Source organism: Cervus canadensis, chromosome 1 (assembly GCF_019320065.1).
Source record: "Cervus canadensis isolate Bull #8, Minnesota chromosome 1, ASM1932006v1, whole genome shotgun sequence".
Lineage (NCBI taxonomy): Eukaryota > Metazoa > Chordata > Mammalia > Artiodactyla > Cervidae > Cervus > Cervus canadensis.
In genome coordinates, this window is record NC_057386.1 from 120,207,681 (window position 1) to 120,337,616 (window position 129,936).

General features: G+C 43.7%; 1 protein-coding gene and 1 long non-coding RNA gene across 7 annotated transcripts; both read right to left on the reverse strand.

The window, feature by feature from the left end:
* Positions 1-42,583: 42,583 nt before the first annotated feature.
* On the reverse strand, positions 42,584-101,383 carry LOC122423145. 6 transcript variants are annotated; one of them, XR_006264100.1, is made up of 7 exons: positions 101,344-101,383; positions 81,307-81,414; positions 74,423-74,489; positions 70,281-70,323; positions 52,449-52,626; positions 51,983-52,110; positions 42,584-43,046 (listed from the first exon to the last, which is right to left on the reverse strand). It is a non-coding gene; the product is annotated as an uncharacterized LOC122423145 (long non-coding RNA). The 6 variants fall into 6 exon arrangements; XR_006264099.1 differs by having other exon boundaries at positions 42,584-43,271; XR_006264096.1 differs by lacking the exon at positions 42,584-43,046 and adding an exon at positions 90,883-90,939 and having other exon boundaries at positions 45,829-52,110; positions 101,344-101,376.
* A 21,412-nt stretch (positions 101,384-122,795) lies between these two features.
* Positions 122,796-124,379, reverse strand: LOC122423180 (plasminogen activator inhibitor 1 RNA-binding protein-like). Its single transcript, XM_043439926.1, has one exon. The coding sequence runs from the start codon at positions 124,296-124,298 to the stop codon at positions 123,138-123,140; it is 1,161 nt and encodes a 386-aa protein (XP_043295861.1). The 5' UTR covers positions 124,299-124,379; the 3' UTR covers positions 122,796-123,137.
* Between the last annotated feature and the right edge of the window lie 5,557 nt (positions 124,380-129,936).

Sequence of the window (129,936 nt, forward strand, 5' to 3'; positions counted from 1 at the left end):
TACCACGTGACCCCAGGCCCCAGCACTTTGCTCATACCCTTCTTTCTTCTTTGGTTGCTCTTCCCTCCCTGAGTTCACTCTTCTACCTCTTTGGGATCTCAGTGCAAGTATCATTCCTGTTGGGAGGGCCCCAGGCCCGCCCCCCCCACCTCTGTCCTTGCACGTGCTCAGAGCGCTGCAGCCCTCCCGTCTTGTCAAGTTCACAGTCACACACTGAGCGTTGCACTGATGTCTGTTTGCAGCGTTAGGTTTTCAGCCCTTTGGGAGCAGGACACTTACTCAGGCTTCCCCTCATCTCCCCAGTAAGAACAGCAGAGTGCGGGTGAATCAGAAGTACTCACTCCATATCTGTGGATAAATGAATGCACAAGCAGCCATAACCCTTTCTGGTGCATGATCTTCCTTTCAGATTTTTGTTGTCATAAAAACCCTTCCAGAAAAGACAGAACAAAACGCAGTTGTAAAGAAGGCATGTGGCTTTTTACCTGCTGTCCTTTGCTCACTTTCATCCCAATAGGAACCTGCAGCCCTCAGGAGAAGTTCAGGGCAACACGTCCCAGGCTTGCGTTTTGACTTTTCTCCTTATTATCTGTGTGACCTTGGACAAAGTACTTACCTCTTATTTCTCATCTATAAAATGGACTGATAACATGGTCATGTTTCTTTTTTTTAATTTTTAAAAAATTTGTTTATCTTTGGCTGCACTGGGTCTTTGTCGCTGCACACAGGCTTTCTCTGGTTGCAGTGAGCAGGGGCCACTGTCTAGCTGTGGCACATGGGCTTAGTTGCTCTGTGGCATGCGGAATCTTCCCGGACCAGGAAACCCACATTGCCTGCATTGGCAGGTGGAGTCTTAACCACTGGACCACCAGGAAAGTCCAACGTAAGCGTTAATAAATGCACAACACTGAGAACTAAGTTGAGCCCAGAGTAAGGACCCTGAGCTTGATATTATATTATTACTATTTATTATTAGGAAAGACTGCCCTCTGCTAGCCTGTGCTACCTCCATCTTCCTGCCCTGTCCACAAGCCATCACTGGCCCCCGTCCTGGTGTTCCCTCGTCCCGGTTCCTCTGGATTTCAGAACTCCCTACACAGGAGCCTGGCCCTGGAGCGTGACGGTGACCCGTGGACAATGCATCATGCCTGTCAGGGTCCTATTGCTTCAGCGGCTGGGGAGGCAGTGTCCTGCTGGGAGAGATAACTTCCCATAAAGATGGATGGTCTTCCACTCCTTGACAGCACTCCAACTGAGAGAGATCAGGGACCCTGCTGTGGGAGGGGAGGGGGATTATGTATTAAGTGGTCACTGGACCCAGTGTGGGGGGACGAGGAGGGGCATAGAAGCTTGGTTCATTTTTGAATTAATAACACCCAGTCTTGCAGACTGACAGGCCCTCTCTCATTGTAGAGGTAATTGCGCACTTGTGCAAGGATTTCTTTGCACACCGATGAACCCCAGGGTTTACACGCATGTGTTCTGGGGTCAATTGCTTTAAGAATGAGTCTATGCTTTGCCATTGTGTTGATCACTAAACTTGGACCCACTGAATCAGAAAGCAGCCGCAGACCGTAAGTAAAAGAATGAGTGTGCTCCAACTGAGCGCCAATAAAACTACTCACAAAAGCATCACTGGGGTTTGGCCAGTAGGCCATAGTATTAACGGTGCCACAGATTGCTGGGAGGGTTATATCAGATAATGTCTTAAAGTGTTTAAATGGTAGAGATGATAACGGTGACCTTAGTGATAATTATGTTTATGGTGATGATGATGATGCTAATAATGTGTCCTGGTGATGATGATGATGGTGAGAGTGATGGTGGTGGTGAAGATGGTGGTAGGGATGGTGATGTTGATGATGATGGTAGTGATGGTGATGGTGATGATGGTGGTGGTGATGGTGATGATGGTGGCAGTGATGATGGTAGTGATGGTGATGATGGTAGTGATGGTGGTGATGGTAGTGATGGTGGTGGTGGTGGTGATGGTGATGATGGTGATGATGGTGGTGGTGGTGATGGTGATGATGGTAGTGATGGTGATGGTGGTGGTGGTGATGATAGTGATGGTGATGGTGGTGGCAATGGTGGTGGTGACGATGGTGGTAGTGATGGTGGCAATGATGATGGTGATGGTGGCAGTGGTGATGGTGGTGGTGATGGTAATGATGGTAGTGATGGTGGTGATGGTGGTGGTAGTGATGGTGGTGATGGTAGTGATGGTGGTGATGGTAGTGATGGTAGTGATGGTGGTGGTGGTGGTGATGGTGGTGGTGGTGGTAATGATGATGGTGATGATGGTGGTGATGATGGTGATGGTGGTAGTGATGGTGGTGGTGGTGGTGGTGATGGTGGTGATGCTAGTGATGGTGATGGTGGTGGTAGTGATGGTGATGATGGTGGCAGTGATGATGGTAGTGATGGTGGTGATGGTAGTGATGGTGGTGATGGTGGTGGTGGTGGTGATGGTGGTGGTGGTGGTGGTAGTGATGGTGGTAATGATGATGGTGATGGTGGTGGTGATGGTGATGATGGTAGTGATGGTGGTGGTGATGATGATGATGGTGGTGGTGATGGTGGTAGTGATGGTGATGGTGGTGGTGATGATGGTGGTGATGATGGTGGTGGTGATGGTGGTATTGATGGTGATGATGGTGGTGATGGTGGTGGTGGTGATGGTAGTGATGGTGGTAATGATGATGGTGATGATGGTGGTGATGATGGTGGTGGTGATGGTGGTGGTGATGGTGGTAGTGATGGTGGTGGTGGTGGTGATGATGGTGGTGGTGATGGTGGTAGTGATGGTGATGATGGTGGTGATGATGGTGGTGATGATGGTGGTGGTGATGGTGGTATTGATGGTGATGATGGTGGTGATGGTGGTGGTGGTGATGGTAGTGATGGTGGTAATGATGATGGTGATGATGGTGGTGATGATGGTGGTGGTGATGGTGGTAGTGATGGTGGTAATGATGATGGTGATGATGGTGGTGATGATGGTGGTGGTGATGGTGGTAGTGATGGTGGTAATGATGATGGTGATGATGGTGGTAGTGATGGTGGTAGTGATGGTGGCAATGATGATGGTGATGATGGTGGTGGTGATGGTGGTAGTGATGGTGGCAATGATGATGGTGGTGATGGTGGTGGTGATGGTGGTGGTGATGGTGATGATGGTGGTGATGATGGTGGTGGTGATGGTGGTAGTGATGGTGGTAATGATGATGGTGATGATGGTGGTGATGGTGGTGGTGGTGGTGGTGAAGGTGATGATGGTGGTGATGATGGTGGTGGTGATGGTGGTAGTGATGGTGATGATGGTGGTAGTGATGGTGGCAATGATGATGGTGATGATGGTGGTGGTGATGGTGGTAGTGATGGTGGTAATGATGATGGTGATGATGGTGGTGATGATGGTGGTGGTGATGGTGGTAGTGATGGTGATGATGGTGGTAGTGATGGTGGCAATGATGATGGTGATGGTGGTGGTGGTGATGGTGGTGGTGGTGGTGGTGATGGTGTAGTGATGGTAGTGATGGTGGTGGCAATGATGGTGGTGATGATGGTAGTGATGGTGGTGATGGTGGTGGCAATGGTGGTGGTGATGATGGTGGTAGTGATGGTGGCAATGGTGATGGTGATGGTGGTGATGTTGATGATGATGGTGATGTGATACCTTGGCAAAATTCATCCTCAGTCACTGTCATTGACTGCCAGAATACCAAGACCTATGTTGAAACATCATTTTCATCACAGCCATCCCTGGTAGGACATGGAAAGAAGTTGATTGGTTGTCTCAACCTAGAAAGGGCTTGGGGACCACATACTAGAACAGGCCTGGAAATGAGAGGACCTGGTTCTCCTTTTTGCACAACCAGCACTGATTCTTGTGTGTCCCTGGACAAATTAACCTCTGCCCCCTCGTCTGGCTCTGAACTGTGTTCTTCCTAAGCTGAACAGTGTAGACAAGGTGGAAGGGAACTCAGATTCAGTGAACTTGTGTATAATGTCTGTGAGCACAGGTTTCCCTGAAGAGACCATGACTACATTCTTGCTTCTTCAAGACACCTGTTCAAGGACTTCCACACATTTGCCTTTTACACGTTTGTGCATAGTGTGGTACCCAGTACATGGAAGGATGCTAATGACTGTGTATTTTCCAAAATAACTAATAATAGGAGCTGACAAGGCATTAGGACTTACTCTAAAGGGGCTTCCATCACAGCTCAGATTCCCCAGGAAACAGACTCTGAGATGCAGATCAGCAAACAAGAAACTTAAGAAGAGGCTTTTGAGGTGGCACAGTGGTAAAGAATCCATCTGCCTATGCAGGAGATGCAGAAGACGTAGGTTCAAACCCTGGGTCAGAAAGATCCCCTGGAGTAGGAAAAGGCAACCTACTCCACTGTTCTTGCCTGGAAAATTCCATGGACAGAGGATCCTGGTGGGCTATAGTCCATGGGGTTGCAAAGAGTAGGACACGACTGAGCAACTGAGCGCACAGACTAAGAATCAACACCTGGGGAGGTGACAGGAAGGATGCAGGAGTCGGCAGAGGGAGAAGTTGGGCTGACAGTCTGAACGAAGTTCTCAGTCAGCCTCACAGGGAGCCTAAAGCCAGGATAACCCTCCAGAGCTTCTCCCATTGGGGAGAAGGACACACCTGCCCTGGGAAGATGGGACATCCTTGGGTGAGGTAGCTCTTCTCCGAGCTGAGGCAGCTGCCAGAGAGATTGACAGCTGAGGTTTAGCCGATGACAGCGCTTCTAACAGCGAGGGAGCAGGTCCCGAAGTGAGACCTGGGACAGCACATATAGGCATCCAGCACAGATATCGCTATTGTTACTAAAAGTGAGGAAATCAACACTCAGAGCGGCATCAGAAACTGTTCAAGATCTCATAATTTGTAAGGGGAAGCACTAGGATTCAACTCTAAACCTGTTGGACATCCAATCAGTTTTGTTCTTATTATGCTCAGAACTCACCAGAAGACAAACTTCGGGGAGGCATACTTGCCCACTTTATTGAGTAAATGAGGCAGCAGGGGAGGTTGCCCAGAGAGTCATGGAAGGGAGAGGAAACAGATAAAGAATACATCAACCAGAGGAGACATTCTGTTGAACAGCGGTTGTTTCTGCCATTAAAATAATTAGCTGGTTAGGAAGGGTTATTCCCCAGAGGAATGGTAATGCCATCACCTACTTCTTCCTCAAGAACAGCTATTCTTTGTTTCCTTCAGAGAGGAAATTCAGAGTGAGTTGCGGTTAAGAACACTGACTCTGGACTATCAAAGATGTGGCTAGGAAGTGCCATGTCTCCCCTTTCTAGCTGTGTGACAAAAGACAGATAACTATCCTCTCTGAGCTTTCCACAATATTTACAGAGAGAGGTGGCATTGTTGTAGTGATCAAAAAGATCGAACAACAGACCTGTTTAAATTCCATGTACATTTTCAAGGAAATTGTTTCAGTTTCTGTATTTAAAAAGGTACTCAGTGAAAGCAATGCCTCAACTTGAAATCATGAGGACAAAAAATTTTGTTTAATGCAATCCTCTACCCTTGTTTATGGCTTGAAGAGTTAGGGAATCTCTTGGCATTAACCCCATCAGTTTCCTGCTCATCCACCAACCTGGTTCTTTCATAATTCTTGGCTAATGCATGGTACCCGACACTTAGCTCAGATCTCAACGCCCCCACATGTAGATGTCTGCCAAAAAGGAGTTTCAAGTGTTAACTGACTCATCGTTATACCTATGGTCACTTCATTCTATTTCCCTTGAGATCTACCAAGGGAAATCTTCGAAGACTTCCTGTGTGAGGAAGGAAGAGAGAGAAAGAGAAGGAGGGAAGTAGGGAGTAGGGATGAAGGAAGAAAGGAGAAGAGATAGGACCAGAGAAGAGTGGGCACATGTTTTCTGCATGGACAAGGGGCTTCATCTGGAGTCATCGTTTCCTGGCTATGTGACCCTAAGCACATGACTGAATTCTTCCAAACCTCCATTTCCTTATGTATAAAATGAGAAGAAAATATCTACTTGAGAAAACTTCCAACAGAGGTTGACTGAGATGCTACATGTCCTACGAAGTATGAGGGTCAACAAATAGCAGGCACTCAGCAGTGATCCCATCTTCTTTATAATCAAGTTTTAAATATTAGCACAGCTCCTTTAAATAGAATAGCACCCAAGAGCGGTTTCTCGGTACAGCAGTGGCTGCAGAATTTGCAGTGCCTAGTGCAAAATGAAAATGGGAGGGGGGGGGGGTCCCTTATTCAAAAAATAACCCAGCCCAATTATGCTAAGTGAAGTAAGTCAGAGAAAGACAAATACTGTATGACATCACTCATATGCGGAATCTAAAAAAATATAACAAACCAGTGGATATAAAGAAAAAAAGGAAGCAGACTCACAAACATAGAGAAAAAACTAGTGGTTACCAGGTGGGAGAGGGGAAGGGGAGGGGCAAGATAGGCATAAGAGATTTAGAGGTACTAACTATTAGGCCTAGATAGCATATTAAAAAGCAGAGACATTACTTTGCCAACAAAGGTCCATCTAGCCAAGGCTATGGTTTTTCCAGTGGTCATGTATGGATGGAAGAGTTGGGCTGTGAAGAAAGCTGAGTGCCGAAGAATTGATGCTTTTGAACTGTGGTGTTGGAGAAGACTCTTAAGAGTCCCTTGGACTGCAAGGAGATCCAACCAGTCCATCCTAAAGGAGATCAGTCCTGGGTGTTCATTGGAAAGACTGATGCTGAAGCTGAAACTCCAATATTTTGGCCACCTGATGCTAAGAGTTGACTCATTGGAAAAGACCCTGCTGCTGGGAGGGTTTGGGGGCAGGAGGAGAAGAGGACGACAGAGGATGAGATGGCTGGATGGCATCACCGACTCGATGGACATGGGTTTGAGTAAACTCCAGGAGTTGGTGATGGACAAGGAGGCCTGGCGTGCTGCGATTCATGGGGTCGCAAAGAGTCGAACACGACTGAGTGACTGAACTGAGCTATTAGGCATAAAATAAACTACAAGGACATATTGTACAACATAAGAAATGTAGCAAATATTTTATCATAACTATAAATGGAGTATAACCTTTAAAGATTATTAATTACCATATTATATATTTGTAACCCATAATATTATGTATCAAATATACTTCAGTAAAAAACCCGGCCCAGGTATTGCAAATGCTACAAATGTAGAAGGAGAAATGATGGGAATATCATCCCTGTTTCTTCTGCTCATTGTCACATAAGACTTCGCTTAATGAAACACACCAAATTATTCAAATTTTAAAGTGACAGTAGCATGTGAAGCCAGCCCTGACTCTGTAACACAACTGAGGTACAAACCTCTGGAACAGTCTGGCAGGGGAAGCCTTTTCCTACTCTATTCCTTCCCTGGAAACCAACCTCTGACTTCTGAGACGCAGGAGCTGACACCATCTTTATTCCCAGTCCCTGGCAAAACTTTGCACCTAGCACCTACAGTCATTTTAACTCTCACAAGCTCCTCGTGAGTTACAATTACTATCTCCAATTCACAGAGCGGGGACAGTGAGGCAGAAAGAGGTGACAGGACTTAGCCCCCAAACAAGCCGTTACTGAGGGTTCAAACTAGAACTCGCACCCTTGTCTCTTCAGCTCTGACCTCTGGGCAACTCCCTTGCTCACTTGAGCACAGACCTGCACACACGTGTAACATGTCCAGACCCCACGTCGCCACCAGCCCCCTCTCTAACCCCACTCTGAACTTTTCAAAGACAATAAGCTCGAACAGCAATACATTCAGTCGGTTCCCAAAATAACAAAGGATGCCCGTGGATACATCTGTGACTGACACAACATATTGGCTGGTTTCACTGTTAATTAATGCACAGAGGAATCATTAAATCAGATCAAATTCATTTTAAAAAGCTTCAGCTCTGCTCTCCTCGCCTTCCCATCATGAGAGCTGTGTGGATGTTTGGGGGGAGGGGAAAGGGAACAGACACCGCGATTTAATTTTTCAAGTAACACTGTTCAAATAAAAATACATTTGTTCGAATGAGATTGCCCCGAAACAGCGTTTGCATTGATGGCTCTGGGAGTAATTCTATTAAGTCTGAGCAGATTTTTCATCGAGAGGCAGGAAAAGAGGGTGAGAGAGTGAGGGAGGGAAAGGACCGAAAGCTGAGTGTAACCTTATGGAATTGCAAAAATCAAATATTTTAACCCATTTTTATCTCAGGCTTCTCCACAAAAGTTGTTCACTGTTCTGTTGCCTCATGTGGGAGTCAGACATGCCTAAGTCAGCCTTCCCTTTGGTGAGGCTGGGCTCTGGGGTTCAGCTGGGTGGGAGGCCACAGCTGGGCCGACATACCAAGGGCTGTCTGCCGTGCCCGGTAAGCTGGAAATCAGAGTGGCCCCGGGAAGTTTTCTCTTCACTGCTCCTGGACAGAAAGGCAGCTTGAGAAACACTTGTGTGTGTGTGTGTGCACACATATATGGGTACACGTATATACGCATGCATACCCACATGCACATGGTCAGTATGGGTACATGTATATGTACATACATGCTTGCATGTGTACAGTATACAGGCACATAAACACATGGATACACACACATGAACATACCTATATATATATATATATATATCACCTTTGGATGAGACTGTGTATATAAACATACATATACAACATGTATACACATTTACATGTGCATGTAATTTGTGCTCAGTCGTGTCTGACTCTGCGACCCCATGGACTGCAGAGGCTGCTAGGTTCCTCTGTCCATTCTAGGCTCCTCTGTCCATGGGACAGAGTCCCCTGTCCTGGTAGGCTCCTCTGTCCATGGGATTTCCCAGGCAAGAACACTGGACTGGGTTGCCATCATGCATAAAACATACACACAGACATAGATATACACACATGAATATACACATATGTATGTACATGCTTCTGTACACATGTATACAATCATCTTTGGAGGAGACTATGTACATGCTTACACATACATGCAATATGTATACACATCTATATGTGTATATATAACATAAGCAACATTAGGTAAGACTATACACATACACACATCTTCATGTATACATTGTCAGAGTCTGAAAAGGCAAAGAGTCTGAAAAATAAATTCAAGTGTCATGTGTGGAGTGTTTGTCACATACTGGATACCATGTCAGGTGCTACACAAACCTTAGCTCAGTAGATCCTCACACTGACTTGTCAGGAATGCTACACATAAGGCGTTACGGGCTCCATTTTACAGATGAGCCAACTGAGACTCACACAGGGAACTGATTTTCCCCAAAGCTACCACTGAGTGACCTAACTCTGGTTCTTAATCTATCTTATATTTCTGAATCCGTTTACAAATTCCCAGGAGGTCTTCGAGGAAATCATGAAGTGCCCGTTTTCTCAGCTTTCCCATCTGTTCGATGGGAGGAAGGATTCCTGCTTGTCTCTCAATCAGGAAGCTGAGGGGGAAGCAGGTGGGACTCAGGAGCGATCTCCTGACTTGTTCCCCAGTGAAGAGCTGTGCCCTTTTACTTTGCTAAATATTAATTTCCTAGGGCACCTATAACAAATGGCCACCAACTACATGGCTTAAAACAACAACAACAACAACAAAAACTGGACTTCCCTGGTGGTCCAGTGATTAAGAATCTTCCTGACAATGCACTGGACATGAGTTTGATCTCTGGTCTGGGATGATTTCACGTGTCTCAGGGCAACTAAGCCCGTGTGCTACAAATGCTGAGCCCTTGCTGGAGACCCCAGGAGCCACAACTACTGATGCCTGGGCCCTGGAGCCCGTGCTGTGCAGCCAGAGAATCCATCACAATGAAAAGCCTGTGCACCTCAGCTGGAGAGTAGCCCCTGCCTGCCACAACTAGAGAAAGCCCGCACACAGCAATGGCCAAAAATAAAGGAAAAAAGAGACAAAATTTTAAAAATATATAGTTAAAAGAACCCAAAATTTATTCTTCCACATTTGTACAGGGCAGAAGTCTGAAATTAAGGCATCTGCAGGGTCGCACTCCCTCCAAAGACTCCGGGAGAGAATTCTTCCTCTTCTCTTCCAGTCTCTGGTGGCCCCAGGTGACTCTTGACTTGTGGCTGCATCATTCAACCCTGTGCTCCCCTCTTCACATGAACATCTTCCCTCTGCATCCTCCCGCCTCCCCTTCCTAGGATACTTGCTATTGGATTTAGGGTCCAACTGACTGACGCAGGATGATCTCATCTCAAGACCCTTAACTTAATTCCATCTGCAGAGACCTCTGTTTCTAAATAGGGTCGCATTCACAGGTGGGTAGACACGTCGTTGGAGAGCCTGCCATCCAACCCACTGGACTCTCAGAGAATTCTCTTTCCTTTTTGAATCTTCCTTTCCCCATTGCCCATATTATCTTTCAACATACTGTATATATTTTATCTCTTTATTTTTCTTATTGAATGTCTATCACTCCCTACTAAAATATAAGCTCCTGGAAGACAAAGAAGGGGATCTGTTGTGCTCACTGGTGCATCTCAAGAGCTTATAATGGTGCTGGCACTCAGAAGACTCTTAAAATGTATCAGCTGCCTTTTATTATTATTAGCTCTTTATGCGTCTGTCTCCTTGACTCTAACACAAGGAAAACAAAGCCAGGGCCCTCCATCTTCTTTCTCATCGTACGTGCTGTTTGACATGCAGGAGGCATCCAATTAACCATGTGAAATAGTTGCTATCTTTGTGGAGCTCTAAGTATCAGACCTTATTGTAAGGACCTTATGTGTGGTGCATAATTTAATCTTCACAACAATTCTTTGTGATGAGTATCATCAGTGTGTCCATTTTACAGAAGAACAAACTGAGGCCCAGAGAGGTAAAGTCACCTGCCCAAGTCTATTACTGTTATTTAGTCACTAAGTCACGTCTGACTCTTTTTCAATCCCTTGGACTGTAGCCCACCAGCTCCTCTGTCCATGGGATTTCCCAGGCAAGAATACTAGAATGGGTTTCTATTTCCTTCTCCAGGGGAGTCTTTCCAACCCAGGGATCAAACCCACATCTCCTGCACTGGCAGGTAGATTCTTTACCACTGAACCACCAGGGAAGCCCGCCCAAGTCCACAGACAAGGCCATAAATGTACATCTTGGGTGAATCACTATAATACCACTGTTTCAGCACTTCCATAAGTTCTAATATCCATTCTTTAAAAAACAACATGCATGCACCTACATATGTGCATGCGATGTGAATATATACCCATGCAGTCCCTTTGGAGGAGATTATATACAGATACAAACACACATATACATACACAATGTATGTGGACAAAAAAATATGTACCCAATATTTGGCCAGTGGGAGGGACAGATGGCTCAGTCATTTCATGGCAGGTTGATACCCAGGCTGGACCAGCTGATGGGAATCTCCAAGATGAGATAAATAAACTAGGAAGCCAAGCCCTCACTTTACTGGGCTGTCTGGAGCAAATGTACACTTATTTGCTATATGTCACTACTGTTTTTCCCAGTCTGGTCCACTAAGGACATTTTTCCAGGTGCCCACCTAGTAGGTGGAATGTACTTTTCTATGGCAGGGCTGCAGTGGCATGTGGCATCCAGAGTAAGTAGAAATTGGAGACCCCTGATGTCACAAGTGATGTTTGAAGTCAGCCACTTCTTTGGACTATGTCAAAAAATGATGCTGAAAAGGGACCCCAAAGAACTATGGAAAGGACTGGGGAGCAAGGGTCTTTGTGGAGGAAAGAGAAACTGGATCCCATGCAAAATTCACCAACAGCAGTCCTCAAGATGAAGACTATTGGGAACTCTCTTTATTGGATGGTTTGGAGACAGCTGCTCAATGTCACATCTCAGGGACTTCCCTTAAGGCATGTACAAGAGAGGTTTAGAAATAACAGATGCCAGGGAGATGAAGGGAAGATGATCAGCCTTCATGAAGCCCCCACTGTGTGCCAGTCCTGTGGAGAGCTTAGCAGCCATTTAACATCATTCACTCTGGTGAATTTTTTTTAGTAGCTCTGCCTGCACATGAGAACGGCCTTCCCAGGTGCCTCAGTGATAAAGAATCCATCTACCAATGCAGGAGACACAAGAGACATGGGTTTGATCCCTGGGTCAGGAAGATCCCCTGGAGAAGGAAATGGCAACTCACTCCAGTATTCTTGCCTGGAGAGTCCCATGGACAGAGGAGCCTGGCAGGCTACGATCCACGGGGCTGCAAAGAGTTGGACACGACTGAGAGCTCACGCACACACATAAGAACCATCCAAGGAAGTTTTAAAAAGACACAGGACATCACAGAGCACTGAGCTGAGTCCTGTGATGACCTAGATGGATGGGATGGGGGTGGGGTGTGAGGGAGGCTCATGAGGAACGGGGTATATGTAAACTTATAGCTGACTCACAATGTCCAGTAGAAACTAACACAGAACTGTAAAGCAACTATATTCCAAGGGGGAAAAAAAAAGATTCAGGATGCCCAAGACCCAACGGCAGAAATGCTGGATCCTCTGGCCTTGACCATGTCTTGACAAAGGTCTATTTCAGAAGCACCTCAAATGATTAATATGAGACTGGAGTTAAGAATCAACTGGTTGATTCTTCGCAACAACCCTCCAAGGATGACACTACTTGGACCTGCATTTTAGAGATGATGAAACCGAGGTTCTGAACGGCTAAGAATCCAAGCCAAGGCCGCAGAGCTAGCATGTGACAGAGCTGGGATCCGTGCCTGCCTGGGGGTGTCCGACTCCAAATCCGGTGCTCTTTCTACTGCCAAGGTAGCAGGGCGAGCTGGCCCTCTAGACACCATCTATATCACCCCCAGTGGCCATCAGTCACGTAGCCCTGGAAGGATCAATGCCATCAGGGTCCAGGTGGCCTCTATCCAAACACTCCTTCCCAGAGCTTCAGGGACTCTACGTTGCACAACTCAGGCTGGACTCCTAAACCCTGAAGTAATGATGGAGGTGGGCTAGATCAAGAGCAGAAGATGAACTCAGGGTCTGCAGTTTATCCTTGTCTCTTTTCTGATCCCAATAATACTCTTTTCTAAGATCTTCAACTGTTGTTGCTGTGGTTTAGTCACAAAGTTGCGTCCGACTATTCTGCAACCCCCATGGACTGCCACCAGGCCCCTCTGTCCGTGGGATTTCCCAGGCAAGAATGCTGGAGTGACCTGTCATTTCCTCCTCCAGAGGATCTTCCCAACCCAGGGGCAGAAGCTGTGTCTCCTGCACCAGCAGGTGTATTCTTTACCGCGGAGCCACCAGGGAAGCCTTCTTCAACTTACTTCTAACGAAAAAGGAAGCATGCAGGTTCCCGCAAGGAGTCTCAGGCTCCTGACGGGGAAAGAGGCCACTTCATTTTCCTGTCTCTTTACTGCCTTAATTAGCCATTTGGTGACCTGACGGTCTCTTTGATACGCATCCAGCATTGGTCCTGAAACATGGGGGATGTCCACTGAACAAGAGGCAGTCAGACTGTCACTACTGCTGTCCAGCAGGCTGATCCAGGCTGGGTGCTGACCTGCAATGAGATCATTGAGTCATCTGTCCTCTTCCCCCAGCCAAAGTGTTGGTGGCGTGTGGAACACAGCTGAGGTGACGGTGTCGAGGCCATTGGGCGGCTGACTTCAAACCAGAGGCCCAGCACAGCAAACAACAGACAGAAAACAGAGAAGGCCTCGTCCAAGTCAAACTGCAGCAAAGCCAGAGGAAGGCTGAAAGTCAACAAGCAGGACAGGAGGAGGATCTCTGGGACGCTCAGTGGGTGACAGGACCTGGGCTTAACCCTGTCTGCATAGCTGGCCTGTGGGAGCACAGAAATTTCCCCTGTTTACCAAATTATTAGGGTGTGCAATACACCCAGAGAAACAACTACCGTAAGGTTTGAGACAACTGAAAAATCACTGTAGTCTAAAGAGGTGACATGGCTAAAAAGGCATCAAAATGATCTGGTGGATGCTTTAATAAAGGTATACTGACTGCAGTAAAGGAGGTGATTCATTCATTTCCCAAGTATTAATTGAGCATCTATTATGTACCATGGGTTATTCAAGTTGCTGGAGATAGTATAGGAAGCAAACAAACAAAAAATCCCTCCCACAAATCCTTGCTCTTGTGGAGCTTTCAAAGCACGGGAAACAGATATTGAAAGAATAATGACTTAAACTGTATTGTATTTTAGAATGTGCAATAAAGAAATATAAACGAAAGGAAGGTATTATGGAGTTGGGAAGTGGTATGCGGTTTTAAATGGGGTTATAAGAAAAGATGTCTATGAGAAGGTGATAGTTGAGTAAAAGTCCTGAAAGAGTTGAAAGAGCAAGAGAGAGAGTACACAGATATCAGTGGGAAGAGCCTTCCAGGCAGAGGGAACAGCCAGTGCAAAGGGCCTGAGGTGGGAGTGCATGTGGACTATTTGATGAATTGCAAAGAGGCTATTGAAAGAGTTGAGTGAAGTGAGGGAGGGGCCAGTGGGAGAAGAGGTTGGAGAAATAATGCAGGCCAGGGTCTGCAGGGCCTTGTGGACCAGGGAGCTGACTTTACCTTCCATTCTGAGGGATGCAGAGAGTTATGGGAGGGTTCTGGCCAGAGGAGTGACATGATCTGATATAGGTTTCAACAGAATCCCTCTGGCCGCTTATTGGAGAACAGAATGTAGGAGGCAGAGGCAGAAGTTGGGAGACCAGTTAGGAGATTTCTAGATGGACTTCCCTAAAGTGAGATGGCTTGAAGGATAGTAGTAGTGTCAGGCGCTCAGTTGTGTCTGACTCTTTGCAACCCCATGGACTGTAACCTGCCAGGCTCCTCTGTCTATGGGATTCTCCAGGCAAGAATACTGGAATGGGTTGCCATGCCCTTCTCCAGGGGATCTTCCCAACCCAGGGATTGAACCTGGGTCTCTCACATGGCAGGACGATTCTTTACCATCTGAGCCACAAGGATATCTGTGTCTATATCTGTACATCATCTATGTTTCTCTTTATATGCTCTCTCTATGTATAATTGTATATGAAAATCCAGTGGATAGATGAGATAGATGGATAGACTTCACAAATATAGAGAAGTATTTAGATAGTATTTACTTGGAGGTTCATCTGTCAATCTATTGTTAGGCCAATATATTGATAGATGGATAGGCTGATGGATCAAGAGTTCAATAGATTGATAAGACTTGTGCTGGTGCTCACGCTCAGTTGCTATTTTGTGTCCGACTCTTGTGACCCCGGGGACCGTAGCCCGCCGGGCTTCTCTGTCCATGGGATTCTCCAGGCAAGAATACTGGTGTGGGTTGCCGTTTCTTTCTCCAGGGGATCTCCCGATCCAGGGCTCTAACCTGCATCTCCTGCACTGGCAGGCGTATTCTTTACCATGGAGCCCCCTGGGAAGCCCCACTAGGCGCCCTGTATCCGTATAATGATGTTTGTAGGAAGAGTAGTGATAGACACATTTGCAGAAGGCCTACTCTGTTCCAAGTATCTGTTAAGTGCTAATTTCTCTGAACTTTCTTAGCCACGTGATAACGTTAACATCTTGCTGTCATAGCTACTCAGGGCCACCCAACAACAAGGCTGGATTTCTACATACTGTCTGCATCATGTCCCATGCAGATGCTCAGAACTTTCTAGAAAATGGACCGTTTGACTCAATGGCCTTACTTCCCTGAGGCCCCTCTTGGTCCCAAATTTCATCCTCCCAGAACAGGCTGTGCCTTTGGATTCCGTGGGTGCCTTTTATCTTATCGAGCCCTTTCCCCTCACTTTGCTAGCTGTCACGTTTGTTATGCTAGGATAAACTTTTGGCCGATGTAGCACATACTCTGGGGTCAATGCCCTGTGTTATCCCAGGGATAGTTCAAATATTTGTGGCCTTGTCAACCTCCATCTCACTGGACGTGTGTCGTGGTGGAGCGGGAGGGGCGTTTTACTCCTGGAGACCAGCGTGAGCCAGTACCTGGTGGGCAAGAGGCCCTTCCTGGGAGACTGTGGAAGGCATGTGATAAATAGACCAGTTCCTGGCTCCAGGTTGAAAGAAGCTGGCTGTCGAGAAGAAAGAGGGATGCTAGTGACTCCTTCGTGCTCACTTCTTTCACACACATTGCAAAATGTGATCTTCGCAAAGGCACTAAAACAAAGGGATTTTAATGACCATTTCGCTGACTGGAAAACTGAGCCTGAGAGAGTTGAACGGCTATGACAAAGGTTCTTAAAATGACTTGTGTACATGACTCTTCAGCGGTATGGTGAACTCTAGGAATGCCTTCTCAGAACCGTGCTTTAAAATCCCTGAAATAAAATACATAGGGGTCTTCCCCGGTGGTCCAGTGATTAGGACGCTGTGCTTCTACTGCACGGGGCATGGGCTTGATCCCTGGTTGAGGAACTAAGATCTCTCATGTCATAGCTTGGCCAAAAAATAAAAATCTAAAAATAAAAGAAATTAAAAAAGAAAAACAAGGTTACAAAGGAAACCCACTGCAAACAGAAAAAGGCATACAGTCATACTTGTATTTCTTTATCAATTCTTGAAATAAATCATAGCAGCAGTTCTAATAACAACCCCGGTGGCAGAGGTGTCATGACACTAAGGAATGCTAAATTCACTGAGACTCCTTAAGCTGACAAGCCAATATGGGTGATAGCTACTGGGGAGCACGTGGTAGGGGCTGCTGATCCTGCCACGTGTCTGTTACCCACAATCAGAATGGAAAGGGATGCTCAACTGCAGTTCAAGGTCAGGGACAACAACAAAGACGTGATATACTTTCCTGCTGACCCAGTTGAGAGAAGCTCTGAATTCCAGCATGGGGCCCTTGGGGATCTGGGGCCCCAGAGTGAGGACCCCCGAGCTGGTGAGGGGAGGTTTGGGGAAAGGGCAGCTAGTTATGCCAGGCTCCTGAGACACACTCAACCACGGCAAGGTTCTTGTCCCGAAACCCCCGTCTCCCCATATTGCATCCTCTAGCTTTGTCCCCATGTGAGCCAGTTAGCCATGACCGGTGGCTGGGAGGGCAGAAAGAGCGCCTGCCTTTGAAGCGCTGGGCTCCCTTTGATGTGCAGATTCCACCAAGGTCCTTCCCGGAGTTGGGCAAATCTCAGCTGCCTACTCTTATCCCTCCCTTTGTGAACATTCCCCGGAACAGTTCAAAGACCTCTCTCGCACTGTTTCTGTAGGTTTTCTTGTTTTGGCTTCTTGGGCTGGCTAAAGTGGTGGTCCAGTGGGCTGGACACGGACTCTCTCTCTCTCTCTTTTTTTTTTTTTTGGCTGCACTGAGTCTCTGTTGTGGCAAGGAGGCTCCTCATTGCAGTGCGCTGGGCTCCTCTAACTGTGGCGGGCAGGTTTAATTGCCCCTTGAGAGGTGGGATCTTAGTTCCCCAACCAGGGATTGAACTCATGTGTACCCTGCATTGGAAGATGGATTCTTAACCACCGGACCTCCAGGGAAGCCCCGGACATGGACACAGACTTCTGGAGAGAACTTTAGAGTTTGAAGAAGGTATCGTTGTCAGGTAGTTCTTATTGCAGGCCAGGTTGAAGAAACTAAGGGGCCTTGTTCCAGGAAAATCAAAATATGATAAAAATGTAGCTGCCTACTGGTTAAGCCATCAGGGCTGCTGGACATACACAGGGTTGAGCTGAAATTCCTTACTGGGTAGGTATAACTTTGGTGAAGTCACTTAAGCTTTCCAAACCTCTCTTTATTGATGGGGAAACTGAGGCAGGCTCAGAGAAGCTAAGTAACTTGATCAAGGCCACACAGCTGTAAGATGATGCTGGGACTAGAATACAGGTTTATCGGACTATGGAGACAATCAGTGACTTAGGAAAGAAGGGAGGCAGCCCCTTAGCCCCAGCAACAACAAGAATCATAACAATAACCAGAACAAAAGCAGAAGTTCATTAAGAAGCATGGACTCCATGCTGGGTACAACACTGGGGATTTGGACTTGTTTTCTTGAATCTTCCTAAGGATACTGAAAGGTAGGGATGATCCCTCACTTTCTACAAATGAGAAGCCTAGATCAGAGAGGTGATGTGACTTTTCCAAAGTCACACAGCTGCAGATGGCAGAACTCAGGTGTGGCTGAACCAGAGCCCTTTCTTCAACCAGTCTCCAGAAGCCAGGTCCCCAGGGTCCCTCTTGGAGTCAGGAAACTATTATTTCCACGACAGAACTCTATAAACCGTTCCACTCTGAATGGACTGACAGTGGCAACTGGTCCCCTGGGATCAGAGTCAACACTGGCCATCCGGAGGGTATGGCATGAGGGAAGGGAGTCTGAATTTTGGAACAGGCTGAAGGAAGAGGAAGCCACGAAGGGCCAGCAGTTCTTTTGGAAGAGGAAGCCATTCGTTCAGCAACCTAGCAGGCTTTCCAGGGCTGGCTGGGGCTGTAGGAATGACATGAGACTGTGACTTGTATCCAACCTGACTTAAAGGCTGCAAGATGGGATAGTTGCTGCCTGAAATATTCTCCGACTGAGAACCATGAGCATCGCAGAAGCACGGCAGCATCTTCGCCACCCCCTTCCTATATCCAAAATGCCACAACCTTGAGCTCAGGACGACTCCAGCGTCATGCTCCAGGGGCATCATGGGACCCGGGTGTAGGGGCTGACATTCCAGGCAAGGGGCCGAGTCCTGTCTATTTCCCTGGCCTTCCTTGCAACCAAAAGCTCACATCTGCAGCCCATCTGGCTGGGTTAAGAAGCCCAGTCCACCGTCAGGGGAAAGGAAGTCTCTCTGTGGGTATTTCAGGCCTGACCTGGACAGCCTCACCCCCTCCTCCTCGGCCAAGATCAGGGGAGAAATTCAGCCCAGTGGGCTGCTTGTCAGGGAGGCTGCTGGCCTCGACTTTCAGACTCCTGAGTCATCTCTCCTTGGGCCCATCCTCTGCCTGACTTCCTTGCAGGGGCCTTTGATGAACAGATGAGATAATGGACATGCTTTGAAAAAGATGAAACACCAAACGAAAGGGTGTGCTGGCCCCGGGAGTGAGTGCAACAGACTGGTTAAACCTTGGACTTCCTTCCTGTCTGGGGCAAAGACTGCTCCCAATTTCTGCATCTCTAGGACAGCCGGCTTGCACAGTGAGCCCTCCTCCCCCCACCCCACCCCCCACCCTTAGAGAGAGATGCAACTCAATAGTCTTTAGAGCACATTACATCTACCAACTGGGAGAATCATCACCACAGTCGTGAGCAAGGGGGTATCAATTTACCCACTTTACAGACGAGGCGACTGAGGCATAGAGAATTCAAACATGCCCAAGATCATATGGCTACTTGGGACTGACCCAGGATTTCAACCTAGACCTATTCATTCCAATGAAGACATAAACATAAGGGGTTTATGTGCGAAGTCTTCAGTTAGAATGAAATATAACTCATCAATAGGAGCAAGAAATATGGGGTTTTGCAAAAAGATGTCCCTCCCAGCTCCTCCAAATCTGCAGAAAAGATGACTTTTTCCCCTCACTGCAGCTGGGGCTCTTGGCATCAGATGTATTGGGCGGTGGTCCCTCTGTAGAGAGATGAGAGATTATAGGATCGTGCAGTTGGAAGGGAACTTGATGGTCATTTCATTTATGGACAGTATCCCCTCCACTAGAGCAGTGCCAAGAGGCTATCCAGCCAATACTCAGAGACTTGCAGAGATAGGGAACTTCTTCCTGAAAAGTGGCCTATTTCTGTTCTCACGCAGCTCACAGTCACCTAGGCAAATTAACAGACTCTGTTGAAATACACAATGTGTTCTTTCTATTACCCAGAGATGAAGGAGGAAGTAGGTACACATGTATCCACAGTTACATTGTGATAGCAAAATATTTGAACCAACCTGTAAGGCCCCCAATAGGCGAGCGAATGCATAAAATGGGCTTCCCTGGTGGCTCAGAGGATAAAGCGTCTGCCTGCAATGCAGGAGATCCAGGTTCGACCCCTGGGTTGGGAAGATCCCCTGGAGAAGGAAATGGCAACCCACTCCAGTATTCTTGCCTGGAGAATCCCATGGACAGAGGAGCCTGGTGGGCTACAGTCCACGGGGTCGCAAAGAGTTGGACACGACTGAGCAACTTCACACACATATAGTCCTTTGATGGAACATTATAGAGTCATGAAAAAGAGTACACTCAGGCTAAACAAATCTCTATGGATAAATCTCAGAAACACAGCTGTGAATGAACAGACTGGCTGCTGAGTGTTTCATACAGTTTGCAGAGTACTATGGATGTTTAAAAAAAGCAAACACAAATAAGCTATACAATTTCTATGTGAATATATGGATGCAAAGGCATTTGCAAGGGCTATGGAAGTAATTAACAAACTGACGAGAGTGGTTCTCTCTGGTTGGGAGGGGAGAGAAAAAGGCTCTAAATTAATTTGCAGAGTTAAATGATGTTCTTAAGGACAGTATATTACTGTAGAGTTTAGGTAATTAACATTTACTTGAAAGTCTTTAATGAGAAGTTCTTCTCATTATTATATTATACTGCCCTATCTCAAGCCTCTTCAGTTTGACCTATCTCCTCGCACACAACCCCAAACATATGTGACGGTAGGGTTTGCATTTTTCCTCGATCAAAAACTACCATTCCTACAACCCTTGACTCGTTGCCTATTTCCAAGCTCCTTATTTCACCATGTTTTCTTTCCCCTGAACATGTTTCGATTTCTCTTTCTCTCCTCCTTCCATCCTTCGTGACTCCTCTCCCTCCCTCCTCTGCTAGTTTTTTTATAAGATTTTTTGGATGTGGACCATTTTTATAATCTTTACTGAATTTGTTATACTATTGCTTCTGTTTTATGTTTTTGGTTTTTTGGCCCTGAACCATGTGGGATCTTAGATCCCTGACCAGAGATCGAACTCACACTCCCTGAATTGGAAGGTGAAGTCTTAACCACTGAACCTCCAGGGAAGTCCCCCTCCTATGGTCTCTGAAATTAAAGAATTTAAAACAGAAAGAAGGAAATAAGATCCAGCCATATTCCTACCATCCACAATGAACTGTTATGAATCTGTCGGTATCTTTTCTAAATATTCTTTTTTTTAATATTTACAGTTTAAAATTACTCGATAGCGCACCCTGCAATAGCTCAGCTGGTAGAGCAGAGGACAGTAAAATTACTCAATAATACATGAATTGATAGTTCTTAAATACAATTGGAGCATCTCAGTACAGCTAAGTCCCCCTTATGTTCCCAGCCCTACCTACACACACATACTATCATGAACTTAGAATATATACTCCCATCTAAATTTAACTTTTACATACTTATATATGAATGTTTGAAAATATAGAGGGCTTCTTGGGCATGTAATTTCTTAAATGGAATATGAATCATTTCATGGCCAGAATTCTTTCTCCAAATCACTTGACTTTGAGAAAGCTCTCTGTAGATACTTATAGCTCAGGTTCATCTGCTTTGATTTCAGTCTTAAAACACGTGCAAGTGTGTTATCTGTATCCAGTCCCTAGTCAGTGGGCATCTAAACTGACTCCAGTGTCTTCTACCACAAACAATTCCATAATGGACATGCCTGTATATGTCTCTTCGTGCACAAGTGTAAGAGTTTCTCTGAGGGTGATACCACTCCTTCCTTGAGAAGCGACATGCGCTCTTTCCCCTAATAAACAAGAGTGTTCAGCATTGAATCCAGTCTGCTAAATGTGGTCCCATCAGAGCAGTCAGTCAATGAAGATTTATTGGAGAGCTTATTAGGTGCCACAGTTCTAGGCATAGAGAGAGAATACAAAACAAACATTACCCCCTACCTACTTAAGAGTTTATCATCTCACCTCAGAGACCAACAGTAAGCAAATATTCCAGGCTGTTAAGTAAACATAAATGTGCAATATTCTGCGAAGAAGAATGAGGCAACAGGAGCAATGACAGGGGGCCCAGCCCTAGACCAAGATCAGGGAAGGCTTCCTGGAGGAGGTGACACTTAATTGTGTTCCAAAGGGTGGATGAGTGGAGAACAGGATGGTAGACAAACATTTCAGCAAAGGAGCTTGTATGCATGCTAAGTTGCTTCAGTTATGTCTAACTCTTTTCAATCCCATGGACTGGAGCCCACCAGGCTCCTCTGTCCATGGGATTTCCCAGGCAAGAATACTGGAGTGGGTTGACATCCATTTTCCAGGGGATCTTCCCGACCCAGGAATTGAACCTGTGTCTCTTATGTATCCTGCATTGACAGACAGCTTCTTTACTACTAGTGCCACCTGGGAAGCCTCAGCAGAGGAGAACTAGAAGTAAATGTGAACAAGATGAGTCTGTTCCTACCTCAGGACCTTTGCACTGACTATGTTCTCTGGTTGACATACTTTTCAGCCAGTTCCTTTATGAGATCCTGGAAGCTTTGTGACTCCCCCACATTTGTGGTTTGTGTGACCCTGGCTGTCTGCTTGCACTGATTCTTCCTGTAAGCCAACCACCCAATTGCCCCTTCTTGGTTCCTTTGAGGAAGAGAAAGGTGAGGAACTGCTCTGTCTTTGTTGGTAGGCCTGGTCAAGAGAATCCCTATTAAAGCACATGAGGCTCACAGCTTCAAGCATGGACTCTGGAGCCAGACTACTTGGATGCAAAGCCCAGGTTTTTTCACTTTCCAGCTGTGTGACCTCTGGCAAGCAAACTTCCATTTCGAGCAGGCTGTAAAAATAGGGATTTAAAAATGAACCTATCTATGAAACAGAAACAACACTGGGGACATAAGAGAAGAGACTGGTGGTTGTCAAGGAGAAAGGGGTGGGAGAGGGTCGGAGTGGGAGTTTGGGGTTAGCAGATGCAAACCGTTATTTACAGAATGGGATAAACAGCAAGGTCCTACTGTATAGCACAGGGAACTATATTCGGCATCATGTGATAAACCATAATGGGAAAGAATATAAAAAATAATATGTATGTATGACCGAGTCACTTTGCTATATAGCGGTAATTAACACAGCATTGTAATTCAACTATATTTCAATAAAAAATAAATTAAAAACAATAGGGATGAAGGGACTTCCCTGGTAGTTCAGTGGTTGGGACTCTGTGCTTCCAATGCAGGGGGCTTGGGTTCAATTCCTAGTTGGAGACCTACAATCCTGCAAGCTACGTGGCTGCGGTCAAAAACAAACAAACAAACCAAAAGGATAAAAATACTCTCCACTACTCGGAGTTCTAGTGAGAATTAAATGAGAAAATGCATGTAAAGCACTAGGCATGGAGCCCTGGACCCTCCGTCAATAGTAACAAAGACAATAACGGTAATAGTAACAACTCGCAGCCTGCTTTAGAGGAGAGCGGGCTGAAGTGGAGGCTCCCTGGAAGGAGAAGGGAGAATGTCCCAAGCTGGAGCTCCAGACCGCCCCCAGAGACAAAGGCGGGCAGTTACTGAATGACTGATGGCTTCGAGCCCTGCCGCTTTTCCTGGAAGCCTTTAGCCTTGAACCCGAGGGTGTCTCTCCAGCTGGACCGTGGGCGTGGAGCTGAGCAAATACACCATCATTGATCAGCCCCTGTGGTCCAGAAGCTTCCCCAGAGGCCGGGATGTGAGTGAGTGGGAGGTCCCCTCGGGGTCTGGTCAGCTGTGCCTGCACAAGAGGCCAGCAAAGGAGGACGGGGTTTGGTGGGGGGGGATGCCTCTCAGCCTGGTTCTGTGGGGCCTCTATCTCTGTTGTCAGGAGCGGACCCTTCCTAACTCCTGAGGGGTGCAGGCAGGGAGAGTCAGTGTGGTGGGTCCCTGGGACCTCGAAATCAATAGTAAAAAGTTTACTGTTATTGCACTTTAAATAAACACTAATGCACTGTCCTAATCATGTATTTTCTTGCTAAAAACTTCCTTCGACTCTGTGACATGAGTCCTATTCTATTCCCATTTTCTTTTTTTTTTTTTTTGGCAAGGGATCTTAGTTCCTCCAGCAGCGATTGAACCTGTGCCCCTGCAATAGGAGCATGGAGTCTTACCCACTAGACCACCAGGGAAGTCCCAATCTTCATTTTCTAGAGTAGGGAAACAGGCTCAGAGAGGTGAAATCATTCCTGCAAGGCCAGTTTTGTCAGCTGCAAACTCGGCCTGTTATCCATTCGTCAGTCGGCACCATCCTCTTTCTTCCTCTGTCTGCCACTTAGCAGCAAGGCTCTTGGACCAGGAACTTAACCCCTGTGGGCCTTGGTTTCCTGGACTGTGCTGTGACGTGGAGAAATTGCCTCTGAGAGTTGTCAGAAGGACTGAAACAAGTTGGTGGATGCCCAAGGCTTGTGGCAGTAGCTGGTTTGCCACCACAGTGCAGTTGCAGGTTATTTGAATGATGATGATAATTTTTTCCCTTGGTGTTTATTGCTCACTTGTATTTCTTCATTTTGCCAATGGAAGGGACTTCCTTCCCTTGATTTTCATTTTGATAAAGAGTCTTTTGGAAATGGAAGAAACCATGTGCTTCTCTAGAGGGACAAGGGGCATTCTGGTACTCAGGAGTATGGGATGGGAATTGATCACAGGGGCTCAGTCAGTCTGGACTTTTAACACCCTGCAGCCTTCAAGAGGGTTTCCCTGGTGGCTCAGCAGTTAAGAATCCGTCTGCCAATGCAGGAGATACAGGTTCAATCCTCTGGTCAGGAAGATCCCCTGGAGAAAGAAATGACAACCCACTCCAGTATTCTTGCCTGGAGAATTCCACAGACAGAGGACCCTGGCGGGCTGAAGTCTTTGGGAGTCACGAGTCAGACATGACTTAGCGACTAAACAACAACAAACCTTCAAGAGCGAGATGGAACTGCAGGGTGGCCCTTCAGAGAAGGTCAGCATGGTGGCCTTCAAGCTGGGAGACCAGCAGAAAGACCCTGCAGCAGGGCGAGGTGGGGGTCAGAGAACTGAGAGTTCCCATAAGAAAGTTAAATGAGGTCCTCTTTGGGACCACCCAGAAACACACCAGCCTCATCGCAAAGATGCAGGGCCTTGGAAGAGAAGATCTATCTTCCTCCCGCCACTGAAGAGACCTGAACTCCCCAGGGAACTCTTGCTGGGCTGACTTCCTCCCTGGGACCCTTCCAAACCTTGTCGCCTACGACCCTGGCTGCCCAGCTCCCCCTTTCCAATATCCGTTCCCTCCTTGTCCCCCTGCCCTCAGCCCTGCCCCGGATCCTGGCAACATCCTGTTCTTCCCCTGAACTGAACTCCCCCTCCAGCTTCCCAGTGTGATAGGAATCTTAAATAAATGCTTCCTGTCTCTCGTCCACCTTATCTCCCGTTCCTCCCCAATGGCTGAGGTTCAAGAACCACAGGCAGCCTTGCGCTCCCTTCTAATTTTAAACCTGCCCTCCAAGGCGCTCTCCCCTTCCTCCTTAAGGTTCCGGGAAAGGCCAGGGGGCGTCAGAGGTCCCTGTTGACCCGCTGAGTCAGCAGAGGCTGAAGGCGTCCTTCTGAAGTCCCCAGGGAGGGAGTCTGGAGCTGGGGAGCCTGGGTGAGGCCATTTTGCAGCGCCTGCTCCCACGAGAACTGAGTTCTGCGTGGAGTAGATGTGTGTGTGCTGTGTTCAGTCGTGTCTGACTCTTTGGGACCCCGTGGCATGTAGCCCGCCAGGCTCCTCTGTCTATGGGGCTCTCCAGGCAAGAATACTGGAGAGGGCTGCCATTTCCTCCTCCAGAGGATCTTCTCAACCCAGGGATTTGACCTGCATCTCTTGCGTCTCCTGCCTTGGCAGGCGGGTTCTTGACCACTGAGCCACCCGGGAAGTAGATGCCTAGATTTCAATCCTGAGGTCTGCCTAAGTCCAAATCCTGACTTTTTGCAAAACGTTGAGCTATCTTTGGAAAAAGATCAAAGAAGTCATCTAGCCTAGATTACGGAAGCGACCTTGGCCGCTATAATTAACTACAAGGCTCCTGAAGTCTTCTATGTACCATGCCATTATAGACATTCATTATATTAATAGACACACCATTCTAGACGTCCCCTTCTTCCTCTTCTTAATCATGCCATCCTTCTGTGAAACTGTCATCCCCCATTTTTTCTGCCTTGTCTGACTTTTCACTCCCCTTCCTCAGCTCTCCTCCTCAGCTTGAGGATGTCCCAGGGTTGGCCTCAGTTCATCCATCAACTTTGAATGTGCCTCCTCCCTAGGTCTCAAAGCCATCAACACCCCTATGTGTCCCTTCACCCCAGCACCTCAAGGTGGGGATATTCAAAAGGGAGCTTATCACCTTGCCCCAAACCTGCTCTTACTTCTCAGTTCTCTAGCTCATCCATGGTGTGATCAGCCATGCACTCAATCAAACTAGAAAAATCTTGGGGTCCTGCTCAACTTCATCTCCTTCCACACTCGCCCCACCTAACCAGTCATTCATCTGGTGACTTCTACTTCCCATGGAATCCCCAAGCCCATTGTTGCCCTGCATCCCCGTGAACACAGCACACGCAAGTGAATGAGCAGGAAAATGACTGTGCGCACAGGGCTTTTGGAAAGCAGCCCGGGCGGTACCTTCAGTGTCTGTCTTTGGTCTCTGTGCATGTGGAGACACAATCCACAAAGCCATGTGTTCTAGTTTATATAGCTGTCTTCTGGTGCTAGGGATTATTTTAGAATCAAAATTGTGACAAGCTCATGGATTTTTTCTTGTCATTGTTCAGTCGCTAAGTCGTGTCCAACTCTTTGCAACCCCATGGACTGCACCATAGCAGGCTTCCCTGTCCTTCACTATCTCCCGGAGTTTGCTCAGATTTCATATCCATTCTATCTAATCATCTCATTCTCTGCCAGCCACTTCTCCTTTTGCCTTCAATCTTTCTCAGCATCAGGGCTTTTTCCAATAAGTCGGCTCTTCCCATCAGGTGGCCAGAGTATTGGAGCTTCAGCTTCAGCAATATCCTTCCAATGAATATTCAGGGTTGTTTTCCTTTAGGATGGACTGGTTTGATCTCCTTGCAGTCCAAGGGGGTTTCAAGAGTTTTCTCCAGGAGCACAATTCGAAAGCATCAATCCTTTGGCACTGAGTCTTTCTTAAATTCATACTTTTTTTTTTCCAGCTCTGATTCTCCAGAGGGTATTGGACTATCACATTGTCTGTTTCTTCTTGCACTAATTTTGGCATTCTTTATTTTTCAAGAAATGTTTCTGTCTTACTTGCTGCTGCTACTAAATCACTTCAGTCGTGTCCGACTCTGTGCAACCCCATAGATGTCAGCCCACCAGGCTCCCCCATCCCTGGGATTATCCAGGCAAGAACACTGGAGTGGGTTGCCATTTCCTTCTCTGTCTTACTTAGGTTCTTGAATTTATTGTTTAGTTGATAATACTCCCTTTCTTTGTTTTCTCATCTACACAGTTGGAATAGATTTAGTCTATTATTTATTTAGTTAACAATGCTGAGTGAATACTGTCTCCATATGGTTTAATAAATATAGAGAAAGGCATAGAGTGGAAATTATCCCCCCCTTGCTTATTTTCCCAGTTCCATTCCTTCTAGGGGTGATGAGGTGAGGTACTTTTTTGGTGCATGCTTCTATAGTTTTTTTTTTTTAATAACATTAAAAAAATATCATACAAGAAAACACAAACCTGCAGACCACCCTGAAACAAACTCTTTCCTGACCATACCATTATACACTTGTGCGTGTGCGCACATTTGTAAGTTTCCCTTTCATCTTTATTCATATAACCCCCCTGTATACAGAATCTACAAGATGTGGAGAATTCCACAAGATATTTCTTTCTCCCAAATCCCTAACTTGCTTCCTTAACTAGGTCAGGCTTAGTGTTATTTCCACACCCCATCACTCGTTTGCTGGAAGACTAGTACTTCATCTGAAAGTTGAACAAACACAGCTATTAACAGGAGAGGACCACTGGGAGGATTAAATGAAGATATGTCTGCAAAGCACTTAACCTTTACCTGGCCCTTAGGAGCATCTAGTATATTCCAGTATTATTGTTATCATTATTACTATTATTATAAGGAAAAAGGTTTTTTAAAAAAATTATTATCATGTTCTTTCTGGGTCATGTCCTGAAAATTTCACTTCTTGATAAATTATTACAGACAGCTAAGACAGGGCAGTTCCCTTCTCAGCCTGAGAATGAGCAGCACTGCCTTAATTAGCAGCCACTGGGAACATCAGAGTGTCTGTCCTCTCGCTGTTTATATTAACAGCTTTCATTAATCACACATAAGATAATAGACATCGCCATCCACCACACCATGTGTTAAAAAAAAATACTCAAGTTAATTGTGTCAGAATAGATGTCTGTACCCTCGGAGAAAATGTTCAGAACTGAAAACATATGAGCATTCTTTTCTTTATATTCTCCTTTAGTTGAGTAACTCCTCCTTGAAAAAAGTTTAAGAGTTGGGGGACTGATTTGTGTTTCCATCACATGACAGTGACTTAACTAACATTACTAACATGCTTTATACAAACAGCAACAGTCCTTTATTTATTTATCTTTGCCGTGCCATGCATAATGTGGGGTCTCATTAATAGTCCCCTGACCAGGGACCGACCATGTGTCACCTGCATTGGAAGCATGGAGTCTTAACCACTGGACCACCAGGGAAATACCAACAGTCTGTTTTTGAGTCAGTTTACCAGTTGGGAAATTGAGGCTCAGAGAGACCAAAGCACCTGCCCAAGTTCACAGAGCTGGTCACTCCCAGTACAAAGCAATAGATGCAGTGGTTAAGTGGCGGTACATGGAGATTTTAAAAAAATAACCCAGGTAGGGTGCTTAAAAAAGAACCGATCACATAGGACATGCTGTGTATGTGCTGGTGAGTGATATTGCTCAGCAAATGTTAACAATTTTGGACATTTTCACAAGAAGATATATGTACATATTTTAACAGCCATATATTAATAGTTACTCTAAGGCAGGGTTTGGCCTTACCTGGTGGCTCAGAAGGTAAAGAATCCACCTGCAATGCAGAAGACCCTGGTTCCATCCCTGGGTCAGGAAGAGCCCCTGTAGAAGGGAATGGCTGCCCACTCCAGTATTCTTGCCTGGGAAATCTCATGGACAGTGGAGCCTGGCAGGCTATGGTCCATGGGGTTGCAAAGAGTCAGACAGGACTGAGCAACTAACATTTTTCACTTTTCAAGGCAGGGGTGAGCAAATTATGATTTGCTGGCTAAATCCAGTCCCCTGCCTGTTTTTGTAAATAAAAATTTATTGGCACACAGTCCTGCCCATTCATTTACATATTGCCTCTGACTGTTTTGAGAAAACCATGGCAGAGGTGAGGAGGGACAGTCAGTCACACCAGACAAGCTTTAAGACCCACAAAGCCTAAAATACTTACTACCTAGCTTTTCACAACTATTTGCTGGCCTGTCTTATAAAGGATAACAGTACCTATTGTTATACATCAGATTGAGTCAGTTTGTTCTATTTTTTAAATTGAAGTATACTTGATTTACATTACTATTTAAGCTTTGGGTGTACAAAACTGATTCACAATTTTTAAAGGTGATAGCTTATAGTTATTATAAAATATTGGCTATGTTCCCTGTGCTATACTATATATCCCTAAAGCTTTATTCTCCTTGCTATTGCCTCTGTATCCATGTATTTTTGTACACTGATGCTGATTTATCTGTAGGATACATTGTTAGGTGCTGGATTGCTGAGGCAACTAAAATGTAGGAAGCTTCTGAGAGCAAGGGCTAAGAACAGTGACTTCCATAGAGTAGGCTCCTGACCCCCATTGTTTAGAGAGGGGAGTTAGCTGTGAGTCACATTCAGCACTTTCTAAGTCCTTCACTCAGAGCTGCAGTGATTTCAGCACAAAATCAGAGCAACTCAGAATCCACCTGACGATAATTCCATCAAAGTTGTACGCAGTGATCTGGTAACAGGTATTTTTCACGGGACTGTGTTGGGTCAGGTGCTGTTCCAGGCAACAGGGATAAGACATTCAGAGAATTCAAATTTTTTTTTTTTAATTGGGGTATTTACAATATTGTGCTAGTTTCTGCTGTACAATGAAGTGAATCAGCCATACGAACACAGATAACCCCTCCCTCTTGGACCTCCCCCCATGCCAACCCTCTAGGGCATCACAGAACACTCAGTTGAGCTCCTGGTGCTAGGCAGAAGCTTCCCACTCGCTATCCATTTTACACACAGTAGGGTATGTATGTCAGCCCCAACCTCTCCATTCATCCGATTCCCCTCTTCCTCACTCCTTACCCTGTGTCCACATGTCTGTTCTCTGTGTCTGTATCTGTATGTCTGCTCTGCAAAAAGATTCAACTGTACCATCTTTCTAGTGCAGTGAGTTTTAAAGGTGTTTAAATCTAGAAGTCATTTGAAAACTCACAAAAGCTGTGGTGTCCCTATCCCTTAAGTTGCCCATTCACGTAAAATTTTGCAAAAGGTTTCCAGGGATTGATAACTTCCCCTGAAGCACTTTCATTGACTTTCTTCAGCTCTGGGGTTAAGAGTCCCTCATCTACAAGGACAGACTGACCCATAAAGGATTAGTCTTTGGATCTTATAAAGGATCTTATCTTATAAAGGATCAATCTTATAAAGGATCTTAAATGGTGTCTCTGGAGCACGTACAAACTAGAATGCATGTCCACAGAGTGAGATACTCAGCACTGCTTTGTGACAGAGCATGGAGTAGGGAATATCAGGGAAGGGCTCCCAGAGGAAATGGGGCTCGAAGGGTGTGTAGGAGTTCTCCGAATTGTCTAGAAAGAGGAGAGGCAGTTTCACTGTGGAAAAATCAATTAGGGTGAGAGCAACTCTGAGAAGATCCTAATGTTGATGCTGAGAAGTCTGGACTATTTCTAGTTTGTCAACTGACTCCGGAAAACAAGAGCAAATGTCTTAACCTCAGTGTTCCCTCTTGTCTCCCTAGTACCCACATGACTGCATCAGATGAGGGCCAGCACAGCACTCACTGACTTTTTAAAGTTGTCTGAAATCCACAGATTAAATGTTCCATGTTAATAAAACATCATCATGAATGCCCAAAAGGGCCAGTTCCTTGGTTTCACATTTCACAGCTAAAGTTATTTTATTTTTTCCCCTCCATAGTCTGCTTGATCAGAGTTGCAAGAGCCATTTGGATGTCCTTCTTCTTGTTCTGTCCTTGACAGTTAGTATTTGAGTTAGGAAAATGGTAAGAAGGCTTCTTGGTCATACCATCTCTTTGAAGTGTGTGTGTGTCTACTTGTAGGTATGTGTGTGTGTGTGTACACTTTTTCTGAAAACTCAAGTGCTCTGGATTATGGAATTTGGGAACATGAAGACACAGGTGTTGTTGGGTAGTCACTCAATTGTAACTGACTCTTTGCGACCCCATGTACTGTAGCCCTCCAGGCTCCTTTGTTCATGGGATTTCCCAGGCAAGAATATTGGAATGGGTTGTCATTTCTTTCTCCAGGGGATCATCTCCATCCAGGGATCAAATCCACATCTCCTGCATTGGCAGGTGAGTTCTCTACCACTGAGCCACCAGGGAAGCCCAAAGATGTTGACAGCTGATTCCAAAGGTTTGACTTGTAGGTTACTGGTAAAGAGTTTGGGCTGATGTTCTGGTTCAAATCCTATCTCAACCTATCTCCCAGTGGTTTCCTGGCACTCCTGGAACAAAAGACCACAGGCCGGGTTGCTTCATACAACAAAAAGTCTCTCGAAGCTCTGGAGTGCAGGAGGATGAAACCAGGTGTTGGCGAGCGTTGGTTACTTTCGAAGGCTCTGGGGCGGATCTCTTTCATGCCTCTTTCCTATCTTCTGGTGGTGCCAACAATCCTAGGTGTTCCTTGGCCTACAGACACATCCCTCCATTTTCTGCTTCCATCTGTGTTCCCCTCTGCTTATCTCTTTGAAATGACACTACTCATTGCATTTAGGGCTCCCGTAAATCCAGAGGAATTCCATTCTGGGATTCTTACTTACACTAGAAAAAATCTTATTTCTACATAAAATCTTATTCACAGGTTCTTAATGCACATGTCTTTTGGGAGGCACTATTCACCTCAGCAGAGACATCACTTTGCCAACAAAGATCTGTCTAGTCAAGGCTATGGTTTTTCCATTAGTTCTGTATGGATGTGAGAGTTGGACCATAAAGAAGGCTGAGCACTAAAGAATTGATGCTTTCAAATTGTGGTGCTAGAGAAGGTTCTTGAAAGTCCCTTGGACAGCAAGGAGATAAAACCTGTCAATCATAAAGGGAATCAACCCTGAATATTCACTGGAAGGCCTGATGCTAAAGCTGAAGCTCCAATACTTTGGCCACCTGATGCGAAGAGCTGACTCATTGGAAAAGACCCTGATGCTAGGAAAGATCGAAGGCAAAAGGAGAAGGGGTTGGTAAAAGATAAGATGGTTAGATAGCATCACTGACTCAGTGAACATGAATCTGAGCAAACTCTGGGCCATAGTAAAGAACAGGAAAGCCTGGCCAGCTACACTCCATGACGTTGCAAAGAGTAGTCATGACTTAGTGACTAAACAATAACATTCACCCCCACTACAACCACATCCTCTGCATCCTTGGGTATGTTCCTTACCCAACGCTGAGCCTTAGCAGTGACCTCATTTGGAACTCGTGGTCACTCATAGAAGCTCAATTCAGAAAATAAGATAATGCACATAACACTCTCTGCACCAAGCCTAGCATGCTCAGTGCACACACATGAAAGGGCGGGGCTGTTATCCGCAGTAGCAGGAATGATATCAGTGTCGCTGTCTCTCAGCCAGGAGCTCTGACATACGGAGGGTGGGGCAGTGCAACCTCAAACATCTGGACAACAAGACCATGGTGCTTTCCAGCTCGGGCTGTTTGGCATCCTGTAGACCCCAGAAGCAGATGACAGAATGTCAAGATGATTGACTACCCTCTTCCCTTTCCCCCAGACACTGGCGGGTTGACTGAGCCTAAACGTCATGGATGTTTTCCACTGAAGACACACACGCTTGTTTTCCCGGTCAGATGCCAGTGGTTCCCATGGGCCGTAGGATTCAGCGGCTGTCCCAGAATGGTGTCAGATCATACACAGTCTAGAGGTCCATCAAAGTCTATTACTCAGATGGAATGAGTGAGAAGTGTCACAAACTTCAGAGGTCACACAGTACTGTGGGTTCGAATCTCAGCAGAGCTACCTGGGAGCTGAGTGATATTGAACAAATTATTTTCTGCCTTTGAGCCTCACCTTCCTCACCCTTCAACTGGAATCAGTCCCAAAGTGATTCTGATGATTAACTAAAATCACATGTATAATTTCTATACACTGCAAGAGCCCATTAAAGCTTGCCATTTTTTACTGTTATCATTATTCATAATAAATCATAAAGTGTATTAGTTCAGATGACTCACATGAAAGGATCATTGATTCAGTATCACCCCGACAATGTTTTGCTTGGCAAGTGAATTCGATGATTCCAGATCACTCATTCTTGGAAAATACAGGCTCAGATCCTAATCCCTTCTCTTTCCACTTAAGTGACTTCCTGTCTTTGGAGTCTTGGTTACTGCTTTTACAGAAGGGCAATGTTCTTTATGAATAACAATGTTCTTGTTATGAAACAGGGTTACTCTGGAGGTGCAAACAAAAGCCTAGGTGCTTATTTGTTGAGTCAGAAATTATTTATTGAGTCTTGACAATGTTTCAGGCTATGGAAAGGCACGGGCGATATGATGGTGAACAAGACACAAATTGTTCTTGCTTTCAAGAAGCTTAGTAGAAGAGAGTATGAGTAATCATGAAATGTACAAATGTAACAGCATCTTATTCTCATTGATCATTATTATGCCTTTCCCTCTCACAGTTGATACATGTTGGTGGAATAAATTTAGCAAAGTTTACTCAAATTTGTCAATTTTGGGATGTCAGTCCTTGTGTTCCACAGGATGATGTGGTAGGTTGATACATTCTTCTGCATCCTAGACCTCTTTGCCCACCATCTCTCATCCAATGGCAGTGTTTGTGGGGCATTTTACAGATGCTATAAAATAGTTTTTGAACCCAGAACTTTTGCTTTGTAGGGTTTCTGGCTTTCAAAAATCTAATCCCTCTGAATGGCACACTTAGAAAATGGTTAAAATAGTTAAATGTTGAGGCATGTATCAGAATTTCATTTATTTTTATGGCTGAATAATACTCCATTATGTGTATATACCACATTTTCTTTATCCAATCAACTTTTGATGGACACTTAGGTTATCACCACCTTTTGACTACTTCAAATAATGCCTCAGTGGACATTAGTTCATAAGTATCTGTTGGAGTCTCTATTTTCGGTTCTTCTGGCTGTGGGATGGTGCGGAAGTACCCAGTCATATGCTAATTCTATATTTAGCTTTTTGAGGAACTGGAAAGCTGTTTTCCATAGCACCTGCACTAGTTTGTATTGCCACCAGCAATGTGCAAGGGTTCCAATTTCTCCACATCCTCTCTAACACTTGTTATTCTCCTGGTATTTGTTTTTTTGGCAAGATTATAACCATTCTGGTAGGTGTGAAGTGGTATCTCATTGTGGTTTTGATTTGCTTTCCCCTTGGGCCACAGCTACTGAACCAGCACACTCTACAGCCCACAGGCTGCAACAAGAGCAGCTCAGGCATTGTAACTAGAGAGTAGCCCCTGCTCACCACAACTAGAGAAAGCCTGCATAGTGACAAAACCCAGCACAGCCAAAAACAAACAAATAATAGAAATGCATGAAAACTAAATAAGAATTCTCTCAATCTTGGGGTTGTGCAGACAAGAAGATGAGAATTAGTATCTGAGAGTGAGCTTCTCCTTTAATTTTTCACCCTAGGTGCCTCTTGTCTCTTCCTCAGTGGAGCCCAGGCAGGTGGCAAGTCCCCTGCAGGGACCCGAAGCTGAGAAGTCTAACTGGGCTGCCTTGACTAATGGGCCCAAGATAAGAGTCTGATGAAGCTGAGCCTGGGGAGTGCCAACGCCCTCTCATGGTCTCAGGAGTGGAATGGAAGTAACTAAGGAAGGTGGCAGGGCTCAGGTAAGCCCTGAAAATGGGACTATGCAGAAGTGATTTTTAGGGGCTGGTCCAGAAGACAAGCACCGAGAACACGGGCTAGGGTGGAGAATGGCAATGGGGCTGAGGAGCCAGCGTGGCCCCACAACGAGATCTTGGCCCAAAGAACCTGCAGATCCTAGCCATCATCCAAGAGAACTATAGGGGTGCAGAGGATCCATGTAGCCTAAGAAAACCCTGAATTGACTAAAATTGGCCTCAGCGAACTGACAAAGCTCTTGTGATCCAGTGGGATCTACATTAAGTTCCACTGTAGACAAAGAAAGAACCATTGTGGTGTGAGATTCACACCATTACCAAAGATGATCTCCATATGTGAACAGAACACAGGAAGGTGATATGTTTTACCTCAATTTCATCTCATATTCCATGTCACTCATCTCCCCAGGAAGAGAGAACTGCTTTCCAGCCTATGTTTCCATTTCAGGGCAACCCTAGGCAAGCAAAACAGTGATGAAGAGGCAGAAGTCTCTACAGTGGTGGTTTCTCCCTGGGGATGATTTTTATCAGATTGGGGGGGGACATTTGACAATGTCTGAAGATGGCTTTTGGTTGTCAGAACTGGGGATGGGGCACTTCTGGCATCTAGGGGTAGGGACCAGGGAAGCTGCAAAGCATCCTGTAAGATGCAGGGCAGCCCTCTGTGATGAAATCCATCCCCAATGTCAATAGTGGAGAGGTGGAGCAGCCCTGGTGTACTGTGATGTATGTCACGCTGCCTATGCAGACAGAATGTAACACATCATCACACTTTTCCTGCAGCACATCATCAGCTTGCAGAAAGAGGACCAGGTTGTGAGATGTTAGGCTCAGATGTCTCTGACTAGCTAGAAGCCTTGGGTAGACCCCTCCAACACCAAGAGAGATTCATTTCCACGTTGTAAAATGTGCATTGTGAGTCCTGTCCTGCCTTCCTCTCAGAGGTGGAAATGAAAACTGTAAACTGCAAAATTCCAAAAAGCATCTTTATAATAGATAGCAATGGTGAGAATGAGCTAGCTGTTGAAAAAAACTGGAAAATTCTCCAAATTCTTCCAAACACTCCAGCAGGAGTCTAAATCCCAGCCCAGACTGACTTTCTTCCAGATGTTTATGTACTTCAAGAAGTGTAACACCAGCTGCTATAACAAATAGCACCAAATGTTAGTGACTCAACACCATAGCAGTTTATATCTTGTTGACGCAATAATCCAACTTGATTGGGTAGCTCTCCTAGATGACTTTTCATGAGTAAGAACTCAGAGCCTCAAGAGCCCATTTGCCTTCCTTTTTTCCATTCTTTCTTTACATTTTCCATCTCAAGATTCATGAAGACCTTACTTCTACTTTCACAGATGGTGAGAGAGAGTATGGAGGTTCATCGGGGAAATTTTCTTGGGGGGCAGACCTAGAGGTGGCAGGCATCACTTCCTCCTGTTTTCCACTGGCCAGACCTGAAGTCACATGAACCCAATTGACCAAACAGGAGGCTGGGAAATGTACTCAAACTACATCTCTGCTGAGGACAAAAGGACAATGGATTTGGTGAGCACAGAGTACCTTCTGCCTTAGCATCTTCCTTTTTTCCTCCCCACCAACACAATATATCGAAAGTGAAAGTGAAGTCGCTTAGTCGTGTCTGACTCTTTGTGACCCCATGGACTGTAGCCCACCAGGCTCCTCCATCCATGGGATTCTCCAGGCAAGAATACTGCAGTGGATTGCCATTTCCTTCTCCAGGGGATCTTCCCCACCTAGGGATCGAACCCAGGTCTCCCGCATTGCAGGCAGATGCTTTAACCTCTGAGCCACCAGGGAAGCCCAACAAACATATGCAAATTCAGTCTGGATAGGGTTCTGAATCATGGAGATGTGGGAGTTTATCTTCCATAAGCAACATATACTCCTTTTGAGGATGTTACACCCCCGCCCCCCAAGTCTGAGTATAAAGAGCATCAAGCCTGGATCTTGCTTTGCCTGAGTGCAATCCTCTTCTTTCATTCAGCAAGGGTATGTAGTCCATGCTGTGTGCCAGAACCAATGCTAGATGCTGTGAATACAACGGTGAGCAGGCAAGGGGAAAACAATCCTGTCTTTATGGCACTTGCCACCAAAAAAAAAAAAAAAAAAAATCCTGTCTTTATGGCACTTGCAGTTCCCAGGTGATGCAGTGGTAAAAAATCTATACGCCAATGCAGGAAACGCAGGTTCAGTCCCTGGGTGGGGAAGATCTCCTGGAGAAGGGAATGGCAACCCACTCCAGTATTCTTGTCTGGAAAATCCCATGGACAGAGGAGTCTCGCGGGCCACAGTCCATGGGGTTGCAAAGAGCTGGGCATGACTGAGTGACTGAGCACTCAGGCACGCATGGCGTGGCACCTGCATCCTAATTGGGGGGGACAGTGAACAAGCAATCAGTGGACTGTTCTTAAATGCATTCAGTAGATATCAGCCTGCCTTTGTTTTAAGAGGGTTTGGACCAAGTATCCTTGCCTAAACCAACTGAGCAGGGCCAGTCGGATTTTTCTCTTGGGAATTTGAAGTGGGAATTAAGAAATGCTAAAATGTTGACAGTTCTGGAGGCCAGAAATCCAATGTCAAGGTGTCAATGGGCTCGGTTTCCTCTGAGGACTCTCCATTAGCATGCCCAGCACCATTCTCCTGTTGTGTCTTCAAATGGTCATCTCCTCACACACATGTATCTCTGGGGTCCTTTTCTCTTCTTGGAAGGACACCAGTCAAACTGGACTAGGGCCCTATCTTAACAGTCTTAACTTAATTACTTCTTTCAAGGTCTTATTCCCAAATATTGTGACATTCTGAGGTATTGGGGGCTGGGACTTCGATATCTGATTTTGAGGAGAGGGGACACATTTCAGTCCATAATATCTGGCCAGGGCCAGATTTTTTGTCCTCCCGTTCTGTAAGAACACTTTTTTCATTACACCAAGTCTTTGCTTTTTTTTTAGATTTTTTTTTTTATGGGTACCATTTTTAAAGTCTTTATTGAATTTGTTACAATATTGCTTCTATTTTATGGGTTTTTTTTGTTTGTTTTTTGTTTTTTTTTGCCCTGAGGCATGTGGGACCTTAGCTCTCCAACCAAGGATTGAACTTGTACCCTTGCTTTGGAAGGCGAAGTCCTAACCACTGGGCCACCAGGGAAGTCCCAGGTCTTCGTATTTGGTTCCTCTCTGCTCCTTTCAGTTGCAAAATCCCTGCCTGTTTCTACCTCTGCCTGTCTTGTACTCATCATTCATTTATTCTACCACAAACATGCCTGGTCATATACTTTGGGACACACCCAGGGACACAACAATGAACAGAGAACTTGGTTGATGTTCTCAAAGAGTTGGTGCTGCAAGCTTCTGTCAACTGCAATCTCAGAATTTCCAGTAAGAATTAATTTTGATGGCTTAGGCATATATGGTCTTAGACCATATCATCTGCTAACTTGGTCTCCCCAGAAAGTGTTTCTCTTGACTTAGGAACAGATACCATGGCACTGGGCAAGTCTATGGTTTGTTCACCGAGTAAGAATCACATACACATAGAGTTTGGAAAGGTGCAATTTCACAAAGACAGATTTCAGTTTGCTATGTACAGTCGTGGGGTTGCAAAGAGACAGACACTACTGAATGACTGAGCATGCACACTATGCTCATATTAAATTAATGAGCCTTGTGCTGCCTAACCTTTACCCTAACATGCATTATTACTTCTATATTAGGAGGCCGGTCTAACTATAAAATCACAGATCTCAAACAGACAAATCAGAGGCATGATGAAATAGTCAACTTCCCCAGCAACAAAATGAAAACAAAGCAATGACTTATCATGTTTCACCTAGCAAAGTAGCAATTTTTGTTTCTTTGTTTTTAACGAATTAAAATATCCAGTTTGGGGCCGGAGTTTGGGAAAATGGACCACATGATAAGCTGTGATGGAAGGAGAATATTGCTCAACCTTTAATTTACCCGATGAATCCAGCTTTGCAAGAGCTTCAAAGCGGCAAATTTACTGCAAGGAATTTTCTTAAAGATAGAACACAAAAGTTCAACTATGAAGATGTCTATTGCCTTAACATTTGCCTCTGATTTGTTTGTAAAAATGGGAAAAGCCAAATGTCTAATTCAATCCTAACTACTGAGTACATTTTGGTATCTCCAGAAAGTGGAATGTTCAACCGTCACTGACTGATGCTGTAAAGGGCTCTTTAATGACATGGAATATGTTCAGATGCATATTTGAGTGAGGAAATGAGATCATACTGCATGATAGAGAGTATGATCCCATTCTGGGGGAAAAAAATGAACGCATAGAAAAAACATGCAAAGAATGGACACTAAAATAGAAACAGTGATTATTGTCAGGTGGCAGGCATATAATTGGTTTTCGTTTTATTCTTTTGTACTTCAGTGAGATAATGTATCATGCTTAGCACCGTCTGACATGGAAAAAAATCACTAAATAGATGATTACTTTTGATATTATTATTCATACGATGACTTGAGTAAATATCAACTTCTCAGGTTTGCTGTTAGATGTGAGCAAGATTGGAAAGCACCTGGTACACAGTTGGCCTTCAATAGATTTTTTTTTTTTCTGGGAGAGAGGGTTTTGTACCACAGTTCAGTTCAGTTCAGTCACTCAGTCGTGTCTGACTCTTTGCGACCCCGTGAATCGCAGCACACCAGGCCTCACTGTCCATCACCAACTCCCAGAGTTTACCCAAACTCATGTCCATTGAGTCAGTGATGCCAACCATCTTAGCCTCTGTCATCCCCTTCTCCTCCTGCCCTCAATCTTTCTGAGCATCAAGGTCTTTTCAAATGAGTCAGCTCTTTGCATCAGGTGGCCAAAGTATTGGAGTTTCAGCTTCAACATCAGTCCTTCCAATGAACACCCAGGATTGATCTCCTTTAGGATGGACTGGTTGGATCTCCTTGCAGTCCAAGGGACTCTCAGAGTCTTCTCCAACACCACAGTTCAAAAGCATCAATTCTTTGATGCTCAGCTTTCTTTATAGTCCAACTCTCCCATCCATACATGACCACTGGAAAAACCATAGCCTTAACTAGATGGACCTTGTTTCCCTAATAGCTCAGTTGGTAAAGAATCTGCCTGTAATGCAGGAGACCCCAGTTTGTACCACAGGAGTTGAGAATAAGGATTCTTTAGGCAGGTGGACTTAGATTCAAATCCCCCTCTTTGGCCCTTTTTAAAGCTGATCAAAAATGTAGGTGAATTAATTATGTCTTCTGAGCCTCAGTTTCTCCATTTGAAGACAGACAGTTTCTCCATTTGAAGACAGTTTCTCCATCTATAGCCCAGGGGTCCCCCCAACCTCCGGGATCTAATGCCTGATGATCTGAGGTGCAGCTGATGTAATAATACTAGCAATCAAGTGTACAATAGATGTAATGTGCTTGAACCATCCTGAAACCATCCCTCCACCCCCACATCTATGGAAAAACTGTCTTCCATGAGACTGGTCCCTGGTGCCCAAAACCAGCCCCTGGCCCTGGAGACCACTGCTATAGACTAAGATTATTGTGAGCCTGAAAGATTATGGACAAACATCATGTAGTCCACAGGCAGTTTAGTCTCTGACGTCTACCATATCGTGTGAAATAATAAGCATTCGATCTGTCAAACCAAAAAGTGCAATTTTAAACATAAGAAATACATAGATCTTGAAGTACTAGACCTTTTGCCTACATCTTGTTGGTTTTCAGTACAGTGAAAATGCATTTGGCAAAGAGCTAGGACATCACCAGTTTCAGGAAAGGAAAAGAGTGTCGAAAGAGCTTATGAGAGCCAAGAGGTGATTTCGGGAGAGAGAAAGAAGGGAAGAAACTCTTGTGACCTGAAAGGAGTCTAGCTCGAAGCTTCTCCTCCACCCCGACCCCACAAGGCTTCCTTTAAGGTAGATAGGAAAGGTGTTGGACACACAAGTCTCACCAAGTTTACTAGAATCATCTGCTTTCGATATTGCACAAATTCCCTGTGAGCTCCAAAACAAGGTCAGCTCAATTAGCAAGCTACCTTCATTTGACTTGTAAAGAAGTGATTTGCAAGCAAAATGCACAGATAAAGATATATTGTTAAGATGGGCATCATATATTATGTGTACACATACATGTGTATCTCCAAACTATCATCATTCCTTTTTCCCCTACTTAATTGGTTTATCTTTCAGCTTTATAGGGATATAAATGGCATATAACATTGTGTAAGTTTAAAGTATACAATGTGATGATTTCATAAACATATATATTGCAAAGTGATTACCACAATATTAGTTAACACATCCATTATCTCAAATAGTTAAAATGCTTTTTTAAAATCTTTTTTTAACTTGTTACTTTGTAGAGTATAGCTGATTAACAGTGTTGTGATAGTTTCAGGTGGATAGCAAAGGGACTCAGCTATGCATACACAGGTATCCATTCTCCCCCAAACTCCCCTCGCATCCAGGCTGCCATATAACACTAAGCCAAGTTCCCTGTGCTATACAGTAGGACCTTGTTGGTTAGTCATTTTACTTTTTTAACATAGCAGGGTGTATAAGTCGATCCCAAACTCCCTAACTATCCCTTCCTACCATCCTTCCCCCAGAAACCATAAGTTCATTCTTTAAGTCTGTGAGTCTGTTAAAACGCTTTTTTAAAAAAAAATGAGACCTTTTAAGATCTACTCTCTTGTTGAGTCGCTCAGTTGTGTCCAACATTTTTGCGACCTCATGGGCTGTAGCCTGCAGGCTTCTCTGTCCATGGGATTTCCCAGGCAAGAATACCAGAGTGGGTTGTCATTTCCTTCTCCAGGGGATCTTCGTGACTCGGGGATCAAATCCGAATCTCCTAAAGTAGCAGGCAGATACTTTACCACTGAGCCACCAGGGAAGCCCTTCTGCTCTGCACTGGGAGCACAGTCTTAGCCACTGGACAACCAGGCTAGTCCCTACGACTCCTCTCCTGCCGTGGGGTAAATGTGGGCTGATACCACCAGTGTGCTCCAGAGTAGGCGCACGACCTAGTCCCAGCCAATCAAAGTATTCCCTCCTCCTGGTTAGTGATTGGCTCAGGAATGAGCATGTGACTCTAATTAGACCAATGGGCGTCATTCCTGGGAAGGATTACTCTTGCTCCTCTCCTAGCAACTTTCACAGTTACCAGGTTGTATGTTAGATTCCTCAGAACTTATTCATTTAGTAACTGTAAGTTTTTATCTTTTGACAACCTTTACCCATTCCCTGCCTTATCCCCCTGTCCCTGGCAACCACCAATCTATTCCCTTTTTCTAAGAGTCAGGATTTTTTAAATTCCAGGTATAAATGCCATCTTCAGTATCTGTCTTTCTCTGTCTGATTTATTTCACTTAGCATAATACCCTTAAGTTTCATCCATGTTGTACCAAATGTCCTTCTTTTTATGGCTGAATATTTCATTACACATAATTATATTAATTATATATAATAATATGTTATATATAATAATTAGCAACATGTCACATTCCAGCACATTTATATACATATGTATATAAACAATATACATGTGTATACACTCTGTAATGTAACATAGATACTATATAAAATATTTTTTCTTTTCTTTTCTTTATCCATTTATCTGCTGGCAGACATAGGTTGTTTCTACATCATAGACACTGTGAATAATGCTGTAGCTCCTACACTAACCCTAAAGCTTGGGGAAGTGAAAAGGTAGAGACCCACAGCAGCTGACTTTGACCCAGACGAACCCAGGAGAATGCCAGAGGAGGGCAGACTTCCCAAAATGAGGACATTTATTATTTAAACATTGATTGTTCTGTTTAAGTCGCAGAGATGGAAAAGGCTTTCCATTTGTAAAAGTCATTTTTTAATGGCAGATCAAAGTTGGCCGACATTTTGCTGGACCATGAGTGCTTAGGGATGCCAAAGAGGTGTGTGTCCAGCCTGCCAGAGTAGGATTGCTAAGAACAGCGCTGAACCCCACTTACCCATCTGGCCAGGAGATATAACATGCTTCATCAGCTCCTTGTTTCAGTCAGGGTCCTGCCAGGAAAATAAAAACCGTTCTAGATCTTTAGCATGGAGAGAATTTAATACAGAGAATGAATTACCGAGGTAACAGAAGAGTGCAGAAGCCAAACCGTCCATGGCAAAGCGACCGACCAGCAACAGAATGAGATGCTAGCATCCCGAGGCTGGAGGCACAACTGAAAGAGTCAGTGCTGGCTGGCAGGAACTCAGTACGTGGCAAGGGCTGCTCTGCGAGAACTGGAACCAAGAAGAGACACTTGGTCAAAGTACGTCACAGGGCTCAAACTCAAGGGAAAGAGACACAGACTCCACCTCTTGACTTGTGGAGTGGTATTCACATATAAGGAAAGAAGGAATTGATAGTGTCCATCTTTAGGGACTGTACCACAATAGGCATTTTGGATTTTTATGCTGTCTTGATGAACTGACATTTTTGATTCTTTTATCATCAGCTCCAGGTGGCTCAGATGGTAAAGTATCTGCCTGCAATGCAGGAGACCTGGTTTGCTCCCGGGGTTAGGAAGATCCCCTGGAGAATGGCATGGCAACCCACTCCAGTATTCTTGCCTGGAGAATCCCATGGACAGAGAAGCCTGGTGGGCTATAGGTAATGGGATCACAAAGAGTAGGACATGACTGAGCGACTAACACTTTTCTTTACTAGGTACTCCCCATGTCTTGAATTCTACCTCACCTGATATTAATATAGCCACCCTATCTTTTTTATGGTACATGCATGGTATATCTTTTCCACCTTTTTAATCTATCTGTGACTACATTTATGGTATATCCCTTATAACACAATATAGTTGGTTCTTGATTTTTCAGCCAATCAAATGTTCTCTGTCTTATAATCAGAGCATTTAATTCATTTATCTTCAATACAAATATTCATAGCTGGATTTGTCTACGATCTTGGTTCTTTTTTTTTTTTCTATTTATCCTAGCTCTTTATCCCCTTTTTTCCTATATTCTTTTGTACTAACTGAATATTTTTAGCACAGCATTTTAATTTCTTCTATTGTATTTTTAGCACATGCGTTGAAGATTATAATATGCTTCCCTAACACAGTGTAATCTGAATTAATATTTTACTTATCACCATATAACCTGAATTAATTTTATACCACTCATTTTATACAATACACTTGAATTTATCTCTGCTGTCCTTTACACTATTGGTATTATTTATTTTACTTATATAAAGTTTATAAGCCCCACAACATATTACTTTACAACTTATTAGTATGTTTTGCTGTAATCAATTGTCTCCTAAAGAAATTAAGAAATATATATTTTTAAAGTCGTTTGTATTTACCCATATATTTACCATGTCTGGCATGCTTAATTCTTTTGTGTTGATCTAATTTTCTGTCTAAAGAACTTCCTTTACCATTTCTTGCAGACAGGGTTGCTGGTGATGAATTCTTTCAATTTGTTTATCTTTATCTTTACTTTGAAAAATTCTGTGCAGAAAAGTGATTGACTTTGATCTTCTCATATGTATTTACTTACTTTTACCTGAAGGTACTGCCCAAAAAATATAAAAGGGAGGATGAGAAAGCTGGCAAAATCAAGGAGAGAAGAATTCAGGTGGCATAAATGTCTACTAATGAATCCATTTGTATCTGACACATACAATCAAATCTCTGATTCCCTATTGGGGTAATCCTAGCTTACATTTACCTCTTTGCTGGGTTCCTATCTCAAAACAGGGTTATAAAATTCAATAGGGCAAATTTGATGTTTAGAGTCATCAGAAGCCACCGCCTGCTTTCTCATTGGTCCTGCATAAGCCCTTTTTATGGTCATATTTTTCCTCACAATGTACAAAATCAGGGTGAAGTCCCCACAGTCTTAATCCTGAACAACTTTCCTTGAGTAACAAGCCAGGGTTTGCTGTTAAGCTCTAAGCCTCCTAACCTGTTACTTGTTTTCTTGTCTTGATCCTCCTTGACCTTTTTCTTAGGTTCCCTTCCTTATACCAATTCAGTCTTCCTCTGTCAGTGTCCTGTCAAGAAACTCTATTAATCTCCCAGTGGAACGCTGCCTTTTGGTATAGCGTTAACCAACACATTCTAATCACAGCATAAACTCTCAGACAGTAGGTTTCCATTTCTCTCTACCCCCTTTCCACTTTGTCTCAGATCTATAAGTAAGATACAGCTCATTTCCTTCAGTGAGGCAAGAGAATACTCTGATTAAAACCATGGGTTTCAGAGTTAGAGCTGGATTTAAATCTTGGCTCTGAAATTTTTGTAGATGAGTGATCTTGTCTAATAAACCTCACTTCTCTCAGCCTCAGCTCTGAATCTGAAAGGTGGGGAAATAAACTCTTATGAGGATTAAATGAGATATGAAATATAAAACATCTTAGTCAGGACAAAGTCAATGTTGTCAATCTTTAAAAACTCTTCCTGGGACTTCCCTGGTGATCCAGTGGCTCAGACTCCGTGCTGACAATGCAGGGGGCATAGGTTTGATCTCTGGTCAGGGAAGTAAGATCCCACATGCTGCACTGTGTGGCCTAATGATAATAATAGTAATAAAGTAACTAAAAAACAACCCTTCTCCTTCCTTTTGCATCTTCAGTGTGAGAATAACAATGTTGGGAAGGTCAAGTACACAGTGCCATATTCAAAATGGATAACCAACAAGGACCTGTTGTATAGCACATAGAACTCTACTCAATGTTATGTACCAGCCTGGATGGGAGTGGGGTTTGGGGGGAGAATGGATACATGTATATGTATGGCTGAATCCCTTTGTTGTTGACCTGAAACTACCACAACATTGTTAACTGGCTATACTGCAATATCAAAAAAAAAAAAAGAAAAGTTTAAAGTTTGAAAGAAAATAAAATCCAAAGTCTTAAAATAAAGCAATGTTAGCTGCACCTTTTGCTTAGTTAGATTTTGGGGATTTTTCATCACTATTGAGAAAATCTAGACATGGTATCTCTGTTAGTTCATCCACTGTCCAAACAAATGGCTTATTACTGAATTTCTCTCATTTAAGTTTCTTAAGACCTCACTCCCTCCCCTTAGGTCTCTAATTCCAGTTGGTAGGAGTCAAAATGAACCACAAAAAGAACAGAATCCTTTTCCAGGATTGCTCAATAAAATCCGGTTATACCCAAGGCCCCGGGCAGTGTCACTGATGCAGCAGACATGAAACATATCTTCTTCGAGGGGAGGATGATTTACAGGAATTCTCTGGATCTTTCTGGTTGCTTTCATGAAATGGCTCCCTTAATCCACTATCCTCTAGATGAATTGCCAACATTTCCAAAACCACCTCCCATAAATTATCTATATGGTAGAGAGTTAGCATTCATCAGGGATAAGATTCATGCCAGACATTGGACAAAGTCCCTCAGGTAGATTATCTCTCTTTGACTCTTCAGTCCTATAAGGTTTGTCCTTAGCTTCATTTTACAGATGAGAAAACTGATATTCAGAAAATGTAGATTATTTGCCCAAGGTCAACTGTTAGTAAGTAGGTGGGTCGAACCAGATTCAAACCCAGTTCTGTTTGTTTCAACCCAACTCTGCTGTCTCCTTGCAGAAACCTTCAACTTCCAAATCCTTGTTGCATCAGGAACAAATCCATCATGTTGTAATATTTTTATGTTTTAAGTGTTAGTTTTCCTAGCATCTTCCCCCATCCTACCCACTACATTCATTCTATTATAAAACATTCAATACCTGCAGCCTTTGAAAGGAGAAAAGAACCTGAAAGCTCCAGTGGAATGAAAATGCTAAGGCTTCTTCAAACTTAAGTAGCATTAGAAGCAATTACATTTGTGCAAATGTAGAAAAGCCTGTTGCTATTTCTGATCACCCCACACCCCAAGGCAGTAAACTAGGAGGAAAGCTGTTAACCATTTCAGATCACAGAGTTCTAGCAGCAAAGACCCAGTGCTTTATTTTTCCACCCTCTACTGCCAGTATAATAGGATGGTACCTCCTTTTTTTTTTTTTTTTTGAAGTGAAACCAGTATCTGCTTACTCAAATAAATTAATGTTTTTATTTTTCCTGAGAATAGTTCTACATGGCAATTCTGGTGCACGTCTATATGACTCATCTGTTGGAAACAAGACACACTCATAAAACATAACCTTAAATCTTTGCATTTAGTGATAGTTTTTATACCTTTTCCTTTATTTTTCTTTCATAATGTCATCTATGGACCTAAACACAAACATAGTATTGTTTTTCCAAACACGAGTGTACGTCTAAAAGGAGAATCAAAGAGGATGATGAAAAATGAGGCAAAGCCAAATGTATTTAAAAATGTATGAAGATATAAATAATGTCACTTGAAATGTGCAAAGATGTAAGACTTGCAAAGACATGGACTGTTAAGTCTGAGGGAGAGAGGAAAAAAATTCTGCCCAGTTGAGTTCAGAACAGGAACAGTTGCTCTTAGTTATCTATTGTTGTGTTACAAACCACTCCAAAATGGAGGAGCTTTAAAAGGACAGTTTATTTTTGCTGACAGCTCTGCCATCTGGGCTGGGCTCAGCTGTGCAGTTCTTCTGCTCCATGTCTGCTCCAGTCTGCTGCGGCTGGAATGTCTAAGACAGATGTGAAAACTTGAACAACTGGGGCTTTGGCAGGAATGGGTAGAATAGCTGGGGTCTACGTAGCCATCATGCTCTCTCCCCACATGGCCTTTCTTTTGAGGTCCTCAGGCTTTCTCACAGCGTGGTGAGCTTGAGATCACTGGACTTCAGAAAGGTAGAAGCTGCCTGGACTCAGAAGCCCCAGGACTCCATTTTTTCTGTTCTATCCATCAAGCTAAGTCAAAAAGGCCAATAGAGGTTGAAGGGGAGGAAAAAACACCCCACCTTTGGAGGAGATGACCAACCCATAGAGACAGGGAGGATTCATTCAATAGTGATCATTGTTGGAGACATTCTACCACTTAGGAGCTAGCAGGCTGCTTGATAACAACTCTGTCAAATACAAGTTAAGATTAGTGGAATATGCTATAGCAATGAAAATGAATAAATTGTAGCTACATGCAAATGCACCAGCAAATCTTCCAAACCTCACCACCCTACCAAAAAAAAAAAAAATGCATAACCTATGATTCATTTTATGAATTTTAAAAGCAAGCATAGTAAACTACGTTGTTCAATGATGCATATATAGGTGGCAAAACTGTGAAGAAAAGCAAGAGAAAAATATCATAAAAGATAGATTCATGGTCAATTCTAGATAGACTGTAGGTAGTTATAATCAGGACGTGACATTGGAGGCTTCTGGGTGCTAGCAATAGTTTTTTTCCTTGCCCTGGGTGATGGTCATATGCGTATTTGATTTCATTGTTAAATTGATCATGTATGCATATTTTCTGTGTGTATGTTATACTTCTAAATTTTTTTAAAAAAGCAAAAAGTCAAATTTTGGCTAAAACATAAATTTGTCAGATGTACATTTGCTGTGTGCAGCTCAAAATTCTGACTACCATAGAGTGTGATAAAACAGAGAAATGAGTGTGGACCTGCATCTCTGCCTAAAACCTCAGGTTCACTCATGAGAATGACAGCTGATGATTTTGGAAGTGGTGATATGTCCCAGGTTATCATTAGGTGCTTTTTGTTGCTGTTGTGTTCATTCATTCATCTGTTCTTTATTTTTAAAACTTTTTATTTCGTATTAGGGTATAGCTGGTAAAAAATGTTGTGATAGTTTCAGGAGAACAGTGAAGGGACTCAGCCATTCCTATACAACTATCCATTCTCCCTCAATCCCCTCTCCTGTCCAGGCTGCCTCATAACATTGAGTAGAGTTCCCTGTGCTATACAGTAGGTCCTTGTTGGTTATCCACTTTAAATATAGCAGTGTGTACACGTCCATCCCAAACTCCCTAACTATCCCTTCCCCTTGGACTAGGTGCTTTAATACACTATTGTACATAAGCCAGAGAAAACCCCAAGTGGGTATGATGTCCATTTTCCAGAGAAATACAATGGCTGGTTAAGTGCAGCTCCAAGATCACACAACATCTGAGCCCAGTCTGTTTGACTTTGAACTTCCTCCACAGAAAAGCCCTTGGCACGGGGATCCTGAACATCAACAGGTTTACCCATCTCCTGGGCTCTGGCTGCTCAGATCCAGAATGGGCAGCACCCAGGTCACCACCAGCACAAAAGCGTCATTGTCCAGGCCTCGTTCTCACTGGGGAAGTGCCCATCGCAACCACTGGAGGACTTGGATAGGTGTCAGGCCCTGATGGAAGGCTCTTGGCTTGGCTGCTGGCTGTTGACAGGCTGAGTGGCTGCCTTGGCTGTGCCAGGCTGTAATAAAGCTGCCCGGCACCCCAGATCTGTCGACCATGGGAGTGCAAGGGCAGTGGAGACTGCCTCCAAATCCCAGGAATCCCAGGGTGTTTATTCTGAGGCCAGCCTCCCATCACCCACTGCACTGGACGCCGCTGCTGTCTGGAAGGGCCGAGTCTGGACAGAATCCTGATTAAATAATAGTGTAATAAGGAGCAGGTCTCTGTTTGGAGTTTTGCAGATTAGGCCATTTCAAAGGGACAAGAGGGAAGTTTTAGGACCCTTATTGGGGTCTATTATACCACGACCTACTAAAATGTACTGGAGAAAAACCTCTTGTTGAAAAAGAAAGGGGAGGAGGTTCTGCAATGTTTCTTTTGAGAAATTATTTAGCCTTATAATGGTACTTATTTTTTCTGGGTACTAGAAAAACAGAATACTATGTTGTCATTAGTAACTTTGGGGGGTGGGGAACAAAGGGGGATGTTCTCAGTAATGACAATGCTTACATTGTCAAAACTCTTTCAAATCCATTACTGTCTTCCAACTGCTCTGCAAGGGAAGTGGGTCAGATATCATTATATTAAATTAAAAGATGAAACTAGGCATTAAAGGGGATCTTTTCTAGCATTCATGTTTAGAAAGTAAGTTATTTTTTCCTTGCTTCACATTCAAAATTGAGGAAGAACTTTTTAGGGAATCATGATTATGGTAAAACTAACTTGTATACCACTGATACTAACATTAAGATGATGAAGATAGAGAACGGGAAAGGGACAGGGAGAGAGAGAGAAAGAGGAGAAGGAGGAGGAGGAGGAGAAGGTTGGGGGGAGAGTGAGGATAAATAACTGTGTGTCTTAAGCATCAACTATCCCATGGACAGAGGAGCCTGGCAGCCTACAGTCCATGGGGTTGCAAGAGTTCGACATGACTTATCAACTAAACCACCACCAACAACAACATGCATGATTTATTATTCAAGGCTCTTTCTTACCTACGCTTCCCTTGGAGGAGTTGCCCTCCACAGTTCCAGAAGGGAATGCCATATCATATATTGGCATATGCTGGCAAGGTGATTATATATTGGACACCCAGCCCAGGTTGAGTCAGTCTAACTTCTCTGTCCTAGGAATTTGGAATTGGGGACTCAGAGATAACTGACTTGGCTCTGCTGAAACTTGAAAGCTAAGACTAGGACTGCCACACTGGGGGAGACTGTTAACAGCAAAGAATAGCCCTCTACAAAGAGAGAAAAGAAAGTAAGAGTTGTGATTGGAGATGTCCTGAGTACCCAGAGGAAAGGATAATGGAAATCAGGCCTTTGTGAGTCCCAATTATATTACTATGTGCAATTTGAGGGCTTCCTAGATCCTTCTCTTTTCTCTTCAGTTAATTTCAACGGTTTCTACTTCTTGTAACCAAATGATCATGGTATCACCCCGAGCCTTTCACCACCTTATCCAAGTTTTACTAGTTGATGGAAAAAGGACCTGAAGCACAGACTGGGCAAACTATTTGCTCAGCCACATCATCAGTACTGCAAAACTGAGGCAAGAATCAAGGTCCCCTACAGCCTGAAATCTTTTCCTTACTAAAGGTGTAGCTGAGGAAATCCACAGGCATTTGTGCTCATATCCTTATTATTTGGCCACTCTATTCAGAACTCCTTTGGTTGCCAAAAAAAAAAAAAAATCCTATTCAGGGTCATGTGCAAATTTTTTAAGGAACATTTTCTCATATAAACTAAGAAACCTATTAGTTCCAGCCATGATTGCATCCATAGGAATAAGCCATGTTGGCTGAATCTATTTGTCTCCCTCTCAGCTCTACTTCCTGCTAGCTGGCTTCATTCTGAAATAGACTGTCTTCACTGTGAGACAGATGGCTGCATATAAGCTCCAGGTTTCTATCTTTCCAATTTATCAATTCAGGCTGGACCAAGAAAGAGACTTTGCTCATTCTTCCAGCACTCCTCCCAGGAATGACTCTCACTGGTCTAATTTGAGTCACATGTCCATTCCTGAGCCTATCACTAACCAAGAGGAGGGCATGCTTTGATTGGCTGGGACTAGGTCATGCCCCTTCTGGAGAATACAGTGGTGGTAGTCAGCCCACATTTACCATACAACAGGAGAGGGGTGATAGGGACTACCCTGGTTGTCCAGTGGCTAAGACTCTGCACTCCCACTGCAGGGGACCCAGGTTCAATCCCTAATCAGGGAATTAGATCCCACATGCTGCAACTAAAGATTCTGCATGCCACAAGGAAGGCCGGGAGCAGACAAATAAATAGATATTTAAAAAGAGAGAGAGAGAGATGATAAGAGAAAAAATGCTGGGTCTTGTTATGCAAAGAAAGGAGAATGGATAGTGAGTGGATCAAAATGATAGACATCTAATACCTATGTGTTCAATTAGTCCTGTGGTGGACCTATCATTATACAACATTATCTGAAATTCTCCTTTGGATCAGTTGGGTTTGGAGGGGGATTTTAGGAATTAGGCAATGGTAGATGTTTTGATGTTTTGAAATAGGTTAGCTCATAGTTGTCATTTTACAGCTAAGAAGTGAAGAGACCTGCCCCAGGCACACATCTGTTGGGAAAGAGGCAGGCTTGTCCCTGATACCCAGGCTGGGACACCAACTTGGCCTCATACCCTGGCGTCTTCCTTCCCGGGGCCGCTTTGGCTCACCCAGCAGCGAAGCATCTGGCAGTTTCAAGATTTCTCACCATTTCCCAGCACGACTTCTGGCAGTGCCTTGACCAAAAAGGATATTCCAGACACTATAACGAGATGATATCAGAAATCTAAATGCAAAACAGGCATTCTCATGTTCCCATTAGTCAATGTGACTGCATGTTACAAATCACTGTTTTCACATTTCACTGTTACCAACTAGTTCTCTTTAAAAAAAAAAAAAACGTGCGAAGAAGGGAAGGGACAGATGTAGTATCAATGAAACCGTTCTTTTGGATGTTAGAGGAAGAGAAATCACCTGGATGTGTCATCAAATGAAATCTTGAAATTTTTTCTAAAGACCTTTGGAAAAAATCAACTATTATTTGCTTTTGATGGTTGAATCTTAGATGAGACAAAGATCTAGGGACAGAAAACCACGTACATTTAGTAACATTGGCAGGAACCGGGCAGTGGGTCCACCTTTTCTGACAAGAAATAGTTGGTGTATTTTTCCAGTTTCTACCTCTCCCTTCTTCATCATTACTCAGCTGAGTCTTAGTAGTCACGAATCATTACACATGTACTCTCAAAATCCAGAGACATTCATCATGGTGATATCCCTGTACAAAGAGGTAAAACAAAACATTGTATATGTATGACTGAGCCCCTTTGCTGTCCATCTGAAGCTACCACAACATGGTTAACTGACTATACTTCAATTTGAAATAAAAAGTTTTTTAAAAAAATAAAAGTAAAAAGGTCATATAAAAAAATTAAACATTGTCTCAAATTGTTGCATGTTTTATGAAAAAATGATAGAGCGCATAATTTCACTATGAAATACAGTGAAGAATGTTTTTTCTAAGTTGAATAGGCAGACCTATAGTCTTTTATCACTCACTGTATTTGAGGAAGGTAAGTTCATGATCCAGTGATGACGTTCTCAAGGCTGAGGTGAGAAAACTGAGGCTCAGGGACTTCGCGAGACTTGATCAAGATTGTACAGTAAGCTAGTGTCGGCCACGAATGGGGACCTGGGGTTATCAACCCTGGGTGCCAAGAGCTTCATTATCTGGCAGTATGGGCCCTCATCCGGGAGATTTCCTATCAGATCAAAATTAATGGCACCCTTTGTAATGAACATTCTGTAACCTCCCTTTACTAGGCTGGGATGAAAATGATAGATTATAAAAACTACGTATATAATTTAGAGATAACATAACCTACCTACACACATAATTCATACATGCACAGACATAGCTGCAGTATAAATGAGAAATAGGACACCGAGGATGAATGACAAATAATCCCGGATGTAGAATTGCCGTGAATGCAGCAGCTACTGTTGCTGATTGCTGAGTGTGTGGTGCAGGCAACTCAAATCCTATTAATGGCATTTCCATCTTGTCCTGAACGCAGCCAAGTTCAGATTTTCCTTGGATTACATGGTAGTGGCAAGTTTGGAAAATGCATGATACATCGAAATGGAGGAAAAAAAAGATATGCGATTATATTTATAAAACAGAGTTAGGTTCTGGGCTCAGATAATTATGCACGTGTTTTCACCTATGAAAATGTCTAGTGGTGGATTTGAAAGTTCTGTGAGATACAGGGTAATCTTTTATAGGGTTCTGTTTATTGCAGAACATCTCAAATCCCTGACCCTTGCCCATTAAATGCCAGTAGTGTACCCCACAATCACTGAGACAGTTAAAGAATGCCCCCACAAATTTCCGACACTCTACTTAATTGGTAACATTACTATCATTGGAGACCACTGTTGCAAGCCTTTCTCAGCTTCATTCTGGACCACTTGGTTGGATCTATACAGCTGGAGGGCCTTCCCAGGTGGCACAGCAGTAAAGAGCCCACCTGCCAATGCAGGAGACTCAGGTTCAATCCCTGGGTCAGGAAGATCCCCTGGAGAAGGAAATGGTAACCCCCTCCAGTATTCTTGCCTGGGAAATCCCATAGACAGAGGAGCCTGGCAGGCTACAGTCCATGGGGTCGCAAAAGAATCAGACATGACTTGGTGACTAAACCACCACCACCATACAGCTGGAGAGATGCCCCAAAGGATCATGAGATATTTTGAATCACTGGAAGCTATACCTAATGACCCCAGTTCCTGGGGATTTGCCCAATCTGTTCAAATAAGGAGCATCCTTCAGAGATTACTTGGGAACGGATTCAGAGGAAATTCTGGGACGACCTGAGAATAATATTCCAAATGCCCACATATGTACTCTCAAGCAAAAGGAAACCTCCCAATGGAAACCAGTAAGAATGGGTGGGAATTGGGGGCCAGCCCTCTAAACCTTTAGCATGATAAGAAAGATGATTCTAGAGGAATGCCAGGTCCCCAGAAACAGGTAAAATAGAGCAGAAGTCCTGTGCAACCAGAAGACAGCCAGGAAGCTGGGCCGGAGGCTATTGTTATGCAAATGAATGCACAGAAAAACCCCAAGCTCCAAGTATTCCCTTGAACAGTGGCTTAAGAGAGCCCTCAAAGATGTTTTTACCACATGTGCAAGAAATTAAAATTAGGCTTAAACTCATCTGAAGAGCCACTTTGACATTGCCATATGGTGGGAGCAGAGCTGCGTTTTGGATTTAGCAAACATCTTAAACTATTTTTCAAATGATTTAGGTTCAGCAAGACCCAAAATGTATTTTTTTTCCTTCCAGTACCTTTCCCCCTCATTTTAAACCCTAGGGTATTTTGAAGAAAATTCAAGCCACATGGTTTTGTTTCATTTACACTTAACTCATCAACATATTGTTTTGCAGGAGTCATTTGATGTCCAAAAGGACTTTGTAAAATATATGCTAAATGTATGTGTACACACACACACTTAACAATACTCTCCCGAGGAATAAGGAACTACGTTTTGCCAAGAATTAACTGTCTGTAAACACCAAAGAAACAAAGTCAGATGAATCCCTTCAAGTTCTCAACCTGGCAAGAGAAAGTTCCCCCTTCCAGCTAAAGGCGAACACCAAATGTTTGTGTGGCAAAACAGCCAAGTCCCCGGAAGCCGGGGAGAGTGCATGCTCTGACTCTTTGCGACCCCATGGACTGAAGCCCACCAGGCTCCTCTGTCCATGGGATTCTCCAGGCAAGAATACTGCAGGGTTTGCCATTCCTTCCTCCAGGGGATCTTCCCAACCCAGGGATGGAACCTGTGTCTCCTGCATTGCAGGTGGATTCTTTACCTTCTGAGCCATCAGGAAGTCCATAACTATAGGACCAGAACAAAAAGATGTAGGGAGACTCCTTGAGCATGGGAAGCCAGAGGCCAGCAGAATGTGGATGGTCTCAGCTTTGCAAAGAAGTGTTATGAAGGATTTAGATCTGTGCCTTTATGGAAATCTATCCTGTCCATGCTGGTGGGTTGCTTTGAGATAGATGGACGGATGGATAGATAGACAGGAAGAAAGAAAGAATAGGTAGAGAAAATAGACAGAGAGAGAAATACATATAGGAAAGTGAAAGTCACTCAGTCGTGTCTGACTCTTTGCGACCCCATGGACTGTAGCCCACCAGGCTCTGTCTATGGGATTCTCAAAACAAGAATACTGGATTGGGTTGCCATGCCCTTCTCCAGGGGATCTTCCCAACCTAGGGACTGAACTCAGGTTTCTGGCATTGCAGGCAGATTCTTTACCATTTGAGCTATCTGGGAATGCATATGCATATATATTTATGTGTGATATATATATTTATATATATTCACCATCATCATTACTGTCATTATCTAGGAGGGAAAAAAATCCTTCAAAATATTAACAAACAAATCTTACAAGTTACATCAATATAGAAAGTAGATAAATCAGTATTTTTCTCAGACTAAATTTATAGCATTCAAAGGTTACTATATATCAAACATAAAATGAGACACTGGGAAAACGAGACTGTTGTGATGAGCCTATACAGTGAAATCAGTTATTAGCTCTGACATTCGGAGTCCTGTACAAATTCATTCAACTTCTTACTGTATAGTTCTTAGTTATCACAAAGTTATCAACACATTATGGATTAAGAGATATTGGGCTTCCCAGGTGGTGTTAGTGGTAAAGTGCCAATGCAGGCAACTTAAGAGATGCAGGTTCGACACCCATTCCAGTGTTCTTGCCTGGTGAATCCCATGGACAAAAGAACCTGCTGGGCTACGGTCCATAGGGCTGCAGAGAGGACATGACTAAAGCAACTTAACACTGTGTGTGTACACAGTAACTGCAAATGGTAACATTAAAAAAAAAGAATAGAATCTCAGGATGTCCTTTGGTCAACCTAATCTAGAAGAGTGAAAGGAGAGCCAGAAATTCATGCTTTAGGATTGTATCCCTAAAATGCTTAATAAGTATTTCTTGTATAATACATACAAGTTAGCTAAGAAGTAACTTAATTTACTTCTAGAGCAGTGAGCACCCATAATAAAATGCTGCCCCAATGTAATGTGGTCCACATCCAATTTTTATTGCAACCCAATGTCTTAAGGCAAATCCTAGCCACAAAGATATCTCTACCCTCATGACAAAAACCAAACCAAACCAAACAGAACTCAAATGAATTAATATTACCACTGATTCATAAGGATGTGTTTCATAGAAGTAGCAGAAAAGTGGATCAATGGCAGCATAAGCAATTAAGATATTTGATTATCTCATGTGTTATTAATAAAGGCAAAAACAAGAAAGATCACATGATTGTTGTCTTTAAAAGAAGCACCATATATGCTTTCTACATTGTGAATGAGTTTACGTTTATCTTGCTCACATGAAACCTTCCTCTAAAGTGTGGATGGATTTGATTTGACAAGAAGATGACCAGGTATTATGACAGAGAGACAGAAAGGCAAGAAAACATTATCCTAACTGCCAACATGCCCCATGATCTGGCATTTGCAATTTAAATCTCACTTCCCATGCCACTCCACTCACCTGAATCAGAGGCTTCACTCTCTGGACCACCACCAACAGAGAGGATTCAACTGCACCAACTAGGCTCCAGGTCTTTGCCTGGGCTGTTCTGTGTGTTGACTCTCTTGCAGATCCTGAAATCCAGTCCATCTTTCTGTTTACTAAAAACTGGCTCAAAGGCCTAATTCTCATGAAGCTTTCCCCAATCCTCCACACTAGAATTAATCACTCTTTGAGTCTCTCTTCATAACTCCACCATAATTACTCTTACTCTTATTAATCATTGCCTTGGGTGATTTGATGACTTGTGCCAAAACCTGTGCGGGGAACTTCACAAACATTATGTCATTTAATACCCACAACAACCCACTGAAATCATTTCTTCTTCCTCCTCCCTGTTCTTCTCCTTCTTTCTCCTCCTCTCCCTCCTCTTTCCCTTCTTCTTTCTCTTCTTTTTCCTCTTCTCCTCTTTCTCTTCCTCTCCTTCCCCCTCCCCTTTCTCTTCCTTTTCTCCAACATCATCAGCATCATTTTCTCTCCCATCTCCTCTTTCTTCTCCTTCTCCTTCCCATTCTTGTTTATCATTATTATTCTCATTTTGTAAGCAAGAAAACAGAGGTTCAGAGAAGCTTAGCAACTAATTTAAGCTTGCACATCAAGCTAAGTGAATGAATCAGGCTTTGAATCCTAGTTGGACTTGAACTGCCTCTGTCAACTACTGCTGACCATTCTACTCTATAGCACCTCCACACTTCATGCTTTAGCCATGCTTCACAGCTAACCATACACCTGCCACCTCCCTGCTGGCCTATCAGATATTTATGGGCAGTGATCTTTGTACTCTTCATCTTTAAGTCTTAGTAAATATTAACACTTATTTTAAAAACTAGTTTTAAAGAGGAAAATCATTCCTGTGGCTAAACACACACACACACAGGGTAAAAAGGGAAATAGAGTGAAAAGTCTTTCCTCCCTGACGACCCCCTCCCCCATGCACCTGGTTCCCCTCTGCTCTAACCCAATTAGTTATATTGATTTCTTATTCATCCTTCTAGAAATAGTTCATGCACATACAAGAAAGTATGTAAATACACCTCTTTCCTCCTTTTTATTTTTCAAATTTTATTATTATTATGCCACACCACAAGGCTTGTGGGATTTTAATTCCCTGATAGAACCCAAGCCCTTGGCAGTGGGAGTGCGGAGTCGTAACCACTGGACCACCATGGAATTCCTTCTTTCCTCTTTTTTAAAATGTAAATTGCAGTATGCTGTAAATAGGGCTTCCCAGGTGGCTCAGTGGTAAAGAATTTGCCTGCCAATGCAGGAGACGCAGGTTCAATCCCCTGGAGATCCCCTGGAAGATCCCCTGGAGAAGGAAATGGCAACCCACTCTAGGATTCTCGCTTGGGAAATCCCATGGACAGAGGAACTTGGTGGGCTACAGTCCATGAGGTTGTGAAAGAGCTGGACACGACTTAACAACTGAACATCGACAGTGTAAATATCATCCTGTGCTTTCTTGTTAACTAGTTATTCTTGCTGTTATTATTAGTTATTTTTCATCTTGCTGACTAGGCTATCTAAAAAGAAAAAAAAAACTTGTTAACTGTTCCTTCTATACTGAGCATAAATATTTACTGAGGTCTGATTCAGTTTGGAGGGAAAAGAAGAACCCTTTCTTCTAGTATTTTGGTGTGTTCATTACTGTCCTCCCAGTTAGACAGGAGCCCCTCTGGGCAGCCCTGGGATCTAGTTCACAGTCCTTTCTACCCTCTACCCAATTTGGAAAGCCTCGTGTTTGTTAGTCTGGCCTAAACCCCAGAGGGAGGGACTGAAGGTCCAGGCTCCAACATTCTGAATGTGGCCAGAAGCACTAACTCATGATGTTTATACATTTCAGCAGGTAGGTCCGGGTAGCGTGCAGTGGATTTGGAAATCTGAAACTACACAGAGGCTCTTGGTCAATACACAGTGGCTACCCAGCTTCCATATGGAACTCTAATGTACCCTTTCTTTAATCTTGTAAGTTCTCTCTGGTTTTATCTTTGATTGTCAGTCTCACTTCTACTTTCTGTTCCTGTTGTGAGAAAGCCAGAGGGTCTCTGAGCAAATTGGTAGCTTTCTCTCCCTTCCATCAGATGGTCCCATCAACACCACTTAAGTTGAGGAAAGAGGCAAATGATGTGGCATCATTTTTTGCTTCTGGTAGAATACGCCTTCGTCCTGTTCCCATAGTGGCTTTTCCAAATCCTTAGAATGTAATGAGGTTGATAGCAAGGGAGGGGCAGGGGGCAGCTGAAGTACACAGGTTTCCAGCAACCAGAGAATAGTTTCCTTATACTTCTCTCCTTTCACCAAACTTCTTCTCTGAGTCTCCTCCAATTTTTATACCTTATGCCCCTGTTCTACCACCCAAGATGCCTGGCATGGGACTGGCAGTCTCTGACTCAGAGTTCATTTTTTACACTCTTTCTACCTCCCGAGTCTAGCCTATTGCCCACACTAAAAACTGATTTTACCATCAGCCGCCTACTCGAGGTTACATTTTCCGGTGCAATTTCCTTGAAATAATCCCTCTCTCCCCCAAGCAATCCTCACGACTGGAGTTTACACCTCTTCTTTTCCCACCCCTGCCCCCTGGATCCCTCTCCACATAATTCCCCATTTCCCCTCCCCACGATGACCCTACTTTTCCAATGAAGATTTGCAATCTGTAAGTGTTTGGGAGAGCTGATGTCTAAGCTAACAGCTTCTGTTAAGTAGGTTTTAAGGGCCCAGACATTTTTATATGAATTTAGATGCCTGGAACACCCAGCCACGAAGGGTTTTATGTACTGTTGGCATAGACCTCTTTGCCAACTAAACTTCAAGACGTTTATAGGTTTGGTAGAGTTACGCGGCCAGTCTTGGAAGGCTTTCTTGCAGTTATGTAATCACTGGAAGAAAAAAGAACGGTGTGGGGTGTGTGTGTTTCCTGCCTCCTTGCTTTTCCTCTTTAAGAAAAAAAAAAAAAATCTTAATACAAAGGAATGTGTGAAAGGCCCAAATGTAAAAGCTTCAGGGCCTTTGGATGATGACTGAGGAGTGAAAGGCCAGGATGTGTTCAGCGCAATTGTCTACATTCAAGCTCTGACAAGATGGAACAAGTCTTAAGGCTTCCCGGGGATTCTGGCAGAACAGCCTGCTAGATCATTCTCTCTTCTCGACTGTTTTAGAACATGCATCCCCATGTGTATTAATGAATTAATTCTGTAATGACTTTTTCAAGAGCTGCCTTTCCTGGAAAAACAAAAGCTTCATGAGGCTAAGATGCTTGCTGTTGTTCTTTGTTGCTGTTTAGTTGCTAAGTCATGTCCGACTCTTTTGAGACCCCATGGACTATAGCCTGCCAGGTTACTCTGTCCATGGGATTTCCCAGGCAAGAAAACTGGAGTGGGTTGTCATTTCCTTCTCCAGAGGTTCTTCCCGACCCAGGGATCAAACCCTAGACTCTTGAATTGGCAGGCAGATTCTTTACCGCTGAGCCACCTGGGAACCTTGATCTCATGTTTAATCACTATACAGGCAGACCTCAGAGATACTGTGGGTTTGGTTCCAGAACATCACAATAAAGTGAGTCCCACAAAGTTTTTGGTTTCCTAGTGCACATAAAAATTATGTTTACACTACACTGTAGCCTATTAAGTGTGCGATAGAATTATGTCTGAAGAAAACGTTTCCATACCTTAATTAAAAACCCTTTATGGCTAAAAAATGCTAATCATCACTTGAGCCTTTACCAAGTCATAATCATTTTGCAACAGTAACACCAAAAGTCGCTGATGGCAGATCACCGTGACAAATATAATATGAATGAAAAAGCTTGAATATTGTGAGAATTACCAAAATGTGACATGAAGACAGGAAGTGAGCAAAGGCAGTTGGAAAAATGGTGCCGACAGACTTGCTCAACACAGGTTTGCTACAAACCTTTCATTTACTAAAAAAACACACTCTCTTCAAAACGCTGTAAATCAAGGTGTGCCTGTATAGCAGTCCAGTAGAGTATCTGACATGCAGTAGGAGTCCCCCAAAATATCTGTTTGATGAGTGAACACATTTGCGTCCATAATTACATTCCTGGGATCCAGCATGCTTGGCATATAGGAGAAGCCAATAGATATTGTGAAATAAATGAGTGACTGAAGCCTTTTTTTCAGGTCAAGCTGTTTTGTCTTTTGAAGGATTCTGTACTGTGTCCTGAGCATTGTGATTGCCACATTATGGAATTTCTGAACTCTGTTATTATCCATTGAACTATCCTATTAATTATAAAGCTCACATTTGCACAGTGGTTGATAGCTACAAAGAATTTTCACAATTTAAGAAGTGTATTTTATTTAATTCCCACAGTGACACCATAGAGTAGGTTTTATTGTCATCTCATTTTTATGGGTCAGAAAACAACTGTTCTGAAAGTTAAAGGGAACTATCAAAAACTCAAAAGGGCACATAGAGTGCTAAGCATTAGGCTGGATGTTTGACCTTTGAAGTATGGGATTTTTCATTTATAGCAGTTTGGTTAGCCTGCTGCTATTCCAGGTTAACCAAAAGATCTCTGAGGCTCATCAGAATACAGGCTTATTTCTTGCCCATTTAAGTGACCAACTTCTCCCAGGTTTCCCAAAAGCTATCAGTTTTCAGAAATAAAAATCTTTGCACTCATAACTCCTTGAAGTTCAGGCCAACCAGGATGTTGGCCACCCTGTTCACTCAATAATAATGCAAACTGGGACAGTTTCCCACCATTTTTAGGTATGCCTTCTGGAACATATGGCTTCTGAGATCCTAACAGGAGAAGAAAGGACTATGGAACCACATGGAATATTTTTATGGGCTAGGTGTGCAAATAGCATATATGATTTCTACTCACTTTCCATTGGCTAAAACTCAGTCATGTGACTACAGTCTAGCTGCAAGGGAATCTGGGACATGTAGTTTTCCTGTGTGTATAGGAAGTGTTTCCACTTTACCATATGCTGTTATGTCTCTCATTTGACATTTTCTACAAGGTTCATATGGTCTCTAGCAATCTGGGGAAGGTGGAGAAGGAAATGGCAACCCACTCCAGTTTTCTTGCCTAGAGAATCCCGTGGACAGAGGAGCCTGGTGGGCTGCTGTCCATGGGGTTGCACAGAGTCAGGCATAACTGAAGTGACTTAGCGTGCATGCATGCAGTCTGGGGAAGCACAAACTGTATGTTTTAAAATATAACTTTTTATTGTATTTTGTGCTCTCTAATAATTAAGCAATTCATGTTATTATGTGAAACACAGAAAATACAGCTAAAGAAAGAGAATGAAAACAAAATCACCCCAAATGTCATCATTGCCATAGTATAATATTAACATTTTTGAATATCATTTTTATACTTTTTTCTATGTATGTGACCATACTTTTTCCCCACAAAAGTATCATAACATGTTTACATTTTATATTGTTTCTTCACCATCTATAAGATTTTCTGGATTATCTTTTCATAGCTATATACATAATTTTTAATGGCAGAAAAGTATTTTATTTTATAGATGGACCATAATTTATCAATATAATCTCATTTTTAGGGACACTTTAGTTAAGTGGAAAAGCTCTGGAGCCAGGATCTCTGGATCCAAATGCTGGCTCTAATACCATTGTTACACTTGAGTAAAAGAAACCCATACTCTGACAAATATTATATGACTTACATGTGAAATCTAAAGAATAATACAAATGAATCTATATACAAAACAAAAGCAGACTTGTAGACATAGAAAGCAAATTTGTGATTACCAAAGGGGAGCGGGAGGGAGGGACACTCCTAGGAGTATGGGATTAACAGGTGCAAACTAATACACAAAAATAGACAAGCAACAAAGATTAACTGTACAGCACGGGGAATTAAACTCAATATCTTGTAATAACCTATAATGGAAAATAATCTGAAATATATATATATATATATATACACACACACACATATATATATATAACAATAATTTATAAGTGTATTAGTCACTCAGTCAAGCCTGACTCTTTGTGAGCCCGTGGACTGTAGCCCACCAGGCTCCTCTGTCCATGGAATTCTCCAGGCAAGAAAACTGGAGTGGTAGCCTTTCCCTTTTCCAGGGGATCTTCTCAACCCAGGTAGTGAACTCGGTCTCCTGAATTGCAAGCAGACTCTTTACCATCTGAGCTACCTACCGACTAAACAATAATTCAGTGAGCAGCTTTTTAACTGAATATCTGTTCAAATCCATAATTATTTCTTTAGGGCCAAAAAGAAAAAAACCCCACATTTGCTAGGCAGGAAATTTTAGGGTCAAAGAGGGTGCACATTTGAAAGTCTTTTGATATGTTAATGAGCTGCTTCTAGAATTAAATTGGTTGAACGTATTATTCATTAGTTATAATTCCCTGACCATTGAGGGTTTGGACACTAAATTACCTAGGTTGTTAGTGACATTTCGAACTTAAAACTCTTAGCGGGAGAAAATAAGTCCATGAATGAAAAGCTGGATTAACCTATACAGCAACTAATTAATAGCAGTCTGCTGGCCCGGGAAATCAAAAAGCATATAATGAAGGCAAAGGGAAAGCCCAGAAGTTCTTTAGTTGACTGTGGACTGTGTTCAGTAAAGAGAACATTCTTTAGATCGCTTCCTGTTCTTGGAAAAGGCTTTGGCTGCAAGGTTTTATTCTACTCTCCCCTACCCCCTTCCCAGCTTTCCTCATCTGCCTTCCCACACAGGGGTTTTCATCCTGTGTGTAGAGGAATTCTGCATTCACTTTGCTCATCTTTCCCTTGAGAAATCACTACGCTTCTGTGACTTACCGTCAGCCCCCGGCAGCTGGAGGTTCAGAGAGGTGGCCTTGGCAGGTGGAGCTTTGGGGCAGGTGTTATTTCCTTTTGGAAATGAGCTCTGGGAAGGTGACAGAAGCCCATGGAGTGGCGTTTGGGGTTTAGTTTTACTCCAGAAACCCCAGGAGGACAATATATCTCATGCATTTTCATCTGACTTTTGGAATGGCTCATTTCCACCTGTACCAAGTGTGGGAAATAAGGAACACGTGAATAGAGCTATGCTGTTTGCCCAGGTCTGATCCATTCCTTCTCCAACAAACTAATCTGCATGAGCTGCCTCAATGGGCCCCTTGCCCTCTGGCTTCCATTTGGGTTGAGCCAGTGGGAGGCTCCAGCCGGAGAGGCGGAGGGAGCGGGGGAAGGAGGGTGACGTGTCTAACCCTGTGACTTCCTCCTCCTTTGCAGGGGCAGGTTTGCAGGGTTGCTTTTCTTCTCATAGCTCTCCTGCAGCTTTAGCTCTCACCGAGTTTTGAGAACCTTGCACGTGCAAGTTGAGTAGATAGCATCTTCCTGATTTTCCAGAGGGTTCTGCATCATTGCCAGTTCATTTTTCTGAACATTGTCCACAGGGTTATGAAGAAACACTCCCCTTCAGGGTGTGGTGAGTCCTGCCAAGGCTCTGTTTGAGGCAGAAACTGTGGATTCCAGGAAGGGACCAACCTGGTCCCTTTTTGCAGCACAGTCAAGGGATAAGAGAATTTAATGGTTAAGAGACTGGGCTCTGGAATCCAAGAGGTTAAAGTCCTGCTTCTATTACATTCCAGTTGTGTGGCCTTGTACATGTATCTTCATCTCACTGATCCTCAGTTTCCTCATCACTAAAATAGGCACAATAATAATACATACCTCCTTGGGTTGCTTTCATGAACCAATGAGATGGTGCCTCTTAAGTATCTGGCATTTTATTGCTGTTGCTACTTGTTCCATTGATCTATTACTACATAACTAACCACTTCCCTGGTGGTCCAATGTGGTTAAGACTCTGTGCTTTCAATGCAGGGGGCCAGGGTTTGTTTGATCCATGGTCAGGGAACTAGATCCCATGTCACAACTAAGACCCAGTACCATCAAATAAATAAATAAATATTAAAAGTAAGTCAGATTGTTTCAAAGTTTTATCCTTCTAATTGTCTTTCTGGTCAACCTGTCCCTATTTTGAGTCAATGCTTAGCACAAACTCAGGTGTGATTCAGGGGCCCCATGTATAACAAAGATACCCCTATAATTAAGGAACTTCCAAAGATTTAGAGTCTCCAAACCAGGGACAAAGGTCAATAAAATTATTATACAACACACGCATTATTTCATATAATGTACAAATTTCTATAAGAAATATCATTTTGTGTACTTAAAATGAAGGCATTATGAATATATTAAAATATACAGGATGTGAGCCTGAGCTTTCTTAAGCCCATGTTTTAATTTTTTTCTTACTATCCTCCAATGCCTGCCTTTAATGAGGAAGCTACCTTGCCCAATTAAATGCCTCAACATTCCCCATCTCCAAAGGAGAGTCTTAATTGTTCCATGCTAGGTGAATAGTAAAGTTTATTTTAGAGAGAATTTGATTTAGTCTTTCTCTCTCTTTTTTTTTTTTTGCAAAGGATTCTGGGCATTAACAGATCTGAGTTCTTGTCCCGATTCTGCCCATTAAGTACAGTTTGATGAATGGCTTTATCTCTCCAGGCTCAGTTTCCCCAGAAAAACAGAGACTGGATTCGCTGTCTCAGAGAATCTTATAAGCTCTAAAAGTTTCAGAACTCACTGTTACAAGACTCTCCAAAGTGGAGGTATCATTTACAGTTGGGATGACCTAAGATAATAAATAATACCTTCCAACAGGGGAAGCACACATCTAGACATTCCCTCTTTTCTTCATCTTTGCACAAATGTTTTTGAGTACTTGTATGTGCCAGGGAATCCATTAGATGTTGGGGATATAGCAAAAGAAAGGCAGGTATGGAGCTCACCCTCACGGAATTAAAGAGTGCTGGAGCCAAACATTCAACCAACCATGCAAAATGTGACAGACAAAGTGTGGTGTTTGGGGCACACAACAGGAGACCTAACTTCATCCAGAATTGGGGATGGCTTTCAAGAAGAAGTGGTGTTTAAACTGAGACCTAAAGGATTTGAAAACCTTAGCAGGTTTCTTTTAAAAAGAAGGTCAGTCACTTGTGTTCCAGGATATTTCAGGCATAGAAAGGAATCTCCATGAAGGCCAAAGGTTGGCATATCAAAGTTTTTGCTATAATAGACGGAATAAGTGCCCAGCCTATAGTTGGCCCTTGGATTTTCTGATTGAATGAGTGACTACATGAATATATATTAATTCCTTAATTAAAATGTAACCTTAATTACAGTGCCAGGCCAATGAATGCTTTTAAAATCCTACAACCCAACACTGGGAACACTTCAGTTTTTCAATAAATTTCACTTAACAAATAGATATCGGTATCTATAAAAGCTAGTGGAGGGAGGAGGCACAGCTTGAAACTGATACTCACTGAACACTTCCTATGTTCCTAGCATTGTTCTAATTTCTAATACGATAACTCATTAAGTTCTGATAATCAACATCTATAAAATGCCCAGGCACAGGGAAGCTCAGTAACTTCTCAATGTTCACAAAGTTATGAAATGCTAAAGCTAGGATTTAAATGCTGGCAGTATGCTCTTGGCTATGACATCATGCTGATCATGTTGGAAAAGAAGACAAGTGAGATCTCATTCTTCAGCTCAGAAGAATACCACATCCTCAGATATTCTTACTCTAAAGACCACCTGGACCAGATGCATTGAGCCAGACGGTAAAGAAAAATACCAGCTAACATTTTAAAAATGTGCTTATGTACCGGATATTAAGGAAAGGAAATGATTAGTTTGCATAATTTCACTTCATTCCCAAATTAACCCTAGATATATGGGTTATTATTATAAATCCCACTGAAATTGAGGTTCAGAGAGGGTGAGTAACTTGTCCATGCCCACCCAGCAGAAGGGGCAAGGTCTAACTAGTCCATGTGAGTATAAGATTCTAGTCACTCAACCATTGTTAATGCTAAAGCCACTGTAGACACAACCCTAAAAGGGACACCATTGGAAACACAGCAGTGTGGCTCAGCGTTTCATATATTTTTGAGGACTGATGCTCACAGGAGATCTTTGGCTGGGTCCAGACACAGCCTGGAGCCACAAAGGTGTCTGCCTCCGCCGATAAGTTCCTCCCAGCTCTTGTACAGACAGCCAAATGCCTCACACCCTCCCCTGGCTCCTGGAGGAATCACTTTCACACTCGAGGGAGGTGGAGACGGTTCTTATCTTGACACTTCAAAGAAAACCTTCCCCCTTGACATCTTCCTGCCCTAAACAGCGCTGATGTGGAAGCCGGGTGATGAAGGGTTTGCCTCCTTCCTTTGATCCTAGGGCAAGCTGGGTGACTCCTGCTCTTCCAGGCCTGAGGAATGCTGGGCCCCACTGACTTTGCTTTTTGTTTCCTCTAATATTTACAGCTTCCAGGGGCTCCTTTGCTTATTCAGTTTTGGCTAAAGAAAACAGCCAGGACTTAAGGACCAGATTTCAAAAACGAAGAGAAGTGTGTATCCAGTGGTAGAGTATGGACTGGTTTCACCAGTGGGATAGTTCGCATGTTGCTCAATGCTTCTTAATACCTACGTTTCCATTCTGCTTCTGCTCTAGCCAATGCTTTGTAATGTGGGTATCATGCACCCCCGTGATAATCTATTGACAGCTATGAAGTCTCTTTCAGAAAAACTTGTAGGCAAACAGAGACGTGTGTGAATGTGATTTCAAAGGGCTCCCAAGCTCCCTGACACACTCCATCGCTGGCTACCTTGGTGGGGTGGGGGTGGGGCAGGTCTATGGATTCAAGTTAAGAACTTTTATTATTTATTTATTTATTTTTAAGATTTTTTTTTTGACCTGGACAATTTTCAAAGTCTTTACTCAACTTGTTACAATATTACTTCTTCTTTTTTTTTTTTTTTTAATGTTTTGGTTTTTTGGCCCTCAGGCACATGGGGTGTTAGCTCCCAGACCAGGGATTGAACCTGTACCCACTGCACTGGAAGGCTGAAGTCCCATACTGGATCACCAGGGAAATCCCTAGTTAAGAACTTAAAGAAACAAAATCAAACGCCACTGCCACTGTGAACAGGGCGGTGGCTGAGTAGCCTATCCTGGAGTTAGGCAAATCTGAGTTGAAATCCACGCCGTGACCAGTTCTTCCAACCTCAGTCAAATTATCTAATCACTTTGACCCTCGGTTTCTCTGTCAGTAACTTCTGGCCCACATCTTGAATAGTTGTGAGGATTACAGGAGTATGGTGGAGAAGGGGGCAGCAGAGAATGAGACGGTTAGATGGCATCACCAACTCAATGAACATGAATCTGAGCAAACTCCAGGAGATAGTGAAGGACAAGGGAGCCGGGCATGCTGCAGTCCATGGGGTCACAGAGAATCAGACGTGACTTAGCGACTGAACAACAATAATTAACATTCACAAAATTCATCAAGTGAAACCCATATTCAAGGATTGTTTCCCTTGATTTCTTGGAATGAGATGATAACACAGATATAAAGGAATTCCTTTAAATTTCAAAGGAGAGAGAGAGAGACAAGGACTTGAATATTCATTGAGCCAATATATGTACCTGACCTCAACTCAGCACATCTAAACAGCTCAAAAGAAGGTTACAAAGAGAAGACACTGCTGAAAGAAAAAGTGGTCCATAGAAGGAAGACACTTTGATTCCCAGAATGCCCCTAGCATCCACCCATTCCCCAGTGGATTGATGGTGTTTTGAATGACAAGCCCTATTGCAGACCCTGGAGAAACCAGGATGGTTTCTTTAAGGCCAGGCTTTCCTTAAGGCCAAGACAGAGTCCCAAGACAGAGTCTTGGCCTTAAGGAACTGCCAGGATAAGGAGAAGACCAACAACCATCAAAGTCAACATCGTGCCCCGCTCTTTACGTGCATCCGTTCACTCAACAAATATGTACCGAACACCTCTTACAGGTTGGGTGCTGATGTCAACCCTTCTCTTTCCCTGGCTTCCTTGATGGAGTCCTTTTATCTTTGGCATGAACACATGAGGGACGATAAAGATGAAACCAGACAGAGAGGCATAGAAAAGCCAGCCAGGTGAGGGGGAGAGAGGGAGCTGTCAGCCAACAAAATTTAGAGGACTCTTGTCCAGCCAGTTCCATGAAGACGCAGTTTCACCGTCTGCATCATTAGCAGACAGTTGCATGGGCTTGTGGGCTAATTTATGACCTGGAGATTGCTGCCTATGGCATAATTCACTCAGGGAAGTAAGGCCTAGGTCAATATATGTTTAAGTAAAAAGGTTCTGGAAATCTCCCAGGGTTCAAGCTGGGAAAGAAGCCTCCGATTGCCAAGAAAGAAGCATAGGTGGAAAGGACAGCAGGCAGGCAGGCAGGGAGGGAGGTGAGAAGCACTGAGGCTCAGTAAATACAACCATTTTATGCCCAACTGCTAGTTCTGTAGCCATGTCAAAAACTAGAGAAGCTGAGGAAATGAACTTGGACTTCATCTGCCTCCTTCCTTTTGTTTAATCTATTTAATGCACTAATCTATTCAACATGTTTCAACATAATAGATTTAATATACTTATGACATTGATTGTGTCTCTAAGAGAAGAGACAATGTCACGCGTGCATGCTGCATAGTTGTTTCAGTCGTGTCCGACTCCGTGACCCCGTGGACTGTAGCCCTCCAGGCTCCTCTGTCCATGGGGTTCTCCAGGCAAGAGTACTGGAGTGGACTGCCATGCCCTCCTCCAAGGGATCTTTTCGACTCAGGGACTGAACTCGAGTCTCTTATGTTTTCTGCATTGGCAGGCGGCTTCTTTACCACTAGCGCCACCTGGGACACCCCAAAAATGTCATATATATAGATATATGCAAATATATGTATATACATCCTTATCTATCTATCTACAAACAGATACACAGTACATTGATAGGATAAACAGTATGACAGAGATTTTGTATTTACTATTTTGTTTGACATTCTTTTTATTTTAAATTCATTTTTAATTGTAGTGTAACTGCCTGACAATGTTGTATTAGTCTCTGCGGTACAACAGTGTGAATCAGCCGTATGTACACATCTAGCCCCTCCTTCTCGAGCGCCCCTCCAACCTATTTCTCCACCATGCCACCCCTCTAAGGCATCACACAGTGCCAGGTTGGGCTCCCTGTGGTACACAGCAGCTTCCCACTGGCCATTTATTTCACACATGGTAGTGTATGTATGTCTCTCAATTTGTCTCCCCCTCTCCTTCCCACACTGTGTCCACAAGTCCATTCTCTAATCTGTGTCTATTCCTGCCATGCAAATAGATTCATAAGTACCATTTTTCTAGATTCCATATATATGCATTCATATACGATATTTGTTTTTATCCTTCTGACTTACCTCACTCTTGACAGATACTTTAATGGCTAGTTTTCCATGGGATCTGAAAAAGTTACAATATCTATTTACATGTATACACTACTTATGGCAATTAAAGCAGTTATGCATTGCATGGTGGCTCAGATGGTAAAGAATCTGACTGCAATGCAGGAGACCCAGGTTCGATCCCTGGGTCAGTAAGATCCCCTGGAATAGGAAACAGCAACCCACTCCAGTATTCTTACCTGGAGAATTTCATGGACAGAGGAGTCTGGTGGGCTATAGTCCATGGGGTTGCAAAAAGTCGGACACAACTGAGCAACTAACATTTCTCTTCCCAGGAAAAGACCCTGACGCTGGGAAAGATTGAAGGCAGGAGAAGGGGACGACAGAGGACGAGATGGTTGGATGGCATCACTGACTCAATGGACATCAGTTTGAGTAAGCTCTGGGAGTTGGTGATGGACAGGGAAGCCTGGCGTGCCATAGTCCATGGGGTCACAAAGAGTCAGACACGACTGAACAACTGAACTGAATTGATAGATGAGGAAACTGAGGCTCAGAGAGGGGATTTTTTCACTTACATCCCTTGCCTCTTCATTTTTCCACATGAAATATGGGTTTAACACTGTCTGCCCTCATGTATATTGCAGCTCCTTTCAGATTCATAGTCTCATCTTCTCTAAAATGAGAGTTTGAATGGTGCTAAGAGGTGAGAAAGTACAACCAGGCTCTAGACTTGGTTGAGAAGTAAGTGATTTTTGCAAGGAGCTATACAATGCAAGAAAACATTTGACTCTGGGGCACTGCCAGACAGTCATCTATTGGGGGGGGGGGGGGCGGTGGTTAAGCTGGTATAACGGCAGCAAAAAGTTATCATGTGTCTACTGCTATCCAGAACCAGAAAGCAGTCCTTTTAACTCCCAGCCTGGAGACCTATTTTTCAAAGGTTAAGTGGAGAGGTTGGGGAGATAAGGAGGAAGTGTGCAGGTACTATTACCCCACTTGACAGGACAATATATCGATGTAGAAAAGTTTCAACATTTTGAATTTGCAAGCTGGCACACCCTCCAGACCTGGCTACTTATCTGCATCCCTTGGAATTTAAACACCTACAGATCTTCTTTCCATCTATCTTATCTACATGAATCTTAATGTCCTTATAATTTTGGGTGGTTCTGGTTTCACATTTTTCATGCTCTGTATCTGGGTTCTTTTTCCAGGAGTTTCTGGAATTAGGCTCCAACATAACGCCTATCAACCAAAGTCAATGTTTATGTTATAAATACCCTTCCTCCTTTAATTATAACCTATTGTCCTGGTAAATTTTGGAAAACTGAACTTCAGCATGGCTGAGCTACTGTGAGAGGATGTTGCAGACTTCGTGTTCACGACAAGAAAAAATTCAGAGCCACAAATGAAATCCTAACTGCCTTAGCTCTATAAAGGAAGCCTGGAAGACGGGCCAACATTTATCCAGATCCAAAACTGGAGACACAAATCTGGCACAGTGCTAGGATTGAATGATGTAACACGTAAAAATACAAGATGCTGGGTAAATTTAAATGCAGAGAAATGAGGACAAATATTAGTATATCTCTTGTAATATTGCAGATATACCTGCATTAAATAAATTACTTTTTTATTTATCTAAAATTCAAATTTAGCTGGATATTCTGTAGTTTCTCTGGCATTCCCAGTTGGATCCAAAGCTTGAACATTGGTGTGAATTTAGAAGAAATTATAAAAGAATGGTAAATTATAGAAGATGGGTGGGCCCAGCCCAAATATTTCATGTTGAAATGTCTGTGGCTATCTTGAATATGAAAATAACCAACACTGTTTGAGTAATTCTAGGCATGAGTCTCTAAGATAAGCACATTACATTCAGGCACTCGGCAGCTGACCACAACTCCATGAGATGGGAACTAACAGTGCCCCCATTTTACAGAATGGAAGACTGAGGTCTAGATAGCTTACAACCAATAAGTGGATTTTTACTAAAGCAAGAGCACTTAGGGATCCAGAGGCCCAGACCCCTTGGTATGTCTTATAGATCATAGAGGCACAGAGACTGAAGTTCACTTGCCCCTGGTCCTGCAGCAGTCTTCGACAGAACCAAGGTTCTGATCCTGTCTGTGTGCATTACCAGTTCTCTCTTAATTCCTTCCAAATCCATACCAGCTTTGATCCAACTCAAGTTCCATTCAGCCAGCTTTAGAGAAATTGAATTTTCTTAACAGGTTTTCCTAGACAAATCGCTTGAGAGCCAGGAAAACTCCAGGAGAGAATCAGGGAGATGTTAGGAGTCCTCCATTCTACTTCTGGCTCTGCACAAACAGGTTGTGCAGACTTGGGACAATTGCTTGCTCTCTCAGAGGCTCAGTGTAGGGTCTGGCAAACAAAGGGGGTCCTACCCAGGGACCCACAAAGTCCCTTCTGCAGTGGCAGGCTGCAATTCTAAGATGCCCAATCTCCCACAAGCTTCTGCACTGGAGCCCAGCCCTCTCACGCCCAGCATCTTAGGCTGATACAATAGACAGCAGACAAATCCCATTACAGACCACTCTGCGAGTCTCCACTTTGTCACTGACTGTTATGTGACCTTAAATAGGCATTCTCTCCTAATCTCCCTGGGCCTGGCCTCTCCTATTAGCAGTTGGAGACAAGGATATTTACCTGTAATAAAGCTCTTTGAGCTCCTCAGATAAAGAGCTTTGCATTAACAAAGCTCAAATCGGATTTTTTTTTTTTAAATGGACCAGCACACTGGCTTTGTTTTGTGTTTTTGTGTTTCTTTCCCCCTTATACTCTACAGAAGTGCAAAGTCGTGTTTGTCCTCCAAATTGTCTCCAGTTTAATTCATCTGTTTGCTTCTGAGTTTGAATAGGTCTTTTTTCCTAGACTTCATGTTCCCAAACTTTCTCGGTTCATAGTATCTTGGTAATTTTTTCATTATGCCCTTCACAATTGTGTTTATGAAGTCATTCACTTCAAAAAAAGTTAAGTATTTATGCCCTAACAAGTTAATATCATTTGAAAAAAAATAACACTCATGAATTTAAAGAAAAAAAGTATTATTTCATGCTTAAGTAAACCCAATTACTTACTAATGGGATATGTATGCTTGTTGCACCCTACATGATTTCTCAAACCTTGGAATCAGATTGATTACTGTCAATTTCATCTTCCACATTGATTATTTGTGAGGTACCTGTTTGTTTGGTTTTGTCTTTTAACATGGTCAGTCTCAGAAACCCAGCTTCTCAAAGACATGGAATTGTTGAAATTAATATAGTGAGTGAGACAAGAAGGGGTAAGCTCATCCTCCACTCTATCACCAGGCACACCTACTTTTAAAAAATATTGCCAAAGAAAGTTCTTCACATACAAAAGAAATGACAACAGAAAGAAACTTGGAGAATCAGCAGTAAAGAAACAGCAATAGAAATGGTAAAAATCTGGGCATATGTAATGGATTATTCTCCTCTTGGTTTTCAAAACTGTGTTCAATGATTGAAACATGGTCTACTGTGGTCCTCAACATACATATTGGTAATATTTACAAAAACTATATTATAAAGGGAAAAAGGTAAAGGGACATAACTGGTAAGATTTCCAGGTTGTGTTTACTGGAAGTCATAAACTGTTGATACTAGTATACATATATATACATACATATATATACACATATATTATATAAATGCTGAATACATAATATATAATATAATATATTCACTTAAAATATGAGTATGATATAACATATTAATATATTTCACAAGTATACTATCAATATTATTAATATACAACATATTCAAGATTGTAACATATTCTATGAATATTGAATATTACATATATAAAAATTCATAGAGCAAACACTAAAAATTAACACAAAGAGATACAAACAAATACTATAGATAAAGTAGAATACAAAAACATGTTCAAGTCCTTCAGAGAGATAAGAAAGGAAAAACACAGGAGTCAAAGATGAAACTAAGCACTCAGTGAATATCATTTGAGTGAACGAATAAATGAATGATCCCAGGTTTTGGTTTATCAGGAGATTGTTTGCTCTTAAATAAGGAAGGTGTTTTATATGCTACATTATTAACCACACTCATATAACATCTTCTATCTAACAAGGTGCTTTTACCATCACTTACATTTCTATGTGGATATGACGCCAACTTCGGATGTATTCATCATCAACACATCTTCTGGATAAAAGAACTGAAACAAAAGAAGACATATAAGGACAAGATTTTGAAACATCTAAGTGAGAGATTCTGGAACTTATTCTAGCAAGACACTTCATTTTAACATAAAGTACAGCGTATTTTAAATATTTACATCTAATGCATGAAAATATTTATACAAATAAGCAACATAAAACAATCATGCTATATACAAAATAACCAATCCTTATGTACAGCAAATGTTTAGAAAAGTCATCCTTGTTTTAAGGTTATATGGAATTATATGAGGTGTATCTATGTGAGTCTACTTTGAACCTCATTTGAAGATAATGTCAAAAGCCCCAATTTGAGACCTCTGTTTTTCTAACTGAAGTATAATTACATCCAATAAGATGAACATATTTTAGGTTTATAGCTTGATGAGTTCTGACAAATGTATACATACATGTAACTAACATCCCAATCAAAATGTAGTCATTACCATTACCCTACAAAGTTTCTTCACAAATCTTTTCCGTCTATCCACTCACTCCCTGCTTCCAAAAAGCAACTACTATTCTGGTTTCTATCCCCATAGACCGGTTTGCCTGATCTCGAACTTCATACAAAACTTCAGTACAAAAGTACTCTTTTGTGCTGATTTCTTATATACTGTGCTCAATACATAATATAGTGTAAATAGTACATATATAGAAGGGCTTCCCTGGTGGTTCAGAAGAATCCACCTGCAACCCAGTTTCCATCCTTGGGTCAGGAAGAGCCCCTGGAGAAGGGAATGGCTACCCACTTCAGTATTCTTGCCTGGGAAGTCTTATGGACAGGAGGAGCCTAGTGGGCTATAGTCCATGGGGCCGCAAAGAGTCAAACAGAACTGTGCTACTAAGCACAACTCTTTTGAGTCTTCCCTGGTGGGTCAAATGGTAAAGAATATGCCTGCAATGCAGCAGATCCAGGTTCAGTTCCTGGTTCTAGAATGGTCCTTGGGTTGAGAAGATCTCCTGGAGAAGGGAATGGCAACCCACTCCAGTACTCTTGCCTGGAGAATCCCATAAACAGAGGAGCCTGGTGGGCTACAGTCCATAGGGTCACAAAGAGTTGGACACAACTGAAGTGACAGCACACACTCACTGTTTTCACGTTTATGAATTTCTGGGATATGAGTCAACATGGACTTAATTTAAAATAACGTGAAATAAATTATAGGATAGGTGGTGTACACATGATGGGTTGTTGTTTGGGAAATGTTAAATTCTAGTGTGGTAGTTAAGAGTGCAGAGGACATGGTCACAGTTCCCTGGGTCCCTGAGTCTCGCCCATTCACTGGATGAATGGGTAGTAAACTAAAGCCTCAATTTTCTCATTTGTAAAATGGATATGATTTTACTAATCCTCAATGGGCTGCGGTGTGAATAAAGCAATATTTAAAAAATTTAACTCAATGCTTGGCACAGACCAGTGACTCGATATGTGGCAGATCTTATTAGTTTCATGATGGTTAAGAGGTTAAATTATTAAGATTTTCTTTTTAGCCTTAGGGCTAGAACCATTTGTAGAACAACTACAGACAAATTTCTTGGCTACCTCTTCTTGCTTTCCTTTAGGATGAGCTCCTAGCACCTTCAACTGGAAAATTAGAGCAGCAGTGGTTGCTCCAATACTTCTCAGGGGTATAGAAATTCCCATTTCCTCGATTATAGGCTTTAGGTTTACACTCAAGCTGTGAATTAAGAAGATATTTGGGCATAATGTACTTTTCTAGTGTTTTACTGTGTAGGTCAAACTTCTCACTCTGGCTGGAAGCTGGAAATCCAGTCTCTATTCTCCTTTACATCAGAAGATTCTCTCTCAGCCTTTCTCTTGTGCACATGCTCACCCCTACTGTTTCAAATCTGAGTCTTGCCATTTGGAATAATGTAGAAGCCTGTCTCGATCTTAATTTTGCCCTCTGATCTTCCCCACTACAATGGTATGGACTGGGTCCACATGCAAAGCTCATTGGTTCCTTCCTCTACTGAGCCTCATTTTAGGGTCCCAGAAAGAGTCACACCCTCATGTGGTACCCAGAACCTGTCTGGAGCTGTCTTTCTGGGCTCATCTCCCATCACTCTGCCCTGAGAATTTCAAACTCCATTTCACTCTCCATCAGTACTGAGCTACGTAGAGCTCCTTTTACATTTTACTTCTTTGCTTTGTCTCCTTACATACGCTGCTTCCTCTGCATAGGAGCCTTTCCTCCTTGTCTGCTTGGCAAAGTCCACTTCATCTATCACAACTCTTTTCAGGTGTAACTTCTGCAAAGCTTCCCCCCTACTCTCTCTCTCCTTCATTGCTGACTGCTTCTGTTAATATTTCTATGGGTCCAGCTATTTCAGCATTTGGAGTGTCTGCCTCTCCACTGATATTAATAAAAACTAACATTGAGCAGTTACCAAGGATTAGGAACTGCTCTAACCACTTTATAATTTTGCCTTATTTATTCCTCACAATATCGATCTGGATTGAATTGCTATTACTATCACCCCCATTTCACAGATGAGAAAACTGAGTGAAGCCACTTCTCTAGGGCTTCATGACTGGATAAATATAATAAATACTGGACACCCACCCTTACAGATGGAATCAAGATGACTGGAATGTTGGGAAGCCTTTCGACTTGTTTTCTTTCCCTTCTGCTTCTTTTTTGGTATGATTGGAGGAAAGACAGCTGCATGTCTGGACAAACCACGTATGGCTCTTAATTCAAATTTCACATTCAGTCTTCCTGTGTCCTGAGGTCAGAGGCTAAAATGAGAGTTCTTGATCTCAGCTTTTCTAGCTATAAGCCGGTAGGATTACTAGATTTAGCAAATAAAAAAATAGGATGCCCAGTTAAATTTGAATTTTAGATAAGCAACAAATACCTTTTTAGTATAAGTGCTTGTGTACATGCTAAGTAGCTTCAGTTGTGTCCGACTCTTTGCGGCCCTATGGACTATAACCCGCCAGACTCCTCTGTCCATGTGATTCTTCAAGCAAGAATACTGGAGCGGGTTACCATTCCCTCCTCCAGGGGATCTTCCTGACAAAGGGATCGAACCGGTGTCTCTTATGTCTCCTGCATTGGCAAGTGGGTTCTCTACCACTAGCACTACCTGGGAATCCCCTTTAGTGTAGGTATGTCTCCAATATTGCATGAAACATACTAAAATTATTCATCATTTGTCTGAAACACAAATTTAACTGGATGTGTTATAATTTATCTTGTACCCCTAAACTTGAGATAACATTACCTCCCTGGCTGGGGGGTCCCAGTAGTCACTAGGGGGAGGGAACCTAGTCTCATTCTGTACCCGCTTTTTGCCAAGTATCTGGCATTGAATTCTACATTCATGAATTTAATCCTCCTAATAACCTTGGGTGGGTGGGTTGGTAGCTATTAGTTGCTCTATTTTATAGATGTATTTTCTAAGTAAGAGTTATCATTTACTGGCTTCTTATAATGTCAATAGGGCTTCCCTTGTAGCTCAGCTGGTAAAAAATCCGCCTGCAATATGGGAGACCTGGGTTTGATCCCTGAGTTGGGAAGACCCCCTGGAGGAAGGAAAGGCAACCCACTCCAGTATTCTGGCCTGGAGAATTCCATGGATTGTATAGTCCATGGGGTCACAAAGAGTCGGACACAACTGAGTGACTTTCACTTTCACTTATATATCAATGAGACAGATTAAAATGGATATAAATTCTTTGACATTCCTTCCATTGAGAGGTGGGGGCTTATGTCTATTCCCCTTGAATCCGGAGAGAGTAGTGGTATGTTACTGCTTTGACCAACAGATTATGGTTCAAAGGACACTTCCACTTTTCGTCTCTTGGAACATTCATTTTGGGGCAAACCAACTACCCTGGTAAGGAGTCCAGTGACTCTACACCACCGTGTTGTGAGGAAGCCCAAGCCAAATGCTGAGGATCTGGAGGATGAGATGCCATATGGAGAAGGTGAAGTGCATGGGAGTATTAAAAGGCATCTTGAAAGTGGATCCCTAGCTAATTCCATGCGGATCATAGGTGAACCACCCAGCTGAACCTTTCCCAAATTCTTGCCTATAATATCATGTGCAAAATGAGGTGTCTGCTTTAAACCACTGAATTCTGGAGTTGTTCATCAGGTACCAATAAACAATAGGACTGAACCCAAGACCACTGAATGAGTTCTGGACATACCATTTATTAGCTCCGTGACCTTGGTCTCTATTTCCTTGTCTGTAACATGGGGATACTTTCCAGTCTGTAAAAGAAGCAGTTGAGGCTCTGCAAAGCTTAGTAACTTTCTGGAGGTCACAGAGCTAGCAAGAAGATCTGGACAAGTCCTCATGTACCCAACTTCAAAGCTTGGCTAATATGTCTCCATTTCTTCCTCCTTCACACTAGCTTTGAAATCTATGCCTCAGTTTCCCCATCTGTAAAACAGGGATGCTAATAATACCTCTTTACAAAGTGTATTAAAAAAAAAATGTCAAGTGCTTAGCTTAGGGTCTGGCACATAGTAAGCAGCCAGTAAACATTCACAGCTATTATTATTTTATTATCTCCTCTGCCAAGGCTGACAGCAAACATCTATTCTGTGCCTGCATGCTTCCTCCAGGTCTCTAACTTGTGTGAAGTCTCATCAGAGGGCATCTTTAACTGAACAATCCAGAGTGCTACCTCTTAATATTTAATGAATTCCTGAGACTCTCGGAAAGCAATGTGAGAAATATCCTGTAAAAATCTATTCATGTTAATAAAATACCACCCAACAGGTTGGCCATTACCAAGCAATTCAAATTTTCAAGCAGGTCAAATAACTCCTTGCAATAATTTGTGCGGCTCCCTTCCCCACCCACCTTTCTTCATTTTGGGGGGAGCGTGTATTATTTCCATGGTGAAGGTGCTGGACCTTGGGCTGTCCTCCCTCCCGATTCCAACCAGTGGTTTCAGACACTAACGAGGTGTTAGTGTTCCCTGCTCATCCATCACAGATGTGTGAACTTTGAGCTCCAAATAATAGCTGAGAAATTCAAAGTTGGCTGCCAAAAAACAGACCTTTCCAAAAGGAACTCTCTTACCTTTTCTGGCCTTTTTTTTTTTTTTTTAATATGTATTTATATGGCTGTGTTGAGTCTTAGTTGTGGCACGTCAGCTTACTTGCCCTACAGCACTGGGATCTTAGCTCTGGACCAGGGATCGAACTTGCATCCCTTGCATTGGAAGGCTGATTCTTAACCACTGGACCACCAGGAAAGTCCCTTTTCTGGACTTCTTAAGGTTGACGGAGGCAGGACAGGAGGAAACAAAGTACTGTTCCCTGATGAGAGGAGAGAAGAAATTTCATGTTTTCCCTGGTGGTTAATACATGCCAGGACCCACAGTAGGTATCATCACATGCATCCCTTATAATATCTTCAGAATAAGACAGAATGGCTTTATGGACTCATTTGCCAAATGGAAAAATAGAGGTTCAGCGAAGTGAAGCTCCTTACCCTAAGGTCACACAGCTAAGCAAGGGTAATGTCAAAACTGGAACCTGGGTTTTTAAGATCCTGAAGCCTCCGACGGTCATTAACTAGAGGTGCTTTTCAGAATCTTCTGGGGAGCATTTTTGACATTTGCATTTTCAAGCCTTTTCTCTCTCTCCTCTCTCTCTTCTCTATCTCCCTGACTTCCCCTCTCCTCTCCTCTTTCCTCTGACATGTCACTTTTGGTCACTTTGCATGAATCCAAGTCCTGCTATGTGCCCATGTTACACACAGGTAAGGGCCTTTGGGCTTCCCTGCCGGCTCAGGCGGTAAAAAATCCACCTGCAATGCAGGAGACCTGGGTTCGATCCCTGGGTTGGGAAGATCCCCTGGAGAGGGAAAGGCAACCTACTCCAGTATACTGGCCTGGAGAATTCCATGGACAGAGGAGCCTGGCGGGCTCTAGTCCATGAGGTCGCAAAGAGTCGGACACGACTGACCTACTTTTACTTTCAAGGTCCTTTGGTCAAAAACTACATAAGTCAATTTCAGCTAGCTAAGGAAAAATAAAAGACATTTGTTAGGATGACATGGAGGTATCTCAGGATGTCAGCATACTGGACAATAAAGATGCAGAAAGGAAGGGAAAAAGGCAGCTCTGGGGTCTGCACTGGGGGAGGTTCATGGACCTTTACCCCTCCATGCTGCCACTGTCATGCCTTGCCTCTCACTAGTTATTAGTTTCCAGGAAAGACTCTTATTGATGACTGTCCCTGGACCCGATGAGCAAGGTCATGTGATGTGTACCTAGGTGTACCTGGAAGGAAGGCAAGATGTTTCCTCCAAGGAGAGAATCACCAAGAGGCTAGCATTCACTTCAAAAGGTGCCCACAGGCATATACCGGGCTGCTGGGATGGAAGTGAAAGTCTGCCTTCAGGTTCATGAGTATCTGGCATAAAGGCAGCCACAAGGTTGGGTCTTAAGCATCTGTGGTCACTGTTCATTCATTCAAGCAAAAGCATATGTAGTCTCCAAAATGCAAGCTCCTTCAAGTCCATGAATATGACTCTGACTCAAGACTGTGACTGCTGGGCCTGACTTAGAGCCTGGAGTATAGCTGGTACTTGTATTAGTTAAAGCATGCTAGGTTCTTCTGGATTTATACCACTTAATTTATACCATTTAAGCATACCACTTAACATCTGTATCTTTTCTTTTTCTTTTTTACCCATGAATCATGTGGAATCTTAGTTCTCCAACCAGGGATCAAACCTGTGCCCCCTGGACTGGGAATGTGGAGTCTTAACTGCTGGACCACAAGGGAAGTCCCTAACCTGTGTGTCTTAAATTAACAAATATTCATTTCTCACACATACTTCCTGTCCATTGCAGTCACTCATTGGTCCATACTGTCACTCAGGAATCCATGCAGTCACTCAGGGATCCAAGTTGAAGGAAGTTCACCATGTGGAGTTCTTTGGTTTCTGCAGCAGGACAAAATAAACTATATAGTATTATCTAGGGAACTTTCCTTGCAGTAACATATGTTACCTCTGTTAGTATTTCTTTGGTCACAACTAATCACATGACTCTTCCTAATTGCAAAGAGGCTGGGAAGTATAGATGCCTACAGGCACACCAGTGATAGAAGAAGTATCTGTCACAGTAATCAATTAGTATTTTCTCAACACCAATAAAAGGCTAAAAATAGCTGACATTTTTGAGCCTTTACTATGCCCCACACATTGGGCATAATGCATGACTTATCAACTGTCTCCTTTAATTCTCACACCAACCCGAGGAGTTAGTGTGGCTATGGTTCCTATTTTACAGATGAACAACTGGAGACATAGAGAACTAGGTCAATTACCCAAGTTTACACAGACAGAAGTAGAGGAAAGAGGCTTCAAACCCAGGCCATCAGACCCCAGAGCCTGCTCTCAATAGCAAGTTACCCATTTTAATGACTAGGCAGGCACACTGGCTATTCACAATACTCGGAGGCAGAATGTTGCAGGTATGAAAGAGGCCAGGGAAGCAAGGGTGAAGAAGAATGGGGCTGGCTTTTCCCCAAGGAGAATGGTCAAGGAATGAATTGGATGGGTGGTGAGTCAAGGTCTTTGAGCTGGATCTTTGGTCTTACAGGAGGAACTCACCAAGCAGATAAATGAGAGAAGTTTATCTAGTGTGAGAATGGCGACTCCACCTGGTCAAGGATTTGCCATGTTCACTGCTGCATCCCCAGTGCCTAGACAGTGTCGGGCTAATACAGAGACAGGACTCTGGCAATACAGAATCTCAACTTAGTACACGCTCATCAAACACTTGCTCTCGGTGAGCCATGAATGGAATGAAATACAGCGTAAGCTCTTCTGACCAGGTTGCAACTGTCAGGAAGAGAAGGGGGAGCTCGAGCCATGGCTAAGCAGGGTGCAAGAAGCTGTCTTTCTAGAAGAGGTGTGGGGGCTTCCCTGGGGGTTCAGTGGTTAAGACTCCACACTCCCAATGCAGGGGGCCTGGGTTCTATCCCTGGTCAGGGAACTAGGTCCCACATGCCTCAACTGAGAGTTTGCATGCTGCAACTAAAGATCCCACATGCCACGACTAAAAACATCCCGCATGCTGTGACTGGGGTCTGATGCAGCTAAACAAACAAACATAATTTTTTAAAAGCCTCTGGAAGGGGTGCAATTTACAAGAATGGCAATCTCAGATTCCTGGGCAGGTGTCTTTCTGAGCTCGAAGAAAGCAAGTCAGACAGGTCCCAGGGGCATCCTGCTCTGAAGGCGCAGGGTTTGGGAAGCACCCAGATGTTTCTGATCATGACTGAGCTGGGGATCTGCCCCGTCAGTGTCCCTCCTGTTTGGGAGACAAGAACAGATGAACGGAATGCGGAGGATGGATGTGAGCAAATGTCATGCTTGTAAAGCAACTGCTGGAGGGTCACTGAGATGGGAGACTGGAACTTTATCTCAGTTAAAACCCCACTGAGTTTTTCCCAGATTAGAAAGGAGGCTTTCTTTTCTTTAGAGGCTTGTTTTGCTAACGTTTGCCTTCTCGGCTGGTGACATTCTATAATAATGGTAATAAAAAAGGGAGTGGTGGTGGCTATCTCCTAACCTCTTTTTTAATAAAGGAATTTTTATGACATCATTTTAAAATATGATCTGGTCATTGGGTCACTGGACTTTGAGAGTCTTCCCAGGAAAATTAGTTGTTCTCATGTTGGTGTCTTGATACACAGTCCTCTTTTGGCAGGTCTCTTATGGGTAATGTAACAGATTAAAAAATGTGGTTTTAATTACACATTTAACAAATTAAAAGCCCACACATGCCATCTTCTGAGCCTGATTTCTCAGACTCAAACCTTTTGGACCTGTGGTCCTTGATGATCTGCTTTCAACTGGGCCATACCCAACAGCCCATGAGCTGGACACTAAACTTCTGTTTAAGCTGTTCTTTTTTTTTTTTTTATGTCTGAAAGCTTCCTCTATCTTTATATATATCGCCTGGCAAAATCATTACCAATCTTCCATGTGTGACTCAGCTACCATCTCCTCTGAGCAGATGCTTAACTAAAGGTGAGGTGACAGAATCAAGAACCTTGAAGCCAAGCTCCTTCTGTCACCCCACATCGCAGAAGAGTAAGAGAGAGAGAAAAGCAGAAATTTGACGGCGGTTTTCTCATGATGTCACCTAACAGTATGGAACCCCATGTGCCAGGCACTGTGGATGAGGTTAGTTGGCATGGAGTGACCAGACAGCCTGGAGACTTGGGATATCTTGTACTCAATGTCCCAGGGCAGTTATTTATTGTGCCACCTTTCCCTCTCAAAATTTTCCTGGTTTACCAGAAAAACTGCAGGTTCCCCTGATTTTTCAACAATAGCTTTGTGAGGCAGATGCTATTACTAGTCCCATGTTACAAGAGAGAGGAAACTAGGACTCAGAGAAGTGACGTGACTAGCCTAAAGTCACATGGCTAGGAAGGGCTAGAACCCAAACTGGAATCTTGACAGGATCAATCCCTATCATGGAAGGTAGAACACTCTTCATCTCCAACAATTAAAGAAGAGGTGGTGACTGTCATTAGAAACCTGGGAAACATCTGGACACCCTGAATGGCTCTATAGAAGTCAAGGTTGGATTTGATCCTTTTATCTATTCATTTAATATGTGGTTATTGGGCATGAGTGTGTGTCAGCACACAGGTGCAGAGTAGTGAGTCTGCACACACACACACACACACACACACACACACACCCTCTCTGCCCTTAGCAAGTGTGAATTCTGGAGGGGAAAATAGGTAAGTGACAACACTGATTACCCTACCAGAGCTTTCTCATATACTCCCATTTAACTTTTAAAAAGAGGCTGAGGGACTTCCCTGGTGGTCTAATGGTTAAAACTTCACTTCCAATGATGTGGGTTCGATGCCTGGTCTGGGAGCTAAGATCCCACATGCCTCATGTCCAAAAATCCAGAACATAAACAATATCACAACAAATCCAGTAAAGACCTTAATAATGGTCCACATCAAAAATAAATCTTAAAAAAAATTAAAAAAAAACATACAACAAAAAAAACCAAAGGCCGAAACTGGCCTCTTTCCAGACAAATCCATAATATTTGGGAGCTTACAGAATAATTTTTTTTCAGAATATTTTTTTAATAAAAAGTGTTGAAAACAGTAAACATCACAAAATTTCACACTTAAAAAATCACTCACTTTTTTTATTTCCCTCAAAAAATTTTTTTTTCGGTGGCTGTGCTAAAACACAACCAGGTTCTTCCATGGCAAGAACTGGTTGAACACAGTAGCAATCCTTTAAATGAGAATTATACTCTAGAGCTTAGCAGAAGCCCCATCTGGGTCACAAGAATCTTTATGTCACCTTCCTGGTACCTAAAGGCATTTTAATTTACAATTTCTGTTTACATGTAGCTTCTTCCCTAAGTTTTCTTGTGGACTTTATTCCACTTAGGTTTTAAATATACTTGTTTAATGAATTTCCTGTTTATTCTTAATCTGTTGAATTCTAGGTATTTCTTTATATATATCTATATATATATAGCTCTGTTTTTAAATACCTCTGGATTCTAGGTATTTCTTTTTTTTTCATGGCTCTGGTATTTTTTTAAAAAAAACCTCTGTTTATGCTGCTACACCATATATGATGCCCAAGGCAGACATCACTAATCAATCAGGACCCTCCTGCCCAATGAGCCCGAAGAGGCTCCAGTGGTCACTGCTTTCCCCACACAGCTCCAGGCAGCCACTACTAATCAATCAGGAATGGCATATACAATGAAACCCATTTATTTTTACTATCTTTGTATCTACTCAAATGTCTTAAAGGCTGAGATGTACACTGGATTCTTCTTTACTTATCCCCTGTCCCTCAAGGCAGGTCTAAGGCTGAGACTTTCCTAGTGCAGCAGGGGAATTAACTGTTCCGTGGGAGGCCAAGTCTGAGCCCATCTGTCTGCCCACAGGGCTCTCCTTATCGGGCTTTGGAAAAGGGGCCAAGACTCCTGAAGGGAGGAGAGAAAGAAGAAAACAGCTTCAGTTAAGTGTCCCTTTCTCCTTTTCTTCTCTCTCCTCTTGCAAAAAGAAAAGAACAATATCAGCCAGCTGAAAGCTCATTAATGCACTTGACCTTCCGAAAGAAAATTAATTCCAACTTCACACCTACCGGCTGTGTTGCTCAGCTTTGTCAAAACGTTGGCATCATTAGAGAGGAGATGACATGGCTGGAGGGCACAGAGAGTCTGCCACCTCCCCACGCTGGGCTGAGTGAGTAGGAGCTGGCAGGAAGCACGCGGAGGCGCCGGCCCTGTCAGCTTTTCACTGTGGATTAAGCTCTCTGCTGTTGGCTCTGGAAATTGTTATCACTGTCGAGCTGCCCCAATGATTCTTACCAGGCTCCCTGACAGCACAGGCCCACAGAGGAGCAGCCTTGAGGGCCTTCTGTTGGAGGGAAGGCAGATTGTGTGTGTGTGTGTGTGTGGGGGGGTGATTGTAGGAAAATGTGTGTCTGCATGTATCAGTGTCAGTGTGTATGAACATGGGTATGTGTGTGTGCACATGAGAATATGGGCATCTGTGTGTGTGTGTGTGAATGTGCATGCATGTGCATGTACGTGTACAACTACACTCAAGTGGGGACCTAAAAGGGCGTGCTTGGGTATCTGTGCCTGTGTGTGTACATTCGTTGTTGTTTAGTCGCTAAGTCGTGTCCAACTCTTTTGTGATTCCACAGACTGTAGCCCGCCAGGCTTCTCTGTCCATGGAATTTCTCAGGCACAAATACTGGAGTGGGTTGCCATTACCTTCTCCTGGGGATCTTCCCGACCCGGGGATCAAACCCACATCTCTTCCACCTCCTGCAGTGGCAGGCGGATTCTTTACCAGTGAGCCACCTGGGAAACTTGCATGTACATTTAGGTGGATACAAACATCATCCTATGCATTGTGAGTACATGTGCCTTGCCAAATGCATACATACATACGCATAAGGGGACACATGTGCAAACATGTTCAGAATGTGTGTGCTCATGTATATGTATGTGAACAAAGCATAGGGAATGGGTGTAAGCTTAAGGGTGCAACTGTGAACATGTGTGGACACGTCCACATTCACATGTACAGGAGACTGTTATCAGTGCTACAAGATCACCTACAAGTGCCAAGGCAGGTCCGAGTATGAGCAAGTCACAGACACCAAATCCCTCTCTCCTTTTTCAATGACGCTATTTGATATTGAAAAAAGTTAAGGGAATTATGGTGACAAATTCCAGAACTTCTTAGATTTTCAGACTCACTTTGATTTTAAATGATTATTTTGAAGTTTATGAGAGCTGGACAGAACATGATCTTTACATTGTTTGGAGCCTAATCTGGCCCCACTGAACACATGGGCTGTGAAACATTGTACATGAAAGTGTGTATGTATGTGTCTGTGTGTGTGTGCATGCAAATCCTCATTTGTGTGAGTATTCATATAAGAAGTAACTGTTGCCTGTGTAGGTGGTTCTCCATGCATGTTCTTGTTCAAGTTTCAGTTGAATTTATACATGAATTGGAAATATATGCAGTGTTTCATCTGCATCAGGTACCATTTCAGGTGCAGGAGAGAGAGAGAGACGTAAAACCCTGTTTGTGTCCTTGAGAAGTTTCCTCTTATTTTCCAATTGTAAATATTTACCAGTAGATCCTCAAGGCTCTAGGTGGAGTTGGATTCTGAGGACATGTCCAGGCTCATCAAGAAGCCAGTATTGATTAGTGATGTCTGCCACAGATGTGGGATGTGAGGTTTGTTGCAAGTATGTCATTTATTTGCCAGAGAATCAGAATATCACACCTAATATGGCTCTTTGTAATCCTGGGTTTAATGTCTTCATTTTATACCTGGGTAAGCCATGGCAGAAAAGGAGAGGGAGTTTAAGCAGCGCTGAGTTTATAGTGAAAGAAGCGAGGAGCCTAGGTGGCAGAATTTAAGGAGCACTCACTCTCAGGTCTGTGCAAATGCTCCCCTCACCTGCCTGACCCTGAGAGTGAGTGCCTTCGTAAACTGTGTGCCCTAGATGTCTCATTTGTTTCGCCTTAATCCCAGCCCTGGCTCAAAGTCACATTAAAAGAATCACCACATGCTCTATTTGGAGACAAAGTTCAGTGACTCTATTTACAAGCACTTGTCTGACTGAAAGTAGCAGAAATCAACTGAAGCTTAAGTAAAATGGGAATGGGGTGTCTCAAAGAACCCAAGGGCAGAGGTTTAAGTAGGGTGAAGAAAGGTCTAGAACTGGGACCCTGGACAGAATTTGACCTCTGTTTCTCACACTAGCTTCCATTATTCTTTCTGGGCTGAGTGGCTTTCCCTGCTCCACCAGTTACCAATTCTGTGATCTGGGAAATTTTCTTGCTTTCTTCATCTATATAATGAGACTACTATTCATCACTTCCTTACCTCCTTACCTGATAGGATTGTAAGGTGTAATATATGTAAATCATCCAAGTGGCTGACAGAGTAAGTGCTATCAGTCATCATCACCAACCTCATCACCACCACCATCACCACTGTCTTTTGTCTCTTCCTCCTCACCATCACCATCATCGTCATTGTTATTGTCATCACCATCATCATTACTAACACAATCATCAACATCACCATCATTGCTCCATGGAAAAACACTTTGATTTGTCCACACTGGGCTAATTCTGACCCAGTTAATTATGGCCACATTATATATGGAACTTCTGGAGCCAGTCCCTGTTGAGTGTTGGCAGCTGGTGGTTAAAGGGAATGAACAAGGCAAATGCTCCCAAGTTCTGAGGTATTCTCTGGTTTGGTTTTGTTAGAACAGCACTGAGGACAGTAGGGGGTTCCCTGCTGTTCCATTCAGATCTGTTGTTCAACTCTTCCCCTTACCTGCTGAAGAGCCCAACAATGGTTCAATCTGCTCTACAATCATTCCTGCCCAGCTGCAGGTTTTGAGGTTTAAGTCTACTAATTAGTCCATAATTGATTCTAATCTAGGGGCTGCCACTGAGTCCACTGGATCCAGGGTAGGTAGGATTTTGTGATGCAGGGGTGGCAGGGGTGAAGGGACAGTAGAACCAGGGAAGGTCTGAAGCTCTGGGTATTGCTGAATCTTGATGGAAGTGGGGGAGAGGAGAAATCCCAAGTAGAATGAGGACCCAGAAAAGGAAGATGGCAACAGAATGTGGAAGGGAGTCTTGAGTACAGTGGCTTTGTCTGATAGAAAAGAAGAAGAAAAAGAAGGAAGAGGAGGGGAAGAGGGGAAGAGAAAGGGAAGGAAAAAGAAGAAAAGGAAGAGGACGAAGGAGAGGAGTGAACAAAAGAATCAGTAGCCGTAGCTGATGAGAAAAAAGTATAAAGCTGCTGCTGCTGCTGTTGATACATCAATGAAACTGATAATGATGAACATGAAGATAAGATGTTTCTGAGCGACACTCAGCCTCGGGGAAGCCAAGTTCTAATTAACACAGACTTCTGGAAATGGCCTCTTTCCCCCTCATTATGCTCGGATCTGTAATGCACACCTGCCCTCTGCACCATCCCCCAGGTCCCCCTCACCCAAGAAGAAAAGAAAGAACCCTGAGGGCTCCCCTCGACAATTTCAGAGTTCTGGTTCAAAGGAGGGTGCTTGGGCTTAGAGAGCTCTACCCTGTGGTGGAAAGGGGGCTTTGAGGGCAGCTGGTAAATCATTTACCCAAGTGGCTGGACAGAGGAAATTGCTGATCCCATATCACCAACCCCTGGAGGTGGAGACGGGGCCCCCATAACACAGGCTTGTCCAGGGGTGGAAAACAGGGTAGTGGCCTTGCTTCCGATGCTGATATGAATAAATCTCATTTCTTTTCTCCAAGAAAGCCATGGAGACGGTAACTAAACTAACTTCCATGTATTGAGGGATCATCATTTACTGGGTGCTGTCTTCTGCTTTTACGTATCTTTCGATCTTCACATGAGCACTATGAGAATGTTTTTTATTCAATTGAAGCTTATGAAATTGCTGACATTCAAACATTGCTTAAGTATAAAACTGGCAATTTTATATGATTCAATCTATTATTATTGTTGCTACTGGAATCTCAGAGGGGTGAAATAACTTACCCAACGTTACCCAGCTCCAGTGTTAGGCTAAGCTCCTTACCCTGATCAGGAAATTCACATGTCCTGGATACTATTACCTCCCCAGCCTCCATTCTTAGTTGCTTCCCTCTCTCCCCTTCTTCGAGCCTCTGTTTCCTCACTTGTAACTGAGGCTGTGACAAAGAAACTGCCCTTTGCTAAGCATTTAGTAGGTTCCAGCACTGTGCTGAGTACACTACCCTTGTCACCTGATTTTCTGCTCCCAGCCCCACTGTGGTTCAGGAACTGCTCAGCGCCAATGCATGCACAGGCCTGAGTTCTGAGTCTGCACATGGCAGAAGCCCAGCTAATGTTCACATTCTCACGACCCCTCTTTCGGGAGTCACAGCGTCAGAGCAGGAGGGCAGAGTACCTCCTGCGACCAGGAATTAGGCCACCTTCCTCCTGGCAGCCACTCCTCTTGGTCAAGTGAACACGTGCCAGGCACACAGAGGTCCCTCCTGTGGTTTCATTCCTGGGAAGTGAGAGGTGGGAGAGGAAGGCAAGTCTTCCAGATATCTTATCATGAAACATTGACACATTTCCTTTGCAGACGTGAATGACCCCTCACGGTGGGTGAGTTTGAGGAGATGTTATGCCAGATCCCCTTCCTACAGCACCTGTCTGGGAATGAAAGGAGGGGTCGGAAGGAAGCAGACACTTGTCTTGCACTTTTGGGTTATTCGGAGCACTTTGTTCTATTGTTGGTTCTTTGGTCAAGCCATTCATTTGCTAACTATACAAGTGAATGGTGTATCACTGTTCTAGGCGCATTCAGGAGCTTCTGATCTCACCACTTGCAGATTTGTGTGTGTGTTTGACTCTCTGAAGACTGTAGCTTGAGACAGTCCCCTGGCAGCCACTCTGCCAGCAGCTGGTCTAGTTCCCTGCATGTTGTAGGTGCTTCGACACTGATGGGTGAATTAGATTGTGTTACACTAAGGAAGGAATGGAATAATAACACCTAACAACGTAGGAGACACAAGTTTGATCCCTGGGTCAGGAAGATTGCTGGAGAAGGAAATGGCAACCCACTCTAGTATTCTTGCCTGAAAAATCCCATGGACAGAGGAGCCTGCTGAGTTACATTACACGGGGTGGCAAAGAGTAGGAGATGACTGAGCGACTGTGCACACACGAAAGGAAGGAATGACTACCCACTCCAGTATTCTTGCCTGGGACAGGGAAGCCTGGACATGGACAGAGGAGCCTGGTGGGCTACGGTCCGGGGGGTTACAAAGAGTCAGACACGACTGAGTGACTCACACGCACGCTAAGGAGAACGGTACTGACCTCTGTGTGTTCTCATCCAGGCACACTGTAGGCACATCGAAACATCCAGATGAATATCTGTCAGATGGAAGTGAATTGGAGCATAGATGTTCCCACTTCTTACCCAGTCTGGCTGGGGTTTGGGGAGAGGCGGGGTAGGGCCTGTTTTTATTTGCTGTCGCTTTGGTTTGATTTTCACCATATCGACTTCCCTGGAAGGGAAGGGGCCCCTCAGGTGAATGGCGAGGAACCCCAGATCAGGCCTGGCTTATATTCTCATAACTTTCTCATATTACCAGCTCTGGATACCACCGCACAGGCCACCTCATTGTGTAAAAAAGTCCCCCCAGATTCCTGCTGGACCGTGCGACCATCCTAACTTCCCCCAAAACAAATCCCCCAAGCATAACCGCCAGGCATTCCCTAAAGTGAGTGACCCTCAGGCACACAAGAGGTGCACCAGAAGCAAAAAATAATAGACTGCCTTCATTCCGCCTGAGGCCCGCGATGCAACGCCATAAAGCATATGATTTAGGATATTAAATGCCGTTGGTGATGAGAACGTCGTGTAAGATTTGCTTTGCGACGTCTTTCTTCTCAAAGTGTCATTAAAAATGATTTATAGGGGAGCCTGAATCTAAGAAACAACACGATTAGAACTGAGGGTTGGGGAGATCGGGTTTCCCAGGCAGTCTTGCCATGCTGTCCCAGGGAAGAAAAGCCTGCGAGTGGGACTGCAACCAAGTGTTTCCAAGTCGAGTGCACGCACGCAGAAGGAACACGGGCTCCCTGCTGAGGGGAAAACAATGAAGCCTTGTGGGACACTGTAAAGTGCTTGTTTCAAAAGGTGAGTTCCAGAGGGCCAACCTGGAGGAGGCTTCTTTGCAGAAGCCTGGGGAAGTGAGGTTTCACCCAAGACCACACTGGCCACTCTTCAACCTGGACTTGACATGCTACTGTCAGCTTTTTACATAATAAGAACGTAAAGGTCTCACGTGTCGTTTATCTTTATTACGTGCCTGGCACTTGGCGCAGCAACCCTAGGAAATCAAACGCTATTGTTATCATTCCTGTTTCACAGATGAGAAAACCGAGGCCCAGAGAGGTCAAGTATCGCTCACAGTTCACAGCTGGTATGAGAGGGTTCTAACACAGGCAGCCACGCTCCAGAACCCAGACGCTTAACTCTTCATATCCACAGAGTTGTAACTTCTAATCTAAAGCTATGCCAAATACCCCTTTTGCTTCACTTTGTCCATATCTCTGTCTCCCCAAAAGTTGCCATTAAGTAAGCACCAACTATGGGCTGTTCCCCTGGGGGCTTGCTCTATGTTTTGCATGATCTTCATTACAATTCTGCCAAACTGGAGGTGCGCTTGACCCTATTCAACAAGAAACTTGAGGAGTAAAGTCCCACATTGAATAAGTAGCTAAGCAGGGAATAAAATCAAGGAAAAATCAATAAAACCAAAGGAAACTGGTTTGCCTGGAGGCTGTGTTATGCAAAATGTCACAGGGTGTCATTTTGGGGCCTGAGAGTTAGTATGCTTCTTATAGATCAGAGTCTTCTGATCTGTAAGAAATCTCTAAGAAATCATGGCAGGGTTTAGAAAAGTGGGTTCGGGGCTGGGAGACCCTCTGCAGCCTGTCTACTTTGAGCTCTGCATTGCCTCTGCCTGGTGGACCAGAAAGGTTGGGCTTCTCTAGTTGGGCTAGTTGTTTGAGGACAGCCTCCACTATCTCACAATTATGGTTTTATTGCTGTTGTTACTATGGTATGTTAGAGCGATTTTCCCTTATAGAAGTCCCCATAAATGTTTGCTGGATGAGCCAAATGAAGAGAGATTATGAAAGAAGGAAACATTTGAAGCAAGGAAAGAGAAAAAGAGGAGAAAAGCAATTCATCCAAAATTGCAAATCAGAGAAACGGCCACAGACTTGTTTTGTGTTATCCGTTTGGTGTTTGCATCAGTCAGGTTAAGTGCATGATTACTGTACCATGCAGTAACATAAGTTACTGCAGCAACAAATAGCCCCCACATTTTAGGAGCATAAATAACATTTACTTTTTGCTCTTCTAACATGTTCACTGTGTTTCTGCCAGTGGTGGGGTCAGTGGTGGTTCCTTTGCTGGTTTATTACAGTAACTCAAGAACTGAGGCAGAGTTCTTATCACTTCAAGTGCTCCCATTGTAACTGAGGCAATGGGAAGAATCTGGAGGGGATGCTGCATTGGCTTTTATAGTTTCCACCTGGCAGTGATGGGACATTTCATTGGCCACAACGAGTCACATGACCATGCCCAACTTCAAGGTCACATCCATCTTGTTCCTGGGCAGGGCCACCTCCAGAAATATTTGGCAAACGGCACCAGTGAGAACCACAGAGTTTATGCAGTTTTTGGCGGTGGTGGTGGAGTCGCTAAGCCGTGTCCAACTCTTGCAGCCCCCTGGACTGTAGCCTGCAGGCTCCTCTGTTAATGAATTCTCCAGGCAAGAATACTGGAGTGGGTTGTCATTTCCTTCTCTAGGGGTGATCTTCCCAACCCAGGGGTCAAACCCAGGTCTCCTGCATTGCAGGCAGTTTCTTTACCGATGGAGCTACAAGGGAAGCAGTGAAGGGCAAACACTTTGTAACCAGATCATTTCTATGAGTTCAGAGATCTAAGAACTGGGGAGTCTGGCAGCACTGACCCAAGCCGTGGTGGCCCTTAGAAGAGGCATACATGCTCCACGTTGCTGCTGGCCCCACCTGGCCCACTTCACTCATTTTGGTTAGGTGCCTGGCTCCTGGGAGCATTTGGCGTGCAGACGTCTGGTTTGGAAGGATGAAAAGCGCCGCTCTGAACTCACTCTGGCATTTCATTCCCATCACCAGATGCCCTTATGATCTATTCCCATCCCAGAGATAAATAACGCTAATACCCTGGAGGTGCCTTGCACAGTCCAGGGATAAGACTCGCTGGCTGCAGTGCTCAGGCTTGTTGGCAACAGTGGGATTGCCTAAGCCTGTGAAGGACGTGTCCAGGGGATTCATGAAGTTGGGGGCGGGAGTGTGAGTCTGTAGGAGGAACTGCAGAGCCCACGCCTCTGGTGAGGGGATGTCCAGCTAGTGGGAGCTAAGGCAGGCAGCTGCTTCTCCTGGGAACCTCCTGTTTCCTTTGAGCTGCTGCTGCCCATACAACTCCTCTGGGTTCCCCGCAGCCCCATATGAAAGAGGTGTGAGAATCTTTCTGCGCAGTCAGCAGCTTGGGGTTGAGCCAAGCATTGTGTTCTCACCCAGTAGGGGCAGAGGGACTACAGTGGGAAGATGTAAGGTTGTACTCAGCAAGAGAGTACATCAGTCAGGGTGGTTGTTGTTGCTGCTGCTCAATCGTGTCTGACTCTTTGTGACCCCATGACCCGCAGTCTGCAGGCTTCCCTGTCCTTCACTATCTCCCAGAGCTTGCAAAACCTCATGTCCGTCAAGTTGGTGATGCCATCCAACCGTTTTGTCCTCTGTCATCCCCTTCTCCTCCTGCTTTCAGTCTTTCCCAGCATCAGGGTCTTTTCCTATGAGTCAGCTCTTCACATGAGGTGGCCAAAGTATTGGAGCTACACCTTCATCATCAGTCCTTCCAATGACTATTCACAATTGATTTCCTTTAGGATTGACTGGTTTGATCTCCTTGCAGTGCAAAGGACTCTCAAGAGTCTTCTCCAGCACCACAGTTCAAAAGCATCAATTCTTTGGCGTTCAGCCTTCTTTATGGTCCAACTCTCACATCCATACATGACTACTGGAAAAACCATAGCTTTGACTAGATGGAACTTTGTTGGCAAAGTAACGTCTCTGCTTTTTAATATGATGTCTAGGTTGGTCACTACTTTTCTTCCAAGGAGCAAGTGTTTTTTAATTTCATGGCTGCAGTCACCATCTGCAGTGATTTGTAGGTTAGATTATGTTGCCGTAAAAACCAACCTCAGAATCTCAGTGACTGAAAACAACTAGAGATTATTCTCACACACTACTTTCACTCACTTGACATACGGATCTTGGATCAGCAGGACCCAAGCCACCTTGGCTCCATTTATGGTAGCCACTTATGGTAGGATAATGAATTACCCATCATCTTCAAAACTGTCAATCTCCCTCCTAAAGTCAGAGAGCTCTGGAGGGTGCCAAACAGTTAATCAAATCTCCTGTCCAGAAGTGACACATCTCTTCCCCCCTTCTTATGCCCCACTCAGGTACTGGGGGGCCAGGAAATGCAGAGATTCAGATACATTTGGTGAACAAATTTGTGAATGACCACCACATTGGGAGGAGAGGCTATTGCTTTAATAACTACTACTACTAAAAAGACAGTATTAGACAAGGTTTTAAGTGTCATCAACAATTCAATGCATCCATCATCAAGGCCACCAGGCCTCTGTACTTGAGGGTCCAACTGTGAAGAACACCATTCCCTCTCCTCTTTGATATGCTTCTTCTCATCATGCAGGCTAACTGCCATCACCTTGTAGAAGGCCTTCCTGATCACTCTGTCTCAACTGATTTCTCTTTGCAACCGCCCCCCCACCCCACCCCCATCCCATGCATCACATTTGAAAATTCTTCTTTCTAATCCTCATCACTCTCTGGGTTATCTTTCAAAAAATTCATGTGTTTATATATATACATATATATATATATGTATATATATATACATATACATATATATATATATAGTCTTTGTTCATTCTCTCTCACGAGAATGCAAACACCATCAAGGCAGAAATGGGTGGTGTTCATGGCTATATTCCCATCATCTTGGGTAATGGCTAGAACGTGGCAGGTGCTCAAAAAAGCCCTGTGAAATAAATTAGAAAAAAATACATGCCCCCTAAATATGCATGAATGAATGTAGGAACGACTGTGACTAATAGAACTCGTACTTTTCTACTCTTCTCATTCACCTCGCCAGGCAAGCATTAGGATCAGTCCCATTCTGCAGAGCACTGAAACTCAAAGAAGCAAAATGGTTTACACGAAACCTGAACCAGAAAATGGCAAAGTTTATATTTAAACCAGGGCTTGCTGAAGCTTCTGCCATTTCTGTTGGGCTGCCCTGGCCCTCAAAAGGCAGCTATTTGTGAAGCCTTCAGGGTTTTAGGCCTGGGGCCAACCGCCAAGGTGAGGGGATAAATTCTAACCCATGGTCTTTGTCTTCTTTTCAACAGAATTCCTCTTTACTTGCCTAAGGTTTCAGTGATTCCATTTTTTTAATATTTGCTATATGGATAGTAGAAGGTTGAAAGGTGGACCTCCGGAAAGATACATCCACATCCTAACCCTCTCACAACCCGTGAATGTGGCTTTATTTGGAAAAAAGGGTCTTTTTTCTTTTCTGGTAGAGAAAGAGAAAACTAGGAAAGGGCAAACATTCAGAAACTAAATGAAGAAAGGAAAAAGTGATCAACTGGAACAAATGCTGAGAGGTTTGATTAAGATGAGGCAATGAGAACTGACGACAGATCTGATAGGATGTGGATGTTGGTAGAGGGGGAAAAGGGTCTTTACCAATGTGAGTAGGGCTTCCCTGTAGCTCAGTTGGTAAAGAATCTGCCTGCAGTGCAGGAGACCTGGGTTCGATTCCTGGGTCTGGAAGATCCTCCGGAGAAGGAAAAGGCAACCCACTCCAATATTCTTGTCTGGAGAATCCCATGGATGGAAGAGCCGGGCAGGCTACAGTCCATGGGATCCTAAGAGTTGGACACAACTTAACGACTAAACCACCACCACCACCAATGTAAGTAGGTTCAAAATCTCAAGGTGTGGACTTTGCTGGTGGTGCAGTGGTTAAGATCCTGTACTTCCATTGCAAGGGAGTGGGTTCAATCCCTGGTTGGGCAACTAAGGTCCTGCACGCCATGTGGCATGGCCAAAAAATAAAATAAAATAATAAATGTTTTTCAAAAAAGTAAAAAAATTAAAAAAAATATCTCAAGGTGGACTCATCCTGGATTACCCAGGTGGACCCTAACCTCAAGGACAAGTGTCCTTAGACGAGAAGGATGAGAAGAGGATGAAGACACAGACACAGAGGAAGATGGAGGCAGAGGAAGCCATCCATGAGCCAAGGAAGCCAGCAGCCACCAGGAGCTGGAGGCGGCCAGCAAGCCTTCTCCTCTAGAGCCTTTGGAGGGAATCTAGCCCTGCTGACACCTTGAATTTGGACTTCTGGCCTCCAGACTAAGAGAGAATAAATTTCTATTAGTTTAAATTAGAGCCACCAAATTTGTGGTTATTTGTTACAGCAGTAACAGGAAATTAATACAGGTTCATATCTCAGACACGATAAAGTTGTATAATTTGGACACTGGATTGTATTCATTAGAAATATCAGAGCTCCGGTCCTTTGCCCATGTCCTCAGGTGCCCCTTGCCCCATGCTCACTCATGTTTTGTTGTCCTGTGCCTCCATCTAAGACCATGGCCAGGTAACCTCATAACAGACCTGGTACTGACTATGACAAAGCCCTTTGTAACCTTCCCTGACAGTTCACACATACTCCCTCCCAGGTATCTGTGCTCTGTTGGAGTCTAGCACTGGACCCACAGTATAAGACAGAAGCAAAGTGCAGAGAACTTAGTATACGGTGACTGTTTTGAATCCCAGCTCTGCTGTTTACTGAGTCTTGGTTTCCTTTTCTGTAAAATGAACTCAATCTTAACTTCATGGAGTTGAGATTAGGCTTCGGTGGGCAAGTGTATTTAAAGCTCTAAGCAGAGTACTGGCATTCAATGCATGCTTGCAATTATTGCTATTATGGGACCAATTTGAGAAATATAATTATTGGAGAGCTATGTGAACTCATCCGGCTCGACTGAGTTAAATAAACTCTGCTGAGATGCTGTGGGGATGCATGGCAAGGTAGGATGCTGCATGTGCTCCGGAAGAAATGACTGAGATGCTCATCATAAAGTAATTACACTGGGTTAAACGGTTTGGCTTAAGGAAGGGCAAGAGCCCTGCCAAAATGGCCAAAGAGACTGTCTAGTGGGAAAAATCTGGGTTAGAGTCCAGTTCAGTAAAAAGGAAAAGGCCACATCTTAGATTAAACTCCGTTAAGAAGCATATAGAGAGTAAAAGTACTTCCATATTTCTGTTCAACAAACCAGATGGCAAGAAATGTAAAATCAAGCTTATTAGGAGAAGACAGAAGAAACACATTTAAATGACTGTTTTCATCTATGCACAGCATGACATTGATGAAAATGCAAATTACAGTTGTTAAAAGGAGAATCTTTCACCAAGAGATGTCTTCGGTTACACGGTTCAACATTCTTCTTTTGGTCTAACACTAGAAGCAGGTCCATGTGACATGTCAGTGTCTCGATCAGTCTTTGAAAATTAACGGTCGAATCAAAGGCTGTCAGAAGGCCCTCTTCTCCTCTTGGCCTTTAAAAGAAATATATTAATTTGCACATCACGTCATTCCCTGGCATTCCAGCTGCCATCTACCATTCTCCCGTGGAAAAAGAATTCTCCAGAATGCTCACAAGTGTGAGCATCACTGTCATTTCTCGTTGGGTTTTGTTTGTTTCGGGCAGTACATGTCCAGACTGTGTGATATGGATTCAGTGCCTTCTCATTAATAAAGCCAGCCTTCAGCATGTGGCCGCTTCCATTCTCGCCATCCTCGGCACTATTCAAAGATGCTTTCCACTCCTCTGATTGGTTCACATCGACCCTCCAACCTCATTAACCTGAATCCCGTCTCTCTTCTCCCCAGGGGGAGGAGAAGCACGCCAGCCCTTCATCTTCCCCATTCCTCTTCCTCTCCACAGGCTGGGACAAACTCTCTGGAGAAATTCTCTTGTGTCAGGCATTGCAATCACCAGTTTCCTCAAGCAGAGTTCTGCCTGAGATGATGGGGGTGTGTTTTTCATTTGAAATGAGTCCACATCTGGGACTCACTTAACTTGATTTGGGAAGTCCTGTGTTTCTGATCCAAAAAAACAAAACAAAATTTTCTTTTGGTGAAAATAAGCCTGATTTTTTTTTTCCCTTTCGGTGTAGATTGATTTGTCTTCCTTTAGATTTAGCTTAGAAGGAAAGAAAGAAGAGAAGAAGAGAGAGAGAGAACAATGAACTCTGAATCGACTTGGCTTAAGGACTGCCTTTCCTTGCTGGCTGATGAGGCCTTACGTCTGTGGACTGATTGAATTATCCACTTCCATTGAAAGGGAGAAGGCAAGGATGGAATCCTCTTCCTGATTGCTGTCCCTTTGGGTTTCCTGCCCAGAAAAAAGTGGTGCAGGATGAAGGGAAGGCTATTAGAAACCACAAAGAAGAAAAATCAACTTGTGCATTGGCTAGCCTGAATTACCAGGGTATATATTCCGAACTTTATTCCATAGCAACTGCAGAGCCCTGGAGGATATCTGGATATCAAAAACATGCAATGAGCCCCACCCCCTAATGCATCTCTTTATTAAGATGTATAGATGATGCACCCAATATGAGAGAATCAAGTGTGAAAATCAAACGCATGTGGGGTATGTGAAATGACATACCGAGATGATGATTTAACATAATAACAAAATCATTTTCCCCCACGAGAATAACTGTAATTTAAAAAGTTAGCTAAACCCTCTACTTAAATTTTTATCTAATTTACAAAGAATGAGTGCTATGTATTTTTTCACTATAGTTTCTAATAGCTACATCCTCTACTTAAATTTTCATTTAAATTTCCAAAGAAATGGGGCTTCCCAGGTATCTCAGTGGTAAAGAACCTGCCTGCCAATGCAGGAAACATGGGTTCTATGCCTGGTTTGAGAATATCCCACATGCCAGGGAGCAACTAAGCCTGTGTGCCACAACTATTAAGCTTGTGCCTGACAGACCGTGCTCTGCAACAAAGCAAGCCAGAGCAATGAGAGGCCTGCACATGGCAACTAGACAGCAACTGCTGCTTGCCACAGCTAGCGAAAAACCTGAGCCGCAATAAGACCTAGCACAGCCCCCAAATAAAGGAATTTAAAAAAAAAAAATTTCCAAAAAAAGAGTGACACATATTCTTTTAATGTAGTGGTTCAGCTGGTAAAGAATCTGCCTGCAATGCAGGAGACCTGGGTTCAATCCCTGGGATGGGAAGATCTCCTTGAGAAGGGAATAGCTACCAGCTCCAGTATTCTGGCCTGAAGAATTTCATGGACTCTATAGTTCACGGGGTCCCAAAGAGTCAGACAGGACTGAGCAACTTTCACAAAGCCCTTACTTAAAATTTCAATTTTCCAAAAATATGCCTAGTTTTTAAAGAAATTCGCCTAAAGTGGACATGTACCTATAACTCTCAGCAACTAACTTTCGATTAAAAAAAGCACACACACACAGAAATATCATACATGTGAGAAAAAGACAGACAGACACACAGACAGACACAAAGGCACACATACACATTTTAGGTATAATCTGCCAAAACCGTGCTTGTCAAACTTCCCACGACCCAAAAAATCACAGATAACTTTTGAGTATGATATTTATGTATTACTGTAGCACATGATAATTATTTACATTTTTTTATTAAGATTGTATAAGCACAGCAAAGGGGGGAAGTCTGGAAATACACTACAAGTTCTGGCATCAGCCAAATCTGTGTTCAAATCACTGTTGTATCAGTAACTACCTCTATTATCTAGAAAAAGTTAATCAATCTCATACAGATAATAACATCTACTTTATGGGCCTTTCCAAGGGTGAAATGAGCTAAGATACTTAACACAATAACTGCTGCTTGATACATTTTTAAAAATGATTATTTCAGAATCAGAATTATGATTAAACATTATGAAATAAAATCACGTATTTAAGCATTTAGTAGAATTCCTGGAACTCAACAAATATTCAATAATTTTTAAGGACCTGGCCAAAGAAATAATCAACCCAGACATTCTTGAGTATGTTTAACGGAAAACAAGGGTGACATCAGCAGAAGCCTATAATTAGGACAGGAAATAGCAGTCTTTAAGCTTCTTCACCAAGAGAACTGAATTTGACTTTTGTGGCAGAACCAAAAATTCAAACTGAGTTAAATCAGCTTTGGGAAGAAAATCAACCATATACCATGTCATAAAGACTCTCCAAACGCTTTTAGCTAACATTTGTTAAATGCTTAACGTATATCTGGCTGTGGTTCCAAGCTCTTGACTTGTATTAACTCAGTTAACTCTCACAAAAGCCCTATGACGCAGGTACTGTTATTAGCCAATTTTACTGGTGAGAATGCCAGAAAACACAAAAAAAGGTCAGTTACTTTTCTGAGACCACACTTAGCAACAGTGCTAGAACGGGCCCAGGAGCCTGAGTTTAAACATGACCTTTACTTCCTCTCACATATCTTCTCTATGACAGATTCCAGCCAAAGAAAGCCCTCTATCTAAAGATAAAAGACGCAAATACCGGTAAATCGGCATTCTAAGTAACTGAAAGGAAGAAAAAGAAATGAGAACTTACCTGGGAAGCCATTGTGGAAACGCTGGTTGGAAGCACCGGCGTAAGCATCTGTCAGAGTGGCCAACAGGAATGCTGCATACTGAATGGTGAACAAAAAGGTCCAATAGGAATGCTCCATACTGAATGGTAATCTAAAAAGTCCAATAGGAGTGCTGCATACTACCTGGGTCAAATCAAACCAATTGAATGATCTCTTGTAGAACTTTATTTGAAAATCCTTAGTGACTGAAAAGAAGGTTGCTTATTTGAGCTCAAATATCTGTTGTTAAAATGGCCTCCCTGGCTCAGTGGTAAAGAATCTGCCTGCAGTGTGGGTGGGGCTTGGGGGGGTGTTTCAATCCTTCGGTGGGGAAGATCTCCTCTAAAAGGAAATGGCAACCTGCTCCAATATTCTTTCCTGGGAAACGCTTCTGGAGTTTGTAATTTGAAAACTTTTTCAACTATGTAATTGAATTTTGACAAGTGCTTTTGAAAGAGAAGTCTAGGTTACCATAAGAGTGTAAATATCTGGATGTGATATTCAAAATATTTAACAACCAGTATAGGCTACCAACAGCTTCCCTGGTGGCTGAGTGGTAAAGAATCTGCCTGCTAATGCAGAAGTGGTTTCAGATCCCTGGGTCAGGACGATCCCCTGGAGAAGGAAATAACCCATTTCAGTGTTCTTGCCTGGGAAATCCTATGGACTTAACAGAGGAGCCTGGAGGGCTACAGTCCATGGGCGGGGGTCTCAAAAGAGTCAGACACCACTTAGCACACAACTTAGCAACTGAACAACAACAATATAGCCTACCAACAGTTATGACTGATACAGAGCGTAAATAACTCATATGCCGGGTCAGAGTAGGTCCCTTTCGGGTAGGACTAAGCTGGGCAGCAGAGGACGCAGGGAAGTCTCTTGAGAAAGTGAGTTTAATTTTTGTTTGTTTGTTTAGTCCCAAAGTTGTGTCTGACTCTTTGTAACCCCACAGACTACAGCCTACCAGGTTCGTCTGTCCATGGGATTCGTCAGGCAAGAATACTGGAGTGGGGTGCCATTCCCTTCTCCAGGGTAACTTCCCAACCCAGGGATGGAACCTGTGTCTCTGGCCAGTGATTCCTCCACTGCAGGTGGATTCTTTACCTCTGAGGCACCAGGGAAGCCTTTTATTTTGATGTAATTGTAAAGTCACATATGGTTGGAAGAAATAAGACAGAAAAAGCCTGTGTACACGTCACCTGGTTTTCCTCAATGGTGACATCTCTCAAAACTACAGTACAGATCACCACCAGGGAGCTTAAATAGTTTTGAAAATATTAACCTGAGTTTTGAGTAAGTTCTGCATGATCACAGAATGGAAGTTAGAGTTTACAAAACGGGGGGAAAGTGAGTCTTCTTTCCTCTGTGTCGTCACACACACATTTCTTTCTGGAGTCATATATTGTTACAGCGGCTTGCATGTCCACTCTAAAAATTTGATAAATTGGAAAACATTATAATCTTGCCTGTGTGTGTATTTTCCCGTTGTACAGCATACTATATCTATATCTACATTTGTGCACCATGCTTATTTTGTGTAATATCTTGGTTGAGGACCAACGTCACCTCATGGCTCATGAGGATGTTTCCCATCTCCTGTGACAAACTCCCATGGCTGCACATCGACTCCTTACTGCATAGACCTGCCTGATGGAGCAAAGCTAGTTTCCTCCCAGGGTCTGGAGAAGTCACCATGGGACCTCCTGATGTTCTCAAAATCCTACATTCATTCTCCAGTCCCTCTTCAGGACTTTGCCCAGCCCCTGCAGGTCTTCTTGAACAGCCAAGGCAAGGCAAAAAAGGAGGGATAGGAGATAGCTATTCTTGATTTTTTTTTTTTTTTTTTTGCTCCAATTTGCAAGAGACAGCAAGATGGAAAAATGTGCCTCTGATTATGACCCCTCTGTGCTTCCTAAAAGCTTCTTTCTGAACTTTTAAGTCTCCTCAAATTTCAAGTCCTCTCTTTTTCTTTCCTCTGTTCGTTTTTCCTCTATTTAAACTAATCTAAAAAGCTATAAAAAGCCTCCGACACTATAAATTCCCCTGTAAACCTTGGTTTTATAGGTTTAATTGCCCCTTTTTACAACACTGTGTGCCTGGGTCCTGAAACACTTCAGTTTTGCAAGACAAGTTCAAATTCATAGCAAGAGTCTGGGCCACCCCATGATGGGGTTTTGAACTCTGGGAGCCCACGAGGCACCTGGTTCTGGCCTTGGCTGAACAGTTTCTTTGCAGGCAGCTCCAAGTTGCCCCCATTACCCAAAGGAGGCTTGTTCTTAAGTGAGAAAGTTGCCCCCTCCATAGAGAATGCCAGGTCCTCTAAAGTCCCCTGAGGGCCCAGAGTTGGTTCTCGTTGGAGAGAACTCTTATAAAAGCAACATCAATAAACAGAATATTTACTATAGCCACACAAGCAATCACTATTAATCGAGTGCTAGTAACTGTGCAAATGTCTTTTATGAGGGTAACCCTCACTACAGCTCTGGAGGTTGGAACCACCATTATTGCATGTATTACATAAGAAGACATCTAGGATCAGAGATGGAAGTTATTTGCCTGAGCTCACACCACAGGCAATGAGAAATTGCCGTTCTTGTACAGTCTCTAAGTCCTGTCTGACTCTTTGTGTCCCCATGGACTATAGCACACCAGGTTCCTCTGTCTTCCACTATCTCCTGGAGTTTGCTCAATTTCACGTCCATGGAAGAGGGAGACACTGATTTTAAAACAAAATTTAAGGGACACCAAAAACCTGATAAGCAAATAATAGTTTAATGTGATATTTTAACAAAATGAAACTGACAAACTATGTCCTGTAGACTGCCCGCCAGATTTTGTAAATAAAGTTTTATTGAACCAGGGCCAGGATTATGGTGAGTCAAATAAGGCTGAGTTGTACATGAGTAGGGTTGGATCTGGTCTTTACTTAAACTTTTGAAATTTTTTCATTGTGGGTCCTTGGTATTCATTTTGATTTTTGAAATACTGCATTAAAATATTATTTATCTCCATGATGGCTTTTTTTTGACATTAGCTTAAATTTCACACCCAAGGTGAGTGCCTTGCTTGCCTTACTCTAGTCCCAGCCCTGTTACACAGAAGCACTGATCCCAGCGTGGCAGTCTGTTCATCCAGGTAACTTTCAAGGTTATTAGGTGTTGTGGCCAGGATGTCATAGCTTCCCTCTAGTGTAGTCACTGCTGCTTTGAGCAGTGGCACTAAGTTGGAGCAAGTGTTCCCTGTAGACTTCGTCTGCTCAGGCCAGAGAGGGCCAGTCTCCAGAATCAAACTGCCTCGGGAATACCCAGAGGCCTTCAATGTCAACCGCCCTAATTTTCCCTTGTAACGCTGTGTACTCATCAATACCTTCAATCCTGAAGGGGGAGGTGAGAAGACCTTCAAAATAAACTTTCCCATCTCTTACACTGGCAGGGTCCACATTTTAGATCTGTTTGTGTTTTTCCCCTCTGTCATTTATTATATTCCACATAGGAGCCAGGAGCCCTGGATTTCAGTTCTAGAGTGGCTGTTGATTTCTCCTGGCCTCATCTGTCAGCTCCCCTTGTTCAGCCCATGCAGGTCCTGTTCTGGGCCCTCATACCTTGTGCCCCTTCCTGCCCCTCAGTCTTTACATAGACCATTCCCTTGACCTTGAATGCCTCCACTCCATCACCTGGCTCCCTCCCTTGCACACTTCTGTTCACGCATCTCCCCCTCAGAAAGGCCTTTCTGAAAGGCTCCCCACTGTACCCCACACAGAGTCCCCCTGGCCCCTTCAACTTCTTTGCTGCCCTGTGCATCCTGATACAAATTTACTTCATTCTTTATTATGGTTGATCTAATCTTTGCATTTCCTACTGACCAGTAAGCTCCAAGGGGGCAGGTCCAGGGTCAGATTTGTTTATCACCTCCTTGCCACTGCCCATCACCGACCTGGAGCCCAGCTGGAACTCAATAAACATTTGTTAACTGAACAAGTGACTCTATGACCTGTGATAGTGCTCTTAGCCTCCCTGAGCTATAGGATCCCACATATAGAATGAGTGTCATTTGATTTCAAAGGGTCTCTAACATTCAACTGCAAGTCTGTGATACCATCAGGGACCTAGTTAGGGAGGACACAGTACATTGGAGTCTGTCCAAGGCCTAGGGCTCCCAGGGTTCGTGTGAGATGAGATGCATTCTTACTGACCACTGAGCCAGGGAAATGGAGACCGGTCTGGTCTTTTCATCTCAGTTAAGAGATCGGAATCTCCGACAATACCAGAGATTATCCACCCTCCCTGATTAGTCTGCCTCAGACTTGAGGGCCAAGAAAACAGCTTGAATATTATCCAAATCCGTGGAGCTTCCCTGGGAGTCACTTTCCAACTCAGAGCTTCATTCTGCTTTGGGAAAGAGGATGATATCATTGTTAGGAATTAAAGGCATCAAATGATAAGCACTGACATACATGAATGGCTGGAAATTAACTCTGTTCACATTTAACAATATTTCAATATGGAGTCACCTAGACTGGTAGGCTGAAGGCTCACAAACACTTATGAGCAAAGCTAGTTTGTGAGGGGTAGGACATAGGACTCTGGCAACACTGGGTGAAAGGCTTTGATGTTGGGCCTGGGTCCCCCAAGACTCTCTTCCTGCCCTGTCTGTATTTCAGTGGGAAAGAACAAACATACAGGGACTTCCGTGGTGGTCAGGCGGCTAAAGACTCTGAGCTCCCAATGCAGGGGGCCCAGGTTCAATCCCTGGTCGGGGAACTAGATCTCACATGCTGCAACTAAGACCCAATGCAACCAAATAAATAAATAAATATTAAAAAACAAACATACACCCCCAAACACTCTGGTTTAGTGTGTAAGGAGGCAAATGGCTACTGGGGACCCAAGTCTCACTCAGGCCTTCTTAAAGACTTTGGTTAGGACTTTTTTACCTTCTCCTGACCTCCCACCTGGCACCATTTGTGAAGTGCTTTGGAAGGTCTATGGGCTTCCCTGATAGCTCAGTTGGTAAAGAATCCACTTGCAGTGCAGGAGACCCCAGTTAGATTTTGGGTCAGGAAGATCCCCCTGGAAAAGGCATAGGCTACCCACTCCAGTATTCTTGGGCTTCCCTTGTGGCTCAGCTGGTAAAGAATCCACCCGCAATGCGGGAGACTTGGGTTTGATCCCTGGGTTGGGAAGATCCCTTGGAGAAGGGAAAGACTACCCATTCCAGTATTCTGGCCTAGAGAATTCCATGGAGTGTATAGTCCATGGGGTTGCAAAGACTTGGACATGACTGAGTGACTTTCACTTTGGGAGGTCTATGGGAGAAATTCTATAGTATTTCTCTGTAAGCTTAACCAAGATGCTAATTCTTATTTTACCTTTAGAGCTGAGGTATCATTCTAATCAGACGCCAAGACTTGTTCTCTTGCCAGAATACAGACCTGGGATATCTCTTTTTTTAATTTATTTTTTAATTGGAGTATCATCGCTTTACAATGTTGTGTTAGTTTCTGCTGAACAGGATTGTGAATCAGCTGGATGTGTACATATATACTCTTTCTCTTGAACCTCCTTTCTACTCTCCCTGCCCACCCTTCCCAGGTCATCACAGAGTGAGGATACTTTTTAAATACCATTTGGGAGTTCCCCATTGCCTCCTCTACAGAAGAAGGCCAACATGGCTTTCATGCTAGGGTCCTGTGACTCACAAGTGGGTAAAAGTAGGCAGCCTTGGGTTGAATTCTGGTTGTGCTGCTTATTGACCCACAACCAGTTCCTTATGTCTCAGAGTCTGTTTCTTCAACTACCTGGCAAGCATGATGATGACAACTGCACCTGCATCCCAACGTCTGCTGCGAGAGTTAGGGCAGTTGCTGGGTGTTGGGACCTGGCCCCTGATTAACACATATCAGCCCTTATAATTGCTATTTTCCACTGTCTGTTTCTTATTTTCATGCTCTGCTACTATTTTCTTCCTTTCCTTCCCGAGACCCCCACGCCCATCCCATATGCCTATATCCCCGAAGACTCCATTCTACACAAGAGCCGAAACCTCCCCGCAGAGTGCATCTTCTTATTCTGTAAACCCTTCCTGACGTCTCAAAACCCAGGTCTGAGACTGCAGTGAGGAATAAGCAACATGGCACTTGTTCAAGCACCTGGCGTGTATTAGGAGCTTAATAAATGGTTTGCTGAAACTGCTGCCTCTGAATTAAATGCCTTAAGAGAAATCTGTAGCTATAAAAGGTTGTATTTCCTGTGTCTTCCCACAGCATAAACCTCAATTTTGGAAATTCTGCAGTTAAAGATTTGTTTCTTTGGGAGGAGCAAATACAGGATTAAACACAAAGGCTGGTTTATGTTCAATTCCTAAAGTTGCAAAGTACGTCAAGCTGTCTTTTGTCATTTGCACCCTCGTTAGTTTCTCCATTTCTCTTTAGAAGGAGCTGAGGTTCAACTTTTAAACTGTGGAATGTGGGGAAGGGGGAGGTAGGGCAATAGAGAATTGAGAAGTTGGTGAGGTGAGAGGGAGAGAAATCAGGAGGCTATAAAAATGTGCTGAAACATGAGGTAGGAAACCTTAAGAACAAATTTTCCCATTTCATAATATGGCGAAAATTTAACTCATGTGTTTGTTGAATGAATAACCGATTGCTTTCAAACTTATGTCTGTACTTTCAGATCAGCTTCCAACCTGGTGGTTAGACTTTTTTTTTTTTTTTCCTGTGATTATGTCAACCTGGGCTCCTAAGTTTACTGTAAGTTTGTTTTAATTCCATTTAAATTTCCCCATCTAATATAAGCCCCCGAGAGCAAGGGAAAAAGTATGTCCTGTTCACTGTCATGAACTCAGCCTGTCACACAGTGACTGTCATGTATATAATCCAACTCAATATTTGCTGAATTCAACATTCAACTCATTATGCCACCAACGTATGTTGGAGTTCTCCTCTTTAAAACTCGGGTTTTCTCCTGTATGCAACCTTTGTACCAGCTCTTCCAAATCAGCTCACCTTACCTATTGCATCTCAAGTCTAGCATCTGCTGGCTTGAAAGTGAACGATGCTTCTCAGCATATGTTTTCTGCCATGTCTTCAAAAACTTCTGCTTGCTTTTACAACTATCTTTCTTGTTCTACAAAGAATTTCATGAGTCGGGGCTCCTTCATTATTTGACGTTTGATCTGACTTGTTCCATGAGTTTATAGTTGATGGGGGCTTTGCATCTCATTTTTCTCCTCTCAGGAACAAGAATAGAGAGAGTAATGGAAGGCCCTGTTTAAACAGGTTTTTTTTTTCTCCTGTTGCCCAGATCTTAGTAGGATCCACATTCCCACTCATCAACCCCCTTCCTTTTTTCCTTTTTTGGTACTTTGGGTGAGTTCTTTTCCAGCAAAGCTCTGAACACCTGACCAGGTAAGGATCTGGCAGGATGAGGTGGAAATTTGGCCAGGCTGTGAGTGGGGAACCGAGCTGCTACTACTTTAGAATTTGTTCATTCAGTGAACATTTATGGAACATCCACTGCCGGCCAGGACCTGGATTGCATTCTGGGGACAATGTATGAGGGAACTGGTTGCAATCCCTGCCCTCCAAGAGCTTACTGTCTGTGGGAGAAGTCAGAGAGTTAAACAAGCAATGAGATGTACTTCCCAGGTGGTCCAGTGGCTAAGATTTTGTGCTCTCAACGCAGGGGGCCAGGGTTCGATCCCTGGTCAGGGAACTAGATTCCACATGCTGCAACTAAGACCTGGCACAGCCAAATAACTAAATTTGGGGAAAAAAAAGAAAGAAGTTATGGTAATATATCATGATGAATGGGCTGGCTCAGGATCTTAGAGATCTCCTAATATACTGAGTGCCCACTGGGCACCAGGAATTGTATTCAGAACTTTGTGTATGTCTGTCTGTATGTATGTAGTTGATTTATAATGAACAGTATGTTTTACAGTTTCTCTGACTTAAGTTTTCTCATTTGTCAAATGAGGGTCCCTATGGGGCTTATGTCATAAAGTTGTTCCCAGAAATGAAAGAGTTTTCACTGTAAAGCACTTAGAATAGAGCCTGGCACATTAGTGCAGCTAGCTCACCTAATTTGTTGACACACAGTCCCATTTGACAGATGCAGAAACTGAGGCTCAGAGCACTTAAACTGCTAGCCTTGAGTCCCTAGGGCATCTGAGAATACAGGAGCAATCTGGGAGATTTCCATGACCCAACTTTACATGATACAAGCCTGAGGGGATTCTCTGGGCTCACAATTTGTGTCCCAAGATCTAATTTCCTCAGATCAGACTTGTGGAAAACTACTACAGAACTCACGCTTCAGGGACTGTGGAAAAAGTCAAATCTAGTCCAAGGGGGAAAAAGTAACTAAACACAAGCTAATTTCAACACCAGCTAGGTTTTCTTTTTCTTCTCCCCTCCTTCTCCTGAGCTCTCTTAACTTTGAAAAACCAGAAAACCCATTTACTAAGAATAGATTTGCTTCTATGATTTCTGGATAGAAGGTAGGTAGGAAATAGGAGAGAAATAAGTGATTCAGAGTCCCTGAACACAGTCACTTTTGGCCTGTGGTCTGCAGAGGATTTAACAGCTGTGAGAGAGACCGCAGACTCCAGCCAAACCTGAATCCTGCTTGCAGTTTGGCGAGACCGCAAGTGCAATTTATCTGAAAACACAGCAAGAATCCTCCTCTTCCTCCTGCCAACTGGGACCCCAGCAATGGAAATGTTGAGCACTGACCTGATCTTAACTGCACTTCCAATCATGCTCACCTTGCCACGAAAAGCAAACAAACAGGAAAATAAAAAGTCCGATGCCTTCAGTTCCCCGATGACCCTTTCAGCTCTCCAACCGAACAAAATAACGAAACCCAACAAACTCAACTCTCTTACAGAAGCTCTGATTCCAAATAATGAAATAGGAGGGGCAAGAATAAATACCCATCTTAGGAGAGGGGCTGTTATTAGTCAAAATATTACATCCATATGGTAGAATATTGAGCTCCTCCTGAACTGATCTTTAAAAAATGCTTCTGGTGTAATGTGAAGTTGTAAATAAAAAATTGGCAGAAACTTGGGTGAGGTCAACCACATAAAGAAAATAAATACAGATGGGGAAAAGCGACCAGAAGGAATTATTCTGAATCATCCCTCCAGAACATTTGTCTTTGGGTGGGATGAGTCTTGGTGATGGCATTATTTATCACCAATTTGATGAACTTCACTGCCCGGCTCTTCTCCTAGCAAAAATATGCTGGGAGTAAATCCCTACAATCATAGAATCATTCCAATTCTTAACAGCATCTCAGTAATGATCGCTGACCTCTGGGAGTGGTCCAGGTAAGAAAGAAGTTCCTGTGAATGCTCCCCTTTCATCTTTACCTGGAATGACATATCTGATGCAAATTCGCGTGAGTTATGTTATCGTAATTGTATTTCCCAAAATACAGTTTACAGCTATGAATTCTGGGGGATGTTCCCTCCAAAAGAATAATCCAATTGGGAATCTGTCAATCACTGGACTGCCTGTGTTTTCCAGTCTTGAAGGCTCACTCATCAGGCACTGTGGTGATTAAGGCTCTGAGAAGTCCTGCATTAAAGCTTATTTACTTTGGTTTTGGTTTTTTATTTTTCTTAATATTTATTTATTTATGTGGCTGCATCCAGTCTTAGTCGCAGCACACTGGATCTTCGATCTTAGCTGCAGACTGAGGGATCTTTAGTTGCAGCATTCAGACTCTGAGTTATGGCATGTGGGATCTAGTTCCCTACCCAGGGATGGAACCTCGGGTTCCCTGTATTGGGAACTTGGAGTCTTAGCCACTGGATCTGCAGGGAAGTCCCTTATTTACTTTGTTGAGACCAAATTTTCACAAATTCTTTGATCACACATTCTTTCATACCCTATCATCCCTATTGATCCTTTCCTGGGACTAGAGTTCCAGTGAATGACAATGGGAAATAAACTGTGTTAGACTGCAAAAGCGATCACAGTCTTTCTCTTTTCCCAGTATCCATGCTCTTTGTAGTGTGACTGTGGCATTTCCCGGCAAGCACTGGAGAGTATTTCCCCATCTTTGAATCTAGGCTGGCCTGGTGATTTGCTTTGAACAGTAAAGTATAACAGAAGCTGACAAGGTGGCAATTCTTGACCAAAGCTTCAGGAGGCCTTGCATGCCTTCATTTCCCTTGGAAAGCCACCACCACCACGAGAGTGAGCCTGAGCTATCTACCGGAGGGTAAAGGACCACATGCAGGACTGGCAAGGAAGTCCCAGCAAAGTCCCCTGGACCAGCCATCATCCCGCCAACCCAGAAGCTGACTCACACATTTGTGAGTCCCCCACAGACCAGACGGAGGTGGCACAGTGGTAAAGAATCTGCCTGCCAATGCAGGAGACACAAGAGACGCAGGTTCGATCCATGGGTCGGAAATAAGGAAGTTGCTACCCACTCTGATATTCTTACCTGGAAAATTTCCTGGACAGAGGAGCCGGGGGGCTACAGTCCAGAGTCAAACACGACTGAGTGCGCGTACACACACACACACACACACACACACACACACACACAGAGGCTGGAAGAACTACCCAGCTGAACTCAGCTCAAAAGTTGAGGGTGGGAGGAATTGACAGCAGCACTGAAACATATACATTACAATATGTAAAATAGATAGCTAATGGGAAGTTGCTGTATTAAACAGGGAACTCAACTGGGTGCTCTGTGACAACCTAGAGGGGTAGATGGGGTGGGGGGGGCGTGGGAAAGATGTTCAAGAGGGAGGGGATAGATGTATACCTATGGCTGATTCACCTTGTATGGCAGAAACCAACACGACATTGTAAAGCAATTATCCTCCAATTAAAAATAATTTTTTTTTAAATAAAAAGAAAAGTTGACCAGAAGAATCATAGACTAAGTAAACACTGGTTTCGGTGGTCACTGAGTCTGGGAGTAGTTTGTCATGCAGCAAAAGCTGACCTATACATACTCTATAATGGGGATCACCTTGGATTAAGGAAAGTAGATTTTTCTGAAAGTAAATAACATGCAACTTTTAGGACTTTGTTATAATAGAACCTAATTCTGTTACACACGTGTGTGTCAACCAGTCTGTGATAGAGAGTCTACTCTGTTTTTTTTTTTTTTTTGAGAGTCTACTCTTAAGGACACATAGGTGGGGTTTGGGCCACATTTATGCTTTTTCCAGGAGAAAAAAAAAAACCCTGTTTCCTATGTATGCCTGCCCACAGGGCTCCCTTCCTAATCCTCATCTCAATCAACAGTCTTCTTTTTTACATTCAGCTTCATAAGTTCCTGCAAGTCAATTCTCTGTCTTCCCAGATGGCAAATTCACACTGCTTCACCAGGGTAGCTTCATAGAATGGGGAAAGGAGCAGAAGAGGATAAAACTGAGGATTTGCCAAGGGCAGGGCCTGAGGCTGGAGCCAGGGGTGGGAAAGGAGGCTGTCCAGAGCTGTGGGAAGCTGGAGTGAATAAGACAGAGGCAGCCAGTTGCTGAGAGATCTGTAAGGAAAGTTATGTGAACAGGCAAAGAAACTCCCGAATGAACTGGTGGTTGATGGAGTCAGTCTCACACACAGCCCTGCCATCTTGTAAAACGCCTTTTATTTGTGCTTTTTTTTTTTTTTTTTTTTTGTGAGAGCCCTGGGAAGCGATCATTAAAGGAACAGACCCAAGGCAGTCTGCGTAGATCTGGGGAGCCTGTGCCCGCCCCTGCCTGGCCTCCTTCCAGCCCCCACCCCCTACTTTTACAAGGGCCAACTGGGTTGCAAGGTTAAAGCCAGAGGGGACCAACTGGTGTTGTGGGGCTTTTTTTACAAAGTGCAAAGGATCAAAGTAATTAGCAAAGGGCGAGAGACCAGGCCTGTTAGAGAAAGAAGCCAGCCACCCAGCGCCTCCCAGCAGCAAGGCTCAGCCTTTCCCAGGGCTGCCGTTAAAGCCTCCATGTAGTGCAGGGGAATGACACATTGCAGACGTTCTGGGTGCTGGAAGGGACTCCTTTGGAACCAAATAGAAATTGAACCCAGAAGGATCCAACTCTGAGCCAGGAGAGCGTTGTGGGGGTCGGGGAATATCTCCAGGTAGTCTGAAAGGAAGATGTGAGCCTTGAGTGAAAAGTTCTTGAGGATTCTCTCTGAGACATTCCGTTGCTTCTTTCCTGTTTCAGATGGAAACTCGCATGGCCAGGGCGAGACTGGCTATGTGAGCACTTTCAAAGCTTATCAGCTGTGATCATGGCAGGGCAAGACTTATCGAGCAAGGTTTCATTCACAGAATTATTTTAAGTGGCCCATAGACAGGATTATAAATTATATAGACTCAGCAGACAGCTCCCTCCTTCCCTCCCTCCCTGCCTCCCTCTGTTCCTTCTTCCTTCCCTTCCTCCCTCTCTGATTCTACCAAGAAGAAAGTCTCTGTTTGGTGCTAGTATTCCGGGGTAAGCAAAATAATGACCCCCCAAAGACATCCATGGTGGCAGAGAATGAGATGGTTAGGGAGCATCACTGACTCAAGGGACATGAATTTGAGTAAACTCTGGGAGACAGTGGAGGACAGGGGAGCCTGGAGTGCTGCAGTCCATGGGGTCACAAAGAGTGGGACACGAATGAGTGACTGAACATCAACAACAAAGATGTTCAGGCCTGTGAATATGTTACTTTTCCTGGTAAAAGGGACTTTGCAGGTATGATAAAGGTTAAGTCCTTTGCAATGGGGAGATTGTTCTGGATTTTCCAGGTGGGACCAATCTAATTCCATGAGTCATTACAATCCAAGAACTTGCCTTGGCTGTTGAGAACCAGAAAGACGGCAGCATGATAAGGATCCAGGGGTCATGAAAATTAGGAGGACATGTGTGAGGACCAAACAGAGGCTTCCTGCAGGTAACAGTGGTCCCCAGCTGACAACCAGCAAACAGATGTAGATCTCAGTCCTATAGCCAGGTGGAACTGAAGGGGCAAGGAAGTGATTCTCCCCAGAGACTCCAGGAAAGAACAGAGTCTGGCCCCACCCACCACTTGTGACCAGCAGATCTGTAATATAAAATTATTTTAATGAACATACACCCATTTTTCCCAAATAAAAAAGAGAGTGAGAGCCAGTATGAGTGAGAAAGGTCCTCCCACTCAAAGCTCCAGGAACCTTTAAATTGTAATTCCCAGCTAGGATTTTATTTTTTTTTAACAGAGCCACGTGGCTTATGGGATCTTAGTTCCCTAACCAGAGACTGAACCTGTACCTCCAGTAGTGGAAGCACAGAGTCTTAACCACTGGACTGCCAGGGAAGTACCCCCAGCTAGGATTTTGTACCATTGTAAGGTGTTCATTGTTTTTATTTCTAGACTTCATTTTGGTTCGTGGTAATGGTTTTATATTTATGGTACTGGTTTCAATTTTCCTGTTTTGGGGTGAATTTAAGTTAAGAAAAATAAATCACGTTTAAAAAATATTAGTAAATAACAATGCAGATTTTATGAACTGACTTGTTTAGTCGCTCAGCCATGCCCGACTCTTTTGTGACCCCATGGATTGTAGCCCACCAGGCTCTTCTGTCTGTGTGACTTACCAGGCAAGAGTACTGAAATGGGTTCCCCTTTCCTTCTCAAGGGGATCTTCCTGGCCCAAGGATCGAACCCATATCTCTTCTGTCTCCTGCACTGACAGGCAGATTCTTTACCAACGAGTCTCCATGAATTGACTAGTGGTATTTAAATATCTGAAAATTGGGAAATACCAGTTCAGAATTTTCTGAAGAGCCCCTTGGGAGTTCAGAAAACTGACAGGTAATTCTGCATGTGATTTGCATATATTTGCATCATTATATTGACCCACACAAGGGCCAGTGAGAGGCAGGGCAAGATGGCCTCCATATTCTTTCAGAGACTATGCTCAGTGATCACTTATCTCAGCTGGCCCTTGGTACTGGGACCAGAAGGAATAAAGTGTCCCAAGCAGCCAACCAGGTAAGGCTTTGTAGCATGCGTTAACAGCCTGACTTTGGGACCAGTCAGCACTGGCTTTGAATCTTGGCTCTGCCCCTTAACATTGTATGACTTGGGCCAAATACCTTGACCTCTGAACTTAATCTCCCTGTCTATAAGAAAGAACCAGTGAGAAAGCTCTCAAGAGATGAAGTAAGGATTTAAGATGGTACTATTTTTAAAGAGCCCAGGTCATAATGTATAGTAAGCAATATCATCCATTGTTATTATTATTCTTAGCTGCCCTGCCAGTGGCCAGCCCGTTCGCTCATTGCTTGTGATCCCGGCCTCTGGCTTCCCTGAGGGGTGTTCTGGGCAAGGCTGGGCAGACAGTCTCCAGGCACGCCAGGCTTGGGCTGGTCTCTGTCACCCTGACATGCAGAGAAAAGCAGAAGGAAGCAATCCTGCAGGGCCCCGTGAGGCTGGGTGGCCAAGGCTGCCTGCAGACTCTCTTTTCCCTTCACACAGAAGCTCTGGCCCTTTTCAAGGACAAAAGTTGAAGAGAGAACATGCTCTGTCTGGGAACAGGGCGATGCGAGGCTTCTCAGCCCTGACCAGGGAGATGGCATGGAAGAGCAATTTTGCTTGGGAGTGACTGGTGGGGCAGGGGGGGTGGGGAGAAGAGGGCACAGAAATAAAGGATCTCTTTCCATCTCTGCTGCTTTATTTTCACAGAAATAAAAGATCTCTTTCCATCTCTACTCTATTAAAAAAGTGTGGCTTTGGGGATCAAAGAAGCTTAGTTTGGAATACTGCTTCTGCTAGCTGTGTGGCTTTGGATAAGTGACTTCCCCTCTCTGATCATAGTTACAGCAAATGCTGATTAAACCCTGACTTTGTGGCAGGCTCTATTCTAACTGCTTCACAAATGTTGAATAATTTAACCTTCACAAGAAGCCAGGCAGGTATGATTATTATCTCCATTTTCCAGGTATAAAAAGGCACAGAGAGGTTCTGTAACTGGACCAAACTCACAGAGTTTATACATCGCAGAGCCAGGATTCAATTCAAAATAGTTTGGGTCCAGAGTCTATACTTTGCTAGTCTTGGCAATTTTACTATTTTCAAGACTCTTATGTGTCTGATAGCCTACTTAAATATTTAAAGGTTAGGCTTCCCTTGTGGCTCAGAGGGTAAAGAATCCGCCTGTAATGCGGGAGACCAGGGTTCGATTCCTGGGTCGGGAAGATCCCCTGGAGGAGGGCATGGCAACCCCCTCCAGTATTCTTGCCTGGAGAGTCCCCATGGACAGAGGAGCCTGGCGGGCCATGGTCCACGGGGTTGAGAAGAGTCGGACAGGACTGCGCACAGTAGACACATGTGCTTTCCGAACCTGATTTTCAGATTCCAAATACAGTCAACGGACTCTGAGCTCACACAGATGTGCTCACTGTGGGGCAGGACTCGCTAGTCCTGGCTTCACCGAGGGCTCTTCTATCTCCCTCCCTCCTTCCCTCGTTTTTTCCTTCCTTTCTTCTCTCCCTTTTCTCCTCTCCTCCTCTGTTCATGCAAGCAGCACACACTTATTCACTACCTGCTGCATACCAGAGACTGTGCCTACGTTAATGTTATGTTCCTACTGTTTCCTTCTCTCCCTGTCCCACGCGCAGGTCATTGACTTGCTTCCAGCTACCCCCTCACCCCTACCCCTGTGATTAGCAGGCCAAGCGCTTCCTACACCAAAACTCCAAGCCGGAGCAAGTGCTGGCAGAGTTCCACCAGTCACTGGTGACCCTATCAGCAAGCCATGGCCCTGCTGAGAGCAGGGTCCTCAGCCGAATTAGGGACAGGAAAAGCCGCTGCTCAACAGAGACCGTGGTCAGAGCCACACTCTTCCCTGCCCGCCGCCAGACTTCTGGGGTCTTGGCTCAAAGGGCCGACCCCACCCAGGCAAGGCTCCTGGGCTTACATGCTTGGCTTACATGAGCCAAGGAGGAGGCTGCAGGAGGAGGGTGACTGAGCCCCAGACAGGGGGTGCGGGGTGGGGGGTGGTAGAACTGTTTTCAGGGCAGATTTCGTCAATAAACCTCTGAGAGGGAGAAGAGCATTTGGGGTTGCCAATGGAGGGCAGTGGCTATAAACCCAGGATGGTCTGTAGATGGATCAGGGTCCTCAGGACACAGTGGTGATGTCACCCTTGCCACCACCCGCCCCCCACCCCCATCTCCCAGTCCTCCATCCCCTCCCCCTCCCATGTGAGCCTTGCTCTGCTCTTTCCCATCTGAGACTATGACTTTGTGCTTCCAGGCCCTTCTTTTAAAAAGAAAAACAATCAGTGAACTTTAGGGCCATTTGGACAGTGTGCTGATTGAACTGCATGCAGCTCAGCTACTTAACTCAGTTGGGAGACTTTGGGCTTGTTTCATTCCTCTGACCTCAGTTTTTGCATCTGTAAAATGGGCGTGCTGACCGCTTTCCATTCACTACTAAGTGTCTTTGCTCCATTTTTTGGCCTCTCCAGGCTACTCTGAATTCTTATCTTCCTTTAATCTGGTTTCCCCACACCACCTCATCCTCACATATGCTGACATTTTTCAGGTCTTAATACATCTCTTTCTCATTCCTTTTAAAAATAATTTCCTTCTCTCATGACAACCTGTGAGCTATCTTTTGGTGCTTGTGCTCCTGTTTTTGAGCTGCTCTGCTTCCTATGTTCTCCTCCTTCCCACTGCCATCAATACAGCACCACCCCCCTACCCCACCACCTCACCCCCATCTTCTTATCTGAGCCAAAGTTGTTCTTTCCACCCGAAATGCTGCCTTTTTCTAATTGCTGCCCTCCTGAATTCAAAATCTTTTTTGGCCTTCAAGGCCCTGGTAAAATGATTTTTCTTTCAAGAAATTTCCTTTGTTTCTGTCCCCTCTGTGGTTCTGTGGCATTTCTGAACACCTATTGGTAATAATCACGGCAATGGCCACCCCCCTAGGAAGAACAGTGGCATGTGTTTACAGCATAATGAGTGCCCAGGGAAATGAGTCACTCATTTCACTGGTGAAGGAAAATGAACTTAGTGTTCTCAGAGAAGAGGAGGCCCAGAGGACATGGAGGAAGAGGATGAGATATATCGGTAGTTTGAAGGCTTGAAGGCTTTAGGTTAGACTCAGAAAAGAACTTTCAGGGAAGGCAAAGGAACAGTAATTTTTTTTTTTTTTTTTGCAGAAGGAAATGTCCTGCGTTTCCCCAGAGCTCTCTGAGCAGTTTTATACATTTTCAATAGGCATCATTTGAAGTCTATTTGGAGACCAGGGGGTGGATGGTACAGGGAACAGTGACCCCTCGATGCCCTTGTCCACTCCAGGATCCTTCTGAGACTGGAGGCGAAGGCAGACAGCTCTCCTGCCTGTTCCTTTCCACTATTTTTCTTTGCAGCTGTCTCTGCATTTCAGAGTTCACAGCTCTGCCAGGGACTCTATTTTGGGATTTGTGGGAACAGGCTGGTTTCGGCAAATAGGAAGCTTTAGAAATCTCAGCAAGCTCGCTCCCTTGGGCCTCCCAGCCTGCTCCGAGGGCAGGAGAGAGAGGCAAAGAAGCTGTCTCAGGCTCCAGTGTCCCAGACATGTGCAGACAGGAGAACAGGATGCCCTTTTCCAGAAAACTCGGGCAGCTGGGGGGCAATCCGCATCATCGCTGAAATCAGCTTGTTTCCTGGCTGGCTGCCCTGAGGGCAAGGTGAGGCCTTTCTCTGCTGGGGCCGAGTCCCCGCAACCCTGCAGAGACTGACCCGGGCTTCTGTGAAAACTGACACCAAATTCCCATCGCATCCTTGGTCCCTTTGCACTTGGAGAGAACTAGCAGGTGGCAGCTGAAGGGAGCTCAGCTCAGACGCTCAGAGCACGGGGGCCAACGGCCTTAGGGTCGTGTGGCTGTCTGTCCACAAGTAGGTGGGCATATGGGTTTGTGGGTCTGTGGGTCCATGTGAATATTTGAAGATTTGTATATGCAGTGGTGCATCGTTGGGTGTTCACAGGGGTGTGCTGTAAATGTGTGGATTTGAGTTTTCATCGAAATGGGCATGAATCTACTGATTTGTGTATTTACATATTTGTTTTCACCATATTAACTATCTTTAAACATTTAATCCACTGGGTTTGCATGAGTAATATTTCACTGTATGGACAAACCATGGATCATTTAACCCATCGCCCACTGGCAAATGTTTAGATCTTTATGGTTCATTGCAGACAAAACTATAACATGCATTCTTTTCATCAAAGTCGTATGCACATTTCTCTGCATAAAAGAAGAGGAGGAGTAAAGAGCTCAAAAGGTATTCACATTTTGTTGACTTTCACCTGCCAGTTTTTGTTTGCACACAGTAGGTGCTCAATAAATGATTGATGAATGAACAAACTGGTAGTTGAGCATCAGTCCAGCTCTAAAATGATGGACATCCTCACACTCAGAATCTACCACCTCTTTCTAGCTGTTGAAATCTCAAATGAAGGGGATTTTTCTGGCAGTCCAGTGGTTAAGACTTCACCTTCCAATGCAGGGGGTGTGGGTGCAATCCCTGGTCAGGGAACTAAGATCCCACATGCCACAGGGTGTGGCCAAAATAAATAAATACACACAATATTAGAAGTCAGCTATACTTCAAGTAAAAAATTTTTTTAAATCTCAAATGTAGTTGTGAGGCTTAGGCAAGGAGGCAGAGAATGGAATACCCCACTGAGGACCACTTTCTACTGATGTGGAGGAGAGGGTTAGTCTCTGAGGGTGAGTTCCCTCCCCAGGCACCTGCCCCTTAGTGGCTGTATCAGCGCAGGAAGAAGAGGAAGGGGGACTCCAGGTGTGACATCCCAGATCTTGCTGCTATCCATCAAAGGCTTCCTAATGAACTAATAGCCCTAATGTGTGAACATTGATTTCTGGGGTGACGCCAAAGCTGAGATGATTTACATCCAGCGTCCCATCGTTGATGCACCATTGATCTCCATGGGCACTAAAATATTTATTAGAGAATATTTATTAGGAAGGGCAAGCCTGGAAGGGTCCTGGGTGGAGGAAGAGAACAAGTGACCCATGGGTGAGAGATTCAGGAAGCAAAGGAGAAAATCCCAAGAAGAAGATGGTTGGGGGGGTGGTGCCCATGGACCGTCTAGCTATATGCTTCCCTGGTTGCTCAGCGGTAAAGAATCCACCTGCCAATGCAGGAGACATGGGTTTGATCCCTGAGTTGGGAAGATCCCCTGGAGAAGGAAATGGCTACCCACTCCAGTATTCTTGCCTGGGAAATCCCATGGACAGAGAAGCCTGGTGGGCTATAGTCTATGGAGTTACAAAAGAGTCAGACACAACTTTGCGGCTAAACAACAACAAACAGGGACCTACTAGAGCCCGGAAGCCACACTGGGCGCCAGGCCAGAGGAAGGGGCCAATCTGAGCTTTGAGCCCCCAGTTCTTGGAGTTGGCACCAAATGGCACCTACTCGGAGATACTTTCATGGACCATCCCATCTAAAACAGCCCCAATCTCTGTATCGTATCACACAACTGGCTCCCTCCTTTTGGTTTATTGAGTTTTGACTGATAAGACAATACAATCCACCATTCAATTTTAAGTGCACTGAGATGTGAGTTGACTCCTCACACACCCCACATGATATACCTCTATGTGCACTGGCACTTGAGTCCACATTTCCACACAACTCAGCTTTGGGTGCCCAAACACACCTCCATAGCAGACACATCACCTACTGAGCACACACTAATGTAGAAACCCACCTCCACAGGTCATGGAGCATGGCAGGAAAACAGAGCTCATCTACCTGGATATTTATCCAAACACACATTCCCACATGTTTGTGCAATCGTCCACATTTTCATGACATACATTTATACACATTTTGGATTGACCAAAAAATTTGGTTAGCTTTTTCCATTACAGCGTATGGAAAAACCTGAACGAAGTTTTTGGCCAACACAATATTTTTCCAGGCTTCCCATGTGGCTCACTGGTAAAGAATTCGCCTGCCAACACAGGAGCTGCAGGATGCGCAGATTTGATCCTTGGGTCGGGAAGATCCCCTGGATGAGGAAATGGCAACCCACTCCAGTATTCCTGTCCAAGGAAAATTCCATGGACAGAGAAGCCTGGCAGGTGACAGTTCATGGGGTCACAAAGAGTCTGACAAGACTGAGCGACTGAACATGAACGCATGCACACAATATTTTCCATTTATACATATATGTTCATGTGTCCTCATATATAAAATATTCTTACATGTTCTCTCTTGTACAATATTTATATGTAAACATTCACATGCCCCAGTTAGACATGCAGACATACACATATGTATCCACACCATGCACTTCACACGCATCTACACTCGACACACATGCATGCAGGTCCCATGCAGGCATGCATATATGTCATATGCAGGAAAATGTACATTCAGATATAGGCTCTGTGTACAGAGTCAAGTATAGAAAACACATGTTTCTGCCAACTTGGACCCCGATACACAGAAACTCACACACATGTATGCACCCCATGGCATATGTACTTACATATCTAAACATGCCTTACATATGTGTATCACCAGGCATATCCAGGCATGTGAGAAACATGTCACATGTATATACTCATATGAAATGTGCACATATTTGATCCAAACATCCAAACAGAAGTTATGTGTGCCCCTTTCTACTATATGACCTTGAATTCTGAAATTCTTCAGTTTGGTTTGCCCTACCCAGCATCTTTCTGGACTTAATTTTCTCCTGACACACTGTCCTTGTTAAACTTTTATTTCCTACTTAGAAAATCCTAGCAAAATGTCCGCTCATGACACACTTCATTTTTTTGAAGACATTTGTTCATCTTTGGAGACACACGGAGGGCCCAGTTATATCTGCTAGTGATCCTAAGGGGCCCAAACCAGGTGAAATCTGGAGGTTTCATTCAGCAACCTCCAATGAGAGAGATAAATGTTAATTTATTTGCAAGCAAAATCACACCTCCCTTCAGGACTATTTGTCCCTGAGTCAGAAATTCTCTCTCCCTCTCTGCCCTTACACTGCACATTATTCATAACTGCTTTAAAGCCCAGTTCCTTTGCCCTGTTTTAGAGTCTTCTGGAGACTTCAAGCTCCCAGAGAGCAGGAAAAAATGTCTAAATTGCTCTGTTTTCCCCATGGCTAGGCTACCTGTAGGTTTTCAATAAAAGTAAATGGACAGGACCACTCTTTTGATGCTGCGACAATGAGCCCAGGTGGGTGACAACATATCAATCAATCTGTAATCAAGCAGACTGATCAGCATCTTCCAGGAGACTGCAAGCTATGTATTTCATGGACTCTAAGATACACCCTTGACCATAGAGATGCCATTATTTCATCTTCCGCTAAGGAAATGGAAACAAAGCTGTCATTCAACTTTGACACGTGCATCCATAATTGCTTAGCATTCTTATTTTTTTTTTTTTAACTGGTACACACTGTTCACACCTATATTTCAAGTTTGGAAATGCATATTTGCAAGCAGCAATACAAAAGTATTCATGAAGAATGCATAATCTCTGAAAATTATGAAAACATCCCTGCTACCAATACATTTCTAAATACAAAACTGACTACCATATTGTTACTTCTGTGTAGCAGGAGAAGTTCATTTTCAAAACAGATAAAATTCAGTCTTTAGGTGTGAATGGTATGAATGACAGTCTTTTTTTTTGTTTTTTGTTTTTTTTAAATTTCTTAGTCGTTTGGGATCCTTAAGCATGCAAGCCTCAAAGAGGAGGGTCCACAAAGGAACCAGGGCTGTCTTATGGCATCCAGTTAAGCCAGAGCTGGGAATGCCTCTGGGTCATCCACATCAGGAGCAGAAGCACTTGACTTGTCAGTCCTGATGCCACGGTTTGGACGTCCACCACGCCCACGGCCACCTCGTCCTCCCCTGCCACCACGTCCTGGGCGGCCAAGGTCTCCAAAATTGATCTCCAGCTGAGATGTAATATCATTTGCTGGCTTCCGGAAATGGTGATCCATAACTGAGTCTTCAGCATGAGCCTCTTCACTTTTTGACTTATGAAGAACAAATCCCTTCTTCCACTGCCCATCAGCACCTTCATTTGGTTTTCGGATATTAAATTCTACTTTTGCCCGGTCCTTATTTTGAATAGCCTTCCACTCATCCAAAGTCATTTCTTTTGGACCCTCTTCCTTTACTTCTTCAACTTCATTCTCCTTATTTTCAGTGTCCGCAACTGGATGTTCTTCACCTTCAGGTGTTTCCTCAGTCACATTTGATTGTTCCAAGTCAGTTAATTCATCTTTGACAGTTCCCCAGTTGTGAGATCCGCTCCCTCCACGTTTGTCCTCATGCTTCAGGCCAGATCTATCACTTCCACTATGCCTATCAAATTCACGTTTGCCACGAGAATCAAAGCCATCTCCCCGGCCCATTCCTCGTCCACGACCTCCTCGACCTCTTCCAAGACCACCACGGCCTCGGATAGGCCGGTCAATAATCTGTCTATCGACGGAAAATTCTCCTCCTTCACCCTTTTCTTCAAGTGGCTTTTCAAATCTTCTTTCACGAGGTGGTCGCCTTTCTGGTCTCCTATCAATTATCTTCCCTTCACCCTGAAGTTGCTGATCAGGTCTTCTTCCAACACGTCTTATTCCTTCTTTCTTAAGCGCCACAGGCGGCTGCGTCTCCTCCTTCTTGTCAACCACGCCGACGCTGGGGGGCAACGGATTCTTGCGGTCTTTCTGGGACTCTTTACGCAGCTGTTTGCCCGCCGCATTAGAGTTGGTCTGAGCTGCGGCCTGAGCTGCGCTCTTGGCCCCAGGGCCCCCAACGCCGCCCCCGCCGGCTTCTTTTTTCTTGTTCTCTGCTGCCTTCAACACCTCGAAGGGGTCCGATTCGTCGTCAAATAACTGGTCAAATCGGTTGGTGACCACGCAGCCGAAGCCTTCCTGTAAGTGCCCAGGCATGATGGTGGCTCGGCGGCGCGTTCCTCCACGGATTGCAGCGGGCCGCGCCGAGCCAAGAGCGCCTGCTTCAGCTCTTCCCACAAGATGTATACTTCAATTTTAAAAAGAGATAATGATATATTAATTTGCAAGAACCTGTATTATAAAAAGAAAACAAAGACATTTTTTCACATAGAGTATAATCTATAAAACTTTGTAGAAGTTTCAAGCATTTAGATTTTCATACATTCATCCTTTTGTCTCTACATATTCATATAAACTTTTAAAGCATGAAATGAGAAGAGCAAAAATAGGTATTTCTCATGTAACAGTGACTCCCACACAAGCGTGAGAGGTTGCCCTCAATTTATAGATGAGGTACTGCATCTTCAAAGATATCAGAGACATCATAACTTACCAAGTCCACACAACCGGGAGAGACTGAATCAGATTTAAGCCTAAACTAAGGTCTGTGTGACTGCAAAACGCAGCTGATGTCCACTCAGCCACATACCTCTCAAGGTGTCACAATTCTCTCTATCCTTTGTTGTTATTATTCAGTGGCTAAGTCAGGTCCAACTCTCTGCAACCCCATGGACTGTGGCACGCCAGGCTTCCCTGTCCTTCACCATCTCCCAGAGTTTGTTCAAACTCATACCCATTGAGTCGGTGATGCCACACAATCATCTCATCCTCTGCTGTCCCTTTCTCCTACCTTCAATCTTTCCCCACGTCAGGGTCTTTTCCGATAAGTCAGCTCTTCGCATCAAGTGGCCAAAGTACTGGAGTTTCAGCTTCAGCATCAGTCCTTCCAGTGAACACCCAGGACTGATCTCATTTAGGATGGACTGGTTGGATCTCCTTGCAGTCCAAGGGACTCTCAAGAGTCTTCTCCAACACCACAGTTCAGTCGTTACCCTTTTACCCTGGGATTTCATACGTTCAGACTCTGAAGATTATGCTTTAAGACCTCTTTGTCTCTTCTTTTATATATCTGTTTATTTATTTATTTATTTATTTTAAGCTTGAGTAAATAAGCCTAAGCTGAAATGTGGAAGGCTTCTCAAAATCTAGATGATGTTATCAGAAAATTACCCATATTTTTAAAGCCTACATAAAACATGAAAGCTCTGATTAATCTATTGTTTGCAATTCATTGTTAAAAAGCAAACACTATGTAATTTTCAAGGCCCTGTTTCACAGGAGACATCATACCAAAAATGTTAAATCTCACACTTTGAGCAGTTTTAAAAGAATAATAGGGAAATGGGTTGGGTTGGTTGTTAAATTCTGAGAAAGCGCTCTCAATTCCATCTATATAAACATCTGAATGTTTGAAAACAAATATCCCAAGAGGGGATTCAAATCAAACCTCACTTTCTCTTATGCTCAGACTTGTCATCCATCTTTTGTACATCTTTCAGTGCAGCACAACACACAATTTCTGTTTGATGAGCAACACTTGGGTGCTCATTTTCCTCTACTTCCTTCCTGATTTAACCAGGATGATAACAGTCATTACAGGCTCACTACGGTGTTCCATGCTTTGCAGTCATTCCCAGGATCCCAGAGGCTGTGTAGCCAGCCCTGTAATTTACCCGGGGCTCAGAGCTGTGGTCAAGAGAAACACAACATAACTGAGACTTAAGAATATTTATTAATGTGCAAAATTTAGCCTCTGACACCAGGGCGTATCTTTAATTGGATGGTTACCTTCACTCCAGCGTTGTTATTCAGTGTTGAAAAGAATAGGTCCTATAACTAGCTCAGCGGAAGCATCTCAACTTACTGAGGCATACACACAAAAACATTTTAATGTGCCAGAAACTTGTACCAAGTCAGCTCTGTGGAAACCCACTCTCACTGGGCTACCTTAGAAGGATTCCATAATTTTTCAGTCATTTTTAATTATGAGGGCAGTGTCCTTTTGGTTACAAACATGTCATCTCCCCATTCTGAAATTTCAGTCCATTTTTTGGAGCCAGCCTACTTTCAAATGGTTTTCCAAAGGACCGGAAGTCCCTTGCGAGGCTTGGCTACAACTACTGGCTTCTGCACTTCTTCACCTCAGGTCAGTAGCAGGCAGCTTCTGGTCATACCCATCCTCTGAGAATCCCCACCTCAGGGCCTTCATGTGCAAGCAACTCTGCTGTCTCTTCCTCTTAGAAGAAGGAACCCCAGAGGGTGCTCTATCCTTTCTGCCTCACTATGCTACCATGCCCTCCCTCCTCAATATTTTTTTTCTCCATCTCTCCTAGTAGTGGGACAAGACCACAAGCCTAGAAGCTCAGCGAACATCCCATCAATGGGAGGGAATGCTTTCCTCTTCCTCTCACACAGTTTATAGGCGAGAGCCTTGCAAGGTTTAGAAGAGGAACCATTTGAAAAGAACACCCAAATTTCCCTTCCAAAAAAAATCCTTATCACACCCTGTATTAGCTTCCTATTGCTGCTATAGTTTCCACAAAATTAGGGGCTTAAAGAAAAATAAATATATTAGCTTACATTTCTGGAGGTCAGAAGTCTGAAATGGATCTTTCAGGGCTCAAATCAAGGTATCAGCAGGGCTGCATTTCCACTAGAGGCTCTAGGGGTTATTCCAGTCCTTGACTTTTCCGGCTTCTATAGTCTGTCCATATTCTTTGGCTCATGGTCCTGCATCACTTGAAGCTAAGCTTCTGTAGCTGCATCTCCTCTGTCTTTCCAGCCTCCCTTGTGTAAGGACTTTTATGATGACATTGCACCCACCTTGATAAAACAGGCTACTCTTCCCATCTCAGGATTCCTAACTTAATCACATCTGCAAGGTCACTTTGCTTTGTGACATAGTCACAAGTTCTGAGCATTGGGGACCATGATTCTGCCCATCATATTCCCATTTTCTCTCTTATAGCCAAAGTCATTGGACCATTTTTTCACTCTAGTACAGAACCTCAAGCAACTAGAAATCCTTTACCAATAAGCAGACATCTCCAACTCAGCCCTAGAGAATTGGATAAGTCACTATTGCAGACAGCCTCCAAGGTGGCCCCAGTGATCCTTGAAAGTGAAAGTGAAAGTGTTTGTCAATCAGTCATCTCTAACTCTTTGCAAGCTCCTATGGACTGTAGCCCACCAGGCTCCTCTATCCATGGGATTCTCCAGGCAAGAATACTGGAGTGGGTAGCCATTCCATTCTCCAGGGGATCTTCCTGACCCGGGGATCGAACCCAGGTCTCCTATATTACAGGCAGATTCTTTACCATCTGAGTCACCAAGGATTATTTATGCCTTTATGTGAAGGTTTATCCCACATTTTTTAATTTTTAAAGTAATTTTTATTAGAATATAGTTGATTTACAATGCTATGTTAGTTTCAGGTGTTCAGCAAAGTGAATCTGTTATTCATGGACACATATCCACTGTTTTTTAGATTCCTTTCCTGTGTAGGCCATGACAGCATATTGAGTAGAGTTTTCTGTGCTGTACCTATTTTATATATATTAGTGTATGTCAATCCCAATCTTCCAATTATCCCTCCCCACCTAGGTAATCTTAAGATTGTTTTCCACATCTGTGACTGTTTTGGAAATAGGTTTATTTGTACCACTTTTTTAGATTCCGCATATAAGCAATATCATATGACATTTGTCTTTCTCTGTCTGACATACTTCACACTGTGATAATCTCTAGGTCTATCCAGGTCTTGCTGAGTGAAAGTAACCTTGTAATCTCAAAATTTCTAGTTTACCTAAGGGATCATGCTTGATGTACATTCAGTGGGTTTAGATAAGCATATAATGGCATGTGTCCATCATTATAATATCATGCAGATTATATGGAATATTTTCACTGCCCTAAAACTCATCTGTACTTTGCCTATTTATTAATATCTCTCCCCTCCCCAAGCCCTGCTGGCAACCAATGATCTTTTTACTGTCTCCATATTTTTTCCTTTTCCAGAATGTCATATAGCTGAAATCATATAGTATGTAACCTTCTCAGATGAGCTTCTTTTGTTTAGTGATATGCATTTCAGTTTCCTCCAAAAGCATTTTGATCATGTCAACTTTTTATCCTGTCTGCTCAGTTCAGTTCAGACACTCAGTCGTGTCTGACTCTTTGGGACCCCATGGACTGCAGCACGCCAGGCTTCCCTGTCCATCACCAACTCCCAGAGTTTGCTCAAATTCATGTCCATCAAGTGGGTGATGCCATCCAACCATCTCATCCTCTGCCATCCCCTTCTCCTCCTGCCTTCAATCTTTCCCAGCATCAGGGTCTTTTCTAATGCGTCAGTTCTTCCTATCAGGTGGCCAAAGTATTGGAGCTTCAGCTTCAGCATCAGTCCTTCTAATGAATATTCAGGACTGATTTCCTTTAGGATTTACTGGTTTGATCTCCTTGCAGTCCAAGGGACTCCCTGTCTGTTCAACCACCTCCTTATACTAACCAAACAAAAAAGGAGCTAATTGGATACATATTCATTGCTCACTCTTTGCTATACTCAGAGGTGAAGAAGTGCTGGGCTTTGGAGCCAGTGAACTTGTCCCTTGCCAGTGTATAAAGGCAACTCTATCAAGTTTTAGAGGTCAGGGAGGGGAGCTGATTTGTTGGAGATTTGGAGGTCAAGCAGTCACTAGTCTCCCATATTCATACTCAAAAGTGGACACCCAGGAAATTGGCTTTCTACAGAATGAGAAGATGGGGTGGAGAGATTCAACACTATAGGCCTTCCTTTCATCTCTGCAGGTCTAAGGATGTGCTCTTCTAATACAGGAATCAGCTAAGAAAGTCAGTTAAACCATTGATTTATGACTTCCTGGGAAGGGAATAGTGCAGAGAAGGGCACTATTCGCATGGGGTGGGGGATAATTCTTTACATATGAGACTGCTCTGTTCACTGCAGATGGTAAACAGATCTGAGCTCCATCACAAATACCAGGATGCTAGACACACACACACACACACACATTTCCAAACTTGAGAACTATTAATAGAAAGCTATTTCTTGCTACCTAAAATTCCTAATCTGAGTGATGCATTCATTTATTCAGTAACTATTTATTATGTACTAGGCACTCTGCCATTCAGACCATAGAAAAAATTTGATAAGTAAAACAGACCCCCTTTTTTGAGTTTATATGTAGAGATGAAAATGAACAATACATAAGAAACAAATAACTCAGATTGAGAACTGATATAAAGGCATTGAAGGAAGATATATATGCTTTTATTCATTTATTTATTTATTTTTTCTTTTACTAGAGGGTTCAATAGGTAGGTTTGAAATAATTTTGAAGGTCTAGCTAAAGTAGCTGAAGAAGACACACAAACGCTAAGGAAAGAGCATTTCAAGAAAAGAAAACAGCCTGGGCAGAGGCCTTAGGGCGCCAAAGAATGTGGCCTAGATGAGAGATGAAAAACAGCTCATGTGGCTGGAGCAGAATAATCAAAGGATGATATAGTGCAAGACAAGCATGGGACGGATGTGGGCCAGACCAGATCGTAGATTTGGGGTGTTGTCCTGGGAGCAGAAATGTAGAAGTGAAGCTAGGAGATGTGGAGTCATAAAAAAAGAAGGAAAGAGAAGGCTTCCCATGGAAGCAGAGTTGATGCGTCAGTGCTGCTAAGGAGTCAGTCAAATGGTGTGGTGGCCAGTCTTAGCGACTCACATCCA

What these genes read in the sequence shown, in the direction of transcription:
- LOC122423180 (XM_043439926.1), bottom strand. Translation starts at nt 124,298, where the DNA reads ATGCCTGGGCACTTACAGGAAGGCTTCGGCTGCGTGGTCACCAACCGA.